Source organism: Lagenorhynchus albirostris, chromosome 2 (genome assembly GCF_949774975.1).
Source record: "Lagenorhynchus albirostris chromosome 2, mLagAlb1.1, whole genome shotgun sequence".
NCBI classification, from domain to species: Eukaryota; Metazoa; Chordata; class Mammalia; order Artiodactyla; family Delphinidae; genus Lagenorhynchus; species Lagenorhynchus albirostris.
This window is the reverse complement of record NC_083096.1, coordinates 153,447,724-153,551,737: the sequence shown is the minus strand read 5'-3', so window position 1 is coordinate 153,551,737 and position 104,014 is coordinate 153,447,724. Positions and strand designations below refer to the sequence as shown.

General features: G+C 46.6%; 3 protein-coding genes across 7 annotated transcripts; 1 reads left to right on the top strand and 2 right to left on the bottom strand.

Annotated features, from left to right (window-relative positions):
* The first annotated feature begins 2,187 nt into the window (after window positions 1-2,187).
* LOC132516262 (zinc finger protein 214-like) lies at window positions 2,188-18,817 on the top strand. 4 transcript variants are annotated; one of them, XM_060142671.1, is made up of 4 exons: window positions 2,188-2,230; window positions 3,242-3,297; window positions 13,367-13,580; window positions 16,309-18,817. In XM_060142671.1, the coding sequence occupies exons 3-4, from the start codon at window positions 13,481-13,483 to the stop codon at window positions 16,809-16,811; spliced, it is 603 nt and encodes a 200-aa protein (XP_059998654.1). In that variant the 5' UTR covers window positions 2,188-2,230; window positions 3,242-3,297; window positions 13,367-13,480; the 3' UTR covers window positions 16,812-18,817. The 4 variants fall into 4 exon arrangements, with proteins under 4 accessions (XP_059998654.1, XP_059998653.1, XP_059998655.1 ...); XM_060142670.1 differs by lacking the exon at window positions 2,188-2,230 and adding an exon at window positions 2,925-3,037; XM_060142672.1 differs by lacking the exon at window positions 2,188-2,230 and adding an exon at window positions 2,925-3,042.
* An 18,354-nt stretch (window positions 18,818-37,171) lies between these two features.
* Window positions 37,172-67,711, bottom strand: LOC132514892 (general transcription factor IIF subunit 2-like). The gene is given in 3 exon segments (XM_060140397.1): window positions 37,172-37,907; window positions 37,910-38,164; window positions 67,604-67,711. Coding segments are annotated over 2 exon segments (825 nt in total). The 5' UTR covers window positions 38,076-38,164; window positions 67,604-67,711; the 3' UTR covers window positions 37,172-37,248.
* RIMS3 (regulating synaptic membrane exocytosis 3) lies at window positions 60,918-100,582 on the bottom strand. 2 transcript variants are annotated; one of them, XM_060140396.1, is made up of 10 exons: window positions 100,340-100,580; window positions 85,506-85,678; window positions 80,091-80,257; window positions 79,477-79,724; window positions 74,033-74,174; window positions 70,716-70,828; window positions 68,081-68,182; window positions 67,604-67,743; window positions 66,611-66,888; window positions 60,918-61,534 (listed from the first exon to the last, which is right to left on the bottom strand). In XM_060140396.1, exons 4-9 carry the CDS (start codon window positions 79,691-79,693, stop codon window positions 66,676-66,678), a joined length of 927 nt encoding a protein of 308 aa, XP_059996379.1. In that variant the 5' UTR covers window positions 79,694-79,724; window positions 80,091-80,257; window positions 85,506-85,678; window positions 100,340-100,580; the 3' UTR covers window positions 60,918-61,534; window positions 66,611-66,675. The 2 variants fall into 2 exon arrangements, with proteins under 2 accessions (XP_059996379.1, XP_059996378.1); XM_060140395.1 differs by lacking the exon at window positions 60,918-61,534 and having other exon boundaries at window positions 64,534-66,888; window positions 67,600-67,743; window positions 100,340-100,582.
* Between the last annotated feature and the right edge of the window lie 3,432 nt (window positions 100,583-104,014).

Here is a 104,014-nt window from a genome sequence, read left to right as displayed (position 1 = left end):
TGTCCCCTGCATCGGCAGGTGGACTCTCAACCACTGCGCCACCAGGGAAGCCCTAGTTTAAATTTTTGGTACAACCATGTGCAGGATGTTATGTAACTCTAACAGATGTTAAGTGGGATTTGCCCTTTAGCCTAGGATAGAAACTAGGATTTACAGGTGGGGCATCAAGTACCCCACATTGTAAAAAGAGGCACAAATAATTGGGGGTCAGACAACTTCTCTGCTTCCAGGACTTAAAGGGTGACTTTTCCATCCTCAACCATCTTCTCAGACCTGCCCCATAACCCCTACAACCTCATGTAACCAGAAGATTGGTCAGAGGGTGGGGATGGGAGTCAGCAGAGTCATGAGTCAGCCCTGACAGAGACTGCCCTGGCATTTCTCTACAAAAATCAAGTGAGTGAGATAGGCTGGGACCTGGGACCCAGGACACTTTACTGGAGTGGTTGCACCTGGACAAACGTCTCCTTGAGCAACAAAGTACAAAGAAACTGTAAGGGACTAAAAATAACTGCATGCATGCGCAGTTGGGGCAAATTATGAACAGTAAAATACAAAAAGGCCAAAAACCAACTGCCACTCCTGAGGTGCTGAGAGCAAAAGCAGGGTACTGCGCATGCCCCCTGCGCTCAGCACCACCAGGGGGTGGGCAGATTACCTCCGCCACCCCTCCTGCCGACCCCCACATCTGCCCCCAGCCTCACCCCCTTCCTCCGGTAGCGAGTAAGGGAATCTTTCACTTGTTTTCCCTCCCTCATGCTGCAGCACGAGTCTTAATAAAGCCTTGCCTGATTTTCTCATCTGGCCTCTTATCCATTTCTATTAATTAAAGAGCCCAAGGACCCGAGTTGGTACCATGAAGAGGGTTGCAAGAGATTCCCCCATGTAGATTGGGGCTGCTTGCAAGGAGTGAAGCCCGTATAGAAACAGCAGGGCAGAGGGGCCGCCAAGAGGACACCATATTGAGTACATTAGCCGGGGATAGGGGACGGACGCAGAGGATAGGAAGATGTCACACTGGGCCAGGCCTCCCCGTCCGAGAACCGTGCGGGAGGGCGGGCCGCACTGAGGGGTCCCTCGCCACCCTGCCTTAGAACACCTGCCTGCCCAGAGGTGCATATGAGGTGACATTCTGGAAAGGACCACTGGCCAAATGAGAGATGCCAGTCTCTTTCCCCTTCTCAGCCCCCAACCCCAAGAAACTGAAACTGAGTCCCCCTAAAACCACGTTCCTCAGCTGAGTTTATGATTAATCTCTCTATCCAAAATGTTATTCCCTTTTTTGTCCAACACCTGGGTCCCCTCATGATTGAGGAGTAGCAAAGAAAAGGGGCGATTGAAACTGAGCAGGACCCTGTGGGGCCCTCCCAAGCACGAAAGCCTTTCTGTGTCCCCCATTTTTTGTTTGTAGGAAAAAGGTTGCAGCCTCTTAGACCTTTCCTGAGTTCCAAAGGGCAGATTCAAACAGTTACTAATAAGGGGAGTGAGGGAATACAGAAACAATAATGCAGCTTGTATCTCTTAGTTCTACAGGAACTAAGGTCTCCACTCAGGTAGAGGATGGTAACTATGCTAAGCATAAGCACATAGACCCCAAACTGGTTGGAACCAGAAGGCTGATGACTGAGATTCCTGGAACACCTCCCACCAACCAATCAGAGGAAGGTCACACACTCTGCAAGCACCCCCCTCCCCCCCCCGAAAGTTTGCGTATAAACACTCTTCCTCTAAGTCATCAGGGATCGCAGGTCTTTTGATCATGAGCCACCCTGTTGCCCTCTTCTCCTTGCTCAGCCCTGTTTTCTTGGCTCCAAACCCTGGTCTCACTGGGCATTGACTGGGCACATGAACTTGGGTTTGACAACAAAGCCAGGCTCCCAAGCGTGAGGGGGAGAAGTCCCAGCGCGCAGTCTCACCCAGCCTGCACACCCTCCCCTCCCCACTCAAACCTCCGTAGTAGGTCGCAAGCTTCTACATGGCACTGCCACTGTAGGATCCCAGGAACTGAAACTAAAAAGTGGCGTTTCTAGCCCTTGGCAAGGCTGAAGGAGAACCCTCCAACGCCACAGCCAGGGGAACATGCGATGGAGACAGCAGCGGGAGGGACCGCGGCGGCGCGCCGCGGGGTCTTGTGGGAGACGCCGGGCTCTCTCCGCGCAGGCGCAGTACAGCCTCAGCGGGCTTGGCCCCGGGCCGGGAAACCAGAGACCTGGGACCCGGCTTGAGCCAGGTGAGTCCGGCGGCTCTTGGCAGCGGCAGGAGCTACTTCCGGCAAGACTGGGGTTCAGAGGGGCACTCAGGTTCAAAGGGAAGATAGATATCAGAGGGCCAGAGTAGGGGTGGGTTTGAGGGACTTGAAGCCCCAAGTCTGGGGCCCCGGGAGCGATGGTCCCCGAAACAGTGTGTCACCCGCGATTTGGCTGTGGAGGGTCAGATCCTACCAGGTTCTCTAAAGCAGGCACAGTCACCGGCTCTGCTCACCGCAGACAGGAGCGTTCGTGGACCCCCCCCTTCCCCCCGCCCCGTGGCTCCAGGATCCCCTTCTCCTTCAGACTCCAGCCTTGGCTTAGCCCCCTGTGCCCCGCTGCTCCCGGCTGTGGGCGCCCCCAGGTCGGGGCTACGATCGCAGCATATCGGCGGGGCGGGTCAGCCGCGTATCTCCCCCAGAGCAGTGTGTGCGGGCGCTTCCACCCTCTGATGTCTCGGGTTTCTCCTTCAAGTGTTTGGCCGCCGGCTTTGCTGTCCCGGTGGCCAGAGGTTCCTAGCCGGAGTTCCTCCGTATGTATCCTGGGAGACGCTTAGTGTAACTTTGAGCCCGGCTGGATTTCCGACTGTGGCACTCTTGCTGTTCTTGAGCCCACAGGAACAAGCCATGCTGGTAGGAAAGAAGACCACAACTCTTCAGGCGGCTGGACCCCTGAGAGGATACACCTGTGACCTGAGGCTTCCTGCCAAAACTACTAGCCAAGACCGGGGTCTGGAGGAGGAAGTGGTTCTGGAGCTGCTGAGGCTGTGGACGTTCCTCAGCAAGGCTTGGGTCAGGTGACGCCTTCAGAGAACAGGGAGAGACCGTGGACTTAGAATAGGCTGTTCCCCATCTCTTACCTGAGGTGGTGAACAGTCTGTAGTGTGGAGAGGAGAAGGCAACGTAGGGCAGGCTGGTTGAGGGAATGGTTCAGGTGAGGCTGCCCATTCTGGGGGCTGCAAGGCAGGCTTGTCTCATAGCTCCTTTCTTTTCCAGCTTTTCCTCCTTAACTCCTTGACCTTGCTGAGGAAGAAGAGATGACCAGTTCCCAGGTGAGATGCATATTTCCTTTCTCGGTCCCGGTATACATACTCTTGAAGAAAAGGAGAAGGAAACACATTTATGGATGTGCTGGATATGCTCAACATTGACTTTTTCTTTTGATACTCACAACAGTTGTGAGAAGTGGACATTATTTCCATTTTACAGATGTAGCAGCTGGCTCAGTGAGGTTTAGAGACCTGTCAAGTTCACCAAGCTATGAAATGGTGGAGCCAGATTCGTCTTTAGGCCCATTGCCTATGCTGTACATGTTGTCAGTGGACAAGTCTTCTCATCCAGGGACTGAGCCTGAATTGTGCACACCTTGAGGGCTGGGCCTAATCTGTGAAATGAAGGACTCTGAAAGGAATGCGCTTTCTTGCCTGGTGCCCTTCTTTAGGTTAGGTCTCTTCTCTCCCTAACATGTTGCTCATTCATTTATCTACTTCATCATGGCTGCTCTGTGCTCATTTATTTGTAAGAGCAAAACAAACTGACTTAGATACAATTCTTACTTCAAAGTGTGTGGTTTCTTTGGGGGAGATTAATATGTACATGTATAAAATAGTGATTATTACTCACATATACAATGAGTAATATGAAAAGAAGCCACTCTTAAGTGTCAGTTTGAAGACTGCACTCAGTGATAGCAGTGCTAGAGGAGGGGAAAAAATCAGTGAGCACTGGGGTGATTGAGGAAGACTGAAGGAGGTGAGCTAGAGAAGATTTGAGTACTACAGGTTTCCTCCGCTATCTGAAAGTTGGGTGTTCCTATGAAACCTTTCGGAAGCCGAAATGGTGGAAAGAAGCAATTACTTTAGGACACATCTTGCTAATGGACGCACAAAATAAATCGAGATAAAGCACAGATGCTCACAGACACAGTTCAAAGCTATGGAAACTTGATGCTGAGTGAAGTTCCTGGGGAAGAAGTTTGGCAGTGCCACTCTAGCAGCCCTGGGTATGTGCTGCCTCTGTAATGACTCTTTGCAAAACAAGTGCTGAATGGTTTTTTTTGATTTTTGTTTTTCTTCATGAAAGTGAAAATGCTTTTCAGATTTCTTTCTGTTAGCGAAAACAGGTGCTAATGTAGGTCTTAATGTAGGTCTTTCATGAAATCGAAGTGGCAGATAGCAAGGATACCTGCATATGAACTTCCATACCTCTTTCAAGTCTTCTGTTTTTTGTTGTTTATAATTGCCTTATGGCCTAGTTTATGATCAATTTTTACAGTGTTTCATGTGTGCTTGAGTAGAATGTATATTCTCTAAAGGTAAGTGGGTAGGTATCAACTTTTTTTTTTTTTTTTTTTTTTTGCGGTACGTGGGCCTCTCACTGTTGTGCCCTTTCCTGTTGCGGAGCACAGGCTTCGGACGCGCAGGCTCAGCGGCCATGGCTCACGGGCCTAGCCGCTACGCGGCATGTGGGATCTTCCCGGACCGGGGCACGAACCCGTGTCCCCTGCATCGGCAGGCGGACTCTCAACCACTGCGCCACCAGGGAAGCCCTTCAACTTTTTTTTTTTAGACCTTCTGCTGGCACAATTCATTCTCATTTTAGGGAGATCAGTCTTTATTCCATTAAGACCTTCAATTTATTGGATGTGGACAACCCACATTAAGGAGGGTAATCTGCTTTACTCAAAGTCCACCCATTTAAATGTTCATCTCGTCTAAAAAACCCTCACAGGAACATCCAGAATAATGTTTGACCAAATATCTAGGCAATGTGGCCCAGCCAAGTTGACATATAAAATTAACCGTCATATCACCCTCTAACCTACTATATAGTATACTTATGTATTATGTTTCTTCCCTGTCACATACTGATAGAATGTAAGTTAGTTCCACCGGGGCAGTGTTTGTCTGTTTTATTCACTAATGTATCCCCAGAGTCAAGAACAATATCTGATGCATTGTAGGTACACAATAAATATCTATTGAATAAATCTTTATCATCCTTATCATCCTCCTTATCTTCATCCAATGTCAGATGGTTACTTTTGGAAAAAACAAAACTTAAACCCCCATCTATTACTCCTAATATCTAGTGCTCTTTCCATATCCATAATAGAACACTTATCTTCAGAAATATCTTGAAGCCTCAGGATTCTCCCAAATAAAGTGAGTGTATTTATTCATTGAACAGGGTTTGTGTTCTTTAAAATCCAAGGATGACCCTTGGGCTGGGCTATGGGTGTTCTTTTTCTTCTACCAGAGAGGGTCTGAGGGCTTTTCTTCAGCATGGTAAAGGAGCATCTCAACTTTCTTGTTACCAACAGAAATCTGGTGCTAAGCAGCCTAGGTCATAGATAATAATGTTAATTGGAAATTACTTAACAGCATTTTCCCCTAATTTTTATTTTATTTATTTATTTATTTAGTTATTTAATTTTTTTTTTTTTTTTTTTTGCGGTACGCACGCCTCTCACTGCTGTGGCCTCTCCCGTTGCGGAGCACAGGCTCCGGACGCGCAGGCTCAGCGGCCATGGCTCACGGGCCCAGCCGCTCCGCTGCATGTGGGATCTTCCCGGACTGGGGCACGAACTGTGCCGCCAGGGAAGCCCATCCCCTAATTTTTAATACTTCTATACAATTTTTAAAACTGTCTATAGGTGTCCATAAGATCTGACTTGTTTAAAATTTTTATATCTTTGTATCTTTATTGATTTATTTTTGTTTGCTTGACCCATCAAGAATTGAGAAAAAAAAGTGTGTGGAATCTCTTTGAGTAGTAGATATGTCAATTTCTCTCTGTAGTACTTCCATTTTAAAAAATATATTACTTTGAGGATGTTTTATGAGGTACATACAAGTTGAGTTGTTATATCTTCATGGAGAATTAAAGTTTTTATCCCTATGTAGTGACCTTTTATATCACTAGTGATGCTTTGTGTCTAGAAATGTATTTTGTTCGATATTAGTATAGCTATTCTTGCTTTCTTTTGTTTATTATTTACCTGGTTTACCTTTTTCCATTATTTCAACCTTTTCAGGGCCTTATGCTTTAGGTATATCTCTCATTAACTGCTTATAGCTGAATTCTGTCTCCCCCCTCCTCGATCTGATAATCAGCACCTTTTTAACTAGCAAGTTTAGTCTGTTTGCCTTTAGTGTAGTTATTGATATATTTGATGTGTTTGTACTGTCTTGCACTTTAATTTTATTTGTCCGTTTTTCCTGTATTTTCCCCTCCTTTCTTACCTTTTTTTTTGTTTGTTTTTTAAGTGGATAGGTTTTTTTCTTTTTCTTTTTTTCCTCTTTACATGTTTGAAATTTATAACTTATATCCATTCGTTTGGTGGTTACCCTTGAAATTTTATCGTGCATACTTGCAAGCCTAGGTTTAAACAATATGTTAACCTCTTTCAGAATAATGCAAGGACTTAGGACCTACTGATCACATCCCCCATTGACTTAAAAGCTATTGTTTTCTGCATTTTATTTATTTTTTATTTTTTTGGACTTGCTGAGCAGCTTGCAGGATCTTAGTTCCCCGACCAGGGATCGAACCTGTGCCCCCTGCATTGGAAGTGCAGAGCCCTAACCACCGGACCACCAGGGAAGTCCCTGTTTTTTGCATTTTAATTCTGTCCTCTTAATAAATTAGACATTATTAGAATTATTATTTTATACAGACAATGTTTATTTGGATTTACATATATGTTTATCATTTATTTGCTTGCCATTCTTTCTTCTGTCTCAGCCTTTCCTTCTGGGATCACTTTTCTTTTTCCTGAAATACATTCTTCCTAGAAGTTCCTTTTTAATGCATCTTTAGACATTCCATTTGTTATTTTTTTCACAACTGCATGTTATTTTCAAATAATTTCTTTGCTTTATCATCTTATAATTGCATCTTTTATTTTTTCAAATAATTCATGTATTGCTGTTCTGGTTCTGTATCTGATAGTTTAAATATCTGTAGTTGTTGGTAGTGTAAATCTGTTTTATGCTCACTCTCCCCTTTGATGAGTTTAATTATGAGCTCATTGATTGATCTTTATTTGAGTCCTATGGGAAATTTTTCTCCAGGGGAAATATGCTTCTGTTTCTGCCAGTAGCTTAGAGGAGGGTACTAACATGGGTGGTCCCAATTCCTCAGAGGTCCCAGGTCAGGCTAAGCTTCCCACCCTGCAGCTGGCATAAGGTTCCATATACCACAGCAGCGCTGCTATTGGCATCTCTGCAGGGCAGCCCGTCCTTTCCAACTGCCTGCCACTCTGCTCTCAGCTCACTGGGTTGTTTTGTCTTATTTTTCCTTTTCAGTTGTGGGGAAAGGAGTAGTCCTTTTTCTTTGTTTCCAGTTAGGTGAAATTCCTTATTTTTGTGACATGATATTGTTGACCTGTAGATCTTATAAATATTTGTAGCATCTGGTTTACTATTTTTCAACTTAAGTAGTAATCCAAGAAATGTTATAATATAATGAAATGGCATTTTTGCCACCTATCAAATTGTCAGAGATGTGTTTTTTAAAAATACTTACTGGCAAAACCAGGACACTCAAATACTTTTAAACTAAATGTCATTTTGCTACAAACTTTTTGGAGGGCTTTGGAAATATGTGTCAGAAGTCTTTGCCTAACAAACCTAACAAAAGTCTTTTAGCTAACAATTCTACTTTTAGGAATTTACCCTGAGAAAAAGAGTGGATAAGTGCATATAATTTAAATACAATGATATAACTTGCAGTATCATTATGGTAATGAAAAGTGGTAAGTAACTTTAGTGTCCAATATAGGGACATTTTGTTGTTGTTGTTTTTTGTTTGTTTGTTTTTTGCGGTACGCGGGCCTCTCACTGTTGTGGCCTCTCCCGTTGCGGAGCACAGGCTCCGGACGCGCAGGCTCAGCGGCCATGGCTCACGGGCCCAGCCACTCCGCGGCATGTGGGATCTTCCCGGACCGGGGCACGAACCCGTATCCCCTGCATCGGCAGGCGGACTCTCAACCACTGCGCCACCAGGGAAGCCCCTGTTGTTTTGTTTTTAATATTTATTTATTTATTTGGCTGTGTTGGATCTTAGTTGCGGCACACGGGATCTTTCGTTGCAATGCGTGGGCTCTTTGCTGTGACGTGCGGGCTCCTCTCTAGTTGTGGCATGCAGGTTTTCTCTTTAGTTATGGCTCTCCAGTTGAGGCCCACGAGCTCAGTAGTTGTGACACGTGGGCTTGGTTGCTTCTCTGACTAGGGATCTAACCCACATCCCCTGCATTGGAAGGCAGATTCTTTACCACTTGGCCACCAGGGAAGTCCTGGGAGATTGTTAAATTATGATATAACCATGAGAAGAGCCACTATATAGCCATTAACAAGGTATAGAAGAATATTTACTAATAGGGGAAAATGTTCATGATATTTTAATTGAAAAATGTTTTAAAAAGTTGTAAAGAATATCCCCAAGTTTTAAAACTTACATATATGTGCCAAAATGTAAATAGTAGTTATTTGGGGGCAATATGATTATATATTTTGTATTTTTTTTTTTGTAGTTTTCTCTTATCTTCCATAATAGCACTTTTGTTATCAGAAAAAAATAGCAAATGAAATGTGATTCTCATTGCGAGAGTGGGAGGGAGGGGGTTATTTGAAATGTGTGTTGTTTTATCATCAAGTTTTCTTTCCATAGATGAATGTTAATTATGTCAGTACATACCCTAGGAAACAGTTATAATTTAAGTGTCTAGCCTAGACATACAAGCCAGCACTTCGTCAAACTAGTGGGCTAGATTAGAGACTCAAAGTTGCCACTGCATTTTTTATATTATATAAAAAGAATATGCACCGTTTAGAAAAAATCCTCAGCCAAGTGAATAAATAGTACAGCCACATTGCAGACATTTTACAAACAAGGAATATGAAGAAGAACCAAAAATGTATTTCTTTACATGAGATCAAATAGATCATAAGCTTAGAGGTTTCATTTATATCAGCAGCTAATTTTTGTGTGCCTGTACTACTTACTCACCGTGTGTAGGATCATTATAGATGTGAGACGTTGCAACACTGCAAGTGATTTTTCAGCACAATCTGTAGTGATACAGCCTTAAATACACTTGATGTTGCTTCTTTAATAGCTGAAATAAAACCTAGGGTTGGGCATTAAAAACTGGTTTTAGGCATTTATAATGACACATTTCTACTGTATTTAAGAATAAATTTTTTTAAATGACAAAATTTAATTGATGTGATCATTCATTATTCATATCTGGTTAAATTTGTAAAACAGACTCCTTTACAAATATTTTCAATCTCCCGATATTTAAGACCAAGTCAAAATATTATCATTGCATATTGATAATCTGTTATTCTCATCTGGGTTTATGTTTTGTCTGTTTATTTCACTACCTAGACCAATGTCCTTTAAAAGTGTTTTTAGGGACTTCCCTGGTGGTCCAGTGATTAAGAACCCATGCTTCCAGTGCAGGGGGCGCGGGTTCAATCCCTGGCTGGGGAACTGAGATCCCACATGCCGCATGGTGCAGCCCAAAAAATAAAAGTGTTTTTAAATTAGAATTTGATTTATTTTATTAAATGCTATTTTGCCATCCTGTGAGATGGTCATATGGATTTTACTTGTTATGATTATGTATGTTAATAGATTTTCTAATGCCAGCTGTTATCAGGCTAAATTCTTAGGGTCAAATAAACAAAACATTAGCAGTGTCTCTTTATTCAAGACCAACTTGAATATTTCACCTTTACAACCAGTTCCTAAAAGCTTCTCATAATTAAGAATTGAAAATTAGTACTACAGTGTGAACATGCCTAATTACTGGGAATTTATTTTCATCAACTTTGTTTCTGAAGTTGCTGTATTTCTAGACTTAGAAATTTTCTGTTACTTGACTGCATTGCAGTGAATGCTCTCTATAGGAAATAAGTTTGTGATGATTGAGAAACAGAATTAAGACAGTGGATAGATATCCAGAACATAAGTCTTAAGTGTGCCTTTGAGTCACATAATATATAGTCTTAGAAAATAAGTTACAGTTATTGTAGACTAAGCATTAATGATGTTGCTGTTTGAATTTCAAGACTGACAGATCACTAGTAAACTATTTCAAAGCTTTATAAAAGACATTGAATTTCATTCTTAGAGTTTTCCCACAATACAACTTAATCTTTCTTCTTAGAACCATAATAAATACAAATAACCACACTAAAAGATCTATCACATCCTCATTCATATTAGACTTTTTTTAAGTTGAGGTATAGTTGAATTACAATATTGTATTAGTTTTAGGTGTACAACATAGTGATTCAAAATTTTTATAGATTATATTCCATTTAAAGTTATAAAATATTGGGTATATTCCTGTGCTGTACAATATATCCTTGTAGCTTATTTATTTTATTCATACTAGTTTGCGCCTCTTACTCCCCTACCCCTATTTTGCTCCTACCCCCTTCCCTCTCCCCTCTGGTAACTACTAGCTGATTCTCTATATCTGTGAGTCTGTTTCTGTTTTGTTATATTCATTCATTTGCTTTTGTTTGTGTTTTTTTTTTTCAGATTCCACATATAAGTGGTAACATACAGTACTTGTCTTTCTCTGTTTGACTATTTCACTAAGCATAATACCCTCTAGGTCCATCCATGTTGTTGCAAATGGCAAAATTTCATTCTTTTTTATGGCCGAGTAGTATTCCATTGTGTGTATGTGTGTGTGTGTGTGTGTGTGTGTGTGTGTGTGTGTGTGTGTGAGACATCTTCTTTAGCCATTCATCTGTTGATGGACACTGGGGTTGCTTCCATATCTTGGCTATTGTAAATAGTGCTGCTATAAACATTGGGGAGCATGTATCTTTTCAAATTAGTGTTTTCCTTTTCTTTGGATATATACCCAGGAGTGGGATTGCTGGATCATATGGTAGTTTTATTTTTTGTTTTTTGAGGAACCACTGTTTTCCACAGTGGCTGTACCCATATTAGACTTCTTTACAGTGCAGTGATTGGAAAGGAAAGCACTAGCTTTTAAGTAATCTCATAAAATCATTTGCAGTTCATAGGACACCTTCCTGTCTATTCCCAAAACTGCCAATTCTTATCAAGGGCATTTTAATACCTAACCACTCTGTTCAGGTGTGGATGCAGCTATATTTACACTTGGTGGTTAGTCTTTAAGATAGTCTAAGAATCTACAAGCTTGCTTGAAAATAGAAATGATATCTTCCTAATTAAATGTTTAAACGTGCTGGGCTTCCAAAAAGAATGATAGATCAAAGAATCCTTGGATTTGTTTAATAATGAAGGTATCAGTTAGCCTGGCTAATTAGCCAGCATCACATGAACTTTATGTTGAAATATAACTTTGAAATGAAATGGAATAGAACTTGGCTTTGTAGATAAATAAGTATATAAAGAATATGGACATTTCCAAGTACATATCTAAAACATATATAACACTGTGGGTCTGTCTATGTTGGTGGAGAGTGAGGGAACGGGAGTAGTTAAGGCTGAAATGCAAGTTTTGGGCAACTGGGTGAAAGGTGATAGTCTTCACTGAGATAAGGAACAGAGGAGATGCAGCCTCTGTGTTTCTGTGTGTGTTTGTGTGTGCAGAGGGGAGTTAGAAGACAGTTTGAAGCACCTGTCGGACATCCAATTAAAGAAGTCTAGAAGGTAGATAGATATCAAGGTCTGAGACAGATCCAGGTGAAAGATACAAATTTATGAGTTGTCACCATGTATATGGTCATTAAAGTCATGGGCTTGGTTGAGATCATCCAGCTGATATGTGAGAAGAGAAGAAAACGAAGATAACCAGAGAAGAATCTTGAGGAACACAAATATTAATATTTAAGGAATGGACACAAAAAGAGGAGCCAGAGTAGAGATTATGTTGCAGGAAGGCAGGATGGTATAGACCAATTAGGAGGCAGAGGTGAGGTCATGGTGGCTCAGAATAAAGTGGGGGCAGTGGAGGTAAAAGAGAGATTTTAAAAGATTTAGTGACGGATCATGTGAGGGATGGGAGAGAGGAAGTCAAGGATGACCTCTTTTTTTCTGACCTAAACATCTGGGTGGTTGGAGGTGGGGTTTCCTGAGTTAGAGAGCACTGGGAGAGAAGCAGTTTTGGAAAGGAAGATAAAGTCAGAACTGAGCATGTTGATTTAGATGTCTTTGAAGACATCCAAATAGATATTTCTTTCACTTGGTAGAAATTGATTGATTACCTACTGTAGATCAGGCACTATGCTTCACACTGGATGTTCACCAGGGAGATATTTGGGTCTGGAACTCTAGGTATAGCTTGAGGTCTTGGCTGCCAAAGTACATTTGAGAATTGTCAGCATTCAGTTGGCGTTTGAAGCTATCGGAATATATGAGATCACATAGGGAGAGTGAGAAGAAGGCCTAGGATCCAACCCAGGAAACCCGCACGTTGACCTGGAGAGAAGGAGATTGAGAAAGATTGACCAGAGTGTTAGGAGAGTTAGGATACTATGATATCCAGACTCTCGGAGTTTTGAGGAACACCATGTGGTCAACAGGGCCAAATAATGCCAAGGAGTCAAGCATAAAAAGGATTGAAAACTTTCCATTGGGTTTATCAGCAGGGAAGTCATTAGTTATCTTATGAGGATGAATTTCTAGAATTGGAAATGCTGGATCAAAAGATATGTTTGATAAATACTGCCAAATTGTTCTCCAAAAAAGTTTATACCAATTTATACTCCTTCCAACAGTATATGGGGGTATGTGTGTTCTCATACTGTCACTGGTAGTGGGTATTATAAGTCTTAATCTTTGCCCCAAGCATAGGGGAAAATAATGCCTCGTTATCTGAATACCCATTTCTTTGATAATTTGTGAGGCAGCATGTCTTTTTATGTGTTTATTGGTAGTTTTTTTTTCTTCTTGAAATTACTCAGATTATTTACCATTTGTCCATTTTTACTGGGAGCATTTTGTTTTTTTTAATTGATTTTTAAGAGCTCCTCATATTATTAGGGTTGGTGAGCCTCTGCAAAAGATATACATATCTTTAAAATTTTTTTATTGTTCTTTAAATTATTCTTACAGCTTAGGACAAAATTCTGAAGTCCCCTTTATACTGTCTACCTTTCTCAGTGTTGCCAAGTTTGTACCCTTTGTACCACGGAAGCTGGTGTAGATGTTTGCTCACTGAAGAGGAATTACTGTTCATTGGTGTCTTAAGAACATGTTACGTTTAAGGATGTGGCCATGGACTTCACCGAGGAGGAGTGGGGGCAGCTGGACCCCGCACAGAGGGCCCTGTACAAAGAGGTGATGCTGGAGATCTATGGCAACCTGGTCTTAGTGGGTGAGGACAACTGCTCTTTGGAGAATTTTTGTTCCCTTGGTTGTTTAAAGCTGTGAGCTCTTAAAGTGTTTAACTAGGTGAGGGCTTGAGATTCAAATATCAGAGTGTCCAAATCACTACTGAAGAAAGAAAAATGTTGCTACTAAGTAAAAACTTGAGTTCCCCCTCCGCCATTTATATTTCTTTCTTTTTTTTTTGAGGTGAAGTTCACATAAAATTAACCATTTGAAAGTGTACAATTCAGTGGCATTTAGTACATCACAATGTTGTGTAACTAACTCCCCTATCAAGTTCCAGAACATTTTCATCACCCTAAAAGAAAACCCCATACCCATTAAGCAGTCACTCCCCATGCACCCCTCCCTGTAATTACTTATTTAATTAGAAAGGTATTAAAACAAAATATATTGCATATAAAGTAAAAAGTATCTTTCAGACTATTTTCTATTTATATTACATATAAGCAGACAGAAAATATATAAGCTCACAGATACATATTTGTTTTGTTTCTATTTGTGTATTTATCTGTTTATGTTATAAAAATTAGTTCTGCAACTTTCCTTTTAGTTAGTAACATATGTTAGATATCTTTACATGTCAAAATATTTAGACCTATCTCAGTCTTTTAACTGGGTATATCATATTCCATTGTATGATATATTGATATACTGAAATTAATTTTTTTTTAATTTATTTATTTTTGGCTGAGTTGGGTCTTTGTTGCTGCACGTGGGCTTTCTCTAGTGAGCGGGGGCTACTCTTTGTTGCAGTGCATGGGCTTCTCATTGCGGTGGCTTCTCTTGTTGCAGAGCACAGGCTCTAGGCACGCGGGCTTCAGTAGTTGTGGCATGCGGGCTCAGTATTTGTGGCGCATGGGCTTAGTTGCTCCGCGGCATTTGGGATCTCCCCGGATCAGGGTTTGAACCTGTGTCCCCTGCGTTGGCAGGCGAATTCTTAACCACTACACCACCAGGGAAGTCCCTTGCATAGTAGTTTGACTGAGTAGAGACCTTTAGATTCAAAATCATTTTCCCTGAGAATGTTCTAGCCATTGTATCTTTGTTTTTAAGCCTCGGATACTGCTGAGTCTGATCTGATTCATTCGTTTAGTAATTTTCTCTGTCTTATTTTATCTTATTTTTGTTTGTTTAACCTGTTTTTCTCGTCCCTCCCTTCTTTGGAATTTAGGAGTTTTACCAGCATGTGCCTAGCTAGGCAGTCCTCCCCACCACCCCCCAACCCCGTAATTATATTTGCCTGTCATTGAGCCCATTCATCTCTGAAGCCTTCAGTTCATGGGGAGTTTTCCCTTGATATTTCATGAGATTTTGTTGAGGGAAAAAGAGGAAAAGCTTTAATTTATTCATTTCTACTTTTTATATTCCATGTCTTCCCTTTTCACGAGTTTTTATTTTGACAAATTTTGGACATCTTTGTCCCTCCTTTTTTTCCTTCCTTTTGTCCTTGTAGGGGAATCATTGGTTTAGGTTTAGCTTGCTTGCTGATAGTCTTTTTTCCCTCAAGACTCTGAAAATATTGTACTGTTGTCTTTGGTCAGTCTCAGTCTCTTTTCAAGGGAGTAACTTGTTTTGCTTTTTTAATGTTTTGTATGCTTATGTTTTCTTGATCCTTGAAATTCATAAATTTCATCCTGGTAGGTGTATATGTTAGTTTGTCTTTTTTTTCTTAGCACTCCTAAGTGGTCCTGGGAAAATAGTTTCAATCTAAGAGAATCAAGTTCTCTTTCAGACTAAGTACATTCTCATTATTTATTATTATTATTATTTCATATCCTTTCTTCTCTCCTTCTGAATCTCTTTTTTTTTTTTTTTTTTTTTTTTTTTTTGCGGTACGCGGGCCTCTCCCTGCTGTGGCCTCTCCCGTTGTGGAGCACAGGCTCCGGACACGCAGGCTCAGCGGCCATGGCTCACGGGCCCAGCCGCTCCGCGGCATGTGGGATCTTCCCGAACCGGGGCACGAACCTGTGACCCCTGCATCGGCAGGCAGACTCTCAACCACTGCGCCACCAGGGAAGCCCCTGAATCTCTTATACATGTAATATATAGGAGCTTCGAGATCATAATTCCATTTTTAAAATCCTTTCCTCTGAGTCCTAGTAGAACTCTTCAAGTTGATCTTTTTTCTTTTTAAAGAACTTGTATTTATTTATTTATTAAAATTTTATTTAGTTTTGTCTGCGTTGGATCTTCATTGCTGCGCACAGGCATTCTCTAGTTGTGGCGAGCAAGGGCTACTCTTTCTTGCGGTGTAGGCTTCTCATTGCAGTGGCTTCTCTTGTTGCAGAGCACGGACTCTAGATTCGCGGGCTTCAGTAGTTGCAGCACGCGGGCTCAGTAGTTGCAGTGCACAGGCTCTGGGGCACGCAGGCTTCAGTAGTTGTGCAGCGTGGGCTCAGTAGTTGCAGGCTCTAGAGTGCAGGATCAGTAGTTGTGGTGTACCGGCTTAGTTGCTCTGCAGCATGTGGGATCTTCCCAGACCAGGGCTTGAACCCGTGTCCCCTGCATTGGCAGGTGGATTCTTAACCACTGCGCCACCGGGAAGTCCCATCTTCAAGTTGATCTTTTAATCCACTAACATAGTTTCTTACATTCTCCAGTCTGATATTCTATTGCTTACAACCTCCCTTGAGGTCTTTTAACTTGACGGTCATATTTTTTCATCATTGTAAACATTTTCTCATTCTTAAAGCATCCCCTTTCCCACACAGGAAAGAAACTTTATGACTGTGCCGAGTGTGGCAAGAGCTTCAGTCAGAGCACAGACCTTCACATCCACCAGAGAGTCCACACGAGGAAGAAACCTTTCGTGTGCGATACATGTGGCAAAGCCTTCAGTTATAACAGGAATCTTCACGTGCATCAGAGGGTCCACACAGGAGAGAAACCTTTTAAGTGCGAGGAGTGTGGCAAGGGCTTCCATCAGAGCCCCAACCCTCGCATCCACTGGCGAGTCCACACTGGAGCAAAACCGTACAAATGTGAGAAGTGTTGTGAGAGCTTCAGACAGAACGTAGACCTCCAAGAGCATCAGAGGGTCCACACAAGGGAAACCATTTCAATGGTGAAACCCTTAAAGTACAAGCTTCCGTGCTCATCAGAAAGTCCACACAGGAGAGAAACCTGTAGGTGTGAGGAGTGTGGAAAGGATTTAGATCACAGTGAATCTTCACGTTCTCCAGAGAATGAAACTGCAGATGTGATGGGTGTGTGATAAGGGTTTCTTCAGTTAGAGCTTAGATCTTCGAGTTTATCTAAGAATTAATACAGGAGAAAACCCATATATATGTGCTAAGTGTAGTAAGGGCTTTGGAAAGAGCACTAATCTTGAGTTCCATAAGTCCCCACAGGAGAGCAATGTTACAAATGTGCAAGTGTGGTAAAGGGTTTCTTAAGAACACAGAGCTTCTCTGCAGAGCGTCTACTCAGGGGAGAAACCATAGATTTCAGTGTCTGTGGTTGGGGCTTCCGTTACAGCACAAACCTTCATGCACATCAGTGTCCATGCGTGGTAGAGACCCTGTGTGCGTGAGAAGCGAGTCAGGCCTTCACATCCATTTGACTCCACGTGGGAGAAAACCATGCAGGTGTAGGTATGTGCATATCTCCCCCTTCCCCAGAGAGCCTGTTTCTACCACGATTCTGGCAGCTCCAAGAGAGGGCAGCTGCGTGTGCTTTGCTCGCCATTGTGTCCCCAGCTCCTGGCACAGTGCCTGGCAGGAGTAGCCACCTAGTAAATATTTGTTGAATGAGAATCCATGTGGGAGAGAACCCCTGTTTGTGTGATAGTGGGGTAAGGACTTCAAGGTCAACATGTTGAAGCCTTTTTAGAAAGTGTGTTCACAGTCAGATCATGGGTTTTGTCATGAGTTAATCCCTGCAGGAGAGAAATCCTGTGAACCTGATGATTATACTAATGGACTTAGAGATAAATGATCAAATTATTAAATCGGTGTAGTAAATTTAAAAATACATGTCTTCAGCATAAGAATCCACACCCCCAAAACTGTATCAGCTCTGAAAATACTTTAGTCAAAACTCATACATTAAAATGTGTATCTATTCAGGAAAAAAAATCCTGTGTATACCCTGATGAAGTTATGTGTCAGGCTCTGGACTGACCACCTCCGCATAAGGTGGACTCCACCAGAATCTCGTAGCAGTAGCTTTTCTTTTGTTTTATATTTCATCTCAAAGAGGTTTATGTTGGACATAACCAATGAGTTATCCAGGGCCAAGGATTGACAAGGCCTTCCTTTTGGGAGAGATGCCCCTTACCTGGCAAAGTGCCCTTCTAGGCTGGAAGCCTCCTGGCCCTGATTGAGTGTCTCCCTGCCCATCATGTCATCAGGCTGCTGGGAGCTTTGCACCATGGATTGTAGAAATTCCCAGGTGAGGCATGTTCAGGGTAAGTGTCTATAGAAGAGATAGCTAAAAAAAAGGGGGCTGGTCAGGGTTTACAGGGGGGAGTTAGAGGAGAGGAAAGCAAGTCTGAAACGGTAGGGAATAGTTAGAAGAAATAGGAAAAGAACAGTGCCTGGGAGGTAGTTGGGAGGGGTCATAGGGGTGGGAAGCCCCAAGGCTTCTCCTAAGTCTCCAGCAAGTGTCTCAACCTCCAGTACAGGGCTCTCCTTGGAGATCTATGCTAACCAGAGTGTGGTCTGTAGTGGGTAGAGATGGACCCCAGTAGCATCAGGGCCAGTTGGGGCCAGAGGTGGAAGAGTTGCTGTGAGGGACCTTGGAAGGCAACTCTATGCCCCATCATTTCCCCACGTGGCCCAAGTCAGGCGGGACCATTATCCCTCCAATAGAAGGAAGGATCATATATGCAGGCAATAATAAGCTTGACCCCCTTCAGGAGGCATAAATTAACTAGAGAACAGCCTGGGGGTCTGGCAATGAAAAGGGAAGACCTGGACCAGTGGAGGTTATGAAAAGGTCAGTGACCCAGTGTCATCTCTAAATCTGGGTAGGGAACAGAGAAAGTTGGTCAACATTTCCACTGAGTCCTTCACCTAAGAGCAATGTATTTTTCTGCATCCCCACTAAACAGCCATTTGGGGGTTAGAAAGGCTTTGGAGCTCTTTAGGAGGACTGCCAGTTGAGCTGTCCAGGGACCACTGGCCTAAGTTGGGAAAGGGGATGGTATACCTGAGGACTGTGATGGCACCCAAATACCACTGAATGCAGGTTATATTAATAAAATTCTCACAACACTGAGGTTTTATATTAGTGTCTTTTCCTTCTTCCTCTTTCTTTTTCCTCTCTGTCTCTTCCCTTTTATTTTCTTTCTCTCTGTTTTTAGATTTAAAAAATATTTGAAGTACAAAATATTTCAGACATACAGAAAAGTTCAGAAAATGTAACAGCTATTTTCTCAACTGAGATTAAGTAGATGTTAAATTTTTTGCCATAAGAGCTTCAGGTGTTTTTTTTTTTTTTTTTGGTATGGAAAAAAAAAAGCAACAGATACAACTAAAGCCTCATGCTCTATTCTCTCAACTCTGCTCAGAGGTAACCATTATGCTTTAGTTACTATGTGTTGTTCCTCTGTATGTTTTTGGTTTTTTTATTACCTGTATGTCCATGGTATCTTAAATTTTTACATAGATAACATCATCTTGTATGTTATCTTTTTGCAATTTGCTTGATTCACCAAACATTACAGTTTTGATTTTTTTTTTTTTTTTTTTTTTTTGCGGTACACGGGCCTCTCATTGTTGTGGCCTCTCCTGTTGCGGAGCACAGGCTCCGGACACGCAGGCTCAGCAGCGGCCATGGCTTATGGGCCCAGCCGCTCTGCGGCATGTGGAATCCTCCCGGACTGGGGCACGAACCCCCGTCCCCTGCATCGGCAGGCGGACTCTCAACCACTGCGCCACCGGGGAAGCCCTGATATTTTTTTATGCTAATGTTTTAGAACAAAGTCATGGATTTTAACTGCTATCGTGTTCTAAGCTATCAGACAGGTATTCTTTTCAATAGATTATTTGTATATCCCTGTGCCAGTAACACATTTTTGAGTAATATAGCTTTATAGTAATTGTCTTAGCTATTTAAAACCCTTTATTTTTTCATATAAATTGTAGGATCAGCTTGCTAAAATTTTTGAAAAAATCTGTTGGATTGGGATTTTGGGAGTTTTGTTTCATTTTCTCTCATTTTGTTCTTTCCATTGGATTATGTTTTCTTTCTTCTCCCTTTATTTACCTCTACAAGATTAGTATTTACATTTTATCTCCTTTTGTTTTATGTTAACTTGCGTAACTGTTAAATTAAGTCCCTCCTTAACAAGATAGAACAGAACACTAACTCTACTCCTCCTCTCATGTTACATGTTATTGTTGTATCAATACATGGTTTTAACTTCATCATGTTTTTGTTTTGTTTTGTTTTGGTTTTGGTTTTGTTTTTTGCGGTATGCAGGCCTCTCACTGTTGTGGCCTCTCCCGTTGCGGAGCACAGGCTCTGGACGCACAGGCTCAGCGGCCATGGCTCACGGGCCCAGCCGCTCTGCGGCATGTGGGATCTTCCCAGACCGGGGTACGAACCCGTGTCCCCTGCATTGGCAGGCGGACTCTCAACCACTGCACCACCAGGGAAGCCCTCATCATGTTTTTAACACACCGCAGATTTATCACTATTATTATATGTTGTAAATAGCCAACACAAGTTTGGATTAACCGGAACATTTACCAGTTTCTTACCACTGGTTCTTGCATTTCCTCCTTCCTTCTGAGTTCCATTTCCTCAGCCTCCCAGAGCAGTTGCAGCTTATATCGTGGTTAAAAGCACCAGCTCTGCAGTCAGCCTGCCTGGGTTTGATATCTGGCTCTGTAGATCTCTAGCTATGTGACCCTGGGCAGAGTACTTAATTTCTTTGTGCTTCAATTTCTCCATCTGTAAAAGAGAGATGATAGTATTATTTACTTCATGGGGTTGTTATTAGGATCAAATGAATTAATATTTGTAGAATGATTAAAATAGTGCCAGGCACATACTAAGTCTTGTAAAAGTATTTCTTTTGTAAATAAAATAAATGAATCCTTCAGTAGTTTTTCAGCAGGTATGTCTGAGAGTAGTAAATTCTTTATTTCTCCCTTACTTGTGAATTATAGCATAGCTGGATATAGAATTCTAAATTGGAATTTAATTTTTCTCAGTAATTCCTTAACCTCTAGTGCTGCTATTAAAAGTCTGTTATTAGTCTAATTATTGTTTCTTTTGAGACAGCCTGACTTTTCTCTCTGGTTAGTTTTAAAATTAGGATTTGCAAAATCCTGAAAAGCAGAAGCATGTTCTGCCATTTTACTAAATGTATATAGGAGTGGGTTTACTTGTATTTTCCCTAATCAAGACAGTATCATGTAAAATAGCTTTTACATGCTATTTTCTCTTTTGCTAATTTTTCATTCTTTATTATATCCTTCTACTTCTATTGGGTGTATCTTTTTTTTTTTTTCTAGCGTCTTGAGTTACATGGTTAGAGTTTATTTTTAGCCTTTCTTGTTTTCTAATAAATGCATTTCAGTGCATTTATTAGAAATTAAATTTCCTTTGAATACTTTGGCAGCATCCCTTGCAGTATGCAATTTGGCAGTATGTATCTAAAGACTTTAAAATGTTTATGCCAGTTGACTGAGAAATTTTACATCTAAGAATCTATGTTAAGGGAATAATCAAATAAATTATGTGTAAAAGGTATACATTACCATGTGTTATTTCTACTTTTTTTTTTTTTTTTTTGTGATACGTGGGGCTCTCACTGTTGTGGCCTCTCCCATTGCGGAGCACAGGCTCCAGACATGCAGGCTCAGCGGCCATGGCTCACGGGCCTAGCCGCTCCGTGGCATGTGGGATCTTCCCAGACCGGGGTACGAACCCGTGTCCCCCACATCGGCAGGCGGACTCTTAACAACTGCGCCACCAAGGAAGCCCTACATTTTTTAAAAGAAGGAAAGGATTACTTCACAATCCAGAGGATGTCATAATGTATCATAGTATATCTCTATGATGCAGTATTCTCCAACAAGAAAAGTGATGTTTTTGAATCATTTTTAATGACTTAGGAAAATTTGCATAATATAGCAGATATAAAGACACATACATAGAGGAAAAAACTGGAAAGAAATATACTAATATATTAATAGTGTCAATGGATGATTTTTATTTTCTATTTTATATTTTTCAGGATTTTGCAAGCAGTCTAATGCTTCCCAATCCCTGTTGACAACAGCATTAACTCTTCTAATTACAAAATGATACGTGCCTATTGTAAAATATGAAAACATTATGAAACAAAAGTAAGTGTAACTGGTTTAATCATGGAGTGTCAACTCAGTGGGGTATATAAGATCATGAAATGGTTCTTTTTTCCCCCCAGGCTCTGCCTTCATCCATTCTGTTGAATCCCCATGAATGAATGAATGAATGAATGAGTGAGTACTGAGTGGGAAAGAGACACTGAGGGAGGGCTTTAGGAAAGGAAGGCTTTTCCTCACCAGTTCCCTGAGGAAGAATACAAACTGTATAAAAGATTACAACTGGTGAAAATATTTCCGGTCCATATCACAGACAAAGAGATTCATCTGCCTATTTATCAAGAGCTCTTAGAAATCAAGAAGAAAAAGCACAGGGACTTCCCTGGTGGTACAGTGGTTAAGAATACGCCTGCCAATGCAGGGGACACGGGTTTGAGCCCTGGTCCAGGAAGATCCCATATGCTGCGGAGCAACTAAGCCTGTGCGCCACAACTACTGATCCTGCGCTCTAGAGCCTGCAGGCCACAACTACTGAAGCCCGTGTACCTAGAGCCCGTGCTCCGCCACAAGAGAAGCCACCGCAGTGAGAAGCCCGCGCACCGCAACGAAGAGTAGTCCCCACTCGCCACAACTAGAGAAAACCCGTACGCAGCAACAAAGACCCAACGCAGCCAAAAATAAATTAATTAAGAAGAAAAAGCACACAAAAAAATGTGAAGAGACTGTTCAGACATAATACAAGTGACCCTTAAATGTATGGAAGGATGACAGACTTTTCTCATAATATGAGAAATGCATATCAAAACCATGCTGAGATACCATTTCTCACCTATGAGATTAGCAAAAAATTGAAAATTAAAAAAAAAACTTGTTAATGAGGCATACAGAAGTAGGCATTTTCATACATTGCCGTGGGGCTTGCAAAATAGAACTCCTATGGAGAAGAATTTGACAATATCTACCGACACTGTAGATACATTTGCCTTTTGATCCAGATATTCTATTTCTGAGACTCTATCCCACAGATACACTTGTACATGTGCTTTGCAAATATCTGGCATTGTTTCCAATAGTAAAAAGTAGAAAACAACACAAATGTTCACCAACAGAGAACTGGTTTAATAAACTATATCCACACAGTGGAATGGTATGCAGCTGTAATAAAAAATAAGGAAAATTTCCTTGTTGAAATGGAAATACCTCCAAGATATATTATTAAATGAAAAATGCAAGGTGAAGAACAATATGTGTATATAAATATATATTTTATAGAAATATATATATAATGAATTTTATGTAAGGAGGAGAATGAGAATATATATCCATATTTGCTTATATTTGCATAATGTCACACTGGAAGGATAAACAAGGGACTAATAAAATAATTGGGGGGACAGGAGTGAGGGTGAGGATTTTCTGTACTTTTTTTCTTTTTGTATTCTTAATGTAGTTTTTTAAAATATTTATTTATTTATTTTTGGCTGCATTGGGTCTTCGTTGCTGCATGTGGGCTTTCTCTAGTTGCAACAAGTGGAGGCTACTCTTCATTGCGGTGCACGGGCTTCTTATTGTGGTGGCTTCTCTTGTTGTAGAGCCAGGCTCTAGGTGCGCAGGCTTCAGTAGTTGTGGCACGCAGGCTCAGTAGTTGTGGCACATGTGCTTAGTTGTTCCGCGGCATGTGGGATCTTCCCAGACCAGGGCTTGACCCCATGTTCCCTGCATTGACAGGTGGATTCTTAACCACTGCACAACCAGGGAAGCCCCTTAATGTAGTTTTGATCTGAACATTCTACCTATTTTTAAAATAATGCTGAATGAGATCCAATGTCGTTTTGGCATTTATTGATATCATAATATTGGTTTCTCTATTAATTATTTTATGATTAATTATCTTAATAAAATGTTTTCTATGTAATTTTTGCATCTATAGATTTGTCTGATTTCCTTTTTTTTTTTTTTTTTTGGCCTATTTTAATCAGGATTTGTTACTATGGTTCTGGAGTCTCTAAAGTGGGTAATTCACTAAATAACCTAGAAAAAGAAGAGCAAAATAAACTCAAAACAAGCAGAAGGGGATAATAAAGATAAGAGCAGAAATTAATAAAATCAAAAACAGAAAAATAGAGAAAATCAATGAAACCAAAAGCTGATTCTTAAAGAAAAAAATCAGTAAAATTGATAAATATCTAGCCAGACTGACCAAGATAAAAAGAGGGAAGGCACAAAGTCCTGACATAAAGAATGAAGGAGGGGACATCGCTAGTCTCCCTACAAATATTAAAAGTATAATAAGGAAATACCATGAACAACTCTGTGCACATATATGCAGCAACTTAAATGAAATGGACCAATTTCTTGAAAGACACAAATTACCAAAACTCATTCAAGGAGAAATAAAGTGGATAGTCCTATACCTATTAAAGAAATCTAATTCATGGCTTCCAAAAAAGAAAACTCTAGGTCCAGATGATTTCACTGGTGAATTCTACTAAACATTTAAGGAAGAAACAACAACAATTTTTCACAATCTCTTCCAGAAGATAAAGAGGTAGTACTTCCTAGCTCATTTTAATAAAGCCAGCAGTAACCTCATATCGAAACGAGACAAAGATCCAAGAAAACTACAAACCAATATCCCTGCCCTCCGTATATAGAAGCAAAAATTCCTCAACAAAATATTAGCAAGTGAAATTCAGCAAAATATAAAAAAGATAACCAAATGGTGTTCATTCCAGGAATACAAGACTGATTCAACACTTGAAAATCAATGTAATTCTCCACATTAACAGATTTAAGAAAAACTACATGATCATATAAATAGGTCCAGAAAAAGCAGTTTAAAAAAATTAACATTCATTCATAATTAAAATTCAGCAAACTAGGAATAGAAGGGAAATTCTTCAGTCTGGTAAAGGTCATCTGCAATAAAACTACAGCTAACATCATACTTAATGGTGAAAGATGGAATGCTTTCCTCCTAAGACTGGAAATTAATGCAAGAATGTCTACTGTCATTACTCCTATTGAATATTGCTGTGGAAGTCTTAGCAAATGCAATAAGTCTGGAGAAAACTAAAGGCATTCTAGTTGAAAAGGAAGAAATAAAACTATTCACAGATGTTATGATTGTCTATGTAAAATATCCCAAAGAATCTATTAAAAAGCTCTTAGAATTAAAAAGTTTAGCAAGGTTGCAGAATACAAGATCAATATACAAAAATCCATTGTATTTCTATATATTAGCAATGAACAACTGGAAACACAAATTTAAAAAACAGTACCATTTGTATTAGTTCCAAAGGAGAAAGAAATGCTTAAGTATAAATATAACAAATTATGTGAGGTTTTATGTGCTAAGGAAAGAGGTGAAAAAAAGAACTAAAGGGAAGAGACATACGCATATGGGTTAGAAGACTCAGTATAGTTAAGATGGCCGTTCTGCCCAAATTGACCTATAGATTTATTTCAATCCCAAACAAAAATTTATATAGAAAGGTAAAGGAACTAGACTAGCCAAGGCAATTTTGAAAAAGAAGAACAAAGTCTGGAGGACTCATACCTGATTTTAAGACATACTGTAAATCTACAGCGGTCAAGGCAGTGTAATCTGGGTAAAAGGATAACAGAGAATAATGAGACATAATAGAAATCCCAGAAATAGACTCACAAATATGATGAACTGATTTTTGACCAAGGTGCGATAGCAATTCAGTAGAGAAAGGAAAGTCTTCAATGAATGGTGCTAGAACTGGATGTCTATATGCAGAAATATGAACCTTGATTTACAATTTACACTGTTAAAAATTAACTCAAAATGGATCATAGCTAGACCACAGTGAGATACCACTTCACATTCACTAGCATGTCACTAATCAAAAAGACAGTAACAAGCAGTGATGGTTGGAACTGTCATATATTACTGGTGGAATTGTAAAATGGTGCAACCACTTTGGAAAACAATTCGGCAGTTCCCCAAAAAGTTAAACATAGAGTTGCCAAAAGACCCAGCAGTTCTATTCCTGGGTACACCCAAGAGAAACGAAAACATTTGTCCACACAAAAATGTGTGCACAAATGTTCATAGCAGCAGTGTTCATAATAACTAAAAAGCTGAAACAAATGTCCATCAACTGGTGAGTGGGTAAATAAAATATAGTATATTCATACAGTGGACTATTATTCAGCTATAATAAATGAAGTACTGATGCATGTTAGAACATGGATGGACCTTGAAAATATGCTAAGTTAAAGAAGTCACAAAATATTACATATTGTATGATTCAAGTTATATAAAATGCTTAAAATAAGCAAGATTGAAGAGATGGAATGTAGATTAATGGTTGCTCGGGGCTAAAGGTAGAAAGTGGAAAAGGGGATTTATTGCTTATGGGTATGGGGTATTTTTTGGGGGGGGGTGTGGATAAAGATGTCCTAAAATTAGGTGTGGTGATGGTTGCACAACTCTGAATATGCTAAAAAAACATTTAATTTACACATTAAATGGGTGAATTGTATGGTATGTGAATTATACTTTAATAAAGCTGTTTTTCAAAAAAGTAGATCAGAGATCTAAATGTAAAACATAAGATTATAAAACTCTTAGAAGAAAACATAAGAGAAAATGTTCATGACTTCTAGTTAAGCAGAGTTCTTAGATAAGATAGCAAAAGCAAAATCCATGAAAAAAAAATTGATTTCATCGGAATTTAAAACTTTTGCTTTGTGAAGGACACTGTTAAGGGAATAAAAAGACAAACCACAGACTAGGAGAAAACACTTGTATGACAAAGGAGTATGCCAGAATATATCTTTTAAAAATCTCTCAAAATTCAACAATAAGAAAGAAAACAACCCGATTTAAAAAAAGATATGAATGGATAGTCCACCAGAGAAGGTACACAGATGGTAAATAAGCACCTGAAGAGATGCTCGACATTATTAGTCATTAAGGAAATGCAAATTAAAACCACACTGAGAGGGACTTCCCTGGTGGTCCAGTGGTTAAGAATCCGCCTTCCAGTGCAGGGGACGCTGGTTCAATCCCTGGTTGGGGAACTAAGATCCCACATGCCGGGGGGCAACTAAGCCCGTGTGCCGCAACTACTGAGCCTGCAAGCTCTGGACCCCAAGCGGCACAACTAGAGAGAAGCCCACGCACTGCAACGAAAGATCCCGTGTGCTGCAACTAAGACCTGACACAGCCAAAAATAAATAAATAAAACCTACAATGAGATATCACTACACGCTGTATTATTTATCTATTGCTCTGTAACAAATTACCCCAAAACTTAGTGGCTTAAGACAGCATAGACTTATTATCTCAGTTTCTGTGGGTCAGGGGTCCAGGCAGAGCTACACTGGGTCATCTGTTTCAGTCTCTCACAAGGCTTCGGTCAAGGTGTTGGCTGGGGCAGCAGTCCCAAGTGAAGGTTCAACAGGGGAAGGATCCACTTCCAAGCATGGTTATTAGCAGGACTGTTACTTGAGGCTGTTGGATTTTGTGCCTCAGTTCCTTACTTGCTGTTGGCTGCAGACTGCCCTTAGTCCCTTGCCAGGTAGCTCTCTCCATCAGGCAAACATGCAAGAAGAGCCAGAAAGAGATGACGAGCAAGACAGAGTCACAGTCATCCGTAACCCCATCACAGAAGTAGCATCCCCATCACAATTACCATATCATTTCAGTTTAAGAAAATGAAAGGGAGATTAATATTGTTAGTTTTTCTTATTCTATTTGTTAGAAGCAAGTTGTTAAGTCCAGCCTGAACTCAAGAGGAAGGAATTATCCGAGGCTGTGATTACCTGAAGGCATGAATATCATGGGAGCCATATCAGAAGCTTCCTACCACACACCCTTTTTATTTATTTATTTATTTGCATGAGATTCATATTTGTTTATTTATTTTTGGCTGCATTGGGTCTTCATTGCTGCACATGGGCTTCTCTCTAGTTGCAGTAAGCGGGGGCTACTCTACGTTGTGGTGCGCAGGCTTCTCATTGTGGTGGCCTCTCTTGTGGAGCATAGGCTCTAGGCGCACGGGCTTCAGTAGTTGTGCGTGGGCTCAATAGTTGTGGCGCACGGGCTTAGTTGCTCCGCAGCATGTGGGATCTTCCCGGACCAGGGCTCAAACCCGTGTCGCCTGCATTGGCAGGCGGATTCTCAACCACTGCGCCCCCAGGGAAGTCCAGCACACACCCTTTTTAGATGAGCTAAAATAAAAACTTCTAACAACCTTGGAGTTCACACAGTAGAAGGGCCTTGCAAATGTGCCGAGTGGGTTGAGGGTATCAGCCAGTACAAAAACATTTGCAATCATGAAAGCATCTATGCAGGAGAGAAACCCTATAAAGGAGGTAATGGTGGTGAGAGTTATTACAGAGCTGCTGATCTTAGAGGTCATCAGAGTCCACATGGGAGAGAAACCAGATCCACATGAAGAGCACAGTAAGGGCTTCACCAGGTGCTCCACTCCTCTCCATTATAAACCCCATTCCCATTCGGGAGAGGAATATATCAGTGTGGTACGTGTGGTAAGCATTTTTCTGAGTGTGAAACTTGGCATTCATAAGACAGCCCATGGGGAGAGAGACCGTATAAATGTGATGAGTGTGGTAAGGCTCCTCTCAGACTTCAACACTTCACATTCATCTGAGAATCCACACAAGAGAAAAATTGATATGAACAAGTGTGATATGGACTTCAGTCAGAAAGGAAATATTCACCTTTAGTAGAATCTACGTGGAAGAGAAATCCTCTATAATCGATGTGATAATAAGGATGGTCAAAACTGTAAGTTACAGACATGCAGCAGAGACACCTATTACAAACATGACAATCGTGGGGGGAAGAAAGTTCACCTAGAACTTTAAAACTCATAATGACGTTACACATAAGAAATAAACCATACCAATAGCCTAAGTGAAACTTAAGTGAAAATATTATCTGTCAAGTGTTTTTTTTTTTTTAACATCTTTATTGGAGTATAATTGCTTTACAATGGTATGTTAGCTTCAGCTTCACAACAAAATGAATCAGTCATATACATACATATATTCCCATATCTCTTCCCGCTTGCGTCTCCCTCCCTCCCACCCTCCCTATAGAAGCAATCACCTTAAGGTTCTGTTTATGAAGAAGCAATAAAAAAATGTTGAAAAAAATGATATCTATGGAACATCCTGGACCCATAATGAGACTGGAAAAAACCTCACGAAGAGTTGGGTTCATACCATGACTTGTCCAGTGGTACAAGATTCTGCCAAGAATGTAAGTAATCATGGAAGTAGGTCCGCAGTGCTGCTATTCCTGGGTGATGATGTCCTATGCATTGTCTAAAATCTTGTCTTGAGGTAGGTGAAATTTTCCACTTTCCCATTTCTTATGTGAGTATCCTTTTTTCTCACAGTGTGGTTTGCAGATCACCTATATCAGAATTACTCAAGGTGAGTACTACAGTGTAGATAATACCTTAGTATTTAGTGCACAAAAACTTCAGTGTACATAATTATCTTGCGGGGGGGGGCACTTGTTAAAATGCAGATTCCTGGGCCTCACCCACGTCTTCTTAATCAGTCTACAGGTGTGGGGACCAAGGATTTGCATTTGTAAAGGCTCCTCCTTCCCTTATAGGTGATTATTACATATACCAAAGTTGGAGAATTACTGCTCTATGGGATGTTTGCATAAAGTTAAAAAAAGAAACAAAATCTTAGGTGGCATTTTACTAGTGTGCTAAACCTACTGAATACAGAAATTTCTACCAATAAATTGATCGAAGTAGGAGGTAAAATTCAGGAGACTTGAAAATGCTCATTGGCTGCCCAAGGAAATATTAACAAAGGGTTCTCTGACATCACCCATGGTGAGATGGGTGATGACCGTAAATGAAAACTTATGGGGACAAGCAGCCACAACTCGGCTTTTAAATGATGTTATTTCTAAAGCTTCAAACAGCGTTAAACATGGTTTGCTGTGGGAACATACAACTTGATAAGGGGAATCTGGTATGAGTCTATTATATATAAAAAAATAAACAGATTGAGAAATTCCTATAGTCAAGTAGGATAACGGTTAAATTATCTTTAGCACAATGATGATTAAATTAGACACATCAGCATAAAGTCAGTCTGTCACTGAAATAATTTGTGCTGTCTCTGGCATCAGCCTATTTACTGTAATTAGTCATATGGAGTGGCATAAATATGCAATTTATAGCCTAATCTGAATCTGTATCAGTGGTTCCCAAATGTGCCTGGGCATCAGAACCAACTGCAGCTTGTTAAAAATATAGTTATCTTGGGTTCCACCCCAGGAGGCTGAGATTCAGCATTTCTGTGAGATGGTTTGACTGAGCATCTAAGTTCCAGGTTTTGGAACTGCTGCTTCATACTCCTTTTCTAAATGGAATATGGGCTTCCTAGAGGATGGCTGATTCAGAATCTTGGTCGTGGCAACTAAGGTGGGGTCTGGAACATCCTGTTAAAGTACTGATGCTGGCAGAGTTTACTGGGGTCATGATCAAGGGAAGTAAAGGAACCACACAGGAAGAGGGCTTCACAATTCGAGCTGTCAAAGCAATCTCTGATCACCCTTAGGGCCAATGAGTATGTTCCTCAAGTACTGTTTAAAGAGTATAAAAATAATTTTGCACTTATCAGCAATTCCTCACTGAAAAATGTTTCTGGTACTGGAACACTTTGCTCTATAAGTAAGAAGCTGTTAGTCCTATAATAAGTAAGCCCCTTTTTTGACATGGTACATACGAGTGAGTGAACTGATAAGCTCCAAGCACCCACTCCCAGGTTCTCTACAGAAACCTTAAGATGGGGCTCTGATACTTTTTCAGAGACATTCCATAGCATTACATAAGGAGCAGGTATCTACTTCTGAAAACAGGCTGAGGAAGGGCAAAGAGATAAAAAAAGATTGAGCAGTTGTCAGGGCAGGGCTACTGTGCTGTCCATCCTGTTTTTATTTTTAATTTATATATTTTATTTATTTATTTTTGGCTGCGTTGGGTCTTCATTGCTATGTGCAGGCTTTCTCTAGTTGTGGCGAGCTGGGGCTACTCTTCGTTGCAGTGCACGGGCTTCTCATTGCGGTGGCTTCTCTTGTTGTGGAGCATGGGCTCTAGGTGCGTGGGCTTCAGTAATTGTGGCATGAGGACTCAGTAGTTGTGGCTCTTGGGCTCTAGAGCACAGGCTCAGTAGTTGTGACGCATGGGCTTAGTCGCTCTGTGGCATATGGGATCTTCCCAGACCAGGGCTCAAACCCATGTCCCCGGCATTGGCAGGCAGATTCTTAGCCACTGCACCACCAGGGAAGTCCCTGTCCACCCTATTTTGATGAAATTTTAAGACATTTAACACCTTGGCTTCCCTGAAATCAACAAACAGCTAAGGATGAGGTCCCTTCAGGAGACCAGCCATGGTCAGGAGAAGCCTCCTCACCAAGTGCTTTGCCAGCACACTCATCTGGGACTAAAGGTGAGAAATTTGGGGGCAGAGATAGAGGGGAATCAATGTTTTGGAGGGTTCACTGCACCCTAACAAATAAGCCTTTATTTTATTTTTTAAAATTTATTTTTAGGAGAGTTTTGGGGTGTTTTGTTTTGTTTTTTGGCTATGTCGGGTCTTGGTTGTGACACACGGGATCTTCCTTGTGGCATGTGGGATCTTTCGTTGCAGCGAGGGGGCTCTTTGTTGTGGTGTGCGGGCTTCTTTCTAGTTGTGGTGTGCAGGCTCCAGAGAGCGTGGGCTCTGTAGTTTGCGGCACACAGGTTCTCTAGTTGAGGCGCATGAGCTCAGTAGTTGTGGTGCGCAGGCTTAGTTGCCCCATGGCATGTGGGATCTTAGTTCCCCAACCAGGGATGGAACCCGCATTCCCTGCATTGGAAGGTGGATTCTTTACCACTGGACCACCAGGGAAGTCCCTTTAGGAGAGTTATTTAGCTTTATTATTATTTTTAATTGAAGTGTAGTTGATTTACAATATTATGTTAGTTTCAGGTGTACAAAATAGTGATTCGATATTTTTATAGATTATACTCTAAAGTTATTATAAAATATTGGCTATATTCCATGTGCTGTACAATATAGCCTTGCAGCTCAAGCCTTTATTTTAATAATCTACTATTAAGCAACTAATATGATCAGTCCACATGGGTACATTATGGAGGATAAAGACAAACCATTCCCCTTACCTCCTCTGATTCCTCCAGCTAACCTGGGCTATCTGGAACACCAAAGCATCCTTGGCAAATTCACCCATAAGCAGCTAAATCAACTTCTTTATCAAGCCTTTCTCCCAACTTAAAATTTCCTCTTAAATAGGAAATAGTTATTGTCGTTAAAGTTTTGGTTTGTGTTAAGCTTTGTTAAATTAATGCCTAAGTCCTGGAATGGCTATCAGGTTTCACTTAGGGAGTTACTTTTCTTCTCTCACATTGTCCCTATTCCCCAAATCTTGGAAATGTTACCCTCAGGTGACTACGATTGTCATCTTTACTTTTGATCTCTTTCTCATCTGCCCTTTGCCTTCATGCTGAGCTTCAGAATTGGAAAGGAGTAACATCTCTTAGGTCAGGGCTATCCTGCTGCTAAATAATCTCTAAAGAGTGTAGTTCTTGGTAATCCTTGATGGGCTTCTTGTGTGTAGTCCCTTCACCACCCAGAATTCTGATTGCAAGTTCTTTCACTCAGACATCAAGGACGACCATGGCTTAACTGGTACAGCCACAGTGGAAAACAGTATGGAGTTTCCTCAAAAAATTAAAAATAGAACTATCATATGATCCAGCAATTCCACTTTTAGGTATTTATCTGAGGAAAAGGAAAACACTAATTCAAAAAGATGTCTGCACCCCCATGTTTATTGCAGCATTATTTACAATAGCCAAGATATGGAAACAACCTAAATGTCCATCCATAGATAAATGGATAAAGAAAATGTGATGCATGCATGCCCACGCATGCACACACACACACAAGGGAATATTATTCAGCCATAAGAGAAGGAAATCTTGTTGTTTGTGACAATATGGATGGACCTTGAGGGCATTTTGCTAATTGAAATAAGTCAGACTGAGAAAGATACGTTATGGTCTCACTTATGTGTGGAATATTTTTTTTAAAAAAAACAACAACAACAGGTTCATACCATAGAGAACAGATTGGTAATTGCCAGAGGGGTAGGGGGCGAAATGGGTGAAGGGAATCAAAAGGCACAACTTCCAGTCATAAAGTGAATAAGTCCTGGAGATATAACGTACAGCATGGTGACTACAGTTAATGATACTCTATTGCACATTTGAAAGTTACTAAGACAGTAAATCTTAAAAGTTCTCATCACAAGAAAAAACTATTTTTGTAACTATGTATGGTGACAGATGTTAACTAGACTTATCATGATAATCATATTACAGTATATACAAATATTGAATCATTATGTTGTATACCTAAAATTAATATAATGATATATGTCAATTATACCTCAATAAAAAAAGTATGACTATGACTTATTTGAAAGACTCTCAGTGGAGACAAAAATCAATAAGCATTGAATAAGTTCTTTTCTTAAATTGAAGTATAGTTAGTTTACAATGTTTTATAGTTTCAGATGTACAGCAAACTGATTATATATATAATACTTGTATGATTATATAATATATATATTCATTTTCAGATTCTTTTGCATTTTAGGTTGTTACCCTTCGCTACCCAGTAGGTCCTTGTTGTTTATCTATTTTATATATAAAATAAGTTCTTATTTTAATGGTATAAGTAGAGGAGTTTAGTACAAAGCAGGTAGCTTTGGCAGTACCAGGTAGCTGGTACTCTCTCCCTGTCTCTCAATCTCCCTCTCTACCAGTTTTTTCTTTCCTTTTTTTTAACATCTTTATTGGAGTATAATTGCTTCTCTACCAGTTCTGAATATAATTGTTAGCACCTCTCTACATCTGGGATACAGAGCCACGCTTTGCTTAATTTAGTCATATTGTTCTGGTTAAATGAATTGCAATCCTCAAAATGAGTTTGTATGATTTTGATATTCATTTCATTCCAAATACTGTTAACCTTCTATAGCCATAAAGTCCTTGAAGCCGCTTTCCTCACTTGCTTTTAAAATTTCCAGAGCTTCACTTCCTATTCAAATTGACTTAAATTCAACCATGAATTGTCCTTAGCAGTCTAATTGGATGGATAGATTTAGTAAATGTTCGTGCATTGAAAGCCATTCACTCATTTAGGGAGAATGCATTGAGTGCAAGTCCTGTGCCACGCCATCTGATGGGAAAGGCTGGTCTGCTCATTCCTCCTCCATGTGCTCCTCTGTGTTGGACTGAAAACGCGTGTCCTCTCTGGGAGCTAGCCCAGGTTGGCCAGCACTACATGCGTCACTCAGCGCATTCTGGAACTTCAATAAGAATTGTTACTTTTTTTTTTTTTTTTTTTTTTTTTGCGGTACGCGGGCCTCTCACTGCTGTGGCCTCTCCCGTTGCGGAGCACAGGCTCCGGACGCGCAGGCTCAGCAGCCATGGTTCACGGGCCAAGCCGCTCTGCGGCATGTGGGATCTTCCCGGACTGGGGCACGAACCCATGTCCCCTGCATCGGCAGGTGGACTCTCAACCACTGCGCCACCAGGGAAGGCCCAAGAATTGTTACTTTTGAGGACATCGATGAGATCACATTGAGCATGATTCCCTTTATTCATCTTCTATGAGTAACTGGAACTCAGATTTCATGGAAGGCTCTCAGTAATAGCAGGAGAAAGTGTGGATGGCCTAGAAAATTAGGTAGACATCTATGACTTGAAGCAGTGAATAAGGAATCACTTAAGGTTTTATACCAGGTGTGGAATAAACAAAACTGGTTGTTTCAGGCAGAGACATTATTTAGAAAGAATGTGACAGGGCTTCCCTGGTGGTGCAATGGTTGAGAGTCCGCCTGCCAATGCAGGGGACACAGGTTCGTGACCCGGTCCGGGAAGATCCCACATGCCACGGAGCGGCTGGGCCCGTGAGCCATGGCCGCTGAGCCTGCGCGTCCGGAGCCTGTGCTCCGCAACGGGAGAGGCCCCAACAGTGAGAGGCCCGCGTACCGCAAAAAAAAAAAAAAGAAAGTATGTGACAGATGGAGACCTAGCTCAGCATAAATGGGAAGGGAGAGTATGGGAGGACCTAAGAGCTATTTCCTAGAAAATCTATAGAAAACAAGGAGAAAATTGGTGGTAGAAAATATAGTATTCATTCAAGCTGACACCATGGTTTCCAGGAGGGAACGTTATGAAGATGGAAAGGTCAGATTTATTCCAAGCGTTCGTAATAGAACAGAAACAATGAGCATGAGTTGGGGACTACCAGTCTAACTGATGGAAGACCACCATTTCCCCTCTTGGTAGCTTTATGACTTCACAGAAGTTACTTAACATCACTGACCACCACCTCCCGTCTTTCCTGTTCAGGTTCTCTGGTACCTACACTCCAGTAATTCTTCAACCCCACTGGGGTCTCCCAGGACTTGATGCTGTTTACTTTCCACTATCTGTCTGTCCCCTCCTGTCTCCACTTTCCACTTTTCCATCATTATAAATCTTTGTAAACAGCTTCAACTCTCTCCCCTCTCTCCACCCATCATACTAACCTAGAAAGCTCCAACCCTTGATAACCCCAACTCTGACTCTGGGCCTGTACTCAGCAGCTGATTGTTGTTGGAATAAAGTCACACAACATTGGCTGCCTTCACCTTACTCCCCTGACTAGAGTTACTCCCCCCACCAGTTGAATAAGCAATATTCAAGACTTAATCAAACTAATTTTCTTTTTGCCTCTTACCATCTCTTTAATATTCATTTATGGAGTAACCTCCTCCCCTAGAAGAGACTCTGGCAAACCCACCCTTTTCTTCTCTAGGAAATAAATAGCCCTACAGTCACTTTAGGTCCCAAACAGTCTTGATACAGTGATAAGAACACCCAGACATGGCTCAGTGTTGAGCCTTCTCACCTTCCCCACGTGGGAACAGCTTCATCACTCTGCTCCCTCCTCGCTTCCTGCTGTCTCCTCCCCTATTCATTAACCACTGTTTGGGACCCGCCAACTTGTAAGGATGGAGGAGAAAGGAAAGTAGAATGTGAACTGGTACTCCTGAGATCTGATTTCAAGCCCTCTGGTGTAAGCCAGCTCTGGTTGGCTCTGGTAGATGAAGAAGGCCAGTGCTCTCACAGGTGCTGAGCTGGTTATTGGGAGGTTTCCCATCACTGCCACGTCTCTCCTTCAGTAAGCCTGACGCAGAGGAAGGCACCTCTGCTCTACGTGTCTGCTTATGATTCCTTCCGCAGCCCTGGCATCAGATGCCACTTCTCAGCCTACATCGACCAAGGTCTCTCCACCCCTCCAGACAGCCCCGTTGGACCCTGGATAACAGCACACCAACTCCCTCTCTAGCTCCTGGCCCAGAGGAAACATTTGTACCCCTTGTCGCGGCACATACCAAGAATGAGACCAGTCCCCGTGCAGCAGAGCACCCTGAACAACGCAGTGAAACAGACCTCCTCTGGCCTCCAGACTTCCATGTCTAACTAAGACCCGGTGCAGCCAAAATAAATAAAAATTAAAAAACCATTCCTCAACCCCACGTCCCTCAGCAGCCTTTGAAGGATGGGGTGGGAGAGCAGAAGAGAGACTCCACATCTCCCTCGTGGAGCTGCTGAAAGAAAAAAAGTATCTAATAAATGACACCAAGTCCTGAGCACAGCACCTAGCTTACACCAAGTGCATAAATGTTAGCCATTATTATTGTCATTGTTGCCATTATCCTTGTCAATTTTCATTTCAGCGCTTGCTGACAGAGTGGAATCTCTTGAAAAGAGGTTTCAGGCAACGATCAGGGATCCAAATTTAAGATACACTCACAACTCCCTTGAAGTAAGGAAAGGATCTCTAATGCAGCCCGTTTCCACTCCATCAGTCGGAGTCCATCCTCCTCTACCTGCAGCTGCCAGTTTTAATTATCTCACTCTCTTACTCTAAATAGTTTTTCATTGATGTTTCTGCATATGAAAGGACCATACGTTTTAAACATTTCAAAAACAACTGTGTTCTTCGGTAATTTTAGAATGTAGAATTTGCTGGCCTCCACGCCTACCCCAGCCAACCCTGCCCTCCACTCCAGGTCCACCCCCGGTCCCACCCCTGTCCAGTTTCTGATGACACTTCTCTTTAGACTGAGAGGAGCTGAGCTCTTTGGGGATGCAGCAAAGACGGGCAGTCCTCAGACAACATTTTCTCCGTTTACATCTTTTTTTATTTCCCTGTTTTACAATCTAAACGTGAATACTTAAAAAGATATTTAATCGCCCTATCTCTTAGCAATAACACAGCTTCACATCACTTTTAGCGTCGGAAGATTGTCCCGCTCATGTTGACGCTTCTTGACAAAGGGCTGTCTCGCTCACTCTTAGCTGCTGCCGGACAATACCGGTACTCTGCTTTTAGCTCCCATGTGTTTTTGTGGGGCCCTTTTACATTCTGAACACCGATTTCATTCAAGATTTCCTTCAGGTACGCCACAGGTTGCATAGTGATGCCAACCAAGTCCTTTATGTTATAATACTGGTGTTTCTCAAAGGCAACAAATAGCAAGGTTAAAACTTGGTCTTTATCAGCCTTCACTCTCTTTCCATTTTCTTTCTTTTTCTTCTCATATTCAATATTGTACTGATGATTGGCAACAGGTTTATAATTGGTCGTGACTACCTTCTCCAGTTTCTGTACGGTTCTGGCAGGTTTGGAAGACTCCTCTATTTGCTTTCTCTTCAGCCTCATGTAGTTTTCACTCAGAGCAGGTCTGCATTCTCCCCGATGTACCACCGTTCCTTCCAGGGAGAGCTGATCCGGTGCACGCTCAGTCAGCACTGTGAGGACCTGCCCTCTGACCCCCTGCAAGACAAGCTGATGCTCCCTGGGAGCAATGACTGGGGCAGGTTGTCCATCTGTACCCCGAATGTCTGTAAGTTCCTTATTCAAGATAAATGAGATTTCAGACTTTCCCCAATTTTGGCAATCTGCAGCTTCCCTACTTCACCGCTTCCAGAAGCTTCAGACCACTGCTGTGACAGGTATTTAGGAAGCTTCACCAACCACATCCGCTGGTTCTGTTGGATTCCCTCCAAGCTGAGTGGAATGCTCTGGGGCTTGGGTCTGCTGCCTCTGGAGGCCATGTGCACCTGAGCTGAGGGTGCAGAGGGTGGGCCAGCTAGGGATGAAGAGAAAAGCAGGACACCAGAACCAGCTGCTGGAGTCCAGGAACCTAGCAAGGAAATATAAAACACACGCTGACTTCAGAAATGTTATCCTTGTTAGAATCTAACGAGTGCTATACAACAACTGTCAAATGATTCAGAGTAAGGGAAGATGGGAAACCATCATAAAAGTGGGGAGTTTGATAAACAAGTGTGGCACATCCTGAAAACGAAGTACTTCAGCAATTAAAATTACAGGAGCTCCCATCTACTGATGTGAAGAGTTTTCTAAGACACAGGCATCTTCTAAACGCCTTCCCTACCACCCTGTTTCTCCCTGTCCCTCTCCCCTGCTTTATTTTTCTCCAGAGCACCAGTCAACGTGAAATATCCTAGATAATTTACATTTTATATATTTATTATATTATCGTATATCTTCCCCACTAGACTGTAAGCACCATGAGGGTAGAGTTTGTGGCTTTCAGTGCTGTAGGCGTTTAATTATTTTATTTTATTTTTTTGAAGGAACGAAAGGTCTTATTTGATTGGTTTGTTTGTTGTGAAAAAATGGAGTGGAGGTGGACACCACGCCCTGCGCCCCGCCCAGGTCCCACCACCCAGAATTCAGATATCCTGCTTTGCCCTCCTGCCTCCACACAAAATAAGAGGCATGGAGGGCCTTGGCTTGGGGGCACGTCCTCCCTGCCAACCTGGCCTGAGCACAGGGAGAGACCCTGACACCAGCTGTTGGCAGAGACATTGAGGCCACAGAGGTTAGCAGGTTCCAGGCCTATATTTTGTTTCTTCTTCTTCTTTTTTTTCCCCAGGCCTGTATTTTGAGGTCCAGAGCACAGGCGTCTGCAACTGACTTGCAGGCAGAGCAATCCTGCCTCACAGCTCCTAAAGCCCACCATGGATCAACCACCACCACTGTGGCTTCAACAACCTCTGCTCTGCCATATTCTCTCTGACCTAAGTGGGGAAAACTTCCAATTCAAATCCAAATCCATTTAAACCAGAAGGAGCCGAGAGGCTGTATTTCTTAAGATAACCTCTCTGGGTGCCCTCATGCCTAAGGCATAGAGAGCAAAGAGTGAGCATAATTTTACAAAAGGAAGCCAGTTAGGAAGCCCCTTCTACCAGGCTGAGACTCACCAGAGCAGGCAGAAAGCTATGCTGAGCAAGGCTTACAAGGAAGTGTGCTCCCTGATGAGCAAGGGCTCACTCAGGCCCCAGGCTGCCCCTGCCTGGAAGGAAGGACACACTCCCTCTACACAGCTCTATTTATTGCCACCTTTAGGGAGTTCCTTGATGGGATTGGGTTACAACCACCCTGGAAAGCCTATCACCTTGATTCAGTTATGGGTTTTTCCCCAAATCTTCTAAAGCATACCCCTGAGGGTGGATAGCTTAAAGGATTATTTCCTCCACTGAACCCATTTTCCTTAATTCTCCAGTGTAGGGTGGGTTCGAGGGAAGGCAGCTTGCTTCAGCATCTTTAGAAAGGCTGGAGATGCAGGTACTCTAAGGAGTTACTCCTAGTCCCTGACCAGCCACTTTGACTCTGAATTAAAATTGCTCTCACCATCTTCTGGTTAAATGCAGAAAGTCCTCTTTTCCCCTCCTGATTGCTCCCTTCATCTTGAAACATTCTCTTCCCGTGGGTTCCATGATGCCCCCTGCTCCTGGGTTTCCTCCTGCCCCTCGAACTGCCATTTCCAGTCTCCTTTGTGGGCACCTCAGTGTGTCTTGGGCCATAACTGCTGTTCCTTGGTCCCAGGTGCTGTCCCTTCTCACTCTACACACCTTTTGAAGATTATATTTCTGCAGAATCCTCTCAAAAGGGCAACCATAGTTCAGATCTCTCTCCTGAGCTTCTGGCAGAACACCCAAATGCCAACTGATGTCCTGCAATGCACACAATTCCTAATAGGTCAAAACCAGGACCCATCACCTTCTCATGCCTTCTCCCCCCGAACAAACCTGCTCTTCCAGTATTCCCCATCCACCTTGTTTCCTAAACCAGAAACTTGAGTGTTAAGCTTACTTCTCCCCATATCTCGCTCCAATGAGCCAGCAAGTTCTGCCCATTCTGCCTCCTTAATTCATCTCAAATTTCTCCCACTATCCCTGGCCCAGTTGAGGCCACTCTACTTTTCTCTCCTGATTCAGTGCAATAGCTTCTTCACTGAATTTGCTTCCTTGGTCGCTATATTGCACACACTGGAGTCAGAGTAGTGTTTCTAAAACATGATTCTGGTGTTTGTTTTTTTTTTTAATTTTATTTTGGCTGCATCGGATCTTAGTTGAGGCACATAGGATCTTCGTTGAGGCATGAGGGATCTTTCGTTGCAGCGTGCAGGCTTCTTTCTAGTTGTGGCGTGTGGGCTCTAGAGCGTGCAGACTCAGTAGTTGCAGCGCGCGGGCGTAGTTGCCCTGTGGCATGTGGGATCTTAGTTCCCTGACCAGGGATCGAACCCACGTCCCCTGCATTGGAAGGCAGATTCTTAACCACTGGGCGGCCAGGGAAGTCCCTAAAACGTGATTCTAAATATGTCTTTCTCTGCCTTCCCTGGTGGTGCAGTGCTTAAGAAGCCGCCTGCCAAGGCAGGGGACACCGGTCCGAGCCCTAGTCCGGGAGGATCCCACATGCCGCGGAGCAACTGAGCCCGTGCGCCACAACTACTGAAGCCCGCATGCCTAGAGCCCATGCTCCGCAACGAGAAGCCACTGCAATGAGAAGCCCGCACTCCGCAACGAAGAGCAGCCCCCGCTCGCCGCAATTAGAGAGCCCGCGCACAGCAACAAAGACCCAACACAGCCAAAAATAAATAAATAAATAAATTTTTAAAAAAGAAATGTCTTTCTCTTTCTTAATAGCCTTCGGAGCCTCCCCACCTTTCATGGAATGAAGTCCATTCTCTTTCAGGTGGCTTACCAAGCCTTTCTAGAAGGGACTGATGCTCAGTTTAATCTCTTGCAGAAACACCCTAAAACTCCGCTTGTAAGGAGCTTGTAAACTCAATTAAACCTCCATTGCTCTCTCTCGCCACCAGGTGTTCGTTATTATTTCCTTTCACTGACATTGCTGCCGTAGTAACCCCACCCCACTGGCTCAGCTAATTCTTCTTCCCAACCCCTACTCCCGCACAGGCTCCTCCCCAGCCACGTGACCCGCGCGACGCCATTCTTCTTAGAAGGTCACCTGAGAAGTTTGCTCTCTCTTTCCTGAACCACCAAGTCTGACACAGGTACGCTCCTAGTGCTTGACAGTGTCTCCTCTGTCAGCACTGGGCACATGTTTCCTAAGGACCCTTTGTTTGTGTCCCCATTATATGGTAATCACTTTGTGACAACAGATCGTGTCTGTCTTGTCCCTCATGAATGCCAGCATAGGAGTTGCTAAATAAAACTTGGTAGCATGAGTGAAGGATTGATGGAATCCTAAACTGGCACTGCCTTTTAGGAAAACTATTTGGCCGTATGAAACTAGAGCCTAACCCTCACAGATGTCGCCTCTGGACAACGGAAGAAGACAGCATAGTGTAGTGAGGGCTTGAAGCACATGCTCTGGAGATGGGACGCCCAAGTTCAAACCCTGACCCTGCCACTTATTGGTTGTGTGGCCTTGGGGTGGGGGTGGGGAGGTGTCACTTAACCTCTCCATGCCTCCTCTTCCTCATCGGAAAAATGGGAATAATAATAGTATAGTATGTACCTTATAAGGTTGTTACAAGGATTAAATGATTTAGTAAAGTGAGTGACATAGTGAGGGCTCAGTAAATGTTAGCTTGTTATCCACTAGAGTGTCAGTTCCGTAATGGTACGGGGTTTTGTTTTGTTTACTGCTGTATTATATAAACAGTGTCCGGCATCAAATACGTGCTTAAAAGATATTTGTTGGGCTTCCCTGGTGGCGCAGTGGTTGAGAGTCCACCTGCCGATGCAGGGGACACAGGTTCGTGCCCCAGTCCAGGAAGATCCCACGTGCCACGGAGCGGTTGGGCCCATGAGCCATGGCCGCTGAGCCTGCGCGTCCGGAGCCCGTGCTGCGCAACGGGAGAGGCCACAACAGTGAGAGGCCCGTGTCGCAAAAAAAAAAAAAAAAAAAAAAAGATATTTGTTGACTAAATAAGCAAAATTCATATGAAACTAATTTTATTTCAGCATACTCATAATGGGAGCCATGATTCCAACCCAAGCAGTCTCTTTCGGCATCCAGGTTCCTAACCTCTACTCCTACTGCCTTAAAGAGCTAAATGTAAACATTTTAGGGGAACCCGAGGAGAACGTTTTCGTTGTAACCTAGTGGTTGTCAGGTTTTCCTGAGGTAAACACAAATCATGAAGACCTAGGCAAGCCTAACTACACAAAAATGAAAATATCTTTACAGAAGATTCCATAAACTAAAAGGCAAATGACAGACTGTAAAGAAATAGGTGCAACATCTAAAACCAACAAAGGATTAATAACTGGATTATATATAAAGGTCCTAACAATCAACAAGAACATTATTCTGTGAGCGTGTTTTGGGGTGAGGTTAGCATTTAAATAGGTGGACATTTGTTAAAGCAGATTGCCCTCCATAGTGTGAGTGGGCCTCGACTTATCAGTTGAAGGTCTGAATGGAACAGAAGACTGGCCTCCTCCAGGCAAGAGAGAATTCTCCAGCAAATGGCCTCCAGACTCAAACTAGAGCATCAGCTCGCCTGGTTCTCCAGCCTGTGGGCCCACACTGAAGTTTTTGGATTTGCCAGCCTCCATAATTGTATGAACCAACTCCTTATAATAAATTCCTATATAGTAAGTATCACATTAATATATTATTGTAATTAAACATGTTATAAATGTTATCTAAATATATATTGACTATATATATACTATAATAATATATTATCACTAATATATTATTATAATATAATTAACATAAATTTATATAATCTATATCTCCTATTGGTTCTGTTTCTCTGGAGAATGCTAATTAATACAGCCTATTAAGAGTTCAGGGAAAGGAGTATGCACACACATATACGTACATACATAAGGTAATAGCACAGAATACACTGATAAAGCAGAAGTTCTGGCCCCAGGTGGGAGGCTTAATAATTCCACAGCCTCCCTCTTCTGCCCTGAATCATAGGAAAGAAAGAAAAAATATTTTAATAAATTTTTACAATGCTAGTAACCAACAAGCGTTTCTTCCAGTGGACCAGAAACTGTTAGGAATCCCTGAAAACCATAACTAGGTTAGTTAACAGGACATGTCAGTGACAAAAATGAGTGCACAAGAATCCTAAACATTTGATGAATTCTAAAATCATAGAAGAGAGAGACACAACAGAGACAGAAGAGCCCAAGGAAACAGAGCAAGCAGAATAGGACTTTAGAAAATTACTATTCTCAGAGATGAAAGAGATTACAGCATCATAGACATTAATCAGCTAAAGAGCTTGGAGATCAAAAACTTAATCTGAAATAAAATATTCACTGGAAGAGGCCCTATAGCAGCATGGATGCAGGTGAAGATGAGATCAGTGAGCTGGAAGATTAAGCTGAGGAATTCTTTCAAAAGATATCCCCCCCCGGGCTTCCCTGGTGGCGCAGTGGTTGAGAGTCCGCCTGCCGATGCAGGGGACACGGGTTCGTGCCCCGGTCCGGGAAGATCCCACATGCCACGGAGCGGCTGGCCCCGTGAGCCATGGCCGTTGAGCCTGCACGTCCGGAGCCTGTGCTCCGCAATGGGAGAGGCCACAACAGTGAGAGGCCCACGTACCAAAGAAAGAAAAAAAAAAATTAAAAAAAAAAAAAGATATCCCCCAAACACAAAGATAGAAAATGTTTTAAAGGAAAGTTAAGAGACAGGTCCAGAAGTTTCAACATCCATCAAATAAGAGTTCCAGAAGAAGAGAAGATACTGGAGAAGAGAGACCGCTCAAGCAATTCTCAAAGGGATTTCCCAGAACTGATGAAACCCTCAATGGAAAGACCTCACCAAGGACTTGGCAGAATAAACTGAAAAAGGGAGATTGTAATGAAATTTCAGAAACCAAGGATTAAGAAAAAAATCTTAAAAGCACAAAGAAAACAGATTCCCTATCAACGGAGTATGCATCATGTTGACTTCAGAGTTCAGATGAAAATTTACAATACTCATTCTAAAAATACAGTGAAGCAATAGCTTCAAATTTCTGAGAGAAAATAACATGGAACCTAAAATTCTAAACTCAGCCAAATTCTCATTCTGGTGCGGGGGCTCGTCCCCTTGTGTTCCCATCCCACTTCCCGGTGTAGTCATTTAATGGAAAGAGCACAGAACCAGGTGCCAGGATTCTGGTCTTGGTATTGTTACTCAAGGCTGTGTGCCCTGGGCAAGCGTCTTTGCCTCTCTGGGCATAGTTTCTTCTTCCTTAAAATGGAGGTAACATCCCTGTCTGGTGAATGTCTAATGAGACATTGAGAAACGTGTGGGAGCGTCTAATGCAATGACTAGAGGGAGACTCTAAATTCTCCTTGACCCATCCCCATCCCCCTGCTCCAGGTCCTTCTTCCCCCAGTGCCCATACCCCAGGGCCGTTTGAGCTCAGTTATTGCTTGGTGAACCGGTCAGCATTAGTGTTTCCTTCATGTTCAGTCCCTTTTCTGTGCATATGCAGTGGGCTTTTCAATGGTGGGAAGATAAGAGGCTTCTTGCAGGTTCTGATGACGGCTAGACAGGGATAGAAGGTGCCTTTCAAGGATGGAGGGTGGGCATCTCCATTGCCTCTATCCAGGGTGGGCCCTAATGAGCAGAGGAGCCCCCTCTACATGCTGGAGAGCCCTGCACTTTGACCCACTCCCTGGTCAGCCTGGGATTGTTTTTATGAGCTCTGGATTGGATTCTACCCAAACTATGCCCCTAACTGACCGTTGGGTGACTTTGGACAACCCTCTGGGCCTTTGTTTCTTAATTTATAAGATGGAGAAAGCTGTACTCATGGATCTCAAAGGTATCTTCCAAGTCAAAATGTCAGAGAATTTTGGACTCTCTATTGATGGAATCTGAGTCATAATGGCATCAAGCAAAGAAAGAATGCAGAACACTGAGGCCATCACTTCTCAACGGAGAGCCATGAAGAAGAAGCTGCCCTGTCTCATTCCTGTCCAGCCTCCTCTTCGTCATACTTCTCCCCTTGCCCCAGCTCAGCTTTCAGCTCACTTTCTTCCTCCTGTCCTGCCTCTTGTCCCTATGACTTCCCTGTCTGTTTACCCTGTGCCTGCCTCAGTCACCAGCAACTCAGACCAAACTGGTCCTCTTCCTACCACATGCCCAGACTGTCTCCCTCCTCTTACCAGTTTTGCCCCTTCCCACCTCCCTGCCTGGGCCACCTCTACCCTGGCCTGTCCCCCTGCCCCTCCTCCTCACCCTGCTTCTTCCCCAACCTGCACGGGCCTTGGGCCCAGATAAGTCGCCCCTGCTCCTGCTAGGACATCTGCCCCAACCAGTCCTCACCAGGCCTGATGATTCCCACCCTCCATTATGGGGCCTTGTGTCCCTACCAGTGGGGCACCTGGCCCATCCCAGAACTCCCGAGAATGTGGTACGCAGCATCCTGGTGACTTGGTGGACATGGGGGGTACTGGATGGTGACCAGCAGGCATACAACCTGGAGGGGCACCTCCCTCAGGTAAGGGTCTCTTTCTCAAGATGGGGTTCTCAGCTACTCCCATGTCCTGGTTATCTTGCTGCCTGAGTTTAGCACATGTGTCCATTCCCATTCCTTACATCAAATATAAATAGAGATCGTATTATTTTTATATAAAAGACTCCACAGGGAGTAAAGCTTAGGGAAAACTGCAAGTGGACTCTGAATTCTAACCCATGTGCATCTCAACACTGATGTCATGGACACTGATACACACGCAGACACACGCTGTCCTGCGCTAACAGTTCCCAGTCGCCATAACCCTGTACGGAGATCAGCTCAGTAGCACGAGGCAGCTTTGGCCTGAGGATGGTGTGAGTGGAATTCTCCTGAGACATTCTGTTCTCCCGGCCCTTTTATACAGTCCAAAACTCTTGGTTTGGAGCTCTCGGTTTGCTTCTATAACATGTCAATCAGTTGAGGTCCATTTGGCCACAGTTCATAACATGCTTTTATCATCTGCCTGGGCAAGGTCCCTTTCTTGTTCATTTAGATACTCTCTTTTATGCCCATTTCTCACTTCTACTCCCCTTATTAAAAAAAAAAACTCTCAAAATATTTTGACGTGTATGTATTCTTGCAAAATATGTGGTATTATTTTGTGAGCTGTACTTGTTTTTAAAGATTTTTTTGATGCAGACCATTTTTTAAAGTCTTTATTGAATTTGTTACAATATTGCTTCTGTTTTGTCTTGGGTATTTAGCCGGAGGCATGTGGGATCTTAGCTCCGCAACCAGGGATCGAAACCATACCCCCTGCATTGGAAGGCGAAGTCTTAACCACTGGACCGCCAGGGAAGTCCCTGTGAGCTGTACTTTTCATTTTCATACATGGTATTATATGCTAGACTTCGGTCTGTTGACTGCCTTTTCACCCAGCACTCTATTTTTAAGATCTATCTGTATGTGTTATGTCATCTGTGCTTCTAACTTCTGCACTGTATCCCACTGAGTGTCTCCTCCATGTTATACTCATCCACTTCCCCAGACAGATGGCTACCTAGATTACCTCCAACTCTCCACCATGGTGGACAATTCCAAAACGACCATCCTTACACATGCTCACTTTTTTCTTTCTTTTTTTATTGAAGTATAGTTGATTTACAATGTAGTGTTAATTTCCGCTGTAGAGCAAAGTGATTCAGTTATACATATATATACATTCATTTTTTTTTTTTTTTTTTTTTTTTGCGGTACGCGGACCTCTCACTGTTGTGGCCTCTTCCGTTGCGGAGCACAGGCTCCGGACGCGCAGGCTCAGCGGCCATGGCTCACGGGCCCAGCCGCTCCGCGGCATGTGGGATGTTCCCGGACCGGGGCACGAACCAGTGTCCCCTGTATCGGCAGGCGGACTCTCAACCACTGCGCCACCAGGGAAGCCCTACATTCATTTTTATGTTCTTTTCCATTATGGTTTACCTCAGGATATTGAATATAGTTCCCTGTGCTACACAGTAGGACCTTGTTATTTATGCATTCTATATATACTAGTTTGCATCTGCTAACCCCCAACCCCCACTCCATCCCTCCCCCACCTCTCCTCCCCCTTGGCAACCACATGTCTGTTCTCTATGTCTGTGAGTCTGTTTCTGTTTCATAGATAAGTTCATTTGTGTCATATTTTAACTTCCACATATAAGTGATATCATATGATATTTGTCTTTCTTACTTCACTTAGTATGATAATCTTTAGGTCCATCCATGTTGCTACAAGTGGCATTATTTCATTCTTTTTTATGGCTGAGTAATATTCCATTGTATATATGTACCACATCTTCTTTATCCATTCATCTGTCAATGGACGTTTAGGTTGTTTCCATGTCTTGGCTATTGTGAATAGTGCTGCTATGAACATTGGGGTCATGCCCAACTTTGATACCATGTGGGAGCTCGCTGAGATGGGTGCCCAGCACTCGGAGCACTGAGTTAAAAGGTGCTCTAGTCAATCTTCCGTTATTCACATTGTGTTCTTGTTAGGAGGAGAAATAGTTCATTGTATACATATATTCATAAGGCAAGTTCAGTACACGCCCTCTGGGCCATTGATATGCCTGAGACCTAGGAATTGAAATTCTCAAACTCACAAGATTTCTTTTGGTTTTGCTGAGGTGAAGGCTTTTATAACCAGTCCATATTTTACAGATTTGTGGAGTTTTGAGGCAAGTACACACATACAGATCAAGACTGTGGGCTCTCCACTCGCCCACCAGCACCAGCAAACATTAGCTACTGGGTCACTACCCATCATTAGGCCTCATTTATAAAGGAGCTGCATGCCAGACTTCTGCAACTTCTTTACAATTTGTTCTCATAATTGTCAGTATTACTATTCACAGTTGTTACTGTTATATGTCAATCCGTGATGCCTCCCACTGTCAGGCTGTCAGGATCTTTAGGGAGTTTCCTTTTCTTTAGGCAAGTTTCTCCTCCTGCATCCCTTATCCCTGCCTGGTGGGTTGGCCAGTCTTGAAGGGCATCTCCCTTTGTCATTGTCCCCTCACACCACCTGTGCTTATGACCAAACCATGAAAGATGCAGGACCAGTGGTGGCTGAGCTAGAGAAGAATGCGGGGGCCTACCCCCAGAGAGAACATGATTGGACTTTCCTGGGCAACTTCCTTCCAGGCCCACCATCTCGTCTGTTTCCCAGGAATAATCCAGAATAATCCTCTATGACCTCTAAGGCTTTTCCGCTCTGAGAATCCACCTCCTGCAGGAAGAGGGAGGTTTCCAGTGTTTGGATCAAAGCTGTGATTTTCTCAAAAGGCCTTTATCCTGGAATTGACAAGGTAGCAGGGTTTGGAAGGCAATGGTATTCTACCTCCTACACAAGCACAGGTATCTGATTTATAGATGATATTTTAAAAATAGACACTACTGAGGTATAATTTTCATAAAATAAAATGCATCCTCAACATGATTAATATAATCAACACTGGTGTATGTTACATATAAAAGTTGTTACAAGAGCAAATCCTGAGTTCTCATCACAAGGAAAAATTTTTTTTCTTCTTCTTTTATTTTTGTATCTATATGAGATGATGAATGTTCATTAAACTTACTGTGGTAATCAAAAAAAAAGCATCCATTTTAAGGGTACAGTTGGATGTATTTTGATAAACACATACACCTATGTAACCACTGCCACAATCCAGATGTATTTAGAATGTTTCCATCATCTCCCCCAAATTCCTCTGTGATCCTTTGCAGTCAATACCATCCACCCCAAATCCTCAGGCAACACTGATTGACATTTTTCCCTATAAATGAGTCTCATGTGGTCTAGAATTTCATACAACAGTATTTACTCTTGTGTCTGGTTTCTTTCGTTCAACGTGCCATTTTTGCCATACATCTGTGCTGTTGTCTATATCAGTAGTTCTTTCTATTTAGTGCTGAGTGGTATCCCATTACACTAATCTTCCACAAATTACTTTTTCATTGCAACAGTTATCAATTTGTTGCCTGTCAACTCCAAACCTACCTGTCAATACCTGCTCTGGGATAGTTGGATATCCCCCTTTTCGCGTTTCTCCTTTGCAGTGAGTACAATATTAAGCTGTGTCAGTAGATGGCGCTGTGGACGGACACCGCAGGAGGAAGAAACTTTTCCTGGATCAAGTGTGCTTCTGTTTGCTTCTCTACCTCCACCTGCACTGCCGCCAGAGGCATGTCCATGGGAGCATCCATTAATGTTATGTCCCAGCTGTGTGTCCAGAACATGCCTGTGAGCGCACAGCCCCAGGCCTAGCCCCGTGTCCTCCTCGCTGGAGCTTCCCATGGTGGACTCTGTGCACCTCAGGCACCGTCCTGCTGGTGAGCAGGCCTCTGATTTCCCTATGCACCAACCTGCCAGCCTCCACCACCAGCTCCCTGGAAGGCTGTTTCCAGTGACCCTCCAGACATGGGCACACACATCCTAGGACTTCATCACTCAGCCTGCAAGTAGGTTCCTGACTCGGACTCTCCCAAGGTGCTCCCTGCCAGCCAGTACCCCAGAGGGATGTTTCCTAATTGCCTGGAGGCTATGGACCAGGCCTGGCTTGGGCTCCCGGCGCACCTCACATCGCATTACAAATTTTTCAACAAGGTTTGAGTTCCTGATTGAAGGAGAGGGCCCCTTCCAATCTGTTCTTTCCTTGGACACTCCCTCAGCTTTAGAATATTCTGTAGATTTCTCTTTAAAGCTTCTACAGTGATAGAGTTGATAATTTTTAACATTAAAATTTCCTTGTTCACTGGACAGCTACATGTAAAAGAATGAAATTAGAACACTCCCTAACACCATACACAAAAATAAACTCAAAATGGATTAAAGACCTAAATATAAGGCCAGACACTATAAAACTCTTAGAGGAAAACATAGGCAGAGCACTCTATGGCATACATCACAACAAGATCCTTTTTGACCCACCTCCCAGAGAAATGGAAATAAAAACAAAAATTAACAAATGGGACCTAATGAAACTTAAAAGCTTTTGCACAGCAAAGGAAAACGTAAACAAGACCAAAAGACAACCCTCAGAATGGGAGAAAATGTTTGCCAATGAAGCAACGGACAAAGGATTAATCTCCATAATTTACAAGCAGCTCATGCAGCTCCATATCAAAAAAACCAACAACCCAATCCAACAATGGGCAGAAGACCTAAACAGACATTTCTCCAAGGAAGATATACAGATTGCCAACAAACATGTGAAAGGATGCTCAACATCTTTAATCATTAGAGAAATGCAAATCAAAACTACAATGAGATATCACCTCACACCAGTCAGAATGACCATCATCAAAAAATCTACAAACAATAAATGCTGGAGAGCATGTGGAGAAAAGGGAACCCTCTTGCACTGTTGGTGGGGATGTAAATTGATACAGCCACTATGGAGAACAGTATGGAGGTTCCTTAAAAAACTAAACATAGAACTACCATAGGACCCAGCAATCCCACTACTGGGCATATGCCCTGAGAAAACCATAATTCAGAAAGAGTCATGTACCACAATGTTCATTGCAGCTCTATTTAGCCAGGACATGGAAGCAACCTAAGTGTCCATCGACAGATGAATGGATAAAGAAGATGTGGTACATATATAAAATGGAATATTAGCCATAAAAAGAAACGAAATTGAGTTATTTGTAGTGAGGTGGATGGACCTAGAGACTGTCATGCAGAGTGAAGTAAGTCAGAAAGAGAAAAACAAATACCATATGCTAACACATATATAAGGAATCTAAAAAAAAAGATGGTTCTGAAGAACGTAGGGGCAGGACAGGAATAAAGACGCAGACGTAGAGAATGGACCTGAGGACACAGGGAGTGGGAAGGGTAAGCTAGGACGAAGTGAGAAAGTGGCATGGACATATATACACTACCAAATGTAAAATAGATAGCTAGTGGGAAGCAGCCGCATAGCACAGGGAGATCAGTTCGGTGCTTTGTGACCACCTAGAAGGGTGGATAGGGAGGGTGGGAGGGAGGCAGACGCAAGAGGGAAGAGATATGGGGATATATTATATGTATAGCTGATTCACTTTATTATAAAGCAGAAATTAACACACCATTGTAAAAAAAAAATTTCCTTGTTTAAATTACTGTGTGGTTTCTATATTTTGATTGACCCCTGACAGATGCATTAGACATTTGTATTGTTTCCAATTTGGGGCTATTATGAATAAAGCTGCCATGAGCATTTTTGTCTTTGGGTGGACATAGGCCTTCATTTTTCCTGATAAACAGCTAGAAGTGGAGTTGCTGGGTCTTGGGGTAAGTGTATGAGAACTTGCCAAACAGTTTTCCAAGGTGATTAGACTATTTTACATTTCCATCAAATTGGCAATTGTGTATCTTCTTTCGTGACACATCTGTTTAAGTCTTTTGCCCATTTTTTCTTTGTCCTATTAAGTTGTCATCTTATTATGAGTCATAGTGGTATCTTTCAGAGAGGAGAAATTTTAACTTTGATGAAATCCAATTTATCTTTTTATTTTTGGGCTAGTGCTTTTTTTTTTTTTTTTTTTGCGATACGCGGGCCTCTCACTGTTGCGGCCTCTCCCGCCGCGGAGCACAGGCTCCGGACGCACAGGCTCAGCGGCCATGGCTCACAGGCCCAGCCGCTCCGCGGCATGGAGGATCCTCCCGGACCGGGGCACGAACCCGTGTCCCCTGCATCGGCAGGCGGACGCTCAACCACTGCACCACCAGGGAAGCCCTGGGCTAGTGATTTTTATGTTCTAAGAAATCACTGCCTACCATAATGTTGTGAAGATTTTTTTCTTATATTTTCTTGTAGAAGTTTTTAAATTTTAACTTTTATATTTAGCCCTATGATCCATTTTGAGTTAATTTTTTTGTATAATGTGAAGTAAGGGTCACGGTTCATATTTTTCCACTGAAATATCCAGTTGTTGCAGCACTACTTGTTGAAAAGATTATTGAATGACTTTGGCACCTTTGTCAAAAATTATTTCTGCAGTGTTCTGTTCCACTGATCTATCCTTATGCCAATACCATTGTTACTTTATAGTCAGTCTTGCAATCAGGTAATATAAGTCTTTCAACTTGGTTCTTCCTTTTCAACATTGCTTTAGCTATTCAATGTTCTTTGCATTTCCAAATAAATTTTAGTATCAGCATGCCAATTTCTTCAAGAAGCCTGCTGGGATTTTTACTGAAAGTGCATTGAGTCTAAAGGTAAATTTGGAAAGAACTGACATCTTAACAATATTGTGCCCTCCAATCCATGAACCCGGTATGATTAACTCTCCGTACGTTCAGGTCCTTAATTTCTGTCACACTGCATCTCTCTGCCCATCCTTCTGCAATTACATCTCCCTTTGACCACGGCTGGGAAGTTTTCCACTTTTAAAGACCCAGATCATTAGATTGGGCCCGCTCACATAATGCAGGATAATCTCCCTATCTCAAAGCCCTTAATTTAGTCATATCTGCAAAGTCTCTTTTGCCATGTATTAACATATTCACATGTTCTGGGCATTAGGGTGTGGGCATCTTCAGGGGCTTCGTTATTCTGCCTGCCACACTTCACTGCAAATAATGCTACGATGAATATCCCTTGTACATGTCTTTTTTTTTTTTTTTTTTTTGTGCGGTACGTGGGCCTCTCACTGTCGTGGCCTCTCCCGCCGCGGAGCACAGGCTCCGGACGCGCAGGCTCAGCGGCCATGGCTCACGGGCCCAGCCGCTCCGCGGCACGTGGGATCCTCCCGGACCGGGGCACAAACCCGTGTCCCCTGCATTGGCAGGCGGACTCTCAACCACTGCGCCACCAGGGAAGCCCTCCTTGCCATTTTTGACATTGTAAATCACTATTCTGTAATCTGGTTATTCACTTCTGTCCATAATGCCATTCATTAAATAGAAATCCTTACTTTTAATGTAATCACATTACACAGTTTGTAATGTATGATTTGTGCTTTTGAAATATTAAAAGTTCTTCCTTGTCCTTAGTTCACAAAACTATTTCTTTAAAATTTTTCTTTTATTTATTTATGGCTGCACCTCTCAGCATGCAGGATCTTAGTTCCCTGACCAGGTATTGAACCCATACCCCCTGCATTGGGAGCTTGGAGTCTTAACCACTGGACCGCCAGGGAAGTCCCTACCTTTTTCTCTTATTAACTTTACATTTTAGGGACTTCACTGGTGGTGCAGTGGATAGGACTCTGTGCTCCAAGGCAGGGGGCCCAGGTTCAATCCCTGGTCAGGGAACTAGATTCCACATGCATGCCGCAACTAAGAGTTCACATGCCACAAATGGGGAGTCCACGTGCCGCAACTAAGGAGCCACAAGCCTCCACCAAGGACCCCATGAGCCGCAACTAAGGAGCCTGCCTGCTGCAACTAAGACCCCGTGCAACCAAATAAATAAATATTAAAAAACAAACAAAAAACTTCTATGCCTTATCCCTTAAAAAAACTTTACATTTACCTTTCAATCTTGGGTCTAAGATAAACTATCTAGGGCTTATCTTTGCATCTTGGTGTAGGAGAGTGTATGATCAGGCCACTCAAGATGGATGTTCTCTATTTTTTTTTTTTTTTTTGCCGCACTGCACGGCTTGGGGGATTTTAGTTCCCCTACCAGGGATTGAAACTGCGCCCTTGGCAGTGAAAGCGCAGAGTCCTAACCACTGGACCGCCAGGGAATTCCCTCAAGATGGCTGTTCTCTTGCTCTCTGTAAATCCCCTGCTCGACCAGTTCCTGTTCACTCACGTGACTATCCAATCCACTTAATAGTAGGGCTTAATCAGTAACTGCCTACCTGCTTGTCCCTTGCTCCAGCCGCTGGTTTCCCTGGTAACTGATGAGCCAACCTGACATCAATTTCCCCTGTAAATGGTAGCCTCCCTCTTCCCTGAGTAGCGAAGTTTGCTGTCATGGCCTGCCTGCGTGCCTGCCATAGTGGGGTGTTGCTCCAGGACTTTTTGCTTCGGACGTGTAAGATTCCCCTCCAATAAGCTATTGATGTCTCTGTCGCTGTCCCCAGGCTCTTCTTCCATCTCAAGGCTAAACAATTACAAGGCTTACAGGCCTGCAGGGCGTAGCCCAACAATTGGTGAACCAGTCAGGAAGCTGATGAAACCCGTGAGTGCCAGGATGTCCGGAGATAAGGGTGGGGAATGGAACATTGGGGGGGTGATCCTGGTGGCAGTCCACTAGCATGTGGGGCCCTGTGGCAGCTGACTACCATGAGAGATGTCTTTTTCTTCCATTATGTTGATGATATTCTGTTAACCTCAGAGTCTCTTTCCAGTTTAAAAGTAGCAGCCCCGTGCTTGTGACTCATCTGACTTCACAGGGATGGCTGGTGAATACAGACAAAACACAAGGACCTGGATTATCTAAAAATACAAGCATAACCCTGACCCACCACCCCTAAACAACTACAGACACAGGCTTTAGGGATATTAACTCAGGGACAGGCTTGTGAATTGGACGTGGCCAGTTACTCAGAAGAGTTTGGTAAAGGCCTGTGGCAACGGCAAAATAACGAGAGTACCCTTGGACTGCTGGTCCCAGCTGCGGAAGGGTGCAGAGCCACCGTATAGTGTGATGAGACAGCAGCTATGTTCAGTCTACAGCATGTTACAACAGGTGGAGGACATCATAAAAAGCCTACCCAAGTCTGAATGATGCAAAAAAACCTGTTCCGGGTCTAGAACAGCTGTGTGTGACATCGATAGCAACCAAAGATCCCATTTTCCTGGCCATGAAGTTCAGGAATGGGCCAATAAAAATGACATACGCTAGCATTTCCACCAACCTTACAAGCCCACTGCTGCCAGGCTAATTGACTACTTAAAACAACAATTGAGACGGGATTCCTGCTCTCAACATGTGGACCAGGAGGCTAACTCAAGTCCTACGGTCTTAACAACCCAGGAGCAATCATTCTAGTGCCCAAGCCACGTTAACCCAGAGGGAACTAGTCAACACCATCTGAGTTCAACTGTTGACCACTGAAGGACTGAAGGACCATTGCCAACTGTTGGTCAGGACAATAACTGACTCAATCACTTTTGCCCTTATCACAGGATGTACCCATAGTGGGGGAATATGTTATAAAATGGCCCTGGGACTGGCAGGTAAGCCCCTGGTGGTTTGGGTTTGCTGCCCTGTGGGGAACAGGATTAGAAAGGGACTTACAGATTTCACCTGTCTTCTACCCAGCGCCACCTCAGACTACTAAGGTAATTAACCCAGGCCCCGTACTAGAGAAAGACATCATTATGTTAACGCTGTGGTTCGTTGTTATACCACCTCTCCAGTATTCGGCACTGGCTATGGGGACAGAGGGTGGACAGGTGACATGGCAGGCCAGGACAAAAACCACAGGCAGGGGTGGTATTATCTCAGAATGCTGTTACTGCTTTGATTTTGCATGATGGTCATGATCTCCCATGGTGCCTGTTAAACATCTCACATTTCGTCCTAGCCCGAGTGGAGGGAATCAGTTCACGGACTGGGTGACAACCCACGTAGGGGCAACTGAAGACTCTCGCCTTCCTCCTGTCTTGCATGCCAAGTGCCTGGCTCCAAAATCGCCCACCTCTTGGCAAATCCCTTTTATTTTATGGCCACATGAAGCACCGCATGGCATGCGAGATCTTAGCTCCCCGACCAGGGGTTGAACCTGTGTCCCTCTGCAGTGGAAGCACAGAGTCTTAACCACTGGACCACCAGGGAAGTCTTGCAAATCCCTGTTTTTGGTGTAGTAGGTATCTTACACCTGATACTCTCTAGCTGCTGCTGTATTGCATTTGTGGTATCTGGTTGCAGTGCACCTCTACATACCTGGCCTCTACATACCCAGGGATATCATGGAAGAGGGGTGGACCAAGATTGTAAGGGTTGTGCAGGGTATATAGGGGTGGAGTGTATAGTCAGGCCACCCACGGCTGTTCTCTTGCTCTCTGTACATCCCCTGCTCAACCAGGACCTGCTTCACTCACATAACTATCCAATCCTCTTAATTATAGGGCTTAGTCAGTAACTGCCCACGTGCTTGCCTCCTGCCCCAGCCACTGGTTTCCCTGGTAACTGATGAGCCAACCTGACATCAATTCCCCCGTAAATGGTAGCCTCCGTCTCCTCCCAAGTAGCAAAGATTGCTGCCATGTCCTGCCTGTCATATACAGTGGGGTGTCACTCCAGGACCTTTTGATTTGGACATGTAAGATCCCCTGTCCAATAAACTGTTGAGGACTCTGGCACTGTCTCCAGGCTCTTCTTCCCTCTGAAGGCTAGGCAACTACAAGGCTTGAAAGTCTGTGGGGTGCAGCCCAACAGTAGGGATTTTTTTTGTCCGGATAGTGAACCAGTTTTCCTAATACATATTTTAAACAATCCACTTTTCCCCATTGTTTTAAGGTGCCCCTCTTGTCATACGTTAATTTCCCAGGTATACACATGCCAATCTCGGAGTTTTCTCTTCTTTGAACAGAAGTTGATCCAACCATTCATAGACTTATATTATTGCACATAAGTTGTAGAGTAAGTTTAGTTAACATACCAGCTGAAATTTTTAGATTATGTTGAATTTACAGATTAACTTAGAGTTAATATCTTTATATTAAACTGCCTTATCCAAGAATAGGGAGTGTCTCTTCATTTATTCAGATAATCAACTCTTAGAGTTTGAAAATTCTCTCCATAGAGGTCTTACATATTCTTAAGTAATCATTACTTAATAATTTAAATTGCTTTTGTGGATAATATCTCATATTTGCTGGTTATAGATGTTACAGAAAAATGCAACTTATTTTTGTAGAGTGATCTTGTATCCAGCAACTTTGCTGAATGCTCTCATTAGTTCTAAAAATTTTTTCTTAATTAGGTAGAAATCAAATTACCTATACATGATAGCTTTATCCCTTTTTCAATCCTTTGCCTCTTTTTTGTCTTTGTGGCTTTGTACAGGATTCCTAGAACTATTTTAAATGGTAATAATGATAATGGGCCTCCTTGTATTGATCTTTTTTCCCCCTAAATATGATATGCCTAGGTATAAGCTTATTGGTATTTATCCTAATTGATGTTCTCTGAGCTTCCTAGATCTATGGTTTGGTGTCACTAATTTTGGAAAATTCTTGGCCATTACAAATTTCAAATATTTCTGCTCCACTTTTTCTCCTTCTGGTATTCCCAATATGTACGTGGTACACTTTTTAGAAATCCCCAATAGTTCTTGGATGTTCCAGTCTGTTATTTTCACTTTTTTTTTTTCCCCAGTATGGGAAGTTTCTATTGCCTTATCTTCAAGCTCACTAGTTCCTTCCTTGACCACGTCCCATTTAATGATGAGACTATCAAGGGAGTTCTTCATTTCTGCTAGTTTATTTTTATTTTTACCATGTCTTTTGTTTTTAGAGGTTTCCTCTCTGTGCTTGCATTACTCACCTGTTCTTGCATGCTGTCTTTTTCATTAGATCCCTTAATATATTAACAATAGCTATTAACCGTAGCTATTTTAAATTCTCTGCCTGACAACTCCCCATTGTGTATAATATCTGACTCTGGTTCTGCAGCTTTTTCTTTTCAGGCTGGGTTTTTTCCTTGCCTTTAGTATGTCTAATATTTTGTTGAAAGCTGGACATCATGTATTGGGTAACAGGATATTGGTAACAGGAACCAAAGTAAATAGGCCTTAATGTGTGATTTTATGTTAGTCTGGCTAGGAGCTGGGCTGTATTTAGTGTAACTATATATGTCATAGATTTCAAATTCCTCTGGTGACCTTATTTTTATCTCCCCTCTTTTTTTAAAATAAATTTATTTATTTTTATTTTATTTATTTTTGGCTGTGTTGGGTCTTTGTTGCCACACGCGGGTTTTCTCTAGCTGCGGCAAGCAGGGGCCACTCTTTGTTGCGATGCATGGGCTTCTCATTGCGGTGGCTTCTCTTGTTGCGGAGCAGGGGCTCTAGGCACTCGGGTTTCAGTAGTTGTGGCTCGAGGGCTCTAGAGCGCAGGCTCAGTAGTTGTGGCACACAGGATTAGTTGCTCCGCGGCGTGCAGGATCTTCCCAGATCAGGGCTCGAACCCGTGTCCCCAACATTGATAGGCAGATTCTTAACCACTATGCCACCAGGGAAGCCCCTTTATTTCCACCTCTTGACTTGGGGCTTCCCTCAGAGGCTGTGTCTGGGGCTTCTCTCAGAGGCTGTGTCTTACAGCTATTTCAACTGTAAGCCACTAGGTCCCTGTTCATATGGGGATAAGCTGTGGGGCAGAGGAAGCATTCTATAATATGATTGCACCTCAATTTTTTTTTTTTGCGGTAGGCGGGCCTCTCACTGTTGTGGCCTCTCCCGTTGCGGAGCACAGGCTCCGGACGCGCAGGCTCAGCAGCCATGGCTCACAGATCCAGCCGCTCCACGACATGTGGGATCTTCCCGGACCAGGGCACGAACCCGTGTCCCCTGCATCGGCAGGCGGACTCTCAACCACTGCGCCACCAGGCAAGCCCGCACCTCACTCTTTTAATGGGTCTATTTCCCTGTGTTGTGATTTTTTTCACAAGTGTTTCTTAGCTTTTCTTCTCCCCTTAGGTGAGACAGGAAATCTAGAGGGCCCTAGAATGGGGAAAATGCCCTTCTCCACGGTAGGGTGGGCTCTGGTTAAGTGTTTTCCCTGGAGAGGAGGCTTTTGTCATGGAGGAGGCTCTGGATGTTTTCCAGAACTTTTCGCTTCCCCTCCCCCTGATAAAACCACTAGATCTTTCTCATGTCTTTACTGTAGGTGCCCAGAGAAAAAGTCCATAAACATGTGCACCCCTTCCCAGCCTCCAGTTGTTTGTCATCTCAAACTCGTCCACACTCAGCCTCCAGCAATTAGTTAATATTAACATTTAAGTGTTCCATCAGTGTTTCGCTCCAGTGGCTTCTCCTGGTAAGCATATACTAGCTCTAATTCTCTGTATATGCTTGTCTTTCCAGATTTCAAGGTAGCAGTTTGCCTTGCAACATCAGTTCTCTGACAGGTCCAAGAAACATCATTGATTCTCCTTGCATTGGTCTTAGAATATGTTAAGTGTTTTCATTAACATAATATTTACTATAGGTTTTTTGGTACATGTCTCTTATAGAATCAAGAAAGTTACCTTCTATTTGCCAGTAGTTTTATTACAAATAGGATTAAACCTTATAAAATGCTTTTTCTGCATTAGGATAATTATTTTTCTCCTTTAGTCTATTGATGTGGTGAATTACAGTGAACTTTTCTAATGAACCACCCCTGTTTTCTGGGATTAACACCAGTTGATCATGATGTATCATTTTTTAGTACACTATTGGACTTCATAGTTTGTATTTAGGATTTTTGAATCTACTTGGTTCTATTTCTATTTTCTTAGTACTTACTCTAGATTTTAGAATGGATACTTAAGGAAGATTGAAGTTATTCAATGTGTTTAGCCTCCAAGAACGTTCCAAGGACCAATTTATGTGCTACTATTCTCCAATATTTTAGTATATTTAATTTTAAAAAGTAAGCATTATTATAGTTTTATAATGTGTATATTAATATTTACTAATCTTATTTCTTTGCTCACTTTTCTTTCTTACATCTCAGCCTTTCCACCATTTCCTTTATAATAGCAAACATAATAAATGCTATGTGCCAGGCATGTTCTGAGCACCTTAAACATATTACCTCACTTGAATCCCCCCAAAACCCTATGCGGTATGTACAATATTCCTTCTGTTTGAAGAATTTCTCTGGATCTCAGTTTTTGTTGTCTGTCCCTCTTGTCTTTTCTTCCTTTTTTTGAAAATTTTACTGGCTAGAAGCACAGAAGTTCTTAAATTCATGACAGTGCATGAGATGTCTCCGAGAGCAGAAGTGGGAAAGAAGTAAAGACAGAACCCTGGGGAGCACCAGAGCCTACATATAGGTCTCATGGGCCTTACATCTAGAGGTGGGGCCCACTGGAACTGCAAGGCCAAGGGCCAGAGCCAAAGCAGTGGAGGTCACTCGGAAGGGCTCTTGGGATGGCAGATGTCAGCCTTTCCCCCGGCAAGCATGTGCTATGACGTTACTATACTTTGTCCATCTTCTGTACTCCCAGACCCAGTCCTAGGAGGACAATGGCACTGCCCAGAAGTGGCTGTGTCCCTCCTCGAGGGAGAGGAAGGGGTGTTCCAGGTGTCACAGCACTGGAGGTCAACAGCTATGTTTACTGCTTGTATCAGGTGTGGCTGAAATAAGCAAGAGTACCCCAGCCACATGCCTGAGAAGAGCTACTGGACCCAAGAGCTCAGAAAGCAGCAGTGGGTCAAAAGCAGTGGCCTTAGCTCCATCTTATCTTTCCCTCTATTTGGCTCTGGGCATCCTCTGTGGAATCTGTGGGAATAGAAGGCTTTGAGGGCTTGTAAGCAGGGATCCTGGGAGACAGAGCCAGGAAGCTGCCTGGAACAGTCAGATTCCATGGCCCAATGACATCATTGCGGCAACAGATTTCCCAAACAGGAGTCAGAAGCCCAGGTCAGCCTTTTTCTGAAATGTACTTCTCTCTGCCTCTCAGACAAGGCATCTTCTTCCTCCTTGTTTAGTCGCCTGGAACCCTGTTTTCTCTCTCCTAGAATTAAGAACCATCTGCAGAAAGCAACACATGAAACCATTTTCAAACGGACTTTAATCATTTTTTGCTGCCCAAATACTGTACATGCAGAAGCCATGTGAAGAATTTTCTCCTCAAGGGAATTGGCAAGAGTGTTGTAAGAAACAGCCGGCAGTCCTTCCCATCCATCCACCTGCCACCTGGGAGCCACGAGTTTGGAAAGATGCTGCGCATAGAAAATGTATAGAGCACAGATATAAAAGGCTAATTGCTTCTTATCTAAACAGTGTGCTTCTCAGTCCCTGTCTGCTCTCTCTCTTTGCAGGATGCATTTAGAAATTCTAAAAAAGGGGTTCTTGCCTCCTGTGAATTTACATTCTAAAGGAGTGGATGGAATAATCAGGCCAACTTTTCCTAAGAAAGCAGCAGCCGCTCTGCCTGCTGAGATGGTGTCTGGTAAAAGACATTCTGGAGAAGAGTCATTTTTTGTTTCAAGAAGCAAAATACTTTGAAGGGAAATAAGTTCCCTCTCTCCTCCCATCAGAGAGCATCTCCCTTTAAAATTCTCCCACTGTCTCATTCTAGAAGCAGAAATGAGGACCAACCCAGCCTCATCTGCTGGTGGGGATACTGACCTACGCAGGATGCATCTGAGGTTGTGACATCACATCAGCACCTTGGGAAAAGTCCATTGTAGACAAGCCTTAATTATCTCATTACGTAAGAAAACAACAACAAACCCGGAAGAGGTGGAAGAAGAGTCTGTTAGGATTCCCAGAGTTCTTGTCAGAAGCAGCATCTGGGCATGGACGGGTGAGGACCTGCACCCAGCTTGGGCACCCGGGTCTGGAAGGAACCAGCCTGTGGAGCCAGGTGCCGGGTGCACCAGGCTCACGACCCTCATCAACTCCAGATTAGACTTAAAACCTGGAGGGAAACGTGGAGTAACTAGCAAATGCTCTGGTTTTGCACATGAGGAAGCTGAGGCCCAGAAAAGTGAGGAGTCTTGCACAAGTCTTGCCTGCATATAATAGCCTTTGATTCTCCGTAGCCAGCTGTCCAGGCCACTGGCCATTGGGGCGGATGCTCTGTTGCCTTTGGAATTCCCAGGGCCCATTTCTCTTTGCCAAGCTCTCTGGAACCCAGTCCCAAGGACCCTTCCTGGCATCAGTGTGAGCTCCCAGGGAGGGCGAAGGCTCCTGTCCTTACTGGCCAAGTTTCCAATCAGAGCCTGGGAAGCTTTTCCCAGAGCAGTAACCCTCATGCTTTTTGACGAGCATCCTCCCCAAGCCAGTCTGGGCCTCTGCGGGAATGCCAGTTTCCTTCACAGGCACAGCCTTGCTGGGCCCACAAAAGCCTGAGCTCAGGGTTTGGGGGAGGGGAAGTTGCTTTGCTACATGGAAAGATTAAGCCCTTTGTCAGAGAACAAGGTCCCACCATCGGGCATGCTGACACCTGAGCTGCACGTGTGCAGCTCAGCTGGCAGAGCTGGTGCCCGAGGAGGCCAAGTTGCTCTCTTTGGCATCACTGACGTCGCTCTGAGATGCTCAGGCACTCTTTCAAAATAACCCTTTCCCAGCCAGACTAGGCTTATCCAGCCCCCATCAGGCCTCACTGGATCGGGCGGGGTTCCCCTGCCCTTCAGTCATGATTGTTTTGTTTTGACCCAATTTCTTCTGACCTGAGTGAAAAGCAGACTTGAAGGAGAAGGCAAGGGATGAGTCTACATTCCTATCTCCTTCCTGATCATTCAGTGAACGGTAATCCAGTATAGGAAGCAGCATTTTAGAGAACCTCTTTCTGTGTCAGGATATTGGAGAAGAAAACTCCGGGGAGAGGAAGAGAAAGGGAGCAGTCGGCAGGGCAGCAGGCCTCTTCTTTTCCCTCTCCTTGCAGCCACTGCAGAAACCCTGCTGGACCACCGCCTGGCCCTGAAGAACACACCACCTGTCTCCGCCACCAAGCAAAGGCGGCAACTGCTTGCACGGGCTTCGCACAGTGCAGGAAGTAATCAAAGAAGCGGAAGAGCAGCTTTCCTGAAGCCCTGATGCTTTCTGGGCTGAAGATGGGGAACCGGAGGTATCAGGAGCTCTGGAGCCCTGGCGGGGGAGGAGCACGGCATCTCCTGGACAGCAGGGTGTGGAGCAAGAACCCTGGTTGCGTGCCAGGGCTCCTGGTAACGCAGTCTAAGATTGTGCTACATTTCATTTCCAAAAGAGTACCCTTGGAGGGCTCTAGCGTCTTTGAAAGGGGTGTGAGGCTTCTGCTCTCCTCAAGGCTGGCAGTAAAGAAGAGCTCAGGCATGCTTGCCCTGGTGGGGGTCAGGCCCCTGGGAGAACCAGTGATCCCATGAGTGGTGAGCTAGAGGGACACCCTCTCTCTCGGCCCCCTGAAATGCTGGCAGTGCCTGGGCTTGCTGCATACTGACAGCCTCCTGAGGGCTCCTTTCCTAGGAGTGCTGGGTCGGGGGAGAGACTGGGTGGGGAGTAGTTTAGGAGATGGCTTGACAAAGGGGATATGATTCTTCAGGGAAGAACCAAGACTTGGCCCCATTTGCTGGAGCCCGATTCATACCAAAGGCCCATCACAGACTTCCCTTTAGGGAAGGAGTCTATGAAGGAAGTGGGACAGATTGAATAGAGCAGACACGTGAAGACAGATGTTCTGAATCATCTGTCATGGTTCCTGCCCTCAGCCCAGCATCGCTGCAGGACCACTGCTGCCTCTGCCACATCTTCCACGAATCCTGCCTGAGCAGAGGAAGATGGAATGACAAAGAGCCCACCCTGTCATCAGCCCCAGGGTCCCCTGGGGTGAGGAGAGGGCATGTGGAGTCAGGACACTGCATCTAACAGTGTCTGGGGGGGATCATGTTCCTTCCCTCCCTGCCATGCCTTCTTCAAGGGACAGAGGCTGCCCCCTCCAGGGAAGGGCAGCGGTCACACGTGTGCTCCCTCCTCTCCTGGGACAGGCTAGCTCCAGAACAGCTTTTCAAACAAGCCCCTGCATCCACGAGGCTGACAGACAGACCCTTAAATCCAGCCACTCACCACCACCCATACGCGGAGTCTCACTCGACTTGACCCTCATGGGAGAAAAATCCAGGTGGGGATGAGTAACTTAATTTGGTACAAAGGGTTAAAAATAATTCCCCGACATCAACTTGTGTGGGGCATGACTTCCCACTATCGAGGTGCAACAGTGGAGTGGCCCAGCTCTTGGGCAGTCTTGGCAGCTGGGGGCCGTAGGCAGGTCAGCCCAAGTCACCGACAGGTCAGGCCCCACCTCTGGCTAGAACCTTCCCTGTGCCAGCCAACCTTCCTCAGAGGCAAGAGGCCAGCCGCCTTCAGCTCCCCAGCAGCAGCCTCTGCTGGTAGCTCCTTCCGTCTTCCTGCGCCTCTAGAGGAATGAGGGCGACACCCCTCACTGATACCCCCGTTCCCTGGGGGTAACCACACGGTCCGCGTATGCCCACTCAGTGCCACATCGGCAAATGTCTACGCCGTCCTGTGGTCACTCATCATCCCACCACCCCGAAGGCGTCAAGGGTTTTCACCCATCCTGAGGGTGGCTGCTCTGCGTCACCCACAGGACACAGAAATACGCTTTTGCAAGCGAGTTCCCACCCCCACTCCCCACCCTAGGATCTAGGAGCACAGAGCCCTTTGCCTTATTTTAGAAACATGAGAAATGCATGCGTTACCCAGTCTGACCCTAGGAGAGAATCTCTGCAGAAAGAGAAAACTCAGCCTAGCTGTCTCTCCACACACACAAGCGTTCCCGCCATGATAATACAGGAATGGAGTCTCCAGCAGGAGTCAGGAGCCCAGGAGCTTATCTTGTCCTTACTGCCCTCACCCACTTTTTGTCTGTGGGCAGGACCAGTGGGGACCTGGCTTCTCCCCCTGGTTTTCACGGGAGGGAGGTGGCCAGGCCCTGGCTTCAGCCTAATGTGGTTCCTGCCAGAAAGGACCCCTCGGTGGGGATGGCTCTGTCTCAGCCTCTGTCTCCACCTTCCTGCCTCGGAATCGACCCCCAGGCCCGTCTGGCTTCGCTTATGGATGGAGTCCAAGCACCTCTCCACGGATCCCCACGTATGCAGGTTAGAGTCAGTGTAGCTCTCAGGGGTGATATCTGGGGAAGAGGCAGAGCGCGAGCCTGTCCCAGGCCTTGACCCCTCCTGCTGCCTCTTTCCACCCCACCAGACATGAACCCAAGGGCTGCTGTGTCCACCTCCTGGGCAACCTCTTGCCTTTCACGCTAGACCTGAGGAAGGAGAGGGACAGATTTGGGCACTCCCGAGCCAGACTTCAGGATTCCCAGCAGACATCTCACAAGGTCCAGTCCAGGCCCTGGTGCCCACCCCCAGGGCCCAGCTGTCCAATCAGGTCAGGGTTTGAGTGGCTTTGGGAAGCTCCAACCAGACAAGGGTGGAAAGAAAGCAGAGGCAGGCGCGGTGTCTAGAGCAGGCCAGGCTACCCTCCAGAGGGCAGCGGCAGAGGGCAGGGGGCAGGGAGGCCGAGAGGGGGGAGTATTGCTTATACAGAGCTGGTGACCGTGATGGTCTAGAGTCTACAGCCAAGCTGTCCGTGGAGCCAGGAGGCTGAAGCCTCAGTGAATCTGAGCTCCCAGACATGGACCCTGGTCTGGAAAAGAGAAAAAAAAAAAAAAATAGAGCCCCCAATAATCAACTTCATGCAGCTAATCCCCAAAGGTCGGACAGGCTTCACAGAGCAAGTCAGCCCCAGCCCTCCTCATTCCTGCCAGCAGCCCTGCCCTGGGCACATCCTCAACAAGCCAGGCCCCTCCAGGACGAGCCCAGAGGGGCACAGGGCCACCCTCAGGAACTGGGATGGACACAGGTGCCGCCAGGGGCTGCCCACTTTGGCAGGTAACGTCCCTATGAGGCCAACCTCTTGCATGTCAAGACCGTCCACTCCACACCACCTGGGGTCCGCTGGGAGAGCTCCTTTGGCATGTCGCAAGTGAGGAGGCTTGGAGGGAAACAGGAGGTGAACAATTCTAAGGGAGGTACCAGCACTTTCCTCCAAGGTACCTGGCCTGCAACCCTGGGAACTGACACCTCCTTCAATCTCACTTGTAGGAAGGAGGTGGCGCCGGCCCGAGGGAGAAAGCGGTCTTTAAGCCCTCAGCTCCCCGGCATCGTCTGCCTCCCGGAGCCCTGGCCAGGGCGCTAGGTGAGATGCTACGTGCTGTGGATGCATTCGGTGGGAAGAGCAGCCGGAGTGCCCAGCGAAGAGGAGGGGTGTCAGGGTTCCCAGAGGGGCCTCGCTGTGGCCAGCTGCAGTGGACGCTACATTCCTCAAAAAAGAGCAGAGGCGCTGGGAGAGGCAGAGGTGGAACAAAGAACAAGACAGAAAACTAAGCAGGGACCACCAAGAACAGGCACAGGCGGGGACACGCAGGCTCTGCCCTGAGCCTAGGACCAGGTGGGATGGACCAATGGCTGCGTCTCCCACTTCCACCCCTGGACTCAAGTGGAGTCCCGTCCACGCAACTCTCCTTTGGGTTTCTTCACAACGAGACACAGAGAGACGTGGATTTCAGCCCATATAGTCACTAAGACCAAATACACCCAGACAAATGAACAGATCTAACATGGTCACACACAGACACACACACAAACACACACGCACACATACTAGAGTCTCCACTGCCAGCTGGGACAGGCCCAGTAGCCAACAGGCATGCAGCAAGGCAAGGGGTCCAGAAAGACGTGAAGACTATGTACAGGGGAGGAGACGGGGGGTGGCAGCACCCCTTCCCACACTGCATCCAGGCCTCTTCCTGAGGCCCTTAGGAGCCTGAGGGGCTCGTGGCACTCTCCAGGGAGGACTGGGACAGGCGCCTGGTGAGGGAGCCGAGCGTAGAGTCTGCCACTGAGGACGTGGGGAAGAGTTTGTACCAGCCGGTGACCGCGGCACTCAGGTCCAGCTCGTCCAGCATGATCTGGGCCATGCCCATGAAGCACTTGTGGTCCATGCGGCCATAGTCTCCCCAGACAATCACCTGCCAGTGGGGAGGAAGAGAGAGGAGCTGAGCCACATCTCCAACTCCAGGGCTGGGCAGTGGGTCCAGGAACCATGTAGAAGTTTTGCCAGGGCACAGATGGGACAGAGAGAGGCAGAACTCACACCGACTTTGGGCAGCAACTTACCGAGCACTTAAGATGTGCCAGGCTCGACCCTACAGGCTTTATATACGTTATCTCAGCTGTTACAACCATCTAGGTAGACGTGCTAGGTATTATTATTTCTACAAAAAGGAAATGTATCTCAGAGAGGTTAATTAACTAACCCAAAGATACACAGTAATTGGTGGCATAGCTGGGATTAGAACCTGGGTCTGACTTCCAGAGCTTCTCAGCATCCCAGATGACAACCTTCCTCAGTGGGGAGCAGACTGAGAGTCCAGGACCTGGGTCACAGCTCCCACTCTGCTGCTGGATCACAGTGGGACAATCAACATTAGCACCAGGTGGAAGAAGATGGTGGTCAAACCCTGCTTCTACCTACCAGCTGTGCAACCTGGGGGCAACCGAGTTATTTCCTCGAAACTTGGTGTCCTTATGAATCGACAGGGAGAAAAACACCTTCACCAGGTTGTAACAAAAAATGGGTAAAGCATATTTAATGCGTCTGGCACAAGATAAATCATAAATAAGACAAATTTTAAATTACAGTCTTTGAGAGTTGCCCCGCCCCACTGGCCCCATGACACTCACCTGCAGCACCTTGCCCTGGGGCCCCTCGTCAAAGAGCAGAGCCTGCTGGTACAGGGGATCACAGGTCTTCTTGGCCACCTTTGTCTTCTTCTTGGCCAAGCAGGCCCCGTTCTCAAGTAGGTAAACCTTGATATAGGTGGCTGAGGGATGGAAGAGAGCAGGATGGGGAGGTGTCCAGGGGAGACTGCTGTGGCCTGCCCATCCCCTAACCTCCATGTGATCCTGGAGGGGAGCAGGGTGAGCTGGCTGAGCTGACCAGCAGACAGCAGGTGGAGAGATGGGCTCAACACCGACTCTTCCATCCTCCCCTCCCCCTCCCCCCACTCACTGGCCTTCCAGGCAATCCGTGACTCCAGTGTTGAGAATACTGGTTAGGCCAGTGGGGAGCTGGGACTCTCTAGACCCAGAACTCAGCTGTACATCCCTCCCTGGCAGGACCTCGTTTCCAAAATCCCTCTCCCAGCTGATCTGCTTCACCTGGGAGCGATTTGGAGCCTGGTTTGGGGGTCAGGCCCCGAGCCTCAATCACTTCCACCTCCAGCTGGCTGCTCCGGTCCATGATGGCAACGTGCACATCCCCTGCAAGGGAGAAGAGGGACAGTTCAGGCAGAGCCAGACCAAGGGGCAGGCCGGCCAGCCACCATGCAGCATGCCAGTCTGCAGAGGATGTTCCAGCGCTGGAAAGGGCACAAGATGGACAAAACTGTACGCGCCGGAGCTGCTCTCGGGAGACCACGTTAAAGCAGCTGAGAAATGCTTTGACAGGGCCCTTACGGTGGGATGGGGGCATGACCCTCAAGGGGCCTGTTTGGGGAACAACAAATGTAAGCCTGGTCATGGGCGGTGGAGGGGTGTTCTGCTTCACCGAGCAGAATAGCAAGTTTGGGGACAGAGCTTCCTGTGTCAGGAAGACAGAGGGGAGGCTGTGGGCTCAGTAGCTCTTCTTCACCTTCTGCACAGTGGTCATCAGCCACTCCCCTCAATATACATCAAACAAATATTTAAAGGATATCAGTTTGGAGAGACGCTGAGATACAAGCCTGCCCAGGACATGAGGCACGTCCTGGAAATGAGGGCCTGCTCGTACCCTTGATAAAGGATGGGGGGAAGGCAGCAGATGTCCCGGGAGCACAGAGTGAGAACTCCTCTCTGTGCCCCACAAAATGGATTATCCAGCTGGGGCAAGTTCTGTGTGTGGAGTCATATCAGTCGTCTGACTTCTAGAACTCTTGGCTTTGTTTGACACAGGTTAGCAGAATTTGCAATTCTGCACTAGTCACGTGGGACGTCCTTCAAAGGGGTGCAGAATCATAAGCCTGATGCAGAAAAACTAAAATGGGCCAGACTTTGGGTTTAGCCACCCGTTTTAGATTCTCTGAGCCGTCATGCAACAGCAACTGTTTGTATTTGCACACTTTGGAAGATGGGGATTTATGACTTTCAGGAGACATCCTGGAATTCATCCCTCTCCCTCTAGCTATTCCTGACCTCCCCATGGGGAATAGGGAGGGGTAGGTCTCAGGAATTAATCTCCAGTTCTCACTGTAACATCCCTAACAAGGTGAGCCAAGGCAAACCTGTCCTTCCCAGTTTAGGACACCAGGGGGCACCACACACAAGTGTTCTAGGCTGTGATGGCGTATTAGCCTTGTGGAAGCGGCTGGTTCCTCTCACTGCCTCCCAGCCCTTGGCCCAAAGCAGACTATCCAAGCCCTTGAAAGCCTGAAAGCGGACTTCCCTGGTGGCGCAGTGGTTAAGAATCCGCCTGCCAGTGCAGGGGACACGGGTTTGAGCCGTGGTCCGGGAAGATCCCACATGCCGTGGAGCAACTAAGCCCGTGTGCCACAACTACGGAGCCTGCGCTCTAGAGCCCATGAGACACAACTACTGAGCCTGCATGCTGCAACTACTGAAGCCCGTGTGCCTAGAGCCTGTGCTCTGCAACAAGAGAAGCCACCACAACGAGGAGCCTGCGCACCACAATGAAGAAAGCCCCTTCACAGCAACGAAGACCCAGCCAAAAATAAATAAATTAATTAATTAAAAAAAAAAAGTCTGAAAGCAAGGGCTGGGGATTAGCCAAATACCACCCAAGAGCCCAGTGGGAGCTGACATTCACCCTCTGAGGGTCCCTGTGGACCCCTCTTCCAGCAGACAAAGGCTCCTGTGTGAGCAGTTTAGAGGAAGACAGGGCAGTACAGTGAGAGGAGTCCTGGCTTGGAATGCCAGCTCCACTGCATGGTTCACAGCAGGGCACTGTCTGCACTCAACTTCCTCATTTGCTGTGAGGTCAAAGGTTAGACACTGTCTATGTGAGGGCTGAGGTCAGACTGATGGGGAAGGAAGGGTGGAGGTGAGGAGGCATCTCTGGGGAAGCTAGCCTGGGAGTTGCTGCTTGAAGCCAACACAGCCAGGATCTAAGGGAGAGAGAGAGGGAGGGAGCCAGAACTGCAGCTAAAAGGACCAAGAATAGACTGTAGGGAGTACTTCCTAGCTGCAGAGAAGAAGGATGAGAAAATTACTAAAAGTCTTCTAGGTGCCAGGCACTGTTAGAAGTAACAAGTCAAATCAGACACGGTTCCTAAAGTGTAAATGAAATATTTCATGCGAAGCATCAAATAGGGACTCAATACATTGTCTTTAGATCGCAGAACTATGGCAGGCATTATTATTCCCATCTTACAGATGAGGAAACTGAGGCTCAAAGAAGGGATGTGACTTGGCCAAGGTCCCACAGATAATCAGTGATGGAGCAGACTCCATGGATGTTAATGCCATGATGATTTTTGTTCACCATTTTATGCCTGGCACTTAGCACAGCTGGGCACACAGTAGGCGGTGAGAGAGTGGGTGAGTATGTGGTGATGCGAGGGAGGGAATGTACTGGAAAAGCTGCTGCAGGGCGGCTGGCGGAGAAAGGCTGGAACCCTTTCCTCTCTGCTGCGGGAGGGATTGAGGAGTGTGCATACTGACTCCTCCTCACTGGCACAAAAGCCTGAGCGAGGACTCCTTTCTGCTGCTTGCATCGCATCACGCGGGGCCCCCGCTGGGCTCACCCTTCCTGCTGCGTGGCTGCCGTTGCCCCACTCACCCTGCCCTTGAGAAGACTCACCCATTGGTGGCGTTGCCAGCGTCTGTCGCCCAACAATCTGGGCTGGTCCCAGACCATCCAGGAAATCGCTGAACTGGCTTTCACCTCCAAGCCGGGTGGTGGGGAATATGAACCTGGAGAAGGAGGCATGAGATGCTTGAGGGCATCTGGATGGCGGGAGGCAGTGGTTCTGCCCCTGGGGCACTGGGCACTCCCTCTGTGCCTCAACCTCCCCTCTACAACGTGTGAGTGTACTGCTATGGCTGGGGTCAAACAGAACTGTTCATCTCTGCACATTAAAGAAAAATACTCTGATGCCACTTGAGAAAAGAGACTAATAAACATACATAACCATGGTATTTAATCCTCAAGCGCCAGAATTTCTAAGGCAACCCTGAAAAAGCAGGGCTTGCTGGACACTTGCGTCCTCACCAGGGGGTGTTAATGCCAAGAACCAGAGACAAAGGCCAGAAATTTCAATGCCTGGAACAAGTTCTAAGAACTGAGTTTTAGTTGACTATAAGTTTGAAATCCAAGTCAACAATGTGAGGTGGTATCCCAAACAGCAACTGAGACCAAAATAACACAATTACAGGTTTGAGATTAATGACAAGCGATGGTGGGTGGCCCATGGCTGTGGGGAGCCTGGAAATAGTAACAGAAAAAACTGACAGTGATTGAAATTTGGCCAGATGCCAACAGCACACTAAATGCTCCACTGTATCATTTAACCCTTACCACCACTGTGGGTGGCAGGAGCTATTATCCAGTTTTACAGATGAGACAACAGAGGCTCCAAATGGTAAGAGGCTTGCCTTGCCTACAAAACAGAGATGAGGGGGCTTCCCTGGTGGCGCAGTGGTTGAGAGTCCGCCTGCCGATGCAGTGGACACGGGTTCGTGCCCCGGTCCGGGAAGATCCCATATGCCGCAGAGCGGATGGGCCTGTGAGCCATGGCCGCTGAGCCTGCGCTCCGCAACGGGAGAAGCCACAACAGTGAGAGGCCCACGTACCGCCAAAAAAAAAAAAAACAAACAAAAACAGAGATGAAACCCAACTCATACAGGGTGATGGTGAGGATTCGGGCAGATGGTGCAGGAGCAGTTCCAGACAAACAGGAAACAATCAGCGGTAGTTACTGCGGCTGTTGGTGTGATCATCACGGGAAATGTGCTACTTTTGCATGTCCTCAAGCCTATGTTCTGGGGAGGCCAGCAGAGAAAGGACAGGTGAGGGAGGGCTGGCCCAGAACTGCCCAGAGGCTACAATGGACCAAAGAAAGTTCTAAGATCTCCTAGAATAGCTCAGGCTCCTGCCTAGAGAGAGAAAATGTTGTCCCAGAACCAATCCCCTGTTGGACCATTTGGCCTGAGTTCCCCTTGGCCAGAGACAGGCAGGAAGGGGAGACAGGCTACATACACTTATTGGAAAGGACATGTGTCTCTCCTCTATCAGGCTCAGCCTTCATACCCCAGGAAGGGGCTTCAAGGCCCATCCATTTTTATTGGCCACAGTCTGCAATAGCCTAATATCACATTTTTAGGATAATGGGATCTGAAAAGGTTAAATGAATAGCCAAGATATGGAAGCAAACTAAGTGTCTATCAACAGATGAATGGATAAAGAAGATGTGATATATATATATCATATATATATAGATGTAACATAATATATATATATGAATGAATATGATGGAATATTACTCAGCCATAAAAAAGAATGAAATAATGCCATTTGCAGCACAACATGGATGGACATGGAGATTATCATACTAAGTGAAGTAAGTCAGACAGAGAAAGACAAATATGATATCATATTACTTATATGTGTAATCTAAAAAATAGTACAAATAAACTTATTTACAAAACAGAAACAGACTCACAGACACAGAAAACAAACTTATGGTTACCAAAGGAGAGGAAAGGAGGGATAAATTGGGAATATGGGATTAATAGATACATATTACTATATTAAAAAATAAACAACAAGGACCTACTGTATAGCACAGGGAACTACATTCAATATCCTGTAATAAACTCTAATAGAAAAGAATCAAAAGAATATATATATACGCACATATATACGTATAACCGAATCACTTTCCTGTACATCTGAAACTAACATAATATTGTAAATCAGCTATACTTCAATTAAAAAAAGAGAAAGAGAAAGGATAACAACTATAACAAAAAGAAACGTAGACTCTTGAGGTCACAGAATTTCAGGAGCTTAGTATAGAGAGCGTGGAGATTGTGAAAAAAGTTTTAGGGTCAAATGTCCTTAATTCAAATCCTAACTCCACCACCATTTAATAGCTGTGACCTTGGAAAGGTACCATACCCTCTTCCTGTGCCTCAGTTTCTCCACTTGTAAAATGGAAATAATGGTAGTACCAACATCCCTCAGGGTTGTTGTATTAAATGAGACACTGGTTTTGGCCTGATAGTGGCTGGTAGACCCCAGGGTAAGAGGCACTGATCTGAAGTGCCATTCTGCATATGGTAAATCCTAGCAGCTACTCACATTCATAGGAGCAGGCACAGTAGCAAGACACGTGATCATAGAATTTAAATAATAGAGCCACAGAATCCTGAAATCATTGGGCCTTGATGAAGCTGATTCAGAAAATCTTAATCATATAACCATCATTTCATAGATTTAGAAGAGATCCAAGGGGATATCTAACCCAGAGACTTCCCAATTTTCGACTGCAACACATATGCATATGTAAGAAATACACTTAACGTCATAGACCTACGTGCATCTATCCATCTATCTATCTGTTGAAAAGTTCACAAGGTAATTTTTCCTTCCTCCATGGGATACATTTGAATTTCCTATTTCCTTTTCTAATGCTGGTTTTGACCCACTCAACAGATTTTACTTCCTGCCTGTAAGTCATCATCCAGTTTGAAAAAGTGATCTAGTCCAAACTCCTGCCCTAAGCTCCAAGCAAGTCCACCTGTGAGAACTCCAGTCAGCTGAGCTGTAACAACTGTTTCAGATTTAAAAGATTTTAGGATCCCATTTTCTTTTCCAACCCTTTCCTCTGGAGCAGGATGGTATGGAGGTCTTGGGAGGTGGGAGGCATGAAACATACCGATGGGATGAACTGTTCCTGGGCCACTGGGGTATTCTGATGGGAGACAGAGGCCCAGAGCAATAGGAAGACGGGGGCCCAGACAGCGGGTGTCCAGGGGAGGGGGACAGAGGGAGGCGGGGATACAGAGAAACTCAGATAACTGGGCTGGAAACCCAAGCAGATTTTCCAGCCCTGTGCCTGTGACCAGAGGACCCCGGTGGAGGGTGGGTACACAGTGGGGGTGGGCTGAACGCACGTGCCATCGGAGCTATTGCTGTTGGTGCTCCCGTCCGTGGACTCCCGGCTGCCCTGGCGAGGGACCCGACTCCGCATCTCCACGGCAACACCCGTCTCCGTGCTCCGCCGGATGTTGCTGCGCAGTTTCTTCGTGGCCCCCTCTGTGACACCCCCAGAAGCACAGAGAAGGAACAGGTCAGATCACTGAGGAGGCTTCTCCGAGATCACTGCTAAAGTCATCCTCTTGGGAGGGGGCAGGATAGGCAGGGCCCTGACTGGAGGCAGGGCCACTGCTGCGATGACCTCTAGAGCCGGTCTGCAGCCTGACCCCTGGCCCTGCTCAGGGCAGTGACGCAGACAAAGCAGACTAGAAGGATGGCTGGAGGCAGAGTGGAGATGGTGGGGCTACGGGTGGGGAGTCAGCAGGCAGCACTCAGCCCTGCAGCCCTCCACCCTCGGTCTCCTTCCTGCCAGGCTCCCCTGACCCACACCTTGCCACTCAATTTCAGCCCTTGCCCCAAAGGGTTAAGTTTCTTCTTCTGGAAAGTTTGCCTTCTCTGGAATTTCCAGATTTGCTTTTCCTCTTCCAGGTACTCTCCTGAAGCCTGTCACTCCCAGACATCACAACCCACCTCTGTGATACCTTCACAGGCCCTATAAAAGACAAACCAACCCATGTGAATCCTGACCCTGGCAAACTAACACCCATTCTCAAGGTGGGTCTGAACGTGGAGGGGGATGTGTGTGGAGAGGTGGAGAAGCCACTAGAAAAATAAGACTGAGAGAGAAACTCCTAGGCTGACCTGAACTGATTTTGGCTCTGAGGGAGAGGTCTGCAGAAGAACCTCAGAAGCTGTGTGGTGACAGCTCACCCCTGTAGCTCCTGTTCGGGGGGCCCTCTACCCCTAGGTCCCCTCTTCAGCCTTGCATGGAACATAGGGCACTTTGCCTCTCCTAGCAGCGGCACCATCCTGCCTGGGTTTCCATGGCAACCTCCTCAGCATTGCAGTGTGGTCCCTTTAGACACTCTCTCTGCCTGGCGGGGGGGGGGGGGGCGGACAGAAGACAGGTTGTGGGTTTTCAGGGACTTCCCCTCCTGAAGCTTGGCTGCCTGAGGAGCCTGACGGGGAGGGAAGTGACGCTCAGATAGGGACTATACCAAAGGAGCCTTTTGCTGTCACTGGTTAGAGGCCCAGGCAAATTAAGGGTGGAGTTGCTTACAGGGATGGGGAGAGGCCAGGGTGAGGCAGGCAGCACAGCCCCTGAAAGCAGCGGGGAAGGGGGAGCTGGTTACCTTGGAAATTCGCTCTCCCACTAACACCCAACGGTGGGTCGGGAGGGGATGTTTGAGACCCCAGCCTGGGAGAAGGGGGCCTTTATTCCTCCTGCTTTGCCCTACTTATCTTTCGGGAAGCCCCATCGGGAGAGGAAAGGCTGAGAGGACGGGATGGGGGGACTGGGAGTGGGGTGCTGTAAGGAGGAATGTCTCCTCTGGAACCACCCCAGCTTCTGGGATATTGGAACAGCTACCAACCAGCAATCAGTGAGACCATCAACGTGTCTGTCTCTCTTACACACACTGCCCCCCCACACACAGAGTCTTATTAGCTCACGCATATTTCTTTCGCACAGGCGTAAGCAGACACACATGAGTGCCAACAATCACATATGTTTATACAGTGATCTCACATACAAGGTCGTGTGCATGTTCATATAACAGTCACACAGCCACAAATGGTCTTACCGAGTCTTAGTCATACGTACACATGACACAGCCTGCCACACACATGTGACCTCCACACCATAATAACACCAGGAGCTGAACCCATCCGCTCAATCACACACACAGATGCAAACCTACAAATGGTGTGTGACCCACCACACACAGAGGGCTGGGCAATAATTGTGGGTGGGGTGGACTTGCCCTGTCCCTTGCTCCTAACTGCCACATCCTCTCTAATCCAATTAGAAGACAGAAGGGCCTGTGGGGGCCACACTTCACCCTCCTTCTCCTCAAACCCCCCCAGCATACACCCTGAGCTGAAGTCAGAGCCTCACCACCTCGTGACCCCAATCCCCCGTCTTCTAGAGCTTAGGAAAGCTCTGACCCATTTGGGAGAGAATTTACCTTCTTTGATCTGCCCAACCTACTGTGAGCCCCTGGGTAGGGAAGTTACAGAATCCTGAAGTGCCATTTCCCAGATGGGGAACCTAGAGTCCAAGCACCCATAGAGCTGGGGCTACACCCTAGGCCCACTGACTCCCAGTTCACTGATATGCTACTCTTCACCCCCCTCCACCAACTCCACATTGTTTTGAGATGTGATTCAGCAGAGATTAAGTTCCATGTCTCTGGGTGAGGAGGAAGGTCTTGCAAACTCAGAGAAAATTCCTCTACTGGTTTCATACCTGTCCAGTCTCTGAACTCTGTCGATCTGGGGAGTAACTTCATGTAGCCTCTCTCCCTAGAGAACTGGACCAAGTTGCTTGCAATAATTCTGTGGTCCTTGGAGACCAAAAGACTCCAGGGACCATCCCATCTGTCCCACCATGAACAAGGGAGAGGAAAACACAGCCTCCAGCAGCACTCCCCATGGGATCTCCTGCAATGATCCTGAGCCCTCGCCCCACCCCGGTCCAGGGCCCAGAGACTAGGAGGGGAGAGCCACTGTCCTTGGTACTGAAAAGAGAAGCTCCATTTGGGCAAAGGCAAGGACAGCCCAGGATGGCCCTGTGTAGACCCAGCCTAAGGCCAGGCCAGAACCCACCTGTGTCCTGGGAGCCCAAAGATCTGACCCCACCTTCCTCTCTGCTCCCACAACTTAAAGAATGTTAAATCTAGAAGGAAGCTCCATTTTACAGAAGAGGAAACTGAGGCCCAGTGGGAAAGTGACTCTGCCAAGGTCCCATGAGGAGTTAGAGCCAGGACTAGTCCTCTAAAGTTTCAGGGTGAGTTTTTGGAAGGCCATTCTAGGGCAACGTAAGGAATAAAATGGAAGGGGCAGGCAGAAGGCAGGGGAACTAGACGGGAGGCTGGCGCAATAGAACAGGCTTTGAAACAAAGCGATAGGATAGGATGGGTGAGGCTCAAGCCAATGAGCAGTATGGAGGACCTGGGAAGGGCAGACTCAGCCCAGGAGACTGGGTCCTGGAGAGGAGTTCCTCCCCACTGCACACAGCCCCGCCCTGCAGGGAACTGAGCCATCCCACCGGGGGCAGCAGGGTCACCCTGCTAGGATCTTATCCCAGAACAGAGTTTCCGGGGCCAATGCCCTCAGTGATCGGCCCTATACCTCCCTCTGAGGCCAGACCCCAGATGGCGCTTTAAGCTGGGACACTGGCAACCTCAAGGCCTGGGAGAACAAAATGGGGACAAGTAATTATGAAGAGGAGAGGAGTATTCTACAAGCAAGGGGCAGAGCTGTGGAGGCCAGAGAAGTCACTTTTTTTTTTAGTCACTTTTTTTTTTGGTCCTACTGTGTGACCATGGGTAATAATAACACCAACAATTTACCAAGCGTCTAGTACGTGCAGGCAAGAGGCTGGGTACCTTTACACATCCTATCTCATTCAATCCCCTGGACAACGCAGCAAGGCATGTATTATTGTCCTGATTCTACAAATGAGGAAGCGGTCTCAGAGAGGTGAAGTAACTTGCCCAAGTCGCCCACCTAGGAAATGACAGGGTGTATCTCTGAAGGCCAATTTGAAGTCCTTCTCCAAAAAAGTACCTTCTAGTCTCCAGGCTCAGATGCCTCATCAATAAAATGAGTACTCAGACCAGAAGATCTCCAGATCCCCAGGGCCCCTTCCTGCTCTGACATTTGGCAACTGGATGATTCAGAGAGACCTTTGGTTAGAAGGGCAGTGGGCAATTCCCCTGGCTCCCCAGGCATTCAGCCATGCCCTTGCATACCGCAGAGACAAGTGATCTGGAAGCCCCATCATCGTTCATTTCCCCTCAAGGCTGGAGGTCATCCTGGTGTCTGCTCCAATCCCTGCCTGCTGACTGTGGAGCCTAGGTAGGTGGAGAGTCCCAGGCAGAACACTGATATTCTCACAGTGACTCAGGCACCTGTCCTGGCCTTGGAAGACCGTCCCTCCAAATCATTTGGGCATGAAGAGACCTTTGGGTCTGAAGCTGAAACAGCCGATTCAGCCAGAGATCAGCAGGGCTTGGTTTCCTGAGGCCAGACTCCTGGGGGCCCTCCTAATCTTAGTCCCCCAACCTTAATGCCACCCCGTTGGTCCTGTCCCAGCCCAACTCCTGGATTCCTAGATCCCCATCTTCCAGACTCCCTAGTGTCAAGCATATTCACAGGGGCCATGCTCATCCTGGGGCACTCATAATCTCAAGCCCCCTCCCCGTCTAGCATTTCTCTGAGCCAGAAACCATATCGCAGCTTGACTGCTGGAAAAGACCATCCCACATGCTCCTGTGGAGGGCTTTGTAAAAATCTACTTTAAGGCCTGGAGAAGTCCCCCAGCCCCAGCCCCAGCTGGGAGTCTTGATGGGCATTCTCCCCGGATCCTCCAGTGCCCCACACCTCACCACCCCCCATCCAGCTGCCTATTTGAAGGTTTCTTAGGAAGTTGTTACTCGGAGCAGAATAAGCAGGAAGAGGTTTTAAAACAAAACCAGCTGGTGTCTGGGCTGATGCCACAAAGTGAGGAGGTCTTGGTGGGGGGGCTGGCTCCCCTGTGACGTGAGCTCCAGGTGTGACTGTGTGTGACAAGATGGGTTACCCGCCAGGCTGAGCGTAAGTAGGATTCTATAACCAGGTGTCTGAGAAAATCTGCTGTATTTATCAGGAGGTAGCTGTGAAGGTAGTGTGTGAATGTGGCTTTGTGAGGTATATGCATACACACATGCGATGTGTTTCTATGACCACAGGCCACTGAGTGTGCACGTGCGTAAGGGTAGGTTTCCTGAGCAGTCGAGCATGCTATTTATGTGATTATGCAAGGCATGTGTCTTTGTATGTGTGTGTCTCTCTCGTGGCTTTGTAACATATGTCTGCAGCTACTTGTACTTAGGAAACTCGAAGACTATAGGTGAGACTGAATCTCGTGGATGTTTCCGTGACGCTGTGGTGTCACTCAGCACAGTGCCAGGAACATGATGGCTGCTTAATGAATAACTGCTGATAAGTGTGTAAGTCTGTGCAGAGGCAGCAGAGTACCAAGGTTAGGAGCACGAAGGCGGGAGCCCAATGCTGGGGTTTGAATCCAGACTCTACCACCTACTAGCTGTACAGTTTGGGGCATCTTACTTCCCTTCTCTGTGCTCCAGTACCTTCCACATAGAGTTACAGAAGGAGTCAGTGAGTAGGACACGTACTAGACCCAGAGCAGCACCTGGTACATGCTAAGTGTGACATAAGGATTTGTGGGGGTAGGAGTGCCCACCCGCGAGAACTGCCCCTGGGCGCCCGGTCACTGTGAGGGGCCCACACCCCTCACCAGCCTGGGGGAGCTGGAGTGTGCCCCTGCTCCACTGGGTCAGGCCCACGATGGCCACCATCTTGGCCCCGAGGCTGCTGCGCCGCTTCTTGGCCGTGGTGGTCCCGGTCCCGTCCCCAGCCTGCTGGGGTCCGCAGATTTCGCCGCTGATGCTGGAGCTCCGCACCACGTTCCTGGAGGCCGCAGCTGAGGCTGGAACTGGCTCCCCGTTAAACATGATCCACGGGGCGGCAGGGCCTCAGGCAACCCTGTGGGGCAGCGGGAGAGACAAAGGGATCCCACGTCAGACCCTGGGCCCCTCTACCACCGCCCCACCCCTTCCTAGCTGTGTGACCTCGGGCAAGGCGCTCAGCCTCTCTGAGGTTGTGGGGATTAAATGAACAAGTCAATGTAAAGGGTGTGCCCAGAATCTGGCTCGATGAACGGGACTATTCTCATTAGCATGTGGCTGCCCTGACAAGTGACCTGGTTTGGCGGTGAAGGCAGAGGCTGTGCAGTTATGTGACCCACTCTTGAATTCCAAAGGCCTCTACCCACTAGCTGTGTGACCTCACGACCGAACATCTTGGGGTTTCAGTGAACACCTCAGCAAAATGAGAAATGAAAGCACTTACCTCGTAGGACTGTTGTAAGGATTAAATTAGCGCAGGTCAAAGTGCCTGGAACGGTATCAGGCACAGAGTAAATATTCAGTAAGCGTGACTGTTGTTTTCACAGCCAAAAATGAGAACAGGCAGAACAAAACTGGCTCCAGCCTGGGCAGACTGTGGAAGGGGTCCTCCTGCTTGAAGCGGGTGGGACAGAAAAGTGTAAAGAAGCAGGGAAAATCACCCTTACTGGGAGGCAGCCACTACAGGCATCTTAGCCGATTTCCTCCCAGTCTCTTTTTCACACATTTCAAAAAATAACTGAACTCATACTGCCAATACAATTTTATATCCTGCTCTTTTTCATTTAATGTTATATCAGAAGGCTCTCCAATGTTATTAACGCTTTGTAGAAATGTTTAAATGCCACCAGTATGTTCCATTGTGTGGAGGCACTATGACTGACTTAAATATTTCAATACAGCTACTGCTTAGATCAAGTCCAACTTTCTCCTCCCTCTCTCTCTCTCTCTCTGTCTCTCCCTTTCTCTCCTGTCTTTTAAACAACACTGCAATAAAGATCTTTGTACACTGATTTTTTTTTTTTTGCGGTACGCGGGCCTCTCACTGCTGTGGTCTCTCCCGTTGCGGAGCACAGGCTCCGGACGCACAGGCTCAGTGGCCATGGCTCACGGGCCCAGCCACTCCGGCGGCATGTGGGATCTTCCCGGACCGGGGCACGAACCCGCGTCCCCTGCATCGGCAGGCGGACCCTCAACCACTGCGCCACCAGGGAAGCCCTGTCCACTGATTTTTATCTGCTTCTTTCCTTAGGATCAACTCCTGGAAATGAGGTGACTGGGCTAGCGAGTGTGAACGCCACTGGTAGCTTTTCACTTCCTGCTTCCTGACGGAGCTCTGGTTTTGTCCACCTCATCCCTTGTTTTAGAGGCAGATCTTGATTTGTTTAAAACAATCAGTGAGTGGCATTCACCTTGGTAACTCTTACTGGTCCAAGGGTGGGCATGTGACTAAGTTGGCCCAATCTGACTTAAGGGCATTGGATTCCAGGCTTACAAGAGAGGTGGGTGCTTCTCCCTCTGTCTGTCTGTCTTTTCCCTTCCTCCCTTAAGACCTCTCTCCCGAGAGAGAGCCCACCCTAGGATGAAGCCAGTGCTGCTGAGGGTGGCACGGCACAGAGACAGAAAGGACCTCAGGCCAACCTGGAGCCTGCCTTCTCTGGCCTTCCTGCTACGTGAGACAATGTGTTTTCCATTGCCTAAGCCAGTTTGACTCAGGGTTCTCTGTTACATCCAAAAGCATCTTACCTAATACTGAGAGCATAAACATTTTTCTGATTCTTGGAATATATTGCCAAATTCCTTTCCAAAGCAGACAAATTTTCTCTCTAATGCTGCATTCAACAAATACCTAAAGGGAATATAGCCAATATTTTATAGTAACTATAAATGGATATTACCTTAAAAAATTGTGAATTACTGTACTGTACACCTATATAATACTGTACATCAAGTATACTTCAATTAAAAAAGCTATTCCAAAAATAAAATGTCAGTTATTCCTAAATTAATCTATAGATTCAGCATAATCCCAGTCAATATTCTAACTGGCCTTCTTGTAGAAACTGGCAAGTGGATGTCCTAAAATAATCAAGGCAATTTAAAAATTTTTATCTATTCATTTTTAAAAATTGAAGTATAACTGACCTACAACACTATGTTAGATCCAGGTACACAAGATAGTGATTTGATAGTTCTATACATTACAAAATGATCACCACAAGTGATCCCAAGTTTTAAGTATTATATTTATGCTAAAGGTCATCATTTTACTTAATAATATACTTTAGAAAGATATTTTTGGGGGAATTTACTGGTGGTCCAGGACTCCGTGCTTCCACTGCAGGGGGCACGGGTTTGATCCCTGGTTGGGGAACTAAGATCCTGCAAGCTGCATGGTGCGGCCAAAAAAAAAAGAAAAATATTTTTTCTCTGAGTATAAAATTGAGGAAAAAATGTTAAAAAAAAATTAAACCCCTAAGATTCCAAGGCCTCTGCTGAGTGCCATTGATACAGTAGTGAGCCAGGCCAACTTCGTCCTGCGCTCCTGGAGCCTCCAGTCCAGGAGAGACAGACAGTGAATAACTAGTTATGCAATTAAATATTTAATGGCGGTTCCGATGAGTGCTAGGAAAGAGGACAGAGGGCGCTGGAAGTCACTCCGGGGAGCAGGGCAGCAGGCGCCCGTGGCTCTGTTTAGTGCAGAGGTGGGATCTCCCGCTGTCGCCCTCTACAACTTGGCTGAAAGTCCTAGGCTCGGACAGAGTACAGGAGAGACAGCTGCAGGCAGGCTCCGCCCCCAGCCCTTCCCAGCTCTGCTGTAGCCCCCAGTGCTTTCCCCAGGGCAGCTCCCATCCCAGGGCTCAGGGCCCCATCACCCTGAGGAATCCGACTTTTCAAAAGGACATAGAAAGGAGAGGGGAGATGGGGGTGGGAAGGGAAGGCACCACTCCAGCTGAAGAGGAAGACAGTCCCCAGACAGCCGAGAATGGCCACCTGGGCTCCTGATCAGCACGGCTCCCGCCGGCCTGGTGAATGAGGGCTGACGGTAGGGATGAGTTGAAGCCATGTTTTGACTTCTTTGTGGCTGTCTAGACTGTTCTCGCTGGCCCTGTGATGTATGCAGAGTCTCGGATTGTATTTCTCCATCCATCCCCCATCAACCTTGCAGCTAATGGAAAGTCCCCCTGGACTTGGGCCTATGATGATCTCTTTAGTTTCCAATTCTAGTGCCAGTTAGTGTGTTTTTTTGGGTATGCGCATGGTCTTTTGGTGGACGGTGGGAGAGGGCTTATCTGATACTTTGAACCAGCTAGAGCAAAAGCCTAATTTACTCCTCAAAGTATTTCTGTTACATGTGTAGTTATCTCCACGTCACAGATGAGAAAACCCAGTCTCAGAGAAGTTAAGGCCTTGCCCATCCAACTCAGCTAAGAAGTGGCCAGGCCTGGACTCCTGTTTCCGGGTCTCCTGTTTCCACGAAGAGACAGACACGCTCAGCAGCCCCTACTCCTTCACCCCAGAGCTCCTGTTCAGGCTTTGCCCCGGGTCTCCAGGTTCTTTGAGAAAATTGTAAGCAAATTATCTGTGATGAGAAAACCCACTCTGGCCCCAGGTTCCCACGGCTGGCGTGAGCATCTGAGGGGCAGCAGAGATGCCACTCAGACCACAGCTGGAGAAGCAACTGCTTCCCTGGTGTTGCCGACAGGAAGCTCAAGAACACTGCTCCCAGGGGAAGAGAAGGAAAGAGGGTAAGGGACAAAATTCTTGACCTTGCCAAGCCAGGGGCTCATGTTTCCTCATGAATAATGAATGGAACCCGACAAGCAGATGGTTTGACGTCCAGGACTCTGCACCATCCGCAGCCACATTCTCATCTTTAACCACCCGGGGATCACCCAGGGGGCCTGGAGAGCTGACGAATGTTTAGGAGGGTCCAGCAGGCAGGGGCTACCCCCAAGGGGACAGGAGGAGCTGAGACTGACCCAAAGCACTGGACCCAGGACCTTAGGGCCTGCCCCCCGGTCCCAAGTCCAGGGTAGGGCAGTCTGGGAGAGTTCAGAATCAGGAGGTGGGATTAGAATGTATACTGTTTAGATTAGATTCTTTGTGTGACCTTCTCTGGGCCTGGGTTCCTCATCTGTGTGTAAACTGAAGGGGTCAGATGACGTGCTCTCTAGAGTCCTTTTGACACGCATGGCAGCAGCAGGCTCAGAATTAGGGCTCTAGTTGATTCTCTGGCAGCCAGCCTGGCTCAAAACGGGCAAGACAGAGAGCCAGTCAGAGCCAACCACCCGGCCCCTGTGAGGAAGGCAGTCGTACTCACAGCAGCGCCCCCAGCCATCAGACCACAGGGATGGGAAAGGGGCAGCAGGTGGATATGGTGGCAGAGTGGTGAGGGGCCGGCAGAACACAGAACACAGCACTTCACATCCTGGTGGTTCTAAAAGATTGCTGAATGAATTTCTACAAAAGTCACTTCAACAATTCCCTGCCTCTGAGCAGGACTGTCCCTTTCCCAATCCAGGTCATGGCTCCTGATGGAAGGAAACCCTCCCATGATCTTGCTGGGTCACAGAAACCTTACTCTGAAGTTCTCCCTGCTGACTCCCATCTATTGCTATAGCAGCATCTATGGCCACAGCTTGGACGTCCCCTCCAGGGATCCCTTCCTACTGCCCCCCACTCCTGCCAAGCTCCATGCCAGCAGATACCTTCCAAGTTCCCCAAGGAAGGAGCCTAGCGTTTTCTTTCTGGCCTTCAACGTTTGACCTCTACCCTGGGGTCTCAGTACCCGAAAAGCTCCCAAAACCTCTCCTGACTCCTGACAATGGCAGGACTCCAGGCTCTGCCTGGCCACCCTGGGCCCCTTGGTCCTTTTGACCGTGTGTCTAACCAAGTTAATAAACCTTTTTTGAGCATCAGTAAGGCTATCCAAAAGCCCAAGATGAAACTAGCTACCCACCCTTTCAACAGAAAAGACCAAGGAATCTGTCACAGAGTGATGGACTGTTAGGCTGTAAGGGATGGCAAATTCCTAAGGCTCTTACCACCCCCGCCTATCCTCTGCACACAGCAGACATCACTAATCCTTCTCTCTTTCTCATCAGGGCCAGATTTAACCTTAGAATCCCTCTTAACACAGTGCTGCATCACCAACTGATGAGAACCAGCTCATAAGGTCAAACTGCCTTGCCTCCCTATTCCAACCTGCGCCTTTCATTTTGCAGAGGAGGAAATCAAGGCTCAGAATGGGAAAGAGTAATGGAAAAACTGATGAATTCATAAAAGTGCTAACAAAAGATCAAGATGAAAAAAAATTAATTACATGGGACTGAGTGAACTGATGAGGATGATTATAATTTTTGTGACTTTCTGTTTGAATAAAAAAAAAATCCCACAAGGACTCAGAGGCAAAAAATATACAAATCAATTTTCACTGCAAAGTAAAGGAGCTGTTGCAGTGGAGGATTACTGGACTGAATGTCAATATTACGACATAGTATGAGTGTGTTTCGTGTTTGGTAATTGCAGTCATTGTTGCTTTTGTTGTGGTCATGCATTTACAATGCTTGGTGTCAGTTTATTTATCTCTTGTAAAAATAAAACAGAGTGTGTGTGTGTGAAAAAAAAACCAGAAAGCTAATCATGGGGAAAAAAAGATTATTGTCATGATATGACATTATAATTTTAACATCTTAAAAAAAAAAAAAGAGAGAATGGGAAAGAGACACACCCAGGGTCACACAGAAAGCTGTTGACAAAACCAGAGCTACAAACCAAGACTCCTAACTCCCAGGTCCTACATCACCTGTCAGGTGCTTCCTCCCCACCTCTCACCTTGAAGACAACCCAAACTCACCAAACTGATGAATCTGAATGTGGTGTTCCCATCACAGGGGGCTGTGCCCCTCCCAACAGCACACACCTAGGGCATTTACACAAGCCTTCTGTTAACTTCTGAGACACCAGATTTCAAGAAAGGAGGTGAAGACAATCAGGGTAGCTTCCAGGAGGAGGTGATGTGATAAGAGTCTGGAAGGAAAAAGGGGAGCTTAGAGGAAGGGCTAGAGAGGACATGTGTCCTCCAGGGATTCTAGTAGCTTGCGGAGTAAAGATACGGACTTTGGAGATAGTTGTGTGACCTTCAGCAAATCATTCCAACTCTCTGATGCTGTTTCCTCCTTGTCCAAACTCCTGGGTCCCCTAATCTGCCTTAGGGACTTTAATGTTAAATTGCTGGTGCTAAGGCCAAGGGACTCATCCAGGTCCAACTGCTAAGGAGCTCAGACCCTATTCTTCCTCTGTCCTCTCCCTGACCGATGGGGTCTGTGTCCCTCCCCAGACACAATGTGACACGACCATCAGTCAGGAGTGTGTGTATTGGGGGTGTATCAGGGGGCCAACTCCCGGCTCCACCCACAGTGTGTGACCCTGAGCAGGTCATTCAGCTTCTCTGAACCCTCATCTCCTCTTCTATAAAATGAGTCTACTGGCCATCTGGACCCAGCCTGACTCTCCGGGCTGGACTGGGGGTCAGATGGGTTAATGAGGAGCAGGAAAGCACAGTAATTAAAAGCACAGGCTTTGGAGGCAGACAGACTTAGTTCAAAACCTAGACCTGTCACTTACAAGCCATATAACCCAGGGCAATGTCCTTAACAACCCCCCGAGCCTATAGCTCCTCATCTTTCAAGTTGGGATAATAATGCCCACCCTAGGATTCTTAGATGAAATATTACAAAAATAAGGATTGGTACATGCTAAATGCTCAGCTGGGCAATTATACTATTACCATTTATAATGTGCCTTTGTAAATGGTAAAGGACTTCACAGGTGTTGGTGCTTATGAGTCTGCATTGCAACCAGGTGCAACCACTTCCTGGGAAGGCTCGGAGATGAATAGGATCACCTCCCACTCCAGCCCTGGGTGCAGGATAAGTGTGGGATCTGGGTTCCTGCACCTCTCAGTTGAGGTGGGAGCTGACATGTGAAGCTGTGCTTTTCCCTGCCAGCATCTCAGCTCCTGGTCCCTCAGCAGATGCTGCATCTGGCATTGGAGACCCCTGCCCCAACCCTTATCTAGCACTAGGGCTGCCCACCACGTTGTTCATGCCAATCTGTGCCCATGTCAGAGGCCAGACTTAACCTCAGAATCCCTCTTAACACAGTGCTGCCTCACCAACTGAGAACCAGCTCATGAGGTAATACTGGTTTTCTTTTACCTGCATCTACAGAAGGTGGGGGTATCCCTTGTTTCTAGCCTTCACTCTCCCCCTCAGGGAGAGACAGGTGGGTGACAGAGCTGGTGCATGGTGGGGGAGGGTAAGCTGGACCCAGGGAGCACACCCCGCCTGAGTAGGGAGCACTCTGCCAGCTCCTCTCCTGGTTATGTGACTTTTATCTTCTCCAAACCAGGCTCGCACACACACTACACATAACCGGGAGAGGCACAGGGCACAGAATTTCAAGTGTGTGATTACACACCATGCAGACCCACACAAATGATACACACTTAAAGACACAATCACATGTGTACACAGACATGCACACACACCCCTAAGATACTCATCCACACAAAAGCACACAGAAGTAGCCACACTGACAGCCACAGGCAGGCAGACACACACACACACACACACACACACACACACACACACCCTCCCCCTGGCCCCCAGCCCCTGCCCAGCTCAGAGGCATGAAGAGCCCCATCCCTTCAGTGGGCAGGAAAGCAGGAAGTGTCTTACTTGGATCTGTGGGGTCCCTTGGCCAGACATGCACACCAGCTCTGAGCAGGCGCTTGTGTGAGCTTGCACACACACACACACACACACACACACACTCATACCTACTCTGGCCCCCGATCTCACCCCTCTGGCCCCCATCCCCACAGGCCGAACAAAGGATGTCATCGTGAGGTCGGTGGCGAGGAGATGAGAAGGCTGGCTGGGAGCAGCTGCGGTCGCCATGGCTACTGAGCTGACCCACTTCTCCTCCACCCAGCCTGGCCCACTCAGCCCAGGCAAGAAGGGACAGGCAGCTTTGGGCAGTGGGGGCCTCTCCCATCACACACACTCCCTCTGAGTGTGTGGTAGGGATGGGTTGAGCAGATAGACTGGGTCCCGATACAAAGGCAAGAACCAGACATCTCCTGAGGAGAGCAGGGTGCTCAGGTCTCCCCCAGCCTCAGGGCCTCTGGCCTCAGGGGCCCATAGGGGTCACGCACTTGCCCTGGACATGTTCTCAGACATAGTCCTCACAGCAGGGCAGGGGCTTGGGTGGTTGGGCCCAACCTGTGTCCTCCAGACTCCAAGGACTCGGGACACCCAAGGGTGAGGCAGACCCAGAGCTGGGTGAGCCCCGTCTCCTGTTCAGAACAAGGCTCCTGAGGGCAAGGTTTGTCTTCCCCACTTGGACTAAGGGCTGCTGGGCCATGGCCAGGCCTTCCTTCCTCAGACGGGGCTGCCGTGTGTCTTCTCTCAGCCAGGGGGCTCCTGAGGACATGGCCGCAAGTCTTCCCTCAGAACTGGGTTCACAGAGGAACGACTCGGCCTTCAGACAGCTCAGTCTTGTGAGGAGATGGCTCACAAGGCAGAATGAATCCCTCCTGTGGGACGGCCTCCCGTAGCTCCCCGTCCTTCAGGAGAAAGTAAAAACCCCTCACAAGGCCCACAAGTGAAGTGACCCAGCTCATCTCGCACTCCTGCCCCTCCTCCGTATCCCAGCCACACTTGCATTTTTTTCATTCCCCAAAAGTGCCACTTTGTCTCCTGCTAGCCTGGAAAGCTCTTCTCCAGTCCATCCCCACCCTCGTGTCCTGCGGACCTGGTATGTGTCGCACCACCTTTGGGGGCTAATCCCTACTCAGCGCTCAGTTCCAGGCTGGATGGCATGTCCTAGGAGAGTCTTTGCAGACAACGTTAGTCCCCCTGTCATGCTCCCCCAGACCCTATACCATCCTTGCCTGTTGTGCGTTGAACTGTGCACCGCCCCCCTGCAAAAAAAAGATACGTTGAAGTCCTAACCCTTGGTACCTCAGGATGTGACCTTATTTGGAATACATTAAAATAACAGACATTTCCACCAATGTGTAGTTGTGAAGAGGGAAAAGTTCTGCTCTCTGCTTGATAACTGTCTTTTTATTGATTAACTGATTCCTCCTCCTGTCATTCTAGTGGATTTACAGAGCTTGAGCTCCAGAGCCTTGTGGGGCATAGATTCCAGGTGGAAGCATCCAGGAAGAGTGCACATGCTTCCTGACCATCTCCATCACCCAGCCCCTCTCATAACTTGTGGCCAGATGTGGCAGCTGTTGCCTGACAGGGGCTGCTAGACTTGGCACTTGAGAATGCCACTAGAGAACACCCTGGGGCTGAAGGCACTCCCGAACAGAAGCAAGATGCCGCCCTCAGTGGAGGCACCAGCCGGTGCTTCTCAGACTTCAATGTGCACACAAATCACCTGGGGATCTTACTGACGTGCAGATTCTCATTCCATGGGTCACAGGAAGGTGGAGCCTGAGTGTCTGCATTTCAAACAAGCTCCCAGGTGATACCCACGCTGCTGGTCGGAGGACCACCCAAAGCACTGAGAGGTAAAGATAAAACACCCTGGCTGTTCTGCAGAAAGAGTGAACACTTCAGGATGGGGAGACCAGGGCAGGCATCACGGAGAAATTCTCTGCAGAGCACCTTGAAAGGTGGGTGGGATTTAGAGAGGTACAGGTGGCAGGAAAGAGGTGGAAACTAGCTGGGAAGGTCCAGAGAAAGAATGGTATGTTCAGAGGCTGGTGAACAGAGCAGTGCAGTTGGAGCAGGACGTATGTGCAGCTGTGGAAGAGAGGGCTGGGAACATAGGCTGGGAACAGCCAAAGAAGGGCTCTGAATGTAGGGCTAAGAAGTTTGGCTTTAATCCTGAAGGGAGTGAAATCTGACATGGTTTAGATGTAACATTTTACAGAGATCAATCCAACACAGTGCAGGATCAGAACAAAGCCCGACAGCAGGAAGAGCAGTCAGGAGGCAGGTAAGAAGGGCGGCCCTGCTTCAGACAGTGCCGGTGGAAAGAGGAAAGGGGTGCAAGAGTCGTGGGAGGGCTTGGGGGATTGCCTGGAGTTAGCGATGGGACAAGGTTAGGGGAAGGGCAGAAACCAGAATCCAACATGATTTACAGGAAGGGTGAGCAGGAGCCATCCCCACAGCGTGAGGTCCTGAAGGGAAAAGTTGGCTTGAGGGAAACATGAGTCCCTATTTTAGATATGATGAGATAATTTTGCAACTCCCATATGGAGATGTTGGACAGGTAAGCAGATTCCCTGGAGTTCAGGAGAGCAGTGTGAGTGGGCAGGATTTGGGTGTGTTCCCAAAAGGGAAAAGTGAGGTGTGGAAAGGAAGGAGAATGCCCGGAGGAGGGTACAGAGTGAGGAAAGGGTGAGAGGTAATACCTACAGTTAGGGCTAGGAGGAAAATGGAATCCACCGAAGGAGGGAGAATCAGCAAGTCAAAGTAGGAGAACTCAGAGAAGATGTCGTGAATACACAGATGGCCAACCGGGAGGCCCTACGCACCCTGACATCGAGACCAAGGAGAGGCCTGCCCAGCCCAGGACGTAGGAGGGCAAAGGAAGCCCAGGCCTGAACAAAAGCACAGCCTGAATGGAAAGCAGAATTTGGACTGGTAGAGAAGGGAGCTGGATTCCTTGGGGAGGGTCTGGGTTGCAGCAGGATCCCAAGGGGCCTGGGGCTCCCAAGCCCTTATTCCAGCTCAGCCCAAGCACAGGAAAGACAGTATCCCCACTCACAAACACACACACTGCACTTTGCACACCCACTGACTACAGAACCCCCAGGGGCAGAGCAGAGAAGCAGGGGAAGAAGTCTTTGGGGCAAAGCCTCATTGCTGGGGAGCACATAATTTATCATGCAATTAGGACTCTTTCAAAGAGTGAACAGAGACACTACTAACAATCACACCAGAACCACAAGTGTAAGTTAGGACTGTCCCAGGCAAACCCTAGCCCTGAGGGATACTGGATCCCCTCCCCCGCCAAATACTCACTTGGTCCCTGTTTCCCCTTCCTAGAAAGGGTGGTAGAACTGACAGATAGGTGAGAGGGACAGGCTAGCTCATCCTCAGAGGGAGGGGCCCCGCTGAGGGTGTTGGTGGATGGGGAAATCTCACCCCCTCCCAGTCCCGCCCCAGCCTGAGCGCCAACGCCCCCGCCGAGGGGAAAGCGGCAGCACCACGGACAGCGGCCGCCCCCCCACCCCCACCCCGCTCTCCCTGCTCCCTGCGGGTCTGGCCTTATTTGGCCAGGGCCGCCGCTAGGCGGGATCAATATTTCATGGGGGAAGGGGCTCCGGTTACCAGACCCCGCGCTGAGCAGGAAGGCGCCGCCCTCGCCCGCCGCCCACCCTGGGGACACTCCCGGGAAGCCAGCATACCCTCGGCCCCAGCCCAGACAGACACTGCCCTCAACGCACTCTGCCTTCCCAGGCACGCCCCTGGCCCCCGCACCCTCTCTGGAGCACAAAGCCCCAGGTGCACGCCACACACTTGCACACTGCCACTCGGACACACCACAGAGCCAGACACGCTCTACAAAGACGACGACACAAACAAAACAACAGGCACACACCACACCCAGCGTGCAAGCCACCAAGACGCACAACACACACACATACACACACCAGATGCCTCACAGACACACATTACACAGAGACGCATTCACCACAGACCCACATGCACATCACACACAAGACACCCTGCCACACATGCCCAAACTCACAACGCACAGAGCCTCCCCACGAAGACCCTCAGACATATCACTCAGAGGTCCTTTCACCACGGACACGCACATACGTACAAACTCTCTCTCTTACACACGTGCACACACACACACACAATATGCCTCCACAGAGACCCTCAGACGTTCACCATGGATACACAAGCACACGCCCCACACTACCCAGGCCCCCCACCCCTCGTGGAGCCAAGGCCTGCCCTCCCGCTGTGGACATGGGAGTGGGGAGGGGCAGGCAGGACTTTCCTCCTGCCCACCTGGCCCTGGTCTTGGGCCCTGTGGATAAATCCTCTGTGTCCTCTGAGGCCCCCTGGGGCTGCTGCCCCATCTCCAGGGGCAGGTAGTGAGCGGCACAAAGAGGTGGGAAAGGGGAGAGCAAGGAGAACAGGACCTCTGAGACCCCAAAGCCTCCTGGCTTTGCCGTCCCTGGGCCCCAAGCCCTGGGGACAGCCTCACCCTCACCCATGGCCCCCATAGCCTCTGCACTCCCTGGGACTCCTGCCCTCTGGGAGGCCCTAAGGCCCATGTTGTGCATGGGTACCTGGAGGACTGTGGAGTCTGCAGCTCCTGCCCCCCGCCCCCGCCGCAAAGCCCCCACCCAGGAGTGCCCAAGTCCTGCCTCAGAGGTGAGAGGCATCCTACCCCCATCCAGACACCCCAACTCCAAAAGCTCCCCTCTCAAGCAAGCAGCCCATGTTCTCCTATCTACGGGACAATCACAGCATGAGTCTCTGAAAGCAACCCAAGCCAGGGCACAAGGTGAGGAGAACGGAGTAGGCTGGCACAGCATAAGAGACCCCCAAATTCTCCAGGGAGGCGGAGGGGATCTTAAAGATTATCTAGGTCCACATCCCTGACGTCCCTGTACAACGTCCCAGTTTTGCATTATCCACATAACATTGTGTGTCCCTCAGTGGTTTACGCCAAATCTCCATAGGCCTGTAAGGTCCATCAATTATTTTCTTAAAATTGGCACTTTTAAGTTAAATGCATTTATTTTAAAGAGAAATTTTGTGTTACTACTATAAATGGAAAGCCAATACCAATTTTAATAAATGGAAAATGACAGTAAAATAAGTACAGTGAAAACAAAGCTATATTATTAAAGTTTAGCTACACAGAGCTGCCAGTCACAATCTCTGTGGTTTTCCGGTTTTTTTTTTTTTTTTTTTTTTTTTGGCTACACCGCACAGCTTGCGGGATCTTAGTTCCCCGACCAGGGATCAAACCCAGGCCCTGGCATTGAAAATGCCGAGTCCTAACCACTGGACCACCAGGGAATTCCCCAAGATCTCTATTTAAAAGCAAGGGCAGGGACTTCTCTGGTGGGACAGTGGTTAAGAATCCGCCTGCCAGTGCAGGGGACACAGGTTCGATCCCTGGTCCAGAAGATCTCACATGCCGCGGAACAACTAAGCCCATACGCCTAGAGCCCATGAGCCACAGCTACTGAGCCCTCGGGCTGCAACTACTGAAGCTCACGTGCCTAGAGCCTGTGCTCCACAACAAGAAGAGCCACTGCAATGAGAAGCCCACGCACCGCAACAGAGAAGCGCCCGCTCGCCGCAACTAGAGAAAGCCCGTGTGCAGCAACAAAGACCCAACACAGCCAAAAATAGAATAAATAAATAGATAAATAAATAAATAAATAAAATTTTTAAATTAAAAAAAAAAGAAAGGCAGCAAGTGTTGGAAAGTTGTTAAAGACACACCAGCATGGCACTGACAACTTTCTTCCTGGGACAAACTTGGACTTGATAGAGTTGAAAGGGAACCAACTTTCTCAGTATGTGAGCCAATGCCATGCAGTGGCATGTGCACGAGCCACTGAAAGTCATCTCAGGTCTCACTGAAGGGACCATGCTCACGCTGGGAAGGAAGTTCTAGGCTTGCCTGCCTCCTGTAGGAGCTTGGATGGCACTGGTGGCAAGCTGGCCCCCTGTTGCCACATTCCATTCCCATAATAACAATCCTTAGAAATTGCTCAGTTCTCTATTTACAAATTGTCCTTACATCTACCATCTAATAGGAGTCTCACAGCAGGAACTACCATGCATGGTTCTTCACTGAGAAAAGGAAATGAGCTGAGTCTTAGGAGATGAATATGATTTTGGCAGAGAGAACTGTCCTGACAGCTCACGCCCTCCTCATCCCTCTCTCCCCCACTCCAAAGAGAGGTGAGCAAATCAGGGTCTCATCTCCCTAACTCTCTGCTCAGGCCTCTGAATGACATTTGACAGGCTCTTTGGAGCCTGCCCTGGGTGCTACTGCCCCCGGAAAAGACTCCTCTTGAAGTCACGATGCAGGTCTGTTTTCACCAGGTGCCGTCCAGATGGAAGGCTGGGACCAGGCCCACCTGGCACTGTAAGAATTATAGCAGATGTCTTTTGAAGTATAATACTTGCCCAGATTACAAACAAACAAGAGCCACGTCTGCATGTCTGACTTTGTTTTCCTTCCCTGCAGGCTGCAGTTGATTGGACCAGGGTGGGTACCTGACCCTCTCAGAGCCAATCAGATCCTCTCCTGGGAGTTTGGACTTGGATCTGCCAAACCCTGGGTTCTATCTCTGAATGTAGTTGGAACTGAGGGATGAAATACAGGAACTATAAGTGGTCCATTATCTGGAGAAGCTGAGAAAACCCAGTGTGTGGAGACAGAAAGGTGAAGGCAGCCAACAAGGTACAGAGAGCAGCTGCTTCAATTTCTCCTGGCCTACAGGTCTCACCTTCCAGAGGCTAACGATTTTCCTACTCCTCAGTTCCCCCAAACCCCCTGTGTTCTCGTAATAAACACTTCTTTATTACTGAGGCTGGCTTGAGTGGGTTTCTGTATACAAGCAAAGACCTAACTAAGGACAGGGGAGAAGCTGGGAGCTGGAGGCACAAAGATGAACAATCTCTGTGCCTGCACCGGAAGAGCTCAGTTTCATGGGACACAAGGAGGAAAAGATGTAGACTCTGTGTGGATGTGGCTGAGGTGGCGGGGGGCGCCAACTCTGCCCAGGGAGGGCCGGGAGGGCTCCTCAGAGGCTTCCCAGCAAAGGTGGCAGCTGAGCTGGTTTTGAAGAATGAAGGATGTTCTCCAGGGAGACGAAGCAGGGGTGCGGAGGCATTATAGGCAGAGGGAACCACGAGGGCAGAGGCACAGAGGCACAAAACAACAGCCTGATGTGTTAGAAGAACAGGAGTTCAAAGTGTGGGGAGGGGGTAAGCAGGGGAGATGAGGCTGGAGGGGCTCTCGGGTGCAGATCATAACGTGCTTTGAATTCCATGCTAAGAAGCTGAGGCCCTTCTTGCCCTCAACGGGGAGCTATTGAAGTATTTTAAGTAGCAGGGTCAGTTCTGTGTTTTAGAACTCTGGGGCTATACAGAGAAAGGACTGGAAAAGGCAGGCCTGGAGGCAGGGAGGCTAGTTAGGATGCTGCAGCAATGATTCATCTAATCCTTTCATCCACAGAACAATTCGTTGTTTACCTACTACGTGCTGGGGCCAGGCAAAACTGGATTCCTGACCCCACAGAGTCCACAGTCTAGCAAGAAAGAGAGATGAGGAAAAGCCAGTCAAGTGTGATGAGTGTCGTAAAGAACACAAGGTCCTACGGAAGGGGCTGATGTTTGGTTTCCAGTTTAGGCTTCTCTGCAGAAATGATGTTCAAGCTGGTATCTATCTGAAGGAGATAGATAAGCAGGGGAAGGGCATTCCAGGATAAGGGAACAACATGTATGAAAGTCCTGCAGCTCAGGGAGAGGGCAATTGGTACAGACGATCCAAAAAGGTAGGCAAGGACCAGATCCCACAGGGCCTTGCAGGCTACGTCAGTCTGGCTTTTATTCCAAGAAATCTTGGAAGGGTCTTAAGCAAGGAAATGACACAATCAAACGTTTATCTTTAGAAGATCACTCTGACTACAGTATGAAACCTGAAATGAAGCCGGGCAAAACCAGAAATGTAAGGAGACCAGTTAGGAGGCTGTCACAGTGGTCCAGGTGAGAGCTGATGCTGGTCCGGAGTGGGGCAGTGGGCAAGGAGAGAGATGACGGACTGGGGAGAGAGATTCAGGAGAGCCAGCAGGACTCGCTGAGGACTGGCTGTGGAATGTGGGGGTGAAGGAGAGGGAGGTGTCCAGGAGGACTTCCAGCTTTCCAGCTTGAGCAAGTGGGTGGATGGTGGTGGCAGAGATGAGCTAGGGACACGAGGCAGAGCAGGTGCCAGCAGACAGAGCTGGGACCTGAGTTTGGACCTGAGACTGATCATGAGACATCTAAATGTGGTCCAAGAAGTAGTTAGATTTGCAGGTCTTGAGCCCAGAAGAGGGCATTAAAGTCAGGTAAATGAGATTACCTGGGAGTGGGGGAAGAGTGGGCGATACAGGGCAGCTCTGAGGAATCATGGTTGCAGCAGGACCTGGGCACAGAGTGACCGGAAGCTCTGAGCTTGGAATATCAGAACCGTGAAATCCAAAGGCTTCCTCTCTCAGCCCTGGGAAGCATCTGGCTTTGGCTCCACCTCTCCTGGCCGAGTATCACTCCTGTGCACAGGAACTTCCGGGATGAGACAGCCCTCCCTTCCCCACACACCTCTTTCCTCCTTGGCAAACTCCAAGTTATCCTTCAGACCCACCCAGCTTAGGAGGTGCCTCATACTAGCGAAGTCAAGGTATGTCCAGGACTGGACATGCCTCGTCCAGGCACGTGCTCTCCCATCTGACAACCTGGGTTTGATGCACTTGATGGCTGTGTGACTTTGGCCGAGAACCTGAATCTCACTTTCTTCATCTATACGATAATATAGATGAATAATAGGAAATAATAATCATACCTACCTCATAAGGCTGTTTGAAGATGAATATGTCAAGTGCTTAGCAGAGAACCTAGCACACAGTAAGCACTAAATAAATGTTACTATTATTAACATCCCACCCACCTTGGGACAGTTAGTCATGCCCTCCGTCTTACCCCTCCTCCATCTGGGGACTATGTGCAGGTCTGTGTCGCTCCCTGCCTCTTCCTATTCCAACCCAATTTGTGGGGCCATATAATATGCAGGGCCCAGGGCTAAATGAAAAAGCAGTATCCCTTGTTCAAAATTATTAAGAATTTCAAGATGGTGACAGTCAAACATTAAGCGTGGGGTCCTTCTGAGCACAGGTTGCCCTGTGCAACCACAGACTGGTGAATCTCGCCCTGACTCCACCCCCAGTCAGCCCTAGGCCTGGGCCTGGCCCAAAGTTGGTGTCAACCCCCCGGCAAGAGAGTTAAAATACCAACTGACATTGCAATAGGGTTTTGTGATTTCTATCTGGAATTTCATTTTATCCTTCCCATGGACAGATAACATCAACCCCCTTTTATAGTTGAGGATACTGAAGTTCAGAGACAGGTGTGCCTTGCCAGAGGTTACCCACCTCAGAACCGCAGAGCTGGGATGTGAATATAGGCCTGGCTGGTGCCAAAGCCCTGCCTCTTGTCCTCTGGCTCCCCAGAGAGGTTGGGAGAACCTGGGCCCAAGAGATAAATTTCATCAACGAGACCCAGAGAGAGGGAGCTGGAGGGACTGGGACTGGCCTCCTCCCTCCTGGGGTGAGTCACATAAACAACCTGCTCCCTGGGCACAGGGAAGGGGGGACGAGAGGGCAAAGGGTCACTCCTGAGAAGGATCTGCTTGAGGGTCACAGACCCCAGCCCACGCTCTCTGGAAATCAGCCCCTGCTGCTTCTGCTTCAAATCCTTCAGAGGCTGCCATCGGCTTCAGGATAATTCCCAAGTTGAAAGTATCCTGCTAGATAGACCAGGAGATCTGGCCTGGCTGTGCTGACTCCTGCCCCCTCTCTTCCCTCTCTCCCCGACTCCTGCCCTCGCCACCATACCAGTCCTGTTCCCGCCATCACCAAGGCCTTAGCACACCCGGTTCCCTCCTTCTCTGCCTCCTCAACGCCTTGTCACGCTACCGTCGCTGCATCTCTCCTTTCAACACATGTCACATGCTCTGGGCCGTCTCCCAGCTAGAATGCCCGCTCCATGGAGGCAGGAGCTGCCTGACACACAGTGCTTAGTACATCAGGTGTCTGAGCACATCATCCTGCAACAGAGGCAGGAGGGCCTTGCACTCTTTCTCCCCTTCTCTCCACTCCTCCTCAACCCTCCTTTTCTTGTCCAGGCATCTTGAACTCAAGGTGTGAGGAGCCCAAACTTGCAAAGGGAAGAGAATCATCACGCAGCCTGCACCCTCCACCTGCCAGTCCTGGGCTGGGTGCTGTACATCCAGTTATGACATTTAATCTGCCAAGCACCTTCCAGATGGGGGTGGGGCAGTATGGGTGTAAATTACTCCTATTTTTCCAGAGGTGTCTGAGACCTGAAGTGTAACAGAGTGTGGAGGTGGAGGATGCGGGACTTGAACCCAGGTCTCTCTGGTGCCCAAGAACCTGGAGCCCTCTCTGCCGCTGTGACTCACTGTTCCCAGGCAGCTCACCTCCAACCAGAGAACAACTGTTTCTAACCCGTGGCCTCCGTTCACACACAGCCCAGGCAGCACAGCTCCTTTGTTGGGTCAGCAAAACACCAGTGCAGGAAACAGCTCCACCGTCAGTAAGAGGCCAACGTAGAAGTCATCCCTCCCCAGGGTCAACAAAATGCCAGTGGGGGAGAAACAGTTCCCAGGTCAGACAAATACGAGTGGTGGAGACACCCCCATGGTCAGCAAAATGCCATTACAGGAGGCATATCCTGCAACCCCAAGTCAGCAGAAGGCCAGTGTGACAAACACTTCCCTACAGCCCCCTCTACGTGTCATGGGCGTGCACAGAGTCCTCCAAGGTGATGCCCCCGGGGTGGGGTAGGGGAGGCAATGGGGCTGGGCTGCCGCCCTGGGGAGAAGGCGGCAGCCTGGGAGTGGGGCAGACCTGGGTGAGAGTTCTCACATGGCACTAATGAAATCAACCAGCAGCCTGCCCCCTCCTCCCCAGGGACCCTCCAGGCTCCAGCTGATGCAATGCCCAGGCTGGATAATTGTTTTCTTCCCTCCTTAAAGGGCCAGCTGCTGCTGCAGCTGCAGACATCACCCAGACCCCTGACAGACCCCACAGAGCTTATCACCTGGTTAGGAACAGGGTGAGCCCAGAAAGTAGCAGCTCAGCCCTGGGCTCAGCAGAGTAAAACCCAATTATGTGCAGAGACCAGATGTGTCTGTGAGCAAGGAGGGAGGGAGAGAGAAGAGTTCAGGCCTGGCCCGCTGAGACCGCATGCCCCGAGGGATGGGACCTTGGTCCCTGCTGGATGCTCAGCCCCTGGCTCCTGCCTGCCCATCCGTCAGGTCCTTGGCACAGGGGGTGCTCAGGAGTTCAGCAGTTACCTACTGAGGTCTCCTGAGTGCCAGCCTCTGTGCTAAGCAGCTCAAACCCACCATTTCATTTACTCCTCTCAGCTGACCTAGAAGGTGGGTCTGTTTCACGAAGGAGGCTCAGAAAGGGGAAGCGATTTCCTCAATAGTGCATCGCCAGAAAGTGGCAGAGCCTGGGTTTGAAGCCAAGTTTGCCTGACTCTGCACTTCATACCTGCAGAAGGTTGGGTGGGTATCGAACCCCATGGCTGGAGGTCCCTAAGCCAAGCAGCTGGCACAGAGGGCGGAGAAGGGGTCTGTGGGCCCTAAACAAGCTCTGAAGGGCACGAAGCTTGGATTGAGCACAGGTTTCACAGACCCCTTCCCCCACCCCCTCACCTCCACCAGAGAATGCCCCATTAGTCTGCCCACATGCCCCTAGGGACAGTTGGCAGCTGTCTGATTACAGACTAATTGGTGGCTGGCAGAAACTGTGGGGCTGGCTAGTTAACCCCTTGGTGACCAGGCCTAGCCCAAAAAGGCCCTCTCCTCACCACTTCAGGCCCCAAACTCAAGGAGCCCAGACAGAAGAAGTCATCACAGGCAGAAGACAGGACAAAAGAGGCAGCAGCCTTCTTCTCTACATCCGGACAACACCCCTGGGGCTGGGGCTAGACACTGATATATTCACCCAGGCTCCCCACCCACGAAGGGCCACATCCAAACAGCCCCCAGGTGGCAGTGCAGCCAGTGCCTCTGTTCTCTGGCCTTGGTATGGCATTGCCCACCCCATCCAGGACCACAAGAGCTATGGGCCTTCCCTGGCCTTCCAGGGTACTGGGAAGAAACCCACTCCTCAGGGATGGGTTATCCAGAAAAGGTGATGTGGACATGGGTCCAGGCAGCCTGGGGGCCAGCAGGTGAAAACACCCTCCCCTTGCATGAGAGGGTGCCCAAGTTGCCCCCCAAGGGTCTTGCCAAACCTCCCTGAACCCTGGATTTCCCACCGTTGATTGACCAACTACCTTTCCCAGCTTCCCAGAAGCCCCCTCTCCCCACCCTAGGGCTGGAATGGGCATCACCCCTTTTCTTTCATAGGGTGGGGGGTAGGGGTCCTCTGGGCACCACAATGGTGCCTCACTGGGAGGAAAGAGTGGCCAGCTTCTCAACCAGGGCACAGGCAGGAGAGAGAAAGGGAGGCTGCCTTCCAGCTCCCTTTCCAGGAGAGATTCTAAGCACTTTCCAAAAATGCCATGGGAGACAATGCTGTTGAAGATCAGGGCCCCAGGTGCTCTGAGCATCAGCAAAGAACTCAAGACTCTGGGGCCTTCTACTCCATTTTCCGGGCTTCCCCAAACACCTCATGTTCCCTTCTCATACCTTAGCCCCCCAGAGTCATCACACACACTGTGCTCCGCCCCCGGGCCCCCGCAACCGCCGCCCCAGACCCTGCACACTTAAGATCCCTACGTGGCGCCTCACGACCAGAGACCCCTCCCCCGCCCCGTGGTCCCCCAGACCTCCGCAACCCCCTCCCCACGTCCACTCCCAGGCGACCAAGGCCTACTGACTTACCCGAAGGTGGGGCCGGGGTCCAGACACGGAGGGGTCTCCGCTGGCCGAGGCGACTCCGCAAGGCGGGGCAGGTGCTCTGGGACCCCGCCCCGCGGACCCGGCGGAAGGCGCGGCCCGGTCCCAGGCGCGCTGCGGCCTCCGAGGGGCAGGGGCGCGGGGCGGGGAGGGGCGGCGAGAGAGGCTCACGGGGGCATCGCCCGCAACCGGGCCGGGCAGCTCTGCTCCGCCCGCCTGCGCTGCCTGCTCCGCAGCCGCCACGGTTCTCAGCCACCGCCGGGTGCAAAGCCCAAGCCCCGGCTGGCGGGAGGCGAAGAAGGAGGCGGGGTCTGATGGGGGCGGGGTCTCGGTCGGGGGAGGGGCCATTGGAAGGGGCGGGGTCGGTGGGGCAGGGCCTGTGGTGGTGGGCGGGGCCTAAGGGAATCTGGAGAGTCTGGGTTTGCCTGGTTGGGGGCGACCTATGGTGGTAATAAGGCCTCGAAGGCGCGGGGTGGAGAGGATGCCCGAAGCCTCTCCAGGTCTCCAGAACGCTCCTGCTCATGCTTGCCCCCCTCTCCACCTCTACATCTATCTGTTCTTTCTCATCTTCCTTCGCTCTGGGGGACCTCCCAGGACCTCACTGGCACCGCGGTACCCCTGTCACACCCTGGACCAGATCCAGGAATGTCAGATGGTGAGAGAAGGGGGAAATGACATACAAACATCAAATCCATTTACAGATGGAAAACCTGAAGCCCAGAGAGGAGAAAAGACTTGCCCAAGTGACTGCTATGAAGAAAAAGACTTTACGGTGTTCCTTTCAGACAGAGGGTACGGGAGTAGAGAGTGTCTTGCCCTAAGACCCATGTTAACCTCCCTCCCCTCACCGCCCCTCTTCTCCTAGAACAGTGGTTTCCAACTTGGGGTGATTCACCGCCCCCCACCCGGGCCCAACATTTGAGAGTGTCTGGAGACATCTTAGGTTTTCACAACTGGGGGTTGCTACTGGCATCTAGTGAGAAGAGATGAAGCGTGCTGCTAGACATCCCTCAATGCACAGGACACCCCCAAATGTTGCTAATGCCAAGGCTGAGAAGCCCTGCTCTAGGACCTAGCATGTGCCTAAATGGAGCTTCCAAGTGGGTTCCCTGAGCACTGGGACTTGAGGAGGATGCTGTATAAAGTCTCTCCCAGAGTTATGCCTGCCCCCATCTTTCTGTACTTAACCTTGCTCAGCTGGTCAATTCCACTTTGGGGCTCCAGTGTTCTTAATTCACTCATTTACAGAGGGGACAATACTATTACTGTTTGCCTTCCTAATTGTTTGCTGAAGGCAAGCAAAACAAGTAGTCTCCCTGCTGAGGGCATAGATTAAAATGTGAATGGGGAGTGGAAAGGTGTGGGGGAAAAGGAAAATAATTGAGATTATTTAATAAAAGCGACCCTCCTGGGGATAACTAGCTGTACCTTCTACATACCCCTCACCCTATCTCACCCTATCTCATCCCTTCTCACCTGGTCTGTGAGAAGGGTAAACTGTGACCCAACAATGTGGTGAGCCTGAAGCTGGGTCCCAACAGCTGGCCAGTGGTGGAGCTGGGACTCACAATTTTATTCACTTATTAACTAAACTTCTGTTATCATCAAAACTACATCAGGCCTACAACTAAGGCCTGTGATATAGAACGGTTGCTCTGGAGCAGCAAGGAGGATTAGATTTGGGGAAGGGGGACAAGATGGAGGGCAGGGAAGTAGCTGGAACAATGGTGGAGGTGAAGGATGAGGAGAGCAGAGCCTGTGAAGATTTGGAAGAGAAGGGAGGAATCAAGATTGCTCTGTGCTCCTCCCATGCACCCCATCACAGAGACATGTAAACCAGTGGCTGCCTTGGGAATCAGGTTCCGCTTGCACATCTGATGAAAACTTGGACTTTCCTTCTGGAGAAATGTGCAGACGACACTTCACATATAATTTCAGGGGTTCCAAAGCTCCATAACAGCTTCCAGAAGGATTGGTCAGGGGGTTAGGGGTAGGGGTAGAGGTTGATTCATATATACGTATATATATATATATATATATATATTTTTTTTTTTTTTTTTTTGGCTGCATCTCATGGCTTGTGGGATCTTACTTCCCCAAACAGTGTTTGAACCCAGGCCTGGCAGTGAAGGTGCTGAGTCCTAACCACTGGACAACCAGGGAATTCCTGCGCCTTACCTGATATTAAAACGTATTATAAAGCCAATGTATTTAAAGCAGTATGGTATTGAGGCAGACCTAGAGGAATCAGTGAAACAAAATGGAGTACAGAAATGGACAACCACGCAAGGGAATTCCGTGTAGGATAAAGATAGCACTTCAGGTAAATGAGGGGAAATATAGGACTTACAACAAATGGGTGGAATATCGGGCAAGTTATTTGGTAAAATAAGAGAAAGCTGTGTCCTTACCCTACATGGGAATACATTCCAGGTGGAGCTCATATTTAAATTATAACACCATAATGTACAAGAAGAAAACATTGAGGAATGTTTTCACAATCTGGGGGATGGAAAAGACTTTCTAAGCCTGATGAAACCTGGATGCCAAAGGGAAATCATAAATTTGACTATAAAAACTATAAAACTATAAAAACTTCTACAGAGAAGTGATCATACTCAAGTTTGAAAGACTTGAATGACAAACTGGAAGGGATACATCGCAGTTGCCCTCTACTTTTGCTTTTTCTGGCCCGCCAGCCCCTCCCCCAAGCCGCGAAGGGTATGAGCGGAAGGGACGGCCGTGGCTGTGACAGTCAAGGCCGAGTACATCGCAGAGGCTCCTCCCACGACACCCTGGCCAGCGCCCACCTGTTCAGGGGCCGGGAAGCCCCGGAAATCCCAGCCGGGCCATCTGGGTCCACAGCAGGTGCTTTAGCAAAACGGAGCCAGAGTCCGCGCCGAGGCTGCTCACCACTTCGCTCCTGTGGCCACACTGGGAACTGCAATCCTCGGTTCAGTTCATGCAGCTTCCCAGAGTTAAGGCGGGAATATTTTTCTTAATATAAATAAGGGTTAAATTTTTGAGGAAGCTAACAATGTTCTAGGCATTGTGCGAAACACATAAAATAGAATATTTCCATTGACCCTTAAAACAACTCTTCTAGGTGGGGCCACTGTATTATCATTTGACAGATGAGGAAACAGGATTTGACAGAAGTAACTTGCCCAGTCTCTTAAGTGGTGGCGTAGGGATTCAAGGTCCGACTCCTCGCCCCACTTTTAATGCAAGAAAGCCAGGTTCTTGGCGAATTCAATAAAACAAAGTTTTTTTGAAGTTAACCTTGATCAGGCCTCATCCCAGGTGCCGGCAATTCAGAATTGAGAAAAACAGCCATTAGGAGAGACAGGCAGAGAAATAGTTCTGATTCAGTGAATCCCGGAAACAGCAGAGAACATGTTAATCCTGGTAGGGGTGGGGGGAGAGGGCAGGGATCCCAGAGATGTCCTTGAAGCTGTGGAGTTTGAGGGAGGGGGAAGGAGTGGGGTAGAACTTACAAGCCCACTGCAAGAAGGAAGAGTGGAGCTTTGGGGAGGAGCAGTGGTTTATGTGCCGTGAGTCTGGGGTAGCTGGGGATGAGGCTGGACAAGTACACAGGACCAAGCTAGAGTTTGGGTTCAGAGGAGTTAGGGCACAAAGATTTTGAGAACTTTTCCATGT

What these genes read in the sequence shown, in the direction of transcription:
- LOC132516262 (XM_060142671.1), top strand. Translation starts at nt 13,481, where the DNA reads ATGGACTTCACCGAGGAGGAGTGGGGGCAGCTGGACCCCGCACAGAGG. An exon ending in TGGCAACCTGGTCTTAGTGG is followed by an intron (nt 13,581 to 16,308) that starts GTGAGGACAACT and finishes TTTCCCACACAG; the next exon opens with GAAAGAAACTTTATGACTGT.
- RIMS3 (XM_060140395.1), bottom strand. Translation starts at nt 79,693, where the DNA reads ATGTTTAACGGGGAGCCAGTTCCAGCCTCAGCTGCGGCCTCCAGGAAC. An exon ending in AGCAATAGCTCCGATGGCAC is followed by an intron (nt 70,829 to 74,032) that starts GTGCGTTCAGCC and finishes CTCCTTCTCCAG; the next exon opens with GTTCATATTCCCCACCACCC. An exon ending in GGGCAAGGTGCTGCAGGTGA is followed by an intron (nt 66,889 to 67,599) that starts GTGTCATGGGGC and finishes CCCCACTGGCAG; the next exon opens with GTGATTGTCTGGGGAGACTA.